This window comes from Fundulus heteroclitus, chromosome 8 (genome assembly GCF_011125445.2).
Source record: "Fundulus heteroclitus isolate FHET01 chromosome 8, MU-UCD_Fhet_4.1, whole genome shotgun sequence".
NCBI classification, from domain to species: domain Eukaryota; kingdom Metazoa; phylum Chordata; class Actinopteri; order Cyprinodontiformes; family Fundulidae; genus Fundulus; species Fundulus heteroclitus.
The window spans coordinates 26,285,864-26,430,042 of NC_046368.1; the positions used below are offsets into that span (position 1 = coordinate 26,285,864).

The window sequence follows — 144,179 nt, forward strand, 5'->3', positions numbered from 1 at the left end:
TCATGTAAAAATTTAGCAATAAATAAAAAAAGAAAAAAAAAAAAGAAGCATTTAGCAGATTCAAACTTCATGTGCCTAATACATCGTCGGCCCAAGCCTCCATAGGGCCCTGAGCAAAATTAGATTTTGGAGCCCTCTATTTGTGCCAATAATATGGATTGCTGTCAGGCGATCCGATCATTTAAACACCTATTATAAATCCTAGCAGTGCTGCGTATGTAATTCTCATAGCTACAAATGAAATGCATACTGTAAGGTGAGTCTTTCCCTCACTGGTGCATTGCCCACAGTTGAGTCTGGGGTTGATTCTGTGGCTCCAAGGCATTTCAAAAAGGCTTCTGGAGAAGTTTCACATAATTTATAAGTTGACTTAGACTTTATTGTCATTCAACTGCACAGTCACAACGTACAGTTGAGCAACATTTTGTTGCAAGGCTATGTGGCCTCAAGCAGCCGCTTAGTTCGCTTGTGCCTTGGGTCGGTCCTGATCTAAAGGCGCAAGGAAGGAGGGTCCACGCCCCCCCACGCGTGCCTGATCAGGACACCGCTCTTCCCTCCCTGCATCTATGCGGGACGTTTCGCACAAGCCGGCGTGTGAATAGTGCGGATCCAGTCAGAGCGTTTGGCAGGTTCGGCAACCTCTGCGATCTGATTGGTCCACACCAGCACGCTGTGGGCGTGGCTTGGTTCGAGGCAGCAGGCTGTGGTAGTGAGATATGAAGGGCAGTGACAGAATGGTCTGGCGCTGCTGGGAACGTCATGAGCGACAAAATCCAAAAGGAGGCAACGGCAACATAAGAGGGGGGCCGAGCTGTCTGACAGCTTGGGCTTCTGGACGGGGCGAGTGGATATTCTAATTAGCAGCACTGACTTCCAATGTCAGCGTCGTACCTTTGTTTTTTACTCATGCTAAGGAAGGAAAGAAGAAGTGAACTTCTGTAGCTTCTTAACATGAACCGGACAGGTGCGCTGGCGAGTTAATTGCAAATTAAAAAAAAAGAGAGAAAAAAATTCTGCGCTTGTTGTGGCGTCGCATTCAAGAACAAAGTTGACACAATGGAGCAGCAGCAGCATTTCTCGGTGTCTGGAAGCGGCAGAAGTCTGTCTTCTTCTTCTTCCTCCTCCTCCTCCGGTTCCAGCGTCGCGTCCGAGGGAGAAGAGACGACGCCTGGCGTGGAGATTAAAGTTTACGGCGATGATGGCGATAACATCGAACACCTGGACTGTGGTGGTGACAAAGCTGCTGCGGGCGGTGGAAACGCAGACCACGGCAAGGAGACCCCAGAGGAGGAGGAGGATGATGATGATGAAGAGGAGGAGGAGGAAGACGAAATGGTAAACACACAAACCACATGCAGGAACACGTTGTGGGGGCAGTATTTCAGTTAACCCCCCCCCCCCCCCGAAAAAAAAAAAACATTAGCTGTTTTGATATGATAATTTCAGGGTTTTGTTTGGTTTTAGTCATGACAGTTGATCAATAGAGAGTTGTTTTCAGACAAGGCATGAGCAAACTGACTGTTACCTGCTCAGGCTCCTCTAATTGCCTTATTATTATTATTATTATTATTATTATTATTATTATTATTAAGTCAGGTTATGATGAGCATCTGTGCCAGTCATTTAAAAGGAGCATCGTTTGATAACTTCCACTGTATTGTACTGACTGTATCCACCAGTATTGATGGTCAGTGTGTTGAACAGAGAGGATTTCACCTGGGAGCGTATTGGGAGAACGTCATGTCTCTTTGTGTTTAGGCCGAAGATTAAAACGGCTGAAAGGATCTGAAAAGCTGTAATTGTGGGTTACTGTGCGGCCATCAGGTTTGCATTGCAGCGTGTAATAAATTGTGTCCCGGAGTTAACAAAATGGGGTTTGGGTAAAACCACACCTTGCTGGCCCAGGGTATTTAAGCACGCTGTCAACAAAAGTGGATTTCTTTTGCTGTTTAGGTCATAGAAGATATATATATATTTTTTAAATGGGTGTGATATTCAGTTGACCTCGTCAGTGGGAATTCTCCATACAGTCTACAATGCCAGATAAAAAGCTGTGTTTTGAGGTGAGCCAGTACTGTAATCACCAACCAAGCCATAGCTGCAAATGCAGCAGCTGGAGACCTGCTGATGTACACATACCTAACTTTTGAAGGCACAACTGAATTTCTCTAAAATAACCCCACCACCACATGTTATTCCCAGGCCTATCAGCAGTGATGCAACCCTGCTGCAGATTCAGCTACACTGTTAATTCAGTTGTTTTACTGAGTTATTCCCCATTCTAAGCTGTAGTATTTGTGACCTTAGATGCATAATGCTCAAACATTCAAACATGGGTGATCTACAGGCGATATTTTCCGAGCTTCTCAGAACGACTGTAGTCGGAAGGCCCAAAAATGAAATGTAGTGTTCGGTTTCTATTCATACTGAACAATTTGGCTGATAAAATAGCCTTAGAAGTGAAATTATTTAGGGGCCCCACAAGGTCTTCGACATTCTGGGGGGTTAGAAAGTAAACATATTGAGTACGTGGTGTTTATAAACCTCCGTATGTTTATGGATGTCTTTAAAACCCTCTCATGCACACAGAAGTCGACCAGCGGACCTCTGAGCTCGCAGGAGTCATTAGTCTGGGCTCTGTTGTCAAAATATTTGTAAGCACTGACCGTGCCTCGGCTGAGCTTGTGTTTATCGGGTTGTTCTAATGTCCTGAAGTCAGTCAGCGTTGGTTTCAATCACAATTCATTACGTGCTCCTTTGACTTTTCCACAGTTTGTAATTTTATTTTACGACCACAAACCTCGAGGCATTTTATTGGGATCTCATGTGGTGGACAAACACAAACTAGTGCCTAATTGTGAAGTGAAAGAAAAATGAGACGTGGTTTCTAAAATGGTGCGGCATGGGTTTGTTTTTATCGCCCGCTTTCGACCAGTGATTCAGGTGATTTATTCTTTATATAAATCCAGCTGTTCTGGACCGTGAAGAACAAGGAACACAGCCACAGAGACATAACGTTGCGGAGAGGTTTTATGCCCGGTTGGACTACAAAAGCTTTGCACGGCTCGTGATGATTGTGAAATCTATTTCAAAACGGAAGGTGCGGTACAGCTGAGGTGGGAGTCTCTCCGCAACAATTAGTTCTGCTCTTGACAAATCTGATGCTTATGAAGGAGTGAGGGAAAAAAAAAACCCTGCTGTAAGAGACACTCAAGCAATCCAGTTTAGAGTTAGCCATAAGCTATTTAGGGGACACAGTAAATATGGGGAAGAAGATGCTCTGGTCAGACGATTGGCCGATATGCAAAGCGCTGTCTGCGGATTCAAATTGAACCTAAGCCTGCAGCAGGGGTTGTGCTGAACTGAGTAAGATGGACCCACACTTGAGTCTTGAAGTTGTTAAAGTTACGCTGAAATTAAATGAGCGTAATGGTCATTACGACACGGATGTTTGAGAGCAACATAGGAAAGTCAATAAAACTGTCGAACGTGCGTCAGCGCAGCTCTAAACCTCCCGAACAACGTTAAAGTTAGCGCTAGCTGTTATTAGCCTGACGCCACACAGACGCATACAGGAAACCTGGTGGAGACACAGTTCAGATTACTAGCTGGAACTTCGGCTGAATGCGTTTCTAGATTATTTTAGGCGGGGGTAAAAAATCCATTCCATAGCTTTCCTGTGCCTTTTGACAAAAATGTCACAATAAAATCTTTATTCCCTAAAGTAATCGTTGCTTTAATCCACAACATACAGTGTAATAAAAAAATTTTTGTTCATATTTTTATTGTACTAATGTAAACAAGGTCGATTTTTAGAAAAAAAACCTTAGCATTTGATTTGAAGACTAAGTGGTAAAAACTCTGTGACCTATTTGTTGGTACTTGCCGATACAGATACCACCATTTTAGTGCGGTATCGGCGCCCCGGCCGATACTGGTATCGGTATCGGCCGGGGCGCCGATACCGATACCAGTATCGGCGCCCCGGCCGATACTGGTATCGGTATCGGTGCAACACTAGTAAAAACCTGCAAAAAACTGTCTTCATCAAATCATTTTTGACAATCTGATTTCAGAGTGGCAGAAATGTGTACCAAATTAAGGTAGCTGAAGATTTTTAGAACTGTATACCTATGTTAAATTGATCGAGGTCAAAGAACCATCTTTCCTAATTCACGACTTCATCTTCTGTGTTATTTTAATTATGACATTACAGAGGCCTATTTTTGATTTTTCTAGCCTTCAAAACGTAAAAGAGGACAACCTGATTTCAAGTAAAGCTGATGTGTGTCAGCCATCATAAGCCATCATAAACGTGCGTAACGTTGGAATTGGTGCTGGTGTTGGGCACATCTCGGCCGTTTTGTAACAAACCAAACCGTGTGAAAAATAGACTTGTTTATGTAACAAATTGAATATTTTCTTGTTTTCAGATAACCTAAAGGATGATGGAGATTATCAGATGAAATATAACCAATATTAACGTCTAGATTGCTAAACATTGTGAATCTTGGGAGGCCCTAATCTAGATAGCTTTTTTTTTTCTTAAAAAAAAAAAAAGAAAGGGCATTTATTTTGCCGCTTGCACAGAAAGCAGAAGGAGAACTTGAGGAAGCTCAAAAGCGAGCCTCGGTTTTTTAAGTCTTATACCCTCCATGCTCCTCCAGACTGGTTTGACTGGCTGTAATTTTCTCTGTGCTCTCCGGGGTGTTTTTTTTTTTTTTTTTTGAAATTCCAAGCATGTCAGTTCTTAAGAATCATAATTAAAGATTAAATGGGTTTTGCGTGTAGGTGTGGAACAAATCCCCCCCCCCCCCTTATGTGTTGTACACGCAGATAGGAAGTACAAAATGTTGTGCAATATGTCTTCCCTTTTACCACACTGTTTCCAACTCATTCTCATAGGGTTGTCTGAAGACTGCTGGATTAAGCCTGATGCAATTTGTATTTGGTGTTTTGACCTAAAGCGGAGAGCAATTAGCCTCTGTTTGTAGGACTAGTAAGGTAGTTTTTCTAAGCATAAGCAACTTGGTAACACACACTGACGTTTGTTGGATGACAGCCCTGAGTTGGTGTCATGTTTGCTTACGGTGTGTTGCCTTACTAATTTGATCTGACTGAACGGCAGCCCATTGCTCTAATTGGGCTGAGATTTAAACGGTAAGGAGAAAAGGACCGAGTCTGATCTCATTATATCTCCTGTCAGCGTGGTCTAATCCGCACAATTACAATATGAAATGCATGAAACCAAACACTTTCTCCGCTGCCTTGTTATAGCACATCCAAAGCTGGAGCAGAAGAGCGTGCGGGCAGCTTTTGCATCTCTCAACTTTTCTGCTCAGCGGACGGAGAGTTAAAAGGATACAAGAATTTTCCCTGACACTGAACCCTAGCCCTGTGAACCGTGTCCTTTCTCCCTTCTGCCTTTTTGAAGCTCCGGCTTCGTGTTCATCTAAAACCAGTGACCTCACTTGTGCTGAGCACAGGAGACGGGATGTAATTTGACCCGTTAAACTGAAGTAAACAGCCAGGGCGCTGGCAAGCAGGCTGGTATTACTGCAGTGTTAATCAGGGAATCCTGACCTTTGACTTGAGTCTTCTGAGAGCAGATGACATCACTTCTTCTTTCTGAGCAGCGCGGTAACGCTTCCTTTGCCAAACTTGGAAGTGTGCAGTGATTTAAGTAGTGAGGCTCTGACTATGCCGGTGCTTTGCTGGCGCACAGAACCCTGCTCCGTTTGATACCTATATTTACAGGTCTTTGTGATTGCAGCTTTCGTCTAAGGCATATAAATCTGTCTGGAGTTGCGGGCAGTAAACAGCATCTATAGATAATCATGTGTTTAGATCTCTTTCAAACCAAGACCCTAAGTGGAATCAAATGTGTTGCATTTCCGTGAGATTTATAGTAGACTAGATTTTTTTGGGGATTTTAACAGTCTAGTTACTTGTTTTGTTAATGAAAATATTAGTTAATTTTCATTTCAATTCAATTTTATTTATATAGCGCCAATTCACAATACATGATTAATGATTACCTGTATTTGGTAAACTATTTATATTTCTTTCTTTTTATTATCGCTGCATTTTTACAGGCAAATCTAGACACCTGGTTTAAACCAAAAACATATATAAACTTAACAACTTCCATATTCAATGTGTTTTCCTATGTTTTTTGTGGAAATCTACATAAAGAAAAATATCAAATTCTGCTGGAAAATGCATTTTCAATTGGATGCATGTGTAATGTAAAATGGCATGTTTTTTTTTTTTTTCATGTTGTGTACCTCTGTCACTATCAGCTTTCTAGTTTATGGCTCTCAGGTTTTTTTTCCTGTGTGATAAATTGTTGCGCCCTGCATTTTCCCCCTCTTGCTATCAATAATGGGCCTTTTCAAACCAAACGGCAGGCACACTGAAATCGCTGTGGCTTTTCACATTAAGCCAGTGGAGTGCAGCGCTAATCCTCACTTATGTTCAAAACTGCAAGGCGACTGTGTTCTTGGCATCTCCAAGGCTTGACATAATGCTTCACTATTTACACAAACTGCCAGTGTTAATCATTAAGGCGGCGGTCTGTTGCATGTGCCGTAGCTTTTATATCCCCTCAGAATTATTGTGGCTTGGTTCATAGCTTTCCTACTTCTGCTTGTCATGCTTGGGACATCACATTTGCCTATTTAAAAATGTTTTGTCTTCATACTTTTGGAGATTTTCGGCATACTCCTTTACTGTAGCAAGATGACCTGCGAAAATCGGAATTCAGCACGGATATGCAGCATATTCCTTTTAAAACGGGCTTTGACAAAATATGATTCCAGGGTCAAAAAAGCCCCGGATTTAGTTAATCTATCTAGTCAGGAAAAAAAAAATCCCAAACAAACAAACAAAAAATTTAAGCAAGCCTATTTATTGGATAATTATTTCGGTAGATTGTGTACTTTGGAAGAATAAAAATGTCTCACTAAGAAGCAGATGTTAGTCCGGTTTTGATGCGTCTCAACTCGAAGGTAATTAGTTGAAAGGCGTCTGTTCAGGGACTACATTACTGAATGTTTACCAACCCAAAAAAAGCTGCCATACTCGCATGTCATTGAGCGTTAGGAGGAAAAATAGCTTTAATATTCAGGAAAAGCTACTCTCCTGTCCTGTTGTACTTTGTATTCGCAGTCTTATTCTGTCCTGATAAAGACCGAAAAGGTTTATGCAGCAGTTTCTTGGTGGATCGCCTTCCTCAGTAGCCAGCTTACGTGAGTCACGAACAGTTCATGTCATCTTTTTAAAGAACATACTTCCTCTGAGGTGCAAGCAAAGTCATTGCACAGAAGCTTTTAATTGAAGACATTGTTGAAATGGTTATTGGCGCTGCCCCCATGTACATTGTGATTATGAAAGCAGCTCCAAATATTCTCTTAAACTGCAGCCCACAGTACTGACCCAGATATAACTAGCAATTTTCATGTCATTGTTCAGCCGTTGGTCTTTCAGCTTTAGTGTTGTAGTTTCATTCTCTTTAGACTCAGTCGTTTTGCTTTCATCCACAGTCCCCTGCAGCTTTCACTAATTTCTCCAGATAAGGACTGAAGTCTCTTATCGAATTGAATTTTGGAACATAATCTCAGACCACGGAAGGGGAGCACTAGCAATATTGGTCAGTGTTCAAGTCATTATAGAAATGAGGTTGTCTTTTTGAATTTTAGTATTTTTTTTTCCTGAAGTTCCAACCCTTCATCACTGGTGTTGGCCACCGATATTCACTGAACTTGACTCTGTATGCTTGTGTTGACCCAGGCATTATCTGAGCTGATTTGACAATGGATATTTATGGTATTAAAGTTGCAAGATAGTCCTTGGCGTGCTGAGTCTGCGCTGCACTCTTCTGTCAGTTAGTGATTATGTCTGAGTGTACCCCCCGGAGATTTAACTACATTTATTAGTGTTTTAGGCTGGGCACCTTGTGGTATTCATGACTTAGATTTTTGTTTTGTAGTAGAAATGAAAGTCTTCTTGTGATGCCCTGTTTTGTTGAAGAGTCGACAATAAAGGGTTTCCTCAGGCGGGCTGACACCACTTGTTACGTAAACATTGAAAAAGTCTCCACCAATTGTTTTAAAAAGCAGCATTTTCTGGCCTCTAGGGGGGAAAAAAGACGCTGTAACAGACTGTCGGGCGAGAAACAAATAATCTGTAAGCACTGGGACAATACTGTGACCGTCAGCCTCTTAAAAAAACACTTAGGTTAGCATCTGCTTTGAAGCGTCCAATCACGACTACACAAAAATTTTGAGGAGTCTGGACTGCAAATTTTCAAAATTCCGAGATACTTAAAATGATCAGATCTAAAATGGGTATTTCTACACTAAACCGAGGTTCGCTATAACACCGTTTGATATTTAGGAAATTATTTGCCATTTGAAAACACAAAGAGAGCATTTTCAATCCATGCATGGCATTCAAATCCCTTTATAGATGTGTCAAAACATAAATGTTGCAAAGAGCCGCACAACAAAATGCTCACTTATTATTATTATTATTATTATTATTATTATTATTATTATTATTATTATTATTATTATTATTATTATTATTATTATTATTATTATCTCAAACACCTTATAACACTAACCTGAACAGTTTTAAGCTTAAACATTTCCATGGAAGATTTTCTTATCTCGTAACTGATTACTTGGAAATAAACAAAGCTGAAGTCACAAAATGCCTCCAGGAACTCGTAGGGCAGCGCCTCCTTTCTCGACTTCAAGCCAAGCCACAGCTACTGCAGTCAATCTGAATATTTGCTCCCACACATTTGTTTTAGAACATATGGGTAGATCTTAATAGATGAGCACTTTAGGCGGCAAATGCCCCTTTTTTTTTTTTCCTTTTCCTTTTTTTTTTTTTGGTGTGGCAGTGTCACGGCATTCGTGTATGCTTTGCCTACAAGCGAAAATGGCTTTTCTTATAAAGCGATATAGCTTTCTGTTTTAACTGTGCTCCCCCTAGTTAATCAGTGGAATAAACAGCAATAAGGGAGGCTGAACTGCAGACGTGTGGAAAGTGTCCTCGCTGAATAAGATGGTCAAAAACAAAGGTGGAACTTAACATTTCTTCAAAATAAATAGTTTTTCAAAATAAAATACTCCACAAACTGCAGAATGAGAACTTTGACAGCTCAGTCAAGTCGCTGCAAGCTGCACAGGACCGACGATTGCCACCCCCGTTCTATTCAACCCTGGACTATTCTGAAATAATTTGCACTGATTGGCCTCTAAAACATTGATTTGTGAAACCTTTACTCTTTGTGAACCTTAACTGTTCCTTAGTTTTCCCTAATTGTTGTCCTTTTTATGAACCCAATATCGACTATCCCTTGGTCTCATAAAGTGCATGCATGTTTATTTTCCAAATATGAATATTTAAGCTTTACTATACAAATGGTGACAAACTCCAGCAAGTAACAGCACGTAAGAGAAAGGAACAGCATGTCCTGAAACATTTTGGTCCTTGAAAAGTTGGCAGCCTGTTGGTAACGTTAAAGACAAGGTTGGATCTAGCCACGGTCTAGAAAGTCATAGTCTTACAATTTGATGCTATCTGAGCTGACTCCACCAATCACTAATAAACAATAAAGTAGGAAAATGTCAGCTATGCCAATTGTTCCCTATATGGCCCTACACTCCTAATAGGAATAACTAATGCCCAATTTGTACAAATCCATTTTTTTTGTAGTTTTGTTCTTTCTATTTGACAACAGTGCAACAGCAGTGTATTTCTCGCAAAGTTGTGTTGTTTATCTGTAATGGTTGGATGCACACAGCAATCCGTCTTGGAGCAAAATAAGTTTATAAAATCTAAATGGAGTAAGCCATCCTTAGAGCTTATCATCGTCTATAGTTAACATTGCCATACTTCAATTTAAAAAAAATGACCCAATCCAGTTTCTTTCTGTTAGTCCTACCCCTTTATGTGAATGTGAGATTATTCTTTAGTCTAGTCAGTGGTTTTCCGTCCTGGTCCTCAGGGCCCTCATGTACTTCATCTTTCAGATGTGCAGCTTCTCTAGTGCCCCTTTATTCAAATGATTACATTATCTGCTCTGCACATGGCATCAAGCACTGTGGAATTATGTCAGTCGCAGATTCATTTCAAGTCATGTGTTACATCTGGGATACGCATAAAACTCTGGTTAGTGGGCCAGGGCAACCCCTTTTGTTAGTTGTAAATACTGGGATATTGTGGAGCATCAACCATGACATGTTCCTGCTCTGAACGGCTCATATGCATTGGGATTAAGAGGGTGGACTATAGCGTTCTGCTGTGTCAGAAACGGGTACATTTTGTTGCAAAGATCACCATTTTTCTATAATTTGTCTTAAAAATTCTCATTTCACATTCAGCTTACCTTCAGGAAAATGAATTTCTATGCTATGAGTGGCTTCATGTGGTCAGACAATTAATGGCTCGATTACTCAGAAAATAGGTTCATCCGTCAGTTTCACTTTCAGTTTCAAACATCCGGTGTGTGTTTAGCAGAGTGGGCTTCAAGACTGCAGAGAATGGTACAACAAGGCGGTTAATAATGCAATTGTTGGGTCAGTGCTGATGTTTCAGCTGCACTTGCGTCAGTTGTTACACTGATTCCCATGTGCAGGGTAGAGCAGTGCACTGAAACTATGGAGGTTTTTGACACGTACAAAAACATGTGAAGCAGGTTGGCAGAGTTGTTTATGCTACTGTGTCTTAATACACAATAAGGCAATGTCAGAGCAGTCTTTTCCCCTCTATATCGGCACAACTCTCTTTCATTGAAACAGCACCTATGCAGTTGTATGACTGGGGTTCTTGTTACCATGCAGAGTTTTAAATACGTTTTTCATGTTGTCCTATTGAATAATGTACGAAGTTTCTATGTTGTTTTCTGTACTAGTCTTAATATGTAAACTTTTTAAATAACAGCAGCTGGGGAGAGAGGAGAGTAAGAAATGCATAGATTGCATTTGTTTCACATGCTTTTACAGTAGTGGACTTAGCTTATTTATGCAATTTTCCCAGCATTAGGCTGCTTAGTTATTTAAAGTCTTTGCTAAGGCCAAATTTTAGTTTGAGGGAGGTCTTTTATGTGTGATTGATGGAAAGGTGAATAATATGCAGCAGTAGAGTATGGGGTGAACAGTCAGAACAAATCATAAAAAAGATGAGGGTGAATTATGAAGAAATCGCACTGGAAAAGTGAATCTGACGAGGCAGTTGAAACAACTAGGAAACTTGTATTGATTTCATTCCTTAACACCTGCCTGTGCTCACAGTTTATATAGACTTCTGTGTCTGTATTCATAAAGCTTCTCAGAGTGCTCTCAGAAAACTCCTATCTTAGCCCAAAGATTCCTACCTGTAGGAGTCTTAGCTTAAGACTGATTCAGATGCTGCTGAGAGTGACTGTGAGTAAAGGTGCTTTCAAACCAAACGCAAACGAGACATATGGAGCGAGTGATTTATATATTATCGCTATTTAAAAGGTGTAGTGGGCCGTGATGCGAAGGTCACATTTAGAGTGATGCCATCGGAATCACTCGGAAACAGCGAATAGACCAAAGCAAATTTTTGCTTGACTTAAAAAATCTAAACTTTTCAGTCAATTTACGTCGCGCTAAGGGTGCTCCTCTCCCATTTATTCAAGCAAAATAATTTGTTACATATTTAGACAGTACAATTAGGCTAGTTTTCTATACAGAAATTATGGATTTACTAACTGAAAGGTCAGTGTTTTGTGTCCTGGAGTGACTTCTATGTTCTGGGAGTAGGTGTCACTCTATGCTGAGGTAAGAAACCTATAAATATTGAAATTAGCCCTTGTTCTCTTGCTAATGAATCAATTACAGCGGAGACCCGCACGCATTTTTCCTAAAATGACATCAATAAGAGCTACTTTTAGTCTTAGGATTCTTTGTGAATACAGGCGTTGGTTCTAAAAAGCCTTTTCAGTGTCATTTGTAGGAAAATAGCAGAAATTGGAGTGTTATAAAGTTTGTACTAGGGCTGGACGATAATTCAATAACAATATATATCGATCGATAGACGTATATCAATGATGGAAGAAAAAAGATCAATAAAAAGTTCAATAGAATAACAGTTTTCCTTCCTTTTTGCATTCTAACCATGTAGGTTAATATTACAGTGATTGCATCCTCCCAACCAATCACAACGCAGACCCAGGAACCAAGCTCCGCCCCTTTCAGAGTTCATAGAGCACACATTCTTTTTTTTCCTTTTTTAAAAACTTGTAGTTTTGGTAAAAAGTTGGTAGAATAAAGAGTTTAGTTTGAATTCAGTGTTTGTGTGTTCTGTATCTAAAGATAAGTTGCTAAGCAACAGCATAAAATGGTCAGGGCTGCACTTAAAATATATATTTTGAATCAGTTCATAATTATCGATATCGATCAATATGATTACTATGTTATCGATATCCTTTTTTTCTATATCGTCCAGCTCTAGTTTGTGCAGCATATTTCCTACTTCATATGTACTTCTTATTTTTGAAGTATCTTTGATAAAATGTATCTCTTAGGAAAAAGGCTATTTTGTCAACCTCACATGTTCGGAGGAGGAACTTGTCCTTCTTTCATAACCTCGGTTCTTATTTATTTTATTTATTTGCTTTTAGTCAGAGAATATCATAACTTACATGTTGAAGGTAACAAGTAACAAAAGAAGCTCATTTGACAATAAAATGGAATCCAAGAAAATATAAATTTTTGTTCTGTTTGCAAGAAAAGAAATCAACAGAACGTTAAAATTAAAATGGATATTAGGTTTTTAATAAATAATTTTATTTGTTGTTTAAGTTTGGGACACTGTTCTCTTTACCCTTATTTAATAATGATCTAGTCTTTGTCCATGCCTGCCTGTTGCACTGAAATATGTCCTCTGGGACTGAGTCAAATAATTTACAACTGAATTGCCCCGGCCAAACAAAGATCACTTCCCTAAAAGCAAAATCAACATTGTTAGGGGACGTTGTTCAAACTACCCAGGTGTGAGACTCGGATCTGCAAATGTTAGCCTGGAAATTAAAACCACCAGCAGGCTTTTCAAATAACCCTGAGAATTGTTTTAGTTTGAAAAAATGCCCACGTTAAAGTGAAACATTTTTAGGGCAATGCATGAAAAATGGAAAAGATTTAGGGAGGTGTTTATTCACTTAGGTTTTGGTCTGTGAATGCAGACAAGATAAGAATTTTTTTTTTATGGCACGCTGTTGTCAGTATTACAACGAGATTGTGTTAGTTCCCGCATCAAGCAATAAAATGAAGCCAAGATAATGATAAAATAAGTCAGATTAAATGTCAATAAGATAAAAATAAGAAAGCAGTTAGAGTTTAAATCTATGTGATATGGACAATAATAAAGAAGTTGTTGTTGAGAAAGTGAACCGTAGAGGAAGTAAAAACACACTCGCAACCTATCCAAAATAGATTGAATGGAAAAAAAAATATGGATGTGTTTGCCAAACGTTAAAGTATGTTTTAAATTAAACTTTTTGTTTTAATTTGTGAATTATATTCTTTCCAGATTTCAACAGGGTGTCCTAATTTAATTACCACCTTCAGCGTATTAATCCTCAGGATTTTCATCGTGACACACAGTAACCCTTATTTTGGCCGGTGAGGCTCTGTTCTATGAATTTGGAAGGTCAACGGTAAAGCAATGCATCAGTCCCTGCTTGGGTATCAACAGTTGCCTATGTTTGATAATGTTTAGCTGTTTCGGTGGCCTGGTTCAGCCCGCGTGTTGTGCCCATAACTAAGCAGCCGTTTATTTAAGCAGGCAGGATGATGGAGAAGAACATCCCGTGTCAATGTTCACTTTGAGACTAAGAGGATTAACACAATCTGGTTAAGACTTTGTTCGGTCCCACGAGGGGCCGGCTGTGCACAATCTGTCATTGATTTTTGACTCTTCTTTCCTGGCCTTTGTTGGAGGGTTTCTGGTTGTAATCCCAAGTTTCTGTGGCGCAGTCAAAGCGATGCGGCTGAAGTTTGTTGCCGTCTAAACAAAATGCCCCTTGGCAGGAATTTAACTGTTCCTCAGCTGTCCTCTTCTGAAGGAAACAAGGTAAGAGTTATTTGCCGTTTATTCTGATAACTGCGTACAAAAATAGGACGACGGTTTTATATCATACATTTAAACAGCGTAGTGTAAGTCTAAACACATTTGAAGGGTGCTGTGGGATTAAGTTACTCTTATCGCTGTTTACAATCAAACCTCATGATCACATGGTCATGCAGCAGCTCTGTAAAAGTTTTTTTTTTTTTTAGACTGTGCACGAGTTGATTTCCTCCAGTGTTTTTCATGGCAAATACCCCAAATATACATCGTTATCAAATATGAGTTGTTCCCTGAAACTGGCCGGCACATATTTTCTAGAATGTATATGTCAAGTCTCTTGGGTCCTTCTGTAGGGGAAAAAAATGACTTATTTGGTTGAACAAATGGTGCTGGGTTAAGTTGTTTTTAAGATGAAAATAATAAATCTTAACAAGGATGATGGTATGAAATTGAAGAAGGGAAGGACTTTTGTTTACTTAAGTTCTTGTCAACACAGGAAACTGAATTCTCAAGGGAGAGAATACAAAATTCATGCGGAACATCAGCTTTTTACTTGTTGATTTCTTTTCTTTTTACACGGTGACAGTCCCCTTAAGCATTCTGTTGGGTTAGGCCTTAATGATGAAATACCAGTTACGCAATTGCTGTGATCTGAACTGTGAAACATTTGAATGCTGTTCCTCCTATGATTAAACACTGGGAAAGTTGGAGCTGAGAGCAGGCGAAGAGGGAGTCAGCCTGGAGAGGGAATTCACGGAGGGTGGAATAAGACCGATGTTGGGGGGGGGGGGGGGGTGGTGAGGTCTGCCTGAACATGGCTGTCCCTGTTGCAATCAGCTCTGAGAAACAGGACGCATGAACTTCTTACAAAGTTCAAGGAAGCATTACACAAACATGTGCACTTTTAATGGCCGTGGACATTTTTATGTAACATGATTCACTGAACTACTTAAAAAACAACAACATAGCAAATAAATGTAAAAACAAGTCAAAATAAGAAAACCAAAAAAGGAAGACTTGGTTTCGTGACACGGTGGTGGTAGACAGTCTTTACTTTAGCCTGATGAAGCACGGCCTCTCGTGTTTTAATCCCATTCCCTAATTTGAGGATATCCTTGTTTTTTGATAAGAACGGATGTGGTTTAAAGAGTGTCTTCTCATTTAGATTCTTTTTGATTTAATGTGCAACAGGACATAGTATGAAGAACATGGAATCAACTCAGTTTCTAACAGTTTAAGTCGAGTCGTCTGTCTCCATATAACGCCATCTTCTTCTCTCACATCAGCTACCTTCATGTCTTCTTTCACTCTATCCATAAATCTCCTCTTTGGTCTTCCTCTAGGCCAGTTCCAGCCTCAATGGTCTTCTACCAATGTACTCACCATCCCTCCTCTGTACACCTAGTCTGTCCTCTCTCCAATGTCTCTAAACCATACATCACTGGTCTCACCACCGTCTTGTACACCGTTCCTTTCATTCTTACTGATGGGGTCCTTTTTTACAGTATTCTCCTTTTTAAAATGATTCATCTGTAATCACTATAAAAAAAAAAAAACTTGGCAACTATACTCGCACTGTATCAGAAAACATATTTTATGTGGGTCTCGGTGTGAGGAAATTCAGAACATTTTGTGAACCATCAAGATCTGTTCCATCTTTTGAATATATGCATCGGTTTTGTTTGCTAAATGCGTAGAGCTCAGTGATCTACTGCATAAGGAGTGCCGTCAGCATCGTCAAATAATTATTAGCTAAATTATTCAGAAAGTAGGTAGAACAGCTATCAAATGACGGCACTTCAAGCATGCTGCATTGTGAATTGTCTTCAGTTGAGGCGGACAGTCAGAACAGCGTAGTAAGGGACCTTTTCATGGGAACTGGTGTAAATTATTTGGCAGTGTTTTATATAGTGATTGAAAAAGAAAATCACCCCTTTTACAGATTTATTTTTTAGGTTTTTAATCACTCAAGTGTTTCAGATCATCAATTTTGTATTGCAGACAAAGACAACCTTAGAAAATACAATAAGTGGTTTTCAAACAGAGATTTTATTACTGGAGGAACAACACTGTATTCAAACCTGCCACCATATGGAAAAACACTGTGCCACACCCCTGAAAAAACAGATTAACTGATCAATGACTTTTTGTTGAGAGCGGAGTTCAACTTCACCTGTTCGACCTGATTACCGAGGGAGCTGTTTCATCAAGGCATCGCTCAAATAAAACCTGCCTAGACAGGATGCTGCACATTAAAAGATGTCAAAAGGCAAAAACCACTATTGCCAAAAAGGAAAACAAAGACCGTCTGAATATTATCTGGATCTTTCTTGAGACTTATGGCAAAATCCTCTGTGGTCTGATAAAACAAAAGTGGAACGTTTTTTAAAAGTGTGCTGATATCTTTTATAAAACTAATACAGCATTTCAGGAAAAAAACAAATCCCAGCAGTCAGACATGGTAATGGTAGTGTAATGGCCTGAGGCTGCTTTGTGCTTCAGGGCCAGGACAACATGCTGAAATCGATGGAGTCTTGTTGAAGAATATCCAGCCAACAGTTTCTGACCTTAAATAACTGTGAATGCGAATTTTCCTCAGTTGAACAAATGCAAATCTGTATTTGAACAGGGCTGAACCATTTCTATCAAAATGCTTTTGACAAACAGCTGTTTCCCACTGATCAGCTCAGCATTTCAAAGGCTAAAATCTCTCAGACAACTGAGCATCGACTTGCTAATTAAAGCAAGAAACTCTTTCATCTATAAAAATCATTTTCTAAATCTTATGCAAACTGGCCATAAGTCAGTAGCAATGTAATCACCAAAATAATGAAATTACATTATATAAGAGGCAGTATTCTTTCATTTCGTGGTTTATAAATTAAACTCAACATGCAAACTTATAGATTCGAGGCATATTTTCTGGCTGAGCATGTTGACTTTTTTGGAAAAGAAAATTTTGGGAATCTGTTTAAGATAAGAAATAAGTTTATTGTCCCACAATGGGGAACTTTTGCCGCGACAGTGGCACAAAACACAGAGTTAAACCCTAGATTAGTAATGCGGTTTCCTATAAAATGATTCATTGTCGTGAACACGTTATTCCCAGAAGGATGTCTCAAAGAAACAATGGCAGGGAGAGGAGAGGGTGAAACGAGACGGCACTGACTGGAAGCAGTCGTAACTTGTCTTGATGTATGGGGTCTCTCTTCCTGTTTCACTGTAAACCTGAGCATATTGTGTCTTAGCAACCAATGAAAGTTTCTAATAACATTTTGTTCCCCCTTTCAAAATTTCCCGACATCAATCTCAGTAAAAAAAATGAGCAACAAATCACCACAAAGCTTTCAAAAAGGAGGCAGTATCCTGCTGCATGCTGATGTCTGCAAGCTGTACATTTATTTTAGGTTTACACCTTCACTGCACACAGTTATTCAGTCAAACATTTAATTTGACTTTTTGAGTTGCTGGTAAAAAAAAAAAACCACACCAACAAACAGAAACAAAACTGTTCATACATGTGATGTTTTTAGTTTTCAGCCTTGTAGTACAGCTTGGCAGAGAGCTCATAAGGCATGTCAGTGCTGCAAAGATTTTTTTTTTTTTTATTGGCTTGAGCTTTGAAGTATTACTTTGGAAATATTTCGAAAGTATTCCTTTGGAAATATTTCTGCCTATTCTTGTCTGACAGAGCAGGAAGAAAAGCTATGCCTCATCATGCAGTTTGTTGGTGTCGTGTACAGAAGTGCTTTAGCTCCTTCGCAGTAAGTGTTTTTGCCACCTCCGGGGTATTTAGTTGCTGTAATCTTGGCTGGTAAAATCCAAGCCCAGGCTTCCAGTCTGTGCTTAACACGTTTTGCTTTCTGCAGCTTGCTGCTTTTCTCTCTAGGCCCCGAAAAGTTTGTTCACACCATTCAACTTGATCTATGAAGCACTGATAACTAATATTTAATGCAGTTTGTAGCATATATCCTAAAGTTATCAGAAGGCAGTATTTATTGAGTGCTCTTACCAAACTATTAAATTATTTACAATAAACAGTTTAAATCAGTTTTTTTTTTATGTAATTCATAAAATTCATAACAAATGTCATCTCAAGGGACTTCGCAAAAAACCCCAGATCCAAAGAAATATATAGTCAATCCAATCATATAGACTAATTCAAAGTCACTTGCATGTAATCGGTTCTATTCTAGCGATTGAACAATGCCATCAAGTTAGGTTTATTCTTCAAGTTAGTTAAAAGTTTTCCATCTATTAGGGTTAGTCGTTGGTAGGGTGGGCCATCCCCTTTGAATAATGGTAGGGGAAACGCACATATGAGCCTCAGGTCTCTGGGCCCATTGATTCAGGTACTTACAGACTCACTTCTATACAGAAAACCTCTATTAGCTTAGCTTTAACTTTTTACATCTCATATTAAATAATACTGTGTATTTTTCAGTGATGTTATCAAGGCGTTGGTTGTTTGTACCTGTAATACTTTATTGGTTTGTTTTGCTTTTCTTTTTATATCTCTCTTTGCAGTTGTAGAAGCAGACTGAGGATATTGTTCTCACCTTTCCGCTCCTCTATTTTTGTCACCTTTACTCCCTTTTAGCATTTCGTCTCGTCTTTTTCTTTTTCTTTTTTTTCCCTCTTGTACCTTTACTGTTTTGTGTCCGTTGAACATGAAATAGTCCCAGAATAAAATCTGATAAAGCTTTATTCATATATAAATCCAGCAGAGCATTATATTGTAAGCATTAATGCTCCACTTGTGAAAGTAAAATCTTTTGGGCTCTCTTTGGGGTTAAGACAGCAATTCTTAATGCTACACTGCCTGACAGGACACACAAAAAAGAAATTATTTTCAAAATGGGAGCTCCAAACAAGCGATCTCTTCATTTGCAGATTACTTGGCAAGTAGGGTGCAGTTTGTTCAATTTGGCTGAGGTTAGTTCCACCTCTTTTTGCGGTAATGAAAGGTGTGGGCCACCACAAGGCTCATTCTTGGGAACGATCCTGTTCACAATTCACATTAATAGCTGTGGGAGATTCTCAGATGCCTACTTCTATCTTTATGCATCTGATTCTGTGATTTATTGCTGCTTAAACTCAATCGCACAGGCACTTTAATTTCCGCTGTCTACCTGTGATGCAGTGCAGCTTAGTCTGGAGCAATTGTAGCTAGTTTTAAAAGCTGAAAAATCAAAAATAATGCTCTTTTCCAATTTTGTCTGTTTTTCCCCAAGAAAAAAGAATCCTCAATTAAAACTGCCTAAGGTAAAACTCTAAAGCTACTCACCAGTTACAAGTACAATGGATTAGTTATTGATGCAGAGCTTTCTTTTAAATTCCATTTTAAACATTTGTTATCCAAATTAAGAGATATTTGGCACATATTATAGAAACCAGTCATGTTTCTGAGCTAGGAAGCTTCTGACGAGAGCCCCTTTTTCTGCCTGTCCTTGATTATGCTAAAGTTCTGTGTATGTGTGCTTCAGCCAGTTGCCTCCAGTCCTTGACTCTGGTGTACCTCCCTGCTCTGAGATTTATCACTGGTTGCAGCCACCTCACCCACCACTGTGAACTAAATGCTAATGCTGGCATGCCTGCCTTGAATCCAAGGCAATATACACACTGAATGACTCTGGTTTACAAGCCTGTTATTGGCTTGGTTTCTACTTATTTATGCACTTTTCTTCAGAGAACTGAAAGCAGTTATGCCTTACAATCAAATGGCATTTTGTTTTTCTCTAGTCTTCATGTTCAAACTGAAGGGGGGGGGGGGGCTTTTAGTTTCTCTGCCCCTGCTCCTTGAAGTGTCCTCCAATCTGAATTGAAACCATAAGAAATGGTTTCACTGAAAGCCTTTTACTCTAGCTCAAGAAAAAAAACAACGGAAATCTTTTGAACAGCAAAGTTGTAAAACTGGATACTTGACAGGATTTTGGGCATAATTCCTTTTGGCTTAGATGTAAGATTTATGTCCATTTGAAAACTCTGAAGGCAAACATTGAAGTCCTGCTACCCAAAACACCAGTAAACACGGCACAGTCAAGTTCAAAGTTGCTTAGGCAAGACTCAATACTTAATTTCTTATTAAAGCTTAATAAAGCAAAGCTTTGATAACCGTACTGTGAATCTTTTTATTAGCTCATTAGGGTGACAGCAGTTTTTACTTTAGGTCAATGACATCTCTCTCTGATTCAACGTTACCTGTAAGCTTAGCAGGTGTCTGATGACGAATATCAATATTTTTCTGCATTGCTTCTAGAATTGCTTGGATTAAGTTGTTAGAGAAATGCGTCCAAACCCCTTTGAGGGAAGCAAAGAAACTTTAGACTCCCTTGCCAAAGTGTCCATACCCTTTGAACCTTTTCACATTTTTCACTCTAAATCCACTACAGTCAATCTGTTTTTACTGGGGTTTTATGTGTATTTTTTTTTTTTCAAACCTACCATAACATGGGTGTCCACCTAAATCGACAGGGTGAACAAGGAGTATCAGAGTTCACAAAGCGACACTGGTAACTCTGGGGGAACTGCAGGGATCCATAGGTCGGGGAAAAGAAAGTCTGTTTGAAAGAAGACAGGTTGTTAAGAGAACCGTAAGATGTTGCCTTTCTAGTTTTTTACAAATCTGGTATGGCACACAAATGTAACAAAAGGGGTTCTGGTCAGACAAGACCAAAATCAAACTTTTTGGCCTACATGTGTGGGCGCCGCATAATACCCCATATAACCCTGAACGCACCATCTCCACTGTGATACATGTTGGTGTTCTCATTGTGGTGTACGGGAGGATTTTCTTCATCCAGAGCAGCTGCTGAGGGAGCAGGTTGGAGCTGATGTGATGTTCAAAATAAATGCAGGGGAATCCAGGAAGAAAATGGCAAAAGACTTGAGACATGTTGGCTAGGTTATGCTTCCAGCAGGTCAGTAACGCTAAACATAGAGCCAGAACTACTATGGAGTGGTTTTAAACAGCCCAGACAAGTCCACACCTAAACCCAACTGGGAATATTTGTCAAGATTTGAGTACTGATGCTCTTGTTCTGTGACCTCTGATCCACAAAGACTTTTAACTTGAACTGCAGTGAAATGTGGTTCTATTACATACTGGCCTAGATGGAGTGATTTCAAAGATCACTACACTACTTACATGTTGTCTTGTAAAAGAAAGAAAACTTTGCATTTTGCTCCCACTTACCAGTTATGCACTACTTTGCATTAGGCAATCACACAGAATCACATTAAAACACATTGGGTTAGGGGTTATTACTCTACTGTCTTAGTATTTATCATCTGTTGTGAAAGTCTTAGTATTATCTACAAATCAATGTGTGACATCAGACCTAAATAGGATGGGATGTTTTAGTTGGTATACAGACGGTCACTGTTGTGCAGCTTACCTTACGTTTAACTGTCTGCTTTGGTAACAAAACATTGTTGATACTGTCCACTGTGGATGAGGGTCAGGCTGGAAAGAGGATGCGGTGAGAGAGGGAGGAAAGGTGTTTAACTCAGGAGGTCTGTGTGACCCTGCAGCAAACGGAGAGGAATGGTGGGTGAAAGGCCACCGGCTGCTGCCAGAACCGAAACCAGTGTGCTATTTGGAGTGGACACATAAAGTGAACTGTGACCGGCTGACTTCAGGGCTTTCCATGTAACCAAATAGGCATTTAAGAGGCTAACGCCCACTCTTAAATCAACGCAGATGATTTGAATGGAAAGAAACCACACTAATATCCTTTAATAAGCGAGTCTGCTGTGTGCCTATATTAGCCTCTTAAAGGCTGATGTGTTAAGAGTGGGAAGCATAGGCTTACTGATTATCACGGTGATTCATGGCTGGCATGAGTGCCGTATAATCACAGTTTAGCTAATGCAAAAAAAAAAAAAAAATGCAGCTTTGGCAGCCTCCACAGTTTTAGTGGCTCTCATTTTTTTATCGTGGTTTACCAGAAAAATAAAAGCAAAAGGTTGCAAGGATCACAAATCATAGACACCTAAACTTGTTTTGTGATGAATCTATAAATGTCTGTTTGCACAATAGTTTTTTTTTACTAATAATTTTTATAACAGCATCTGACCCCAGTGAAGGGAAAAAAATACTTCTGCATTATGTTCTCTATATATTGGTGTTTTGCAGTGCTATGGAAGAACTTTTTTCTTTTTACAGTTTGCCGTGGTACAAGCACACTGTTTATCATTGGGATTTTTATAACTTTAGGACAGGATCCATGGTTTTCACAACTTTCACTAAGCCGCCTTGACTCGATACTTTTTAGAACCGCTTTTAGCTGCCAATACAGCTGCAAGTCTCTCGCTGTACTGAATGTTTATCAGATTTGCACGTCTAGAGACGGAAACTCATGCCTAATATTTATAAAATAGGTCAAGCAGGTTGGATGGAAACGCATTTATACTAAATATATGTTCAAGTTTATTGTAACGCAAAAATATGAGGAAAAGCTCAAGGGGTCAAAATCATTTTGCAGAGCACTGAACATTAATGTGAAGCTGATTTCTATAACTAGTCGTCCTTTTAGATGAGAAGGGGGGGATTTATCAATGTGTTGAGTCCAAACATCCCTGACTCTAAGAGTACAGTGGAAGCTGAACTGTATTGAGAAATGCAGGACTTCTTTGAAATTTCTCCAGCTCCCTGATGTAGAAACCCACCTCTGGGATGTCGTTTAGGTCATGGACCACATTACATCATGGTCTGATGTGTACGGGTGTATTTCAGATTAACCCTCCTTGAATTTTCTGGCTTAGAACAATACGGCTTATTACCCGTGATGGTCTCGCAGCGTAAATAAAAGCTGCTTACAGGGTTAGGTTTTTTTGGCGCTTGCTTTAATGTTACATAAAAGTCTGTCTATTGCTTTTTTTTATATATAATCTGATTCTTTTTGTCTTTTAACACCTGGACACTGTTACACCAGCTGCTAACAGGATCAATCTTCTTTGTCCCATCACCCGTACAGCTTCTCTTCTCTAGACACTTAAATTAACATTAAATTGTGATTATTAGATGTTCGTATTTTCCAAAGAATCTCTTCAGAAGCAGGTTTGTACAGGATTCAAACATAGGATCTATGTGTTTTCTGCTCATTTCAAAGTGTTTTCTGAAACCTGAAAGCGCTTTTCATCACAACAGACACGTCTGTTTTTCTTTTGTCACCTAGCAGCCCCACTGATTGAAAAGCTGATAACTTGAAGACATTTGATTTTTATCTTGGTGAGTCAGGGCTGATTGAGTGAGTCACCCCTTTTAATCATTAGCCCATTATTTCTGAAAGGCATCCTGTTTGTTTTTGCAACCCTGTCAACGTTTCTTGACCTGGCAACCGGGATGAAATATTTGATCGCTTCTTGTAGATGTAAGAGTCAAACTAAATCATTTTGTGTTATCTGAGCAGTTCATCTTTGCCCCGGCGCAAGTTATTTCCTTAATCTTAGCTGGTGGGTGTGCTGTGGTGTTTGTTTCCATTTGGCTGCACTTGCTGCAGTGCGGTGTTCTAAGTCAGGGTGCATCTTTTTTACTCTGTAATGTTTGTTGTTGCAACAGTTGACACGCATTAAATTGCATCAGGCATTTTGCTTTTAGGAATTTACATGTCTGAACTTTATTGATCGCCTTTTTTTTTCCAGTTTTACACTAGAAAATCTATAATATTGAACAAATGAATATAATTTGAAAAATAATTATGGAATATTTAGGCAACTTTTTGACTTCATTCTATAATAAAAATCTCTTGCTGTGATCTTTTTGGCACCGCTGGCAGATCATGTTTCTGTAGTCTTTTCCCCTTTGTACAGGCAGAGCAGCTGTCTTAAAGCCGACAGTGAGAGTTCCCCTTTTCTGGTCACTGCTTGGTAGTAGTGGCTTTTTAGTCAAAACTGAAACCAAAAACGCTGATAGTTGAGTCTGTGTTGACGTGTGTAACGGGGATCTACTTTGTACATTAAGATGTCGCTAAAGCTCAGCAAAGTTACGTCATTAAAAATGTAACCGCCATAGTAGCCCAGCAGTCATTTTCTGCAACGTTTTGAAAACTGCTTGCATAAGTAGAAGGTGATGGCACAAAATCTGATTTGGGAATTGATGTAGACTTTTGGAGAAGTCTTTACAAAATAAACCTGAGGATGGTGGGCAAAGCAAATTTTCACTGCCTCAATTCTAGATCCTCACAAGCACAACCATTGCTTTTAAAATAAAAAGGCTTCTTCAATACACCGCTTATTTTAAGAAGTGCAACTATATTGCTAAACGCTACACACATTCCAACCAAATCATATATTGAGACACATGCAGTCTTTATTGCCTCTATGAACAGCAGAAATCATTCGAATCACATGATCAGTGCTTGAGATTAGCAAACATTTGAGGTCCATAATTAATATTTTGAAATGACTAATTGTTTTCATGCTAATTGTTTTTCCCACTCCATAAACAAAACAATATTGCTCATCCTCTATTGTCCTAAGCTTTGTGGCTTACCAATACAGATGTGAGATAATTGCAAATTTACTTAATGAAAGTGTTGTTTATTTCTGAATGACGTTTAATATAAGGTGTTTTTTAATCCTACTCTCTGTAAAAGTAGTCTATCTTTTTGAGTTAGTTTTTTGATTTCAGATGAATCTGTAATCCAACCAGTCAGCCCCCCTCTGTGACTTGCCTTTCTCACCTATACTCTTATAAAACACTTTGTTGACGTGGTGAAATACTTCCCAATATAGGGATTCCTAAGTCCTCAAACACCTATGGCAATATGCCACATTTTATTTACTTTGATTATTGCAGGGCAAGATGGACTAACTGTTAGCATTGTCTCTAAAGATCAAATCTTCTATTTAATGTTGCCAAAATTATTATTCAACTTTTCAAAAGTTTTTGCTGACTGCTTGAAATTTTAAAATGGCAATGAAAGTTGCAAAAAATATGAGTGTTCTACAAATGTGAGCTGGGATCTGGGCAATTTTATAGTAGCAAAACAAACTTTGTGTAAAAACAGACGTACACACGCACACACACACACACACACATACACACACACACACACACACACACACACACACACACACACACACACACACACACCCACCCACACACACACACACACACACACACACACACACACACACACAGTCACACCCCTCTTGGACGTAGTTCTTTCAGCTCGTTTGATTTTATAGAAAAACAAACAGAACACACAACAGGTTTCCTGCAGACCTAAGATCTGAAAATCTAAATTGGCTTTTGACTTTTCCAGAGAAGGATAAGTATGAAAAAAAATTACATTTAATCTTGGAATGCTTGTCTACATGAGCTTCTGTTACCCTTCTAAAATATTTTTTTTTCAATACTTTAAACAACCAAAGTTTCCAAATTCAGAATATACAGATTGTTTTAGACGGAACATCGCATACAAATTTATTTTTTTATAATGTGAACATTTATTTAAGGTTTTCTAGTATTTGCTTCATAACAATGAACTAAAATATAGCTAAACTTTGGGTCTGGAAAAGTGTGGAACTTTTTTAAAATGGGAAGTATGCAGAAACCTTTTTGTTTCTTTAGAAAGAAACAAAAAAAGAAAAAAGCAGCCAGAATGAACATTGCGCTGCAGTGGTGGGTCCACATTTTTACCTCGTTTAGTAACTGTTATATTTCCTTTTACTTTATATATGAGTTTAGCTCAGTAAGTTTTGCGTCATAGACCTTTCTTATAACTTCAGCATACAGTGTTTTAAAGATGAATGAGCACTAATACACATTTTGTAGCGTCCCAAAAGGATTGTATATTTTCAGTGTAGATGATTTAAAGAATGCTAGTCTCTCAGTAAAGGCCAATAAACCTTAATAGATGAAACTCTTCCTGATTATGGGTAAAATATATATTTATTTCATGATAAACTATTAGAAAGAGCTCTGTTGTGAGTTTCTATCTCTGTTGCTCTTGCTTGTATTTATTCCTAGCAGTCCTTGGATCATGAATCATTCCCTGGGGGAAGCGGGGGCATTTCCTTCCACACACTCCTCTCCGCTCTGTGTATCTTTGTATTCTCAGGGAGGGCCTCTTCCTCACCACTGGGCTTTGTTATGTCGTCTGAGCTTCACGGTGTCCTCTTCAGAGAGCACAATAGCCTTGTAATAGACAACACCGAAGAATGCAATATGGAATCCGTTTGTTCCTGTGGATATCGTTTACTTGATGCCTCTGACAATGAGGTTTCCTGTTTCAATTTCGGATTTTGAGATGACTAGAGGTTTTCATTTATGGTACGCAAGAAAATTGCCTCAGGGGTGTTTATTCTGCTGGATAATTAAGCCTAAGTGATTGGAGAGAGAAATTTCCTCTTGTGTCCTTGAAGTATTTAGCTTTTAAGGTTTAATTCTCAATTTTTGTTACATAAATTCTTCAAAGAGGCTATAGTTGTTTTCCTCAATTTGGAAATGTATGCAAATTCCATTCTACATATACAAAAACAAAGAATATTGAATGAATTTTTTGTTGTTGAAATGGTGAAACAATTCCCGCCAGTGGTTAATTTGTTTTGTGCATCTCTAGATGTTTTTGAAGTTTTGTGTTTTCTTTTTGATTCGTCTTTGCAAACACAAGCTCTGCAATCATGATATTTTAAGTAGGGCCTGGCGTCCCTTCAATTGAGCAACCCCTTTACTGTCATTAAACGGGGCGTCTTGGTCTAGCGGTGCTACAGCTTCCATCGGACTTACTTTCTTTCCCACTTTTCCTGCAGTTGGACCACATCCTCTACCCACCTCCTACCCTCCTGAGAAAGTCCAGTATTCCTGAGCTAACCCACGGCATAAGTCCTGCTATCAAATTCAAGCTGCAGCTCAGTGAGGATGGAAAACAGCTTCGTAGAAGAAGCCTGGGCGGTGGTTTAACAGGTAATCTCTTTGTGTTTGATCTGTGCATTTTACCACCAGATTTAAATTTTTGAAAACAAACTTAGCTTTTTTTGTTTGTGAAGTTCCTTCACTCTGATTTCACCGTGCGTTTTTACATCTTCAACACCGTGGTGACTCATAGTCCTGGCATACAAAGGACAAATGCATGACATATTTTGTTTTTAAAAGCACAAAGCACATGGAGAGACGCTCTGGATTCCAGTACAGCCCATGTTTACTGTAACTAATCTCACTCATGCAATAGAAAAACACATCTGAATCAATTCATGCTGCCAGTAACCCAGCTTCACTAATCGTTCTTTCCACAGCTAAGAAATGGCTTGTAATGGTGGATTTCACAGGCAGAGAAACGCATTACAATAACTGCAATCACATCACTGCGTGCAGACCGGTCTCCATTTATAACAGCGTCTGCTGGGAACAAATCATTAATCTACCTTTTTCGTTAGATTGACTTGTAGAAAATCTGTTGACATGCACAGCTGCCAGCCCCGGGCCTTCACAGGTGAGGACAGAGTCCTCAAACTCGCTGGGCAAGTCTAGCGAGCCACTTTAAAGTAGAGTAATTATAGGTTCTCCCAACTAGTTGCTGTATTGATTTCTGTTTTATGAGAAGATAAACGTTGCCACAGAGGGAAGTTGTAGGAGATTAACTGCAGATTTTGCAGTTTCACACACAGAAGAAGTCAGTGCTATATAGGTGGGGTGCAACTGAAGGGACAGTTTTACAAAATAAGATTATTAATCCAATGTTGACTAAACTCAAGTGCAGGTTTGTTTAACAGGCTTTTTATTGGGCTAATTATGTGAATGAAGTCTTTATAGTACCTGGCTTTATTTAGTTCTTACACAAAAGGATAAATTATTATTTCAGTATGAAAGGATTGTGCCACTCTATTTATAAATGTTCAAAGGGCTATATTCAAGTAGTGAACAGGGCGGATGCAGGCTGTGGGCTGCTAATAAAATAGACTTGTTGTAAAACAAGTATTAGTCAGGATTGTACCATTTAACCAGCTGTAAGCATGATTTCAGCAGCTACTTGAAAACCTTTTTGTTCTCTTCCTTCCTGCTTTTGCTCTCCCCACTGGTTTGAAGAGTTAAAAACAACAGGGAGAAGTCTGCATCTCATTCCTCGGGGAACCAGTCAAAACTAGCAGCTCACAGGGCGTAATGTTGCACGACACCAGGTTCCCAAGAACGAGTTGAGACTAGCGTTATTTGAGGGAAAATAAAGACTTCTGATTTTGGTGCGTGTTTCTTTCTGTCAAATACCCAACATGCTGTCACACAAACCTTTAAAGGGTAACTACTTTTGTTAGTGTTTGTCGGTCAGCTTGAGGAGGAATCTTTATTAGTCACCTCTGTGAGCACAACAGGGAAACGGCTAAAGAACGACTTCCTTTTAGACTTGAAAGCAAGAGCATCCTGCTCACACCTGCTTCACCGGAGGGAGTCGTGTTGACAGGATCTGATCAGAACTTTTCTACATGGATTTTATTGTGAAAAATATCATGGCTTTTTAATGTTATGAGCTATTTTGCCATGAGATGATGTATCATCCCAGGTCAAGACTTGAAGACATTCCTTGTAAAGATTTATAACTGATGGGGTTTCAGCACCAAAGCTGGAAAAACTATTGAAATAATTGAATGATTGAGCCCATTTTCCTTTGTTTTTATAATTTATTTTAAAATGTTTTTATGTCAGTAATGACAAAATTCAACATGTTCCTAATTATTTGCTCACGCTTTATTGTTCTGCCTTTTGTATGGACTTGTTGTGATTAGAAATCTGAAAACAAACTAGAGAGAAAAGTAAAATTTGGAAGGTAATCGGTGACTTGGTGATAGTTCACTATAACTCACTTAGATATGTATCTGTTTTATTCCTATTAAATATTTCATTATGTCTGTTTAGCCAAGCAGACTCTGAGCTGTCAGGAGTATTATGAGTGTTAATGACCTCATGGCTTTTTGTGGTTTTGGTTTGTCATCCTCTGTCTGTGTCAAACTCTCTGAAGGTGCCGAGTGACGCCTTGCTCAGAGAGTTGGGGAGGCTGTTCATCGGGTGGGATTAGAGCACCAGAAGGAAAAACAAACAGAGAAACAAAAAAAATCAGCTGGTCAGAGTATTTGTTCTTCTTCTTTTTAATTTAGCTAAAGCATGCAGAGGTTTAGCTAGGGGTTAAATAAATTCAAATGATAATCCTATATACCAGTGTTTTGTTCTTTGCTTATTAAACAAAAGAAAAACATGCTTTATGTCATCTAATAAGCTTTAGATTAAGACTCTTATTTTCTTTTTATTATTTAGCCTTTATTAAACCAGGCGAAACAATTAAGATTTAAAATCTCGTTTACCAGGACTGCCTTCAACAACACAGGCAACAATATTAGTGAGACACAATTTTCACCAGAGTACACAAACATATTCAGCGTTTTTTTTAATCACAGTCAGATTGTTGAAGAGTAAAAGTGCAATTGGAAAAAAACGAATATCACAGGTTTTATTTTTTCCTTTGGATAAAATTCTTAGGCTTAAAAATAAATTCTCCCTACAGACAGAAACCAATAAATGGCTCTTTTGTTCTGTCTGTCTGCTTCATTTGCTCATTGCAGTGCATTAGAAACAATAGGGCTCTGTCTAATATATGGTGTTAAAAGCCTGATTTTTTTTTTTTTTTTTTTTTAGCTATTTATAGAAAATGTCGACCTACAAGGTTGTAAAATGGATGAAGCCTTGAATAAATGCATTAACCTTTAGTAGCTGGTACACAAAAACAGGATGGATAAACAAACCTTTAGCCAGTGAGTTTCAGCTGTGTAGTTACAGCATCAGAGCATTGAAACAAGGTTTTTTTTTTTTTTCTTTTAGCTGAATCCGTTGCAATTTCTACAGCTAGGCCTCACATCCAGCAGATACAACACAGGAGGGTAAACGCAAATTAAAGGCCTGACTTATTCACCTGAAAGGCTTGAACATTAGGTGCTGTTTTTTTGACAGGATGACCTCAAAGGAGCCAAAAAAAATTGCAACAAAAAAAAAAAAACCTTTTACAGAAGCTAAAATTCAAGCTTTTCCTTTCACTGGTAGAACGCATTAGTGAAAAGGACACCAGCTTTTATACCCTTGCTTAACTTAAGCACTGATGGTCTCATCAGAGACAATCTTTAAATAGATTTTTGCACATTATGAATTCTCAATAGTTGAAACGCTTTACTCAAAGTTGGGATCTGACCTTTGTCATAAATTTGTCTATTGTAAATTTAACCTTAGCCCTTTACCCACATGTGCTGATCCACACCTTTCCAAGTGTTGAGTAGTTTGTGATGGTTTCCTTTATGCCGGGATGTGAAGGGCTGTTGTGAGGGAAAACATTTGCCGGTAAGGAAGGAAAGACCTCACTTTCCCCCTCTCGTCCTGTTTATCCACATTTTAATTTCCCTGGATTCAAAAGCATTGATCACAGATGGGCTGTGAAGAAATGAATGCTCTGATTAATATTTTGCTGTTCTCTGACCTGGCAGAATATCTGCATCTGTTCCAACCCTATAGGGTCTAAATATTTTTGGAGCTGCTCCAGAACTGCCAGACACCTTCTGCTTTTGTTGTTTCTCTTAGGAAACTCTGCGTTGTTGACATGGCACTGAAACATCACTGTACAGTTTTCCATCTTTGCTGCACTAAAGGTGCTGTATGGCAGGCCTTACCCAGGATTAAATCAATATTTTACAAATGCAAACTACAGCAACCTCAATTTGTGTTGTTGCATATTTGCTACCCATAACCATTGGCTGTGAATTACATGTCCCTTTACTGGTGCTGTGACCCGATCCAGTTTCTTTGTTTTTCTCTTTGCAAAGTCAGCATAACCACACTTATTGGCACCCCTAACAATTTTTCTAATGTATACTTTTTGAATAAAAGCTGATGGGATTGTATAGAAACTCTTAAAAGCAGGTCATCCATGGCGTTCTGTTCCTCTGGGGTGTAGCTGTGATGTAGGAGAGGCCTGTTTCTCACACTCCTCAATATGAGAAAGTCAAGAGAACCTGCCATTCAAGTTGAAAATAAATATGGTGTTGTCAAGTTTTTAAACCTATATCTAGTGACAACAGTCAGTCAAAATGTTAACTGGAGCTGTGCAAAACAAGGCTGCTGGCCTTTGGGCACACCCACTAGAACGGTAAGGGAGGTTTCAAACTCCTAAAGATCACCATCAGAGTGAGAGTATGTTACCGAATTTATTTTACAGCTTTTTTCCGTCTTTGCCATAGTTGAGAGTGCTGTAGATATATGTTTAGTTTATCACCTCGACCTGACAACCTCTTGGACTTAAAGAAGCATCAAATATGCATAATGTTTCCAATGTGTTGAACTTCTTACTTAAGTCCTACTTACACCCTCTGTTGCACGTGTTTTTTGATCTCCTAACGTCTGAAATCTGTTCCTTCGTGAGCACTTGCAGGGAAAGAGGTTTGTCTGAAATATAAGTACACCCTTTGACCTGTATATCAGGCCTTGTCTTTCATAATTTGAATGCCGTCATCAGGGCGGTGAACTTAAAACATACCTCCTGCAGCTTATAATACCTGATAAAAATAGATACTGTGGAGTATGCGGAAGGGTAAATGAACTGCAGACGTCCTCCTGCCATTTAGAGCAGAGCCCCCCCCCCCCCTTAGTGTTTTTTGCATTGATTGAAGGGAAAAGCGGCTACAGCCGCGCCTTGTTGTATTATTATTTTTTTACAGGGCAATAAAAACAAAATGTTCGGGATGATAAAAAGTAATTACGGTGAGACAGCGATGCATTAAAATGGTGTACAGTCATTGGAGATTGCTCTCAGTTTGTAATCTTTTATCTTGGCTCTATCATAAGACAAGGCACCGATGAAGGGGATGAACAGCTTTTACTGCCATCTAGCTGCAAGAAATAAAAGTGGATTCTGTGCTGCTTTTACAAAGAAACAAATAACTAATGTTTATAAAATGTGTAGGCCTATTTCCGTCCCGCACCAGAATATTTCTTTTCCAGGATTATGTCATTTTTAGGTGTGAAGTGAGCCCTTAATAGGCTTTTCCTTCCCCTGACCTAATTGAAACATTTTACTTCCTGTTTGTCTGCACAAAGTAAGAAGGTTTATCGTAACCAGCCTAACAAGAGCTGACTGCGGGGATTTTCGCATGTAGCACTGCACCCTTTGACCTGCACTTGACAAAGGTCAAGTACAAACACTAAACACTCAACGATTTCTGTCCCTTCCTCATTTAAAAATTTCATTTTAAACTCCTTTTGGTTTTAATTGCTCATAATTTAACCCAAAAGTTTCTTTATTTATACTTCATGTCTTTACTCTGTAAACGTGTGAAGCCGATGTCACATTCCTTGTTTGTGCACACAATCTTTGCCAATAAATCTGGTTGATTCTCTGCAGGTGGCATTTTAACACGAGTACATTTAGTCTTGCTTTCAAACTTCAACAAAAGGTGTATTCAGGGTTTGTTATTCTCACTATCATTTAAAATGTGTTGAATGCCTTTTATGGTTATATGCCACAATCTAAAATCGTTAATCCTGGTGATCTACTTGATTACAGTAGAGGGCTCCACAAGGACTCTTTAATGACATAGAAAAGAGAAAACAATATTCTTCTTTTTTTTTTTTTTTTTTTTTTTTAAAAAAAAAAACATCCTCAACTTACATATTGCAATTTGGAAGCAAATTACTTTTAAGCTATCCCAAAGTATTTCAATGAAACTCTGATGCATCTGTTTGTGAATCCGCCTTTCAGCTGATCTGATTGTGATGTTTTGCAGGAAAGTACCTGTTGCTGCCCCCCAGCTTTCAGCAGAGCCAGACAGTGCTGCAGCCGTCATCCGAGACCTCTAATCTGGTCCACATGCGATCCCTGCACCTTGGAAAGTCAGACCCTTCACTCTCCTCTAGTTCGGTGAGTGCTTGCCCTTTCTGGTCCTGCTTTGGTTGTTCTGCTCCATGTCATCACTCACAATGTTAATGCTGCATTTAAACCGCATTTTGTGAAAATTGTGACATTACAAACCGGCAATTGTTTATATGGAACGATTCTAAAAATATATTTTACATGGTAACTCTGTTTAAACAGAGATTTAGAACATGATCTAAAACCAAAAAGCAGCTGTTATTTGTTCTGTTGCTAATGTAATATTTTGACTACTTATATGTTAGTTAGTATTTATTGTGTTCCTAATTGATTGGGACTTGCTATATTTTATAGTACCTATAATCCTTGGGTACTATAATATTAAGGTAAGCTAACCTGGGTATGGTGGTGGAAACATTGTAATTGTAGAAAACAAGGGAGCAATATGTGTGAGAGAAGATACCAGCTGATCACAATTGATCTTTTCACAATATTTAAGACAATACAATTTTGTCTTTCATCCCTATTTTTGAAATATGAAAACAAGCAAGTTTTCAGCACGTGTGATAACAGTTTGCTGCAAAATTATTTATAGCCTTAGCAGATTTACATTTAAAATTATTTTCATTCATAATACATCTTTATCATACATTAGACTGTTATCTTTCAAAACATAGAAAAATATTGTAGAATGAGATGAGAATGTCAATTTCAGAGAAAAGCAATAATTTGTTTTGTTTAGATTTATATAATTTTTAAAAAATTACCTTCATAGTAATTTATAGAAAATACTTACTGGCATAACAACTTTATTTAAAGGTGCTGGCCATCCTTTTGCACGTTTCTCTGCATATTTTGACAGTTTGTTGATTACTTCCAGGCCTTTGAGTTTGGAAGGAATCCTTGCCATGGCCCCAATTTTGGGCTCACTGCACAGATTCTCTCAGATTTATGTTGGATCTTAGGCTGGGCCTCTTGAAAACTTAAAGGAACAATAAGTAATAATGACATCTAGTGGTTAAAATTTAAACAACACATACACATGCTTTTCACGGACTCAGCGGTCTGTTGCACTGAATTTTTACTTGCACTGGATGGGCAGAATATACATCATATTTTGATGTTGTATTTTGTTCTATTACTGGTCTGCTTCTCTTACTGGGTTCCATGTTGGCAGGCTGCTGCTCTTTTGCCAAGATACAATACCAAAATGCTGAGCTCTGTTTTGGGGACCCTGGGAACTCTCATATGATTGGCTCAGGAACCAGGAAGTAAACACGGGCTATACTCTGAACCAAAGTAGTTTCGGACCGTACCTCCTAGGTTTGAAAGGAGAAAAACTTGACCAAGACATTGTTGATGGAGAGGACTGGTTGTTTATAGGGAATGTTACTTCCATCCTGGGTGAGAAATGAGAATGATGTAGGTTGGGTTTACAGTAAATGTCTTACTTATTGCTCCTTTTAAATTGTACTTCTGCTCAGAAGGAACACATTGGTAATATTTAAAGATCACTTTTAAACCGAAATCTATCACAGGCCTTGTTAATTTTGGATTGAACTATATAGCCCATAATATCCTGCTTAAAAGTTTCCATAACATCCTCATGTGCTGGATATTTCTTAATTTACTGGTTTTCCACAGAAGTCATTGGACGGATGAAAAAAAAAATCACCTCATGGAATGCTATTGAGAGAGAAGAAAAAAAAAAAAAAATCTATCTATCTATCTATCTATCTATCTATCTATCTATATATATATATATATATATATATATATATATATATATATATATATATATATATATATTACACACTTAATATAGTGCATCTAAATATTTTCTGTTTCAGATAACCCAACATTTCACTGTTTGAGAATACTCAAACTATTTTACCAGACGGGGTTTACTCAATTCTAAATAATCCTGACAGAAGATGAAAAGCATAATAAACATTTAATCCTGGGATTCTGTGAGCAGAGGAGATTAATGGCAATATAACAAGTATTTGTGATTAGTTCAGCGTTTTTTGTTTTGTTTTTTTTTTTTAAACCAGGCTCTCTGTATACAGTAGATGACAGAGGATGGTCTGTGCTTTCAAACGAGTGTAGTGAGAACAGGCTGTAATCATCTGTGTTCCTAGTTTATTTATTGCTCCTGAGCTTTTGTGTAGTGCCTGGAAATGGTGTGTTTGCTTAATGGCTGTTATCAGTTTCTGCTGCCATCTGATTCAGTTCAGTGGCTTAAAATGGATTTTTATAATGTGACTATTTTTCTGGGACTGCGGAGTAACAACTTCATTACGATCTGCTATTGAACTAGTTTCAGATTAGCATCATAAAGGCCGACATTCACAAAATCTAAGATAAAATATCCATGAATGCTGTTGGCCATGTTTCGGCCAACTTCTCAAACCAGCGGACAGAGAATGACCTTCATTGTGTTCCTGTTCTGTTTTCTCATACCACACTGAGGGACTGTTGTGATCTTATTGTCTGAGGAGGGAGATGCAATCAAATTCAGAGGCGGGCCTAATGACGTTAGGCTGAGAGTCGTTCCTGCGCGTGTGCTCTGTATCAGTTAGAGAAAAGGTTAATTTAATAGGAAAGCATGTGAGGCTCATGTCTGTGTATCTACACGTATGTTTGAGGGTGCTTTTAGAGGAACTGTGGGGACTTATTTTTACTGACCCACACATAGGCCCTCAGAGGTGGAAGCATGCCGAGCCAGAAAAAAGCACGGTAACCTGAACTGGCAGTAAAATATTGCTCCACATCAGTTCATGTCCAGTGTGTTCTTGTTTTTTTTTAGATGCAGAATTTTTTGAAAGTATCTCTATATGCATGTGTGCTTCTACTACATATCTAGATAGCTTTGAAAAACCTGAAAATGTGTGTGTATGTGTGTGTGTGTATGTAGTTTAAACATGAGTATTTTTGTCTAAGTGAAAGTCAAGTTCAGTGCAGGCAGGCTGTTTTTGTACACATGGGGGCGCTAGTGCTTTTTCTCTTAGTGCTGAGGTAGTTGCAATTTCTTTCATGTACCAGGCACAATTGAAACCCCTTGGTTATTTTGACCCTGCTGTGTGACTGATCGCATAATTCCCTGTAATGTAATTGTGCTGCACCTCATGCATTGATCTAATTTAGGTTTTACAGCTTGACAACCTGGGAGAATCCTTAACATCATTGACTTTGCCTGAATTGTGAGATTTGTTTTATTGTTTCTTGACTGATCCTCTTACACGATGATTAATCTGACAACCACCACAGGAAGGTCGCGGCTCGTGAGATAAGGACACCTCAGCAGGAGAGATATGAGAGCCTGTAGCCAAATACAATTGGTTTTCTCTTACCAAGGAAAGACTAGTGTCATTTAGAAGATACATTATTTTCCAAACATTTTTGCATAAACCAGTCAGTAGTGGGGTTTGTTGCTATAAATATTATTGCTATTACAATTGCCATATTACTTTGGTATTTAAATAAAAGTTCTAAAAATGGAAACCGCTAAATGTAGGGGCTCTCATCCCCTGTCCGCTTTTAGCATGAGGATTGTTGCTGTGGATGTTCAGGTAGCAACTGTAGCATGAATCTGCTTCAGGGGTTATGTTTAGGTCGTTTGAAAGGCCCTGTTGACACTCTATTAATTTGTGTTTTGGGTGATGCAATTGCACATATTTTAGTCTTATGCACTCACACCTGCATATTTTTTCTTAACAAAGCGCAGAACCCATTTATTTCTGGTTGTAGTGTTCCAAATTTTAAAAGGGTTGAAGGGATATGAATCATTTTGCAAGACACTATACAGAGTACTTCCGTCACTTAAACTTAGGTACACGTGTATATCGACACTTACTCAATATTTTTTTTCTTTTTCTTTTTTACTCGTTTACTGCAACATTGTCTAATCATCATTCTGTAAAGGACATGGACATACCGTGGAGATTCCCAGCTTTCCACACTCAAATTGGATGAAAGGTTCAGCCGTTTAACATGTGCCACCCTCTTTTAAATGGGACCAAAGGTAATTGAACAGTTGACTCAGAGGGTATTGGGTTAGATTAACTTTATTGTCCCAAAGGAAATGTGTCTTGGGTAGAGCCTGCTGAATAGTCCAAACCATGGCTGTCACATTACATTCACACATAAAAACACAACTACTACTGGTCTGAAGTGCTGAAGAAAGAAACTGATACTCTGAATAAAAAATATAAGTGGGGTCTGAGATTATTTTCCGGGCCTGTCCGGTTATTGTTTCATTGACGATTGTCTGAAGTGAGGGGTGCTGCTTGACTCCCATCAACTTCTCAGCTCTTTAAGTAAGACAAGAAAGTTTGGCCTTCATTTGGACTGACAGGTTACCAAACCTGGCAGAAATGCCGTACCTAATCACGCTATCTATTACAGCGTGGCAAAAGAGCAGCATGACTTTCTGACTGACACCAAAGGCCCTCAACCTGCGCAGAAAATGTAGCCGCTGCTGGACCCTGTTGCAGTCATAGTCAACCTGAGCAATCCACGATAATTTATTGTCAATTTGTAATCGAAGATATTTGTAGGAATCTGCCTGTGCAATTCATTGATTATGGATGACCACTGGGGAGGGGTCTAAGATCAGTACTCAGAGTCAGAAAGCGTTCCTTGTGCCACTGAACAAAGGTTTTAATCTGCTGTCTGTAACTAGTTAAGTCTGATGTACCTGAAATGAGGCAGAGAATAGCTGAGTCATCTGAAGATTTGAACATATAGTTGTTTGGTGTATTACAACTGCAGTAATTGTTATATAAGGTGAACAGAACAGGTGAACTGACACACCCCTGAGGAGCGCCAGTACTGATGTTAATATCAGATAAGGTCCTGTTCACCCTGACTTGCTGGGAACGACTAATATGGAATGAGTGAAACCATCTGATGATTGACGTTCATTTTTTTTCATTGTAGACTGAAGGACATGAGACTGGAGAGTATTAAAGGCCGAACTAAAATCAACAAAAAGCAGTCTAGCATAAGCCTTGGGTTTTCTAGGTGTTTAGCCACTAGATGCACTAAGCCATTGCAAGCATCATCAGTGCCTGTTACATTTATTAGCAAATTGGTTGTTAGTTGTGGACCCACACCCGATCGTAGATACATTACCACCAATTTTTCAAGACATTTAATCACAACAGATGTAAAAGCGATGGGTCTAAAGTCTTTGTTCTCCTGTGGGCAGTGCGTTTTGTCAACAGGTATATTAATTGTATGAGTATCAACAGATCTCTAAAAAAATGGTCTCCAAGCATGTGTCAATTCTTCTGCAAAAGTTCTTAATAAGAGAGCAGAAATACCATCTGGACCTGTGGCCTTATTGACATTGACCTGTAACATGATCAAAATCAATCCTGTCCCATTCCTGTGGGACCACGTCACAAAGTATCGAGTCATTTTCAGCAGAAAAGTCATGATTATCAAACTGTCCATAAAAGGCTTTCAGGTTGTTTGCTTTAGCCAGTTCGTTCACAGCATTAATACATTATTGGGACAGTTTTATGTTGACAGCCAATTTCAAAGAATTCCACAAGTGTTTTGAGTTCATGGATATCAAGTTGTCCTCAACAGCCTTCTTATGATGATCTCTTGCTTTTTTTAACTTCTGATTTAGCTCTGCTTGTATAGTTTTTAATTGTAGGCGATCATTGTTGTTATAAGCTTGTTTTTGTTCCTGTTAATGCAGTCTTTAACCTCCCTTGTGATATAAGGCTTGTTATTGGGGTAGATCTTGGTTTCTTTTCTTGGTATCACAATGTCAACACAGAATTTAATAAAGTCTGGGATTACATCTGTGGCAGTGTCCAAATTGTGCTCCTCATAGAATCTGTGGATAAGAAACAACCTTTCAATGTTTTTATGCTATCATCAGACCAGATGTGAACTGTGTTTTAATTTGGGGTTTCCTGCTTTTAAGGGCATTTTTGTATATGCGGATGAAATGAATAACGTTGTGATCAAAGTTGGATAAAGGTGGTCTTGCTGTGGCTATATAAGCATGTTTTATGTTACCGTAACACTTATCTAATGTGCAACTTTGCCTAGTAGCACACAGTCAATATATTGTTCAAATCCTGGTAGTGCAACGTTTAAGTTGCAGTGATTGAAATCTCCCATGATGAAGATGGGAGCATTTGGGGTGTGCTGCAGTTGCTCGTGGACACAGTCTGCTACCAATGCTGCGGACTGAGAGCCACTGACTCTAGGAGGAACATAGGTGGAACAAATGATATTGTTGCTGAACGGGGGAGGTAAAAAGGTCTGAAACTCACGCACAGCAGTTCCATGTAAGGTTTGCAGATCTGCGCTCTGTGTACTGCCTGCTCCATCGGTCATTGACATACATGTAGACCCCGCCCCCTCTGCACTCTGTGAGAATCCCTCTATTTCAACATAGTTGTCGAGAGTCTGGTTGCTCCCATGTTTCTATAATCGGCATAATACAAGCCTCCTCAAAACATCCTCTCGCCAGATTTCGTAGTTCATCGATCTTGTTTGCGGAGTGACCTTGCGCTACACAGAATGATGGACGGTAGAGGCTGTCGACTTCCTCTATTCCGCAAACGCTGTCGGACGCCTCCTCTCCAGCCTCTTTTCCGGAGTCGTTTTTGAGTGGATTTAATTTCCTCCGGTGTATTTCCTAGGACTGATCCGTAAGGATCAACAGGTCTCTTCCCAAAATGCCACAGAGAAAGAAGCTCATCCCTTGAATATGACAAAGCCTTTCTGTTCCTTGGCCACGTCGGCATTGCATGGCAATTGATGAAAAATTAACTTAAAAAATAAGTGAAATAAGCAGTAAAGTTTCTGGAACATACACCATTATGTAGTCCTTTCTCTTAATCATGTATTCCCAGTACCAGCCACACAGAAGTCCATTCTTAATCACAAAAATCAAAGTTGGGCACTGCTACGTCTGGGCAGTTCCTTCGTTAGGTGGTCAATTAAGCAGATAAAGGTCTGATGTTGATTAGAGGTGTGGTGCTTGCATTTGGAAGATTCTGCTGTAAACAGACAACCTGTGGTCAACGAAGCTCTTCATGCAGCTAAAACAAGCCAATAAAAACAACTAAGAAATTGCTACACTAAGAGTGGCAAAACTACAGTTTGCTACTTCGTGAGAAAGAAACAAAGCCGTGGCGAACTCTGAAACGCAAAACAGCGACTGATGCGGCTGCAGTAAAGGCCTGGCTGGGCTTTAACAAGGAGGAAACCCAGCGTCTGGTGATGTCAATGAGTTCAAGACTTCAGGCTGTCCAGCAAAGGGTTTTCAACCAAGTATTAAAAAGGAACATTATTTGTTCAGTTATTTGATTTAATAACTTTAGAACCCCTGAAATAAAGAGATTGTGTTTTAAAAATACTTTAATTCCTCACATTTCTAGACAACCTTTTCATTCAACACACTGAATTTAACTTGATGGTCTGCGTTTCCACCGACTCTTTCATTTAAAATTCATTGTGGTGATGTACAGAACCAACGCTAGAAAAAAAGTTGTCCTACTCTGAACATTTATCATCTTAGGTTTTATTTTATAAATTTGTCCTCATCAACAAAGAACTGGGATTAAGGGTTTCCTCTTTGAATCATCAGCACCATGAGAAAATGAATATCTTGAACCTGCTTGTCAGATAAGGCTATATTTGGACACAAGCTGACATGTCGCTACATCCTCATGAGATTTTTGCCATTTCAGTGCTACATCTAAAGCCAGCGTGTCATCCTGCCTTAACACTGAGCCTAGACAAGAGGACTGAAACATAAAACACAGGTGCTTTAGCATCTTGATAGTGATTGGTTGGTGTACTTTTCCTTTCAGAGTTTTGATGGTTGGTTTGAAAATGAGTCGTTCTGTGTTTGGGAGGAGATGGATTTTCTGCTACCGTGTCGCAACAGAATCATTAGTGGCGGCTTTAATTAAGGCAAAATGATGCCTCTGAATTGCACCGACAGAATGGCATCTGTCATACTGATAGTTAGGAGACTTGGAAGCACAGCAATCTAGTCACTGAAACTGATTGAGTGGAGGCCTGCCAGCACACAGGCTGTATTACTGCATGAGATTGTGCAAATCAAACAATGCTTACAGCATCCTCAGAAATGGAGCTGCACAGCATATTGAATTGCAGTAGTATTCACAGTTTTCAATGTATTCAGTATGACAATCGCAAATGTGTTGCTAATAACACGTTAATCCACCTGAACAGACTCTCGCCGTCATTTATGGCCACACCCGACTCGGATCCTGGTGACTCTAAAGCTCAGATTTAAATATTTTTATGTTTTTCTATTACGGGTCCCAAGAGATATACCACACCTACACATTAGCAATGATTTATTGATCTATTTTAAAGCTGCTCATTTCATTTTGTTATTTTTAACGTTTTGAGAATAGGATAAATTTCAATCACATGCAGAAAAGCTAGATTTGGTGATATGAATCGTATTTATTCTTTATTATTGCCTTTTATTTTCATGGTTTTACTAGTATATCAGAGGACAAAAACCTTAAAATCACTTTAAAAACTACGTTCCTCAAAGGATTTAAACACTTTGTGTGTTGAGTTGACTCTTTTTGCCTTTGAACCTCCGTCACAGACTAGGATGAACAAAAAGTATTTCCACCCAGCTCAACACCTAATGATTGGCCGATTCATTTCTATGCTTATTATTGCATCTAAAAACGGAAAAGCCTTTTCCTCATTAAAATTGTCACGTTTATACTGGGAAATTAACAAGTAGAGGCCCTTAAATCATGAAAGACCAATGCTGTACAAACGGTTGATTTTCTATTAGTTTTCTTTAGCTGTCTTGTAAAAAGGTTCCTGTGAGAGTGTGACAGGCCTAGCCCGGAGGCAAATGGTAGACGACGCGAGCTCACTTTGTGTTAAAGCTCAGGGGAAGGAAGGGGCACAGCGGGATCACATCATTAAAATAGCTGCAGTCACACAGGATATGGAGACACATGATTTAAAGACAGTAAACATTTATTGTTATATTCTGCTATCTAAATAAGAAAATAGAAATATTGGCTATGTACCAAAATGAGCACTATTAATAAAAAAAGTAAATGTTGAGACTTGGAACCGAATGGGTTTTTTTGAGGACATTTTTTTCCTGCTTTCCTGTTGTTTTGTTTGCAATATCTTTTCAGCCTTATCCTCTGTCTGCGAGGCTTTATCCCTTCACCTGTCTGCCCCCCCGTTATTGTCTTTTTCCCTCCTCTGCACTCCTCCTTCCTGCCCCTGGGTGTTCATAGCGCTGTCACAAGCATGGCACCGTCCTCTTGACCGTGATGCTCTCTGGCAGAAAATCAATAATTCACTTCTGGCATGATATGGAGATAAGATTGTCATAATCCTGATGTCGTGCCTTTGCGGACTCTCATTTTCCCTGGTAATTGTCACTCTGTGATGTCCTTTACTGATATCGTGGTGGTCACGGTAATTTCTTGTTGCAAAGGAAAAAAAGAGGACTCTGCACTTTACACAGACGAGAGCATAAGCTAACCCATATAAGAGTGTTGGCACTGTGCTAAGAAAATAAAACTAGTGGGGAAAGATGCTGTCTAGAATAACTGCAACGCTCACAATAATGGCATGTTGAAGCATAAAGCTTCATATGCTTGTTTTTGTTCAACAGTCTGTAGATATTATGGGCTTTCAGAGAGGGTAGCAGTGGAGAGCGAGTGATGGGTGTACAACATGTGGCATCTTATAATCTGATATTAGGGTGAGCACAATACTCAGTATTTACGTATTAGATTCTTATTTTAAAGTTTCCCTGTTGTCTGCAAAGTTGGCCAATGAACAGTGCTTTTTTTTCTTCCCGGCAGACAACATAAGCATTGAAGAGACTTTTGAAACTTCTGTTGATGTTCAAGAAAAAAATATATGTACTGTTTTTTTTTTTTATGCAGTAGTTTCCCTGTCTCTGTTCATCATTTAGTCAATTCCTCTTGTTTACTCTCCATCCCTTTACTCAGTCATTCATCTTGCCATTCATCTCTTTCTGTCCTAAAGCCTGTTGCTTTTCCATGCTCTGTAAAGTCTAAGCACTTTAGGCACATAAATTCATGGAAAAGTCCTTTTTTGTATTTATACAGAGAACTCTCTAAATTTAGGTTTGGGAAAAGAAGGAATTTTGACCAGAAAAATGTGTAGAAAACCCTAAAGGATCCCTCAATCCTGGTAGGACTGCTGAGAGCTCTTTGTCACTTCGTAAAGTGACTTCTTTAGAGGTAATGGAAGGATTTGAAATCCTGCACTGGATTTACTTTTTTAAGGGTGGCCACAGCTTTAAGATGATGTTAATAACGTCCCTTATTGCATACATTTGGACAGATCCTACAACCTCATTTTAAAATGGACTGTCTTTTAATTGTCCATAATTTAGATTGGCACTCACAATAGAGACAAAGTAGATAAAGGACAAAGGAGACCCCCAGATAAATATACAAGATGAATGACTTTTCAAAGCAATTCCATAATCTTAACACCAGTCCTGTTGCTGCTGAGAGTTTTATTTAGAGAATTTAAATTTTAATTGTCTGAGCACTTGAAGTACACCTTTCTTGGCGGCACTTCAGGCTGTTCTTGGCTATACTGGTTTACCTTTACAAAAACTAAATGATAAAACATTTCATCTCAAATCTTACAAAACCAAAAACTAGTTGATGCATTCACAGGAAAAAAGGTAACACCAGTTTGGTTGCCATTTTGCCACATGCAGTAAATGGTTCACAACAATTCACACAAATTAGATATTTAATTTTATCTTATTTTCCTTTTCGGCCCTTCAAAAAAAATATTTACAGCAAGCATGCCATTTTTTGGAATATATATATATATATATATATATATATATATATATATATATATATATATATATATATATATATATATATATATATATATATATATATATATATATATATATATATATATATATATATATATATATATATATAAAGTTATCACATTAGTAGACCGATTCTTTAAGCTGCACTGCTTTCATATTTTTTTCCTCCGCTGTTTTGATCTTCCAAACTTCATGTTTGGATGTTTGTCATTATTCTCCAGAACATGAAGATTGGGATTTTTACCTGTACACATTTGTGTGGATTGTAGATGATCTGTCGCTGTAGATAAAGTGGTCTCTGTTTACTCTCAGCCCTGCCATCTGCTCTGTCTGACATATAATTTTCTCTCATGTAAATCAAATGTGGCAGTGTTCTTAGCAGTGTGGCTGCTTCTTTAAAGGGAAGCACATGAGTAAGAATAAGATCTATGATTTTAGAAGAGATTTGTTTTTAGAGATCCTTTTTTTTTTAACCAAGGACCTGATGATTTTACTATTTACTATTCAAATATTTTCAGTTTGTCTTCTGGATGTCCCTACAATTGCACGATGTCCCTTGTTTGTGGAAAGGACTCAATAATTGTGCCTTTTCCAAAGTCCAAAACACTAGGCCATTGCTTTAACATTCCTGCTTATGAAGGCTAAACTCCTCCTGGCTGACTGCAGCCATTCTTCATAGGGACAGTCTTCCCTGCTCCCTTCAGGAAGGAGGGTACAGGATGCCATGCTGTGGAACACAGTCTGAAAACGTCTTTATTTCGGCTGCTATCTGATTGGTGAATTGAATGTGAAGACTTTTTCTTTTAATGTTGCTGTTGTGTGCTTGTTTTATGTTACTTCTCTCTGCACAACAAATTCCTCCTCAGGGATAATAAAGTTTACCTTTCACCTTTGAACAGCCTGGATTTCCCTAGCCTGGCCAGCTAGACTTACGTACGCCATAAAGTAAGTCAGGTAGAGCCCGATTTTCAAAGACCAGGGTGGAACCACAGTGTTTCGGGAAAAAAATAGGTTAGACCATATCAGATGATACGGATCGACAAACTTAAGAGCAACTCGTTTTAGAGCCCTTGATAGACAGTTGTGTTTAGGTTTTAAGATTCATCCAGCTTATTTCATGAAATTAATGGCTATTAACACATCGCTTTGTTGGACGTAACCATCTTGTATTATAAAGCAAAGCCCAGTTTGCATTTGCATTGTAATTCGGCACTAAAAGTGACGCACTGTAATATCCCGCCTCCCGTGCTTTGATTGGTCCAGTAATTTTTGGACTGGAGAGTCTAGACCTGCCCACACTGACAAGCTGTGTATTGAATACCGATGGCATAAGTCAGTGACGCTGGCCAGGCTAGAATTTCCCAAATGGATCCAAAGACATAACTCGTCAAATCAGTGAAAACTTTTACAGTTGCAACTCCAGTTTATTTAAATTTAAAATACAGAAAGGACCCATGAGCAAAGCATTGCAGCTATTGGTTCCTCTTGGCTACTATGTTTTTGCTTGTTGTCAAGGTGTAAAGATTGGCCTTATCAATTGGGAGGTTGGCACTGCAGAGTTCTCATGCCTGGATATCCTTCTTTAGCTTCTTACTGATAGTTTTGAACTTTTTTGTATGGGGAGAATTTACTTTTTCTCCCCTTTTTATGTTTTCCCTGTCGGTCATTCCCCTCCTCTGCTTACCTTACATCTGCTGGTCACCTTTTGGGCTGATAAGCTCAGGCAAAGCAGAGGCTGCGGGTCACTCCATCATCACTCTCTGCATGCTTTCAGTGCCAGCTTTGGCTTTTTGCTCCTAACACAGTTGGAACGACCTCACCTGCTCACCTGGCAGGGAGAAATGGAGTCACAGATGTTCCCTTGAAGTTCTTCTGATGCGCTGTTTTATCTCCTTTGACTCAAATGGCTAGCTTTTAAAAAAAATTAAAAAGTTTTTGAAAGCTTTTTCAAAACTGTAAAAAAATGTCACTTTGTCTGATAACGTTTTTGTTTTTATTTAAAAAGAAAAATCTAAATCATTTTGTTTATTTTGATTTGTTTCTTGTAATTCCGACACAAACACTGCCAACATTTCTTTGGTTATATGCTAAAATCTTGCTCTTTGTGCAAAATGACAGTTGGATATTAGTGAGGACATTCTTCATCTCCCAAAAAAAGCAGCATTAATGTGTTCAAATAAGACTACTTTATAATTAGAGTTTTTAATGAAATAAATACAGTATTAAGTTGATACTTAAAAATACTTGAAATGCAATATATTTTTTGATACTGCAGCAACATCTTTTGATGGCACAGGGTTATTTCTGGTTAAGAGCAAGAAATGATTCATAGCATGACACACTTAACTTTAATTTCTCTTATTAGAGGCAAAACCAATATGTAGGGGACAATTCAGCCCTCGTTTAGAGGAATATACAATTTAAGTGTTACCTCTTATTTTAGCTAAACCGTAGATATATTGCTGTAGATAAGTGTTAATATCCTATGTTGAAGTACCTTTGATCCTGTCTTGGATTTTTTTTATTTTACTATATTTGCTGATCTTTAATGTGCTACTGTGTGCTTCTGTGTGCCTGTCAATTTACTGTTGATGCAATACATTTTACTACTGAGGGACAAATAAAGGATCTTTCTAATGTAAAATAAATGGTTTCCAAACAAACATGGATCTGGTGCATACAAACAATATTTTTACACTGTTAACGGGGATCTGATCCATGCAAATGTACTCAGCAGCAGCCCAGTACAATTTCTGTCTTTCTGGTGATTTTGCATACCATTCTTTATTTAGTCATTTCTTTTTAGATGCTGCTGTCTGAACACAAAGGGATAGAATATTCTTCTCAAATGCTTCCACTGCCGTTAAAAGTTAATGTTTAAAAGTCATTTATGCTGAACTGAAACTGCTATCTCCTCAAACATGCAGCGATGGCAAAGTTTTGTCTGACAGTCGTTGAGTTATTGATTAGTGGCTAGCATTAGCTTCCTCAAATTTCCATATTTATCATCAGTTCAACTAATGCTTATATATATATATATATATATATATATATATATATATATATATATATATATATATATATATATATATATATATATATATATATATATATATATATATTTATTTATTTATTTATTTATTTATTTATTTATTTATTTATTTATTATTTTTTTTTTTTTTTATTTTTTTTAGAGTTTATGAAGCTAACGTTTTGGTTAGCTTTCCTACTACTGTGTTTTTGGTTTGGTAAATTCTCTCCATGCACAAAGATCTTCAACAAAAACGGTGAATAAAACTGCAGGAGGATCAAATAACAAACAGAGATCTTTATAATCACATGATGATGTTTCTACTTGGCTCTTCATTGGTGGAAAAGCAAACCGGTTCTGGAATAGAACAGAACCGCTTAAGAACTGGCTCTGGCACTAGCTCTTATAGTGACCACTAAAAGCACTTTTGCATTGAGATGCAATTCATTTGCATCTATGCACCCACAGTAGTATGTAAGCCACAGATATGACACCGATACAGACATTCTGCTCTGAAAGGGTGCGTTTCATTTACCAGGCAGGAATATTCTCAGGTTGTGTGCTATTAAAGGTTCATAAAAATCCAATCACATTAGCTGAAGCTTCAAGGTAATGGCCAGGTCTTGAGCTCTCTCAAATTAAAATATTTAATAGATTAGCTTTGGTAATTTCAGAGCAATATAACTTGCCTGCAACTTATTCTTTGGCTAAAAAGATTTCATTATTACGCAAAAAAACAACTTTGTTCTTCAGAATAAAAGCATGAAATGTTAAAATTATGCAACATTCCCCTTCATTCACTTACTACACTGTTCCTAGCACATTATATAAACATTTATATTATGTGCAATATGAATATTATTGTCACATTTATTCATATGTGACAGTAAACAGGAGAAAAGCCTCCGAACTCTATGTATAGTGCACAATATAATAGACGAGTGGAGAGTTCGAGTGTGTGGTTAAACAGCTTTGTACCTACAAAAAAAGTGAGTCTTCAAAATAAAAGCACTTCCGTTTTGTTTCTATCAGAAATTTGACTTTACCAGCTGTTGAACTGTTTCTATTTTTCTTTTACCATTGTTCTATTTGTCTTGATTTATAATGAACTATTAACTGTTTCATATTAATATCCAGCATGACTAACTGAAGTCAATGTCAGGTTTCTCTTTATGTTGAGTTAAATGTTCTGGTAAGGATAATTGTTGAATGTTCATGTTTAGTTAATCTGAAGATTAAAACAGTATGATGTGAGTCTCCAAACAAGATGGCTTGCATCTCATGAGAAAATGTTCAGGGAAGTCAGAAACTTAAGCTGAAAAAAAGGTTTTTGAATAGCTTTGCCTTAGTTATATGTATAATTATGGCAAAAAGACTGTTTCAATGTCATTGTAGTGGTAATGGTGGTTATTTTAGCTCTTCACGGCTGAGAATCATGTTTTTTCTGTAGCTCCTGATCTTCATTTTGAGTCCAGCGTGGGATTTTCTTAATTGTTCCTCTTAGCAGCCGGTGAGCTGGGCAGAGCTAAGCCGTGGCTCAACACTTGTCCGTTGAACATAACAGGATTCTTTAATTCCCTTAGGTAATCTGGAAGGCATTGTTAAAGCTAAAAAAAAAAGTTGACTACTGTAATCCTTGTCGCTGAAGCCTTAAGGGGTTTATTCAAAAACAGACCTCAGCTCTCTTATCAGCCCAGCAGCACAAGTGACTGTCACTCCAGCTGGAAAGACACTCCATCAGCTTACTGTTGAATGCGGCTGGAAATGAGAAAAGTTGGTGTTGTGGTCACCTGCCTGACAAGGTTGCACACGAGTCCTATCCGCCGCTGTACTTGCTAAGAGAAATCATTTGAGCTTGGTAGGAAAAAGAAGGGGCTTACTTAATATTCACAGAGCAGGAGCACAGTGAATGGAAATGAGTGAGAGGTTGAGAAAAAGGGGAAGGAGGAGGTGGGGGCAATGAAAACGGAGACTGAGACAGAATGTGAAATTGCAGGATAGTACCGGCGCCGAGTCACAGTGAAACAACTTATTTTACAAGTGCTAATAACCCAGGATAGCATGGAGATGCAGAGTTACTGTGAAGGTCTGTAGTCCCTTTTTCACAGCCTCGAAGCCCAGCCCTGTGCAACTGCAACGGTGCATGAAATTGTTGGAAATTGACACAGGATATGCAATTGTGTATATATAGCAGGTTATGCTGGTTGATTTCATTATGGCAATGTCTCAGTGTTGGAGGATTTTTAATACTGGATGCATGTCCTATCTACAGACTGATTTCCATATTAATATTGCATTATTTGCACCTTTTATTAGATGGTTATAGTTCGGAGGATTCATTTTAATAGTAATCTTGGTTATTCCAAAATGTTAATACATTTGAAAATAAGTGAGTTTTTTTTAAGGCAAATATATGTGTACACAATAATTGACCATTTCATAGTGTGTAGACACATTGTGTTAGTGAAGCAAAATTAGTTTTCCTATGACACTTGTTTTATTTAATTTCTTAAAGTACAGTAAGTCAAAATTTACAATGTACTAAAATTTGTCACCTTTTTTAAAAAAATGAGTCATAAGCCTTTTATTAATGCAGTCTGTCAGTTTCGGTTCAGGGGTCCCTTATGTCTAACTAGTTGAAAAATCAGTTTTTACTTATGTTGTGTGCCCTTTTATTCAGGTGTCATCTAGTGTGTACTTGTCACTCAGTGGTGGTTGCGTTTTAGCTTTTCCCACCTTGGCCGTGCTCTCAACATCTCGTACATCTTGGCACTCCCGGCTGACTGCAGTTCAGGGATATAGTGGTACAGAGAAATAATGGGCCTTTTCTTCCTTTAACAGGTTTCTTGCAACCCTGTTAACCATTTTGCAACAAAATGGTTGATCGTTCCAATTTCACACCACAGTATCTTAGTCATTTTAAGAGTGCTGCATTTTGCTGAAAGACCTTTTGATGATTTTTGACTTTCTAGAGCCAGTAAAATCTTTTTTTTCTGCCCATTTTGCATAAGGAAAAGAGGCTGTGTGATAACTATGCATAGCTGTGTATAAGTTATTTATCTCTTAGAGCCACACAAACCCTTATCAAACCGTATATCCTCACCAGCCACTTTAACTATTCCTTGATTGTACCCATTTAGATTCTTTGGCATTCAGATATATCTTTATTATCTCTGGTATAGAAGAAATGAGATGTTGGAAACATTCCCCAGAGATTTCAGCCAATATTAACATTATGGAGTTGATTTTGGAGGCCGTTGAAATGCAGTGAACTCATCGTCAGGTTTGAGATACCAGTTTGAGATGATTAGAATTTGGTGACATTGTGCATCCTGCTAGTAGCCTTCAAATGAAGGAAAAATATGGTCACGATGGGATTGGTACCATGGGGTCTACAGCGTGCCAAGCGAACACCCTCCACACCGTTACACCACCGCCTCCAGCCTGAGTCATAGATGCAAGACAGGAGGGATCCCTGCTTTCATATCGTTTATGCCAAAATGTGACCCTCTCATCCAAATGTCGAATCTTAGATAAAGACTTTTCAGGCCAGACAACCTTTTCAAAATGTATTATTGTCCAGTTTTTTGTGTGCCTGCGCAGACTGTGGTCTCATTTCCTGTTCATAGCTGACAGAAGCACCACCCATGGAGGTCTTCTGCTGCTGTTGCCCTTTTGGCTCAAGATTAAATGTGTGGTTTTTTTTGCGTACGTTGGTTTTAACAAGTGGAGGATTTAGTTACTGTTGCCTTTCTCCTGTCTCTAACCAGTCTACCGTTGTGCTCTGGCTTCCTACACCAACAAGACATTTTTGTCCACACAACTGCTGCCCTTTGGAAATGATGTCATGTTGAGACTTTAGATTGACTGGCATCTTTCTAAACGTGAAAGATAGTTTCACAGTGTGTGTGTGTGTGAGAGATCACCAGTTTTCTGAATCCTCAAATTGGTCTCTTTGGCACTAGCAACCATGACACTTTAAAAGTCTCTTAAATGCATTTCCCCTCTCCCCATTCTCATGCTTGGGTTCAGCAGGTCTGCACCACATCTAGATGCCTAAATGCGATTGGTTGCAGCGATGTGATGGGCTGATTCACTATTTGTATAAATAAGTTGGACATGTTTAACTTTTAAAGTGGCTGGTCAGGGTGCGTCACCTGATATGCTTAAACCCAGTCAGCAATCAAATGTATACAGTTTGGAATTGGACAATATACACAAAAATAATACAGTCCAAATTACTTGCTTAGATTTGCTAGGTGAAAATTTTCACTGCAGGTTTGAAAGCCAAATCATGTATTTGAAGTGCAAGAACGAAAGGCTGATATTTTTCCCTTTCCTCTGCCCTTTTCCTTCACTTTTAATACCTTCTCTAATGTCAGCCATCATGTTCCTGTCACTGACCTAACCTTCAGGTGTGGTTTCACTGCGTTCAGTGAGACTGCAGCAGGAGCGGGGTTGTTGCCTCCCGCATGCAGGATGCCAGACTCATTCAAGAGCTTGGAGCAGAACAATGCCGGGAAGGATATCCTGTCATTGTCATGGTCATCAATGGTGCCCAGAAAGCGTGGCTGGTGACAGAAATGAGTCTTGGGGCTTCCTCTTGCCTCACACCCCCCCCCCCCCCACTACCACCTTCACCACCACCACTACTATTCATTCCCCCTCCCTTTGCCACGCTGAATTAGACCTGCCTGTCTTCTCCCCGATTCTCTCCCTCTCCCTCTCTCTCTCTCTCTCTCTTTTCTGGCTTCATGTCTGTCCTCTTTCATTCCTGAAGTTACAGAGGAGAAGAACAAGAGGAGGTGTCAGCTGACTGACCCGCTCCAATCAGATAACTTCTGATGGAAGTGTTTAGCGGCTGCTAAAATCAGACTTAGCCTGAGGGGTGGGAAGGAAGTGAGCAGGAGGTTTTGAGCGCAGCAGGGATACGCACCGGTGGGGAAGCATGTTGAGCCGGGGATCTGTACCATGGACGAGTCGAGCATTCTGAGGAGACGCGGGCTACAGGTAGGACGGCATAAAACCGCGTCGTGGCGTCTGTCTCGTTCTGCGGGGTCCACGGAGCTTCATGCCGTGGTGTCTCTTTTTATCCCTGCACAGTCCCTACTTTGTATTAACACTCCACAGTTGCAGCAGTGCGAGTGCCTGCGTGTGTGTCCTGCAGGAGAGAGACTCTCCTGGCAGAGCTGGGCAGACAGCTTTGACACTAACAAACCGAGCTCCTCGCTGCTCTTTGTCAGCATTTCCACATAAAAGTTCAGGCGGCTGCAGATCTGCTTTTTTTTTTTTTTTTTTTACATTAAATGATTTCTCACATTTAATTTGGGGTTAGCTGCTGGCACGGAGCCTCCGTTCATGTAGCAAGATCGATTACGGTGCCTTGTGAGGACGGCTTTCGTGTGCTTTATTGACATTTTATGATAATTGAGTGCAGAGTGAGGCTTTTTTGCTCTGCTGTCAGTAATCCTGATTTAGATGTGAGCTGAGTTTAGGGCAGCTCTCAGAGCAAACAAATTACTAAACTAAATTATTGCTGCTATCAATCTACAAAACAAATTATGTAAATGAAAGTGGAAAGAGTGGACAGGGTGTTCTGAATTTTTACAAGTGCCCATATTATCTTTAATCAAGGCATCGTCAGACATTAATCATTTTCTTCAGCCACTTCTTCAATCTCTGCTGCTGCTGCTGCTTCAGTTGAGCATAAATTGGACTTGATTTATAATTTTGCTTTCCCTACTTGGGGCCACGTACAGAGAGATGAGCATGTTTTAAGGGGAAGTCTGTTTAAAATTCAGCTCAAACAACTGCGTGTGTTTGGAATCACAAACTCCCAATGAGCCGTTCCTTTCAAACCTGCATAATTTAACCAGTAAAACTTCATTTAGTTCCAAAAACAAAAACCTTTTCCCTGTTTCTCTCGTTCAGACAATAAAGTAATATTTTTTCCTAAATTCAGGTTCAGGGTGTTTCTCTGATGATTTTTTTTTTTTCTTTTTTAAAAAATGCTGATGCCTTATTTATTTCCTTTGACGTTTTTTCTCTAAAGAAACTAAAGTATTTTTTAATGCATTTATCAAAAGCTGCTGAACCTTAATTTTGTGTCCAATCTCCTCCTAATGGCCTTGCCTCTTTCCATACAGCTCTTCTTTATGTTTCCTAACATGCATCAGTGGAACCAGAAACAACGGGTGCTCCTGTGGTTAGGCAGCTGTCGTGCTCTGACTTTCACTGTGAAACGCTCAAGTTGGCAAATGAATGTGGCTGGTTCAGCGACGCACTTTCCCATCCGTTCTTAGAAAGGCAAAGGGTGACTGCACTCCTAACAGACCTTGTTTATGCTGAGCAGATTACAAGAATGGATCTGTTTACAGGAGAGAGGGTTTGCTTTTCCTCAGCTTGAGGGGAAAAAAACAAGCAGAACTGGATTTTTCAGGCAGACCTTTCTGTTCTCCTTCTTTTTAGTAGAAATATTAAGATAAGCTAAGTTGGCAACAGGATCATTATGATCTGCGCATTTCTATGGTATCACAGATGTCCTTTTTCCCTGCTTCATCTGCTGCTCTTTTTAATTTTTTTTATTTTTTATTTCCATCTCGTATCTTTTTTTTCTGTTGTGTTCTGACAGTGCCTTAAACAGAACAAAAAAATTGCAATGTGGTCGAAATGGTAAAAAAAATTTAGAGATTAAGACTCTGGATCTTGTGATCCAATCAAGACATTATTAAATGGTACCGCTCTGGCTTCAACAGTTTGTGTCCGAACCAAAAACTGTTCGGGCCAATCACGTTGCAGTACTGAGTTTTAAAGTGGGACATACCGGTGTGATGGAAGCAGCAGCGGCTGAGCCCACAGCTGAACAAACATAAACACGGCAGCGCAGGAGGACGCATGCGTAGCTGCTGCTATCACATCTGTTTTGTATGAATCCACGATTTTATCTTTGAAAGAAGTGCAGCGAGGAGTGTCTTGACTAGCTTAGCTTCTTGTGCTGCTTATGTTTTCAGTTGATACCATGATTGGCTAACACCAGCCTTTGGTAGGCGGGCGCTAGGTGTCGCTTCGCCCAATCAGCTTAGAGAGTTCAGCTGAATGTCCCTCCTTTCCCCAAACGGCTTAAAAAATGGCTTTGTGCCATGTTTTTTTTCTGTTAATGCAGGAGGAAAAGTTATTTATAATAACACATACATATTTCAGGACTTCACCATTCTTTCCTTGAACGCAGTTTCTTGCTTTCTAAAATATCTGTTAACATTTTACATACAAATATTTACTGTCAAAAATGTTTAAAAGGTTTAGAAGTAATTTTATTGAGCTGTAAAAGGTAAAAAAAGAAGAAAAAAAATCAAGGTTCAAGTGAATGTCAGTGCAAAACTAAATATTCTTTTCAGTCATCAGACTCATCTGCCAACTGCAGTTACCACTGTTAGTGCAGATGTTATTGATTAATGTCAAGCATCTCTAGTTTTAATGGATGATTTACAAAATTTATTAGATATTAGACATGCGCTTTGAATCTTGTTCCATATATCTGTAGACCTAGAAAAAGTAGAAAAAAAACAATCATGTTTATGTTTAATCAGCATGCAAAGTTTGTATTTAGATTTTCTTCAAGTAAGCACAATGATGTCTGATTTTGACTCTGTGAATTGTCAAAGTAAATTACTTAACCAAAATATGGTGTTCAGTTCTATTTATGTAAACATATTAACGCTATGTTTTAAGGTTGGTGTAATATAACACTCTTTTAAAGCATTTGACTTTTTACCTTTGCTTTGCGATTGCAATTGATTTTCCATATTGTCTCCTCCGAGACAATTGCACATTTCATAAACATTTTAGGATTTATATGGATTTGAATGTCAAAAGGCGTCCAAGCATGTCCTTCATCTTAATTATAAATTCCCATGAGCTGCTCCTGTTCTGCTTTGAGCTTTACTTTACTCTGGACATCAATCAAACACTATCTCCTAAAAAAAAGGAAGAAAAAAAAGATGCAAATTAGAGCTGCTACACAGGAACTCGAAGAGCAGCGTGGATGAGAACAAATGTGAGACACAGTGTGGCAGTACATAAATTTGTTCCTGTTATTATAGTGGTATTCACATGAGGTTAGAAGGCAGTGAGATTTTGTTTTATGGCCTTATCTGACAAAAGACAAAGAAAAAGACAAATGAAGAGGTCAGTAGAAGGAAATGGGTCTCTGTAGTTTGAAGAGGAACACAGCTTTTCTGCTGAAGTGCTTTTGTGATAAGTGTTGACTTTCTATCAGCATAAGCAGCATTTCATGGTACGTCCGTTTAGGGTAAAAGGATTTTTTTTTTTTTTTTTTTTACTAAACATATTTTTTGGTAACATATCTCATTAAGCTATTTAGATTCAGGAAAATTAAGGGTTCATTAGTATTGTTATAGTTCAAATCGACTCATAACTATTCATAACTACATTGTCCTTGTTTGTGTAAATCAAAAGGACTGGTACCTTAATGTTTGCTAAGATGCATCAAAAAAATTGCATGCGGGACCATATAGAGTTAGGGGGTTAAAGTTGCGTACAATAACACCCTCTAGTGAGAATGTCAGGAACTGCCTCACTACTGATATATTTTACTTTTGGAAAGGCTCGATCAGATCTGCCCAGAATTTTAATTTGTGAGGCCACTGGTCATATTAAATATTAGTCCTTGATGTTGGAGCGTTTTTCTATAAGTTTTTCTATTTTTTATTTATTTTGTCTCGGCATCTTTTTGTTTGTATTTCAGCTTGTAAAGCACTTAGTGCACCATATGGGTTGTTGAAAAGGGCTATATAAATAAACTTTGATTAAAAAGTAAAATGTAGTGCCAAAGTTTTCTTTTCGTCAAAAGTCTTTTTTTTTTCCCCAACTGTCTACAGATGGATAAATACAAATGAGATGCTCTTGGATTACTGACTATGAGCACGGATGTTTTTTCCTTTAACCTGTAAATATTTTAATTAACTTGTCAGTAGTTTTGTTAGTGTCTGTGTCTCCTCTTATCTTGACTTAATGTGTCTGAGCTCTGTGCTATAGCTCATGTTCAAACTGTTTATCGATGTCGTTCGTAGTTCTCTTCCCCATTCTTCTTTCATCTCCAGCTGCTCGTGCCGTCTGTCGTCTGAATTAGTGCATCAATTCTCTCATTAGCATTTTGTCCCATCAAACATTCAGCCAACCATTCAGTTAACAGTGAGCACTTAAAAAGAAATGCATCTTACTGCTAAAACAAAATGAATTCTCATTTACTTGATCACAACCTCATTATGAAGGAAAATTTAATGATAAAGTATGGTAGCATTCAACTGTAGTGAAACATGGTAACATGCTTGTATAAACGTGTCTCAATGTTGAATAAAACAGCACTTATTACATATGAGGATTGACACATAAGATCTCAGATTACACATAAAGCAACATGTGAACAGAAACATTTCTAACCTAGTAAGATAATTACCTATCAACTTACAAACAAGTTACTTACTCTGAAGAGCGATGTTTCTTTATACTACTGTATTTTTCGGACTATATGGCACACTTAAAATCCTTACATTTTCTCAAAAATTGATTGTGTGCCTTATAATCCGGTGCACCATTATATATGATTAATGTTGTGCTTTCTGACTGATTTTATGTGGTACGATGAGCTCAAAAATCTGTTAAAATGTGTAAGTTTGATTTGGTTAGCAACAAAGCTGCTCTTCTTAATGGAGCATTACGGTACAGTGCGTCACTACCTGATCGGCCCCCTGAGCTGTCTACAAGACTGCCTGACTGTAATGTCGAAACTAGAAAGTCATTCATGTAAGGCAGCTCGTGCCCGGAGTATGCAATAAAGCAGCAGCAATAAACTAAGTAAGTTAATTCAAAATAAAAGATATGTTTATTTTGGCCTTATGTTGGAAACGGGGAAGTGTAGTCCAACTACTCCGTCATCCCGACAGAGATGGATAGCTCTCCCTCTAAGGAGAGAGCGGTGTACAGGGTAGGGGCGGAGTGATATTACACACTTGGGAAGAATAATAATATACCTTTTTAATCCGCTGCACCTTATGGTCCGAAAAATACTGTAGCTCAGGATGCGGTCTGGAGCTACTTAGAAAGGGTAATTTTATTAAAATTAACCGTGAACACATAGAGACGTATAATGATTTACTGCATGCCTTGACTTTCCCTCTTAGGGGGAACATTGGTATGTTGTAAAAGTTTACCTTGTATCCTGAAAAAGAGCTAAATGTCTTAATTGTCTCTAGTAAAGCTGGCATAAAAGTCTGTGGTCTTGTTATATACATAAAAATATCATCTGCATAAAGTGATATGTTGTTGATGGGTTTTGTATTGTACCGATTAATTTAGTTTCCTCATAGTGTCGCTGGAAGGGGGATATGATGCAATCAGACGGTCCATCCCTGTCTCGTGCCTCTGTGCAGAGTTCAAGCTGCTTAAATCTGGGTGCATAATCTGCAGCCAAGTAGGACTAATAGAGTAAAAAATGTTTTTATTCCTGCAGGTCTTACATTCTTAACTGAGTTGTCATTATTTTTTTTAGCGCGTTGTTGTTGGATGTTTCTTTAGTTTGTTTTGTTTTAAAACTGTTGCTGTGAATTAAATTGCCCTTAGGGGATAAGAAATATTCTTCAACCTTTTGAAAAATATAACTTCAGGCTATAGGTTAGAGTGTTTAGGTGGTTGTCACTGATTTTAAGAAAAGAGTCTGATCATCAGCTATTTTAAATGTCTTCACCACTTTGGTACTTATGTTGCTTTAAATCAAATACATCACTTTAGTCATGCAGAAAAGCTACTTTAGCTTTTCTCAATGATCTTTTCTTTTGTCAATGCAAAGATTGAAAATATACATGCTTATTTTAAATCTGATTACTTGATGTTGACAATATGTCAATACAACTTAAAATAAGTAATTTTACTGTTTTAAATTTCATTCACCTGCTAAAAAATAACTAAGCTGTTCAGGTTTTTAAAGTAAAGTAAAAAAAAAAGTTAAATGTTGAAATACTTGTTCTTAAATGAGAATGTTACCATGCAAAAGGAAACCAGCAAATCAGTTGTTAATTTGAGGCAGGACATGTGTTGGGGCTTTGTCTGCTTGAGGTCTGACTCACTCATATGATGCAAGCAAAGGAGCCTATAGAGAAAGACTTGAGTGCATCTCAATTGAGCCATCTAACAATATAAGACATCCTGGTGGGCCCGTGGACCAGGTGCGTCATCTCTTTGTTTTGTTACAGCCCATTTGGTGTATTTATGATCTGTCAATGAGCGTAACAGTGACTATAACAACATTTTGTGGGAGAGATTTCTCCCCCATCTTATAGGAGCCTTTAGAGACTTTCAATATAATTTAAGATGTTTTCCTGGGATGGCTCTCCAAGTCACAGAGCAGAGGGATAGAGAAGATGATAAATGAAGAGAACGTGTAATGACTTCATATTGCTGTAAATTCCCTGTAGACGCAGCCTAAAATAAAAACCTTTGTTTAATTTTATGTAACTACATCATTAGGATAAAAAAATCCTCTTCATCTCCCCATTTAATCTAAGGCTGCGTTCACACTGCAGGTAAATATGACCTAAATCCAACCTTTTTGGCCAAATGCGACCCATATTTGTCTTTTTCATGGCAGTGTGAATGGCTCAATTTTTTCACCCAAAAAAGAAAAGAAAAATCCCAATTTGTGGCACTTCAATATGGGGTACTAATTTGGATAGGTATCGGATATTTTTCAAAGTGTCTGTAGTCTGAACAATCGTGTCGCATTTTATTCGTCTTTGATATGACTCTCCTTGCTCCAACTACACATCAACACACAGTAGCAGAAGTTAGCGCTAAATAAAACACCGCTGTCGATAGCTGTGCTGCTTTCTTCTTACCTTACGTCGTCTTGCTATGATGTGGTCTTAATATTGTGCAAAAGCTTTCGAATAATGAGACACTGGCTGGTATCTGCGGTTTTTCCAATTTTTTCCCTTTTTTTTTCTCCCCGAAACTTTATTGAACACTTCTAGAGACAACTGCATTTACCATTACTTCCGTAAATAGTGAGCTGGTGTCTGACGTCTCCTTCTGTTATCCATGCATGTGGGTTGCTTTGCGGTCTTGAACCGTTCAGACAGAAGTCTGATGATGGTCGCATTTATTAGTATGAACGGCTTCAATATGAACCAGTATGAACAGCCTCAAAAAATCTGATTTCAACAAATATGGGAATTGAGCATCAAGACCTGCAAAACATGAAAATGGAGGGTTGTGTTGGTGTGTCAGAATGTGGATTAATCGTAATACACTGCTGTGTTGATGCCTAAGTAAAGGTTTATTGGAATATTATCTGATAGAACAACACAACAATAAGGCATAATTGTGAAGTCAATACTTCAACACATTTTGCTGCAATCATGGCTGCAAGTCTTTTAGGTTGCTAAATATTTAGAAACCTAATATTTCGAATATTCTCAGTTCGATTTAGGTCTGGACTTTGACTGGGCCATTCTAACATATGAATGTGTTTGCTGTAAAGTCTTATGTCCATTGGCTTTATGTTCAGGGTCGTTGTCTTTAGAGTCTTGGGAAAAAAAATTCTTTCAGGATTGTCCTGTGTTTAGCTCCATCCTCTAACCAGCTTCCCTGTTGCTGCTAAAGAAAAGGATTATCACAGCATGATGCTGCCATCCCCATGTTCCACTGAGGAAATGTGTTCAGGGTGATGTTCATTGTAATTTTCAGTCTCACCATCTTTCATGTTGGATCAAGTTACATTTGGGTTTCATCTGACCAGAGTTCATGGCTTTCATTCAGCATTTCCTTTCTGTTTTGCCCCTCTTCCATAAAAGTAGGATTTGTTATTGTTTCTTTAAGGATGTTTTCGTGGGTGGACCCAAGCAGTCTCCTGATTTCTTTGGATCTTGGTTAAAACTGTGATTTCCTAGGTTGTGAGTAAAAAACAGAAAATCCAATAAAAACATAGCAATGTAACAGGTGGAACAATGGTTGGCAATGTGAACCCCAGCCTGTTCTGTGTAGTGTACATAATCTCTCCATCTCTGTTCTGTCCCTGCTGTCAGTTTTCCTGGTTCTCCAGTGTTGTGCTCAGTCCAGAAAAGTGAAAGTTAAGTTGACTGTAGATTAGTAACCCTCTCTGGCTCGATGTCTCCTGGATGTTTAGGACCATCATTTAAATGTGACAAACTTAGAGGGGATCGACTTTCTGTACCTTCTGTCATTTAAGGTGATGATATGATGAGAATGGGCTTTTCCTCTCGTGTCAGCTGCAAGGAAAATAAAATTAACTACCCTTTTGATCTTGAGTTATAGAATCGAAACTAAATCAAGGAGAATTATTAATGAAGTGTTACTTGTAGGTCTTTTACAGCCGCCGTAGCACCACTTTGATGTGGAACCTTGCAGATGAAATGCTGTTGCTGGAAGGCATTCATTGACATTTACCCCATGGAACAGAGCACTCTTTAAGGTTATGAGCGTATGAGCTGTTGTGTAATACAGATTACCAGGAACACAGATGATTGAGTGCACACAAGTACTGTCATTGCTAGTTTGTTACGCTGTTTGACATTTTCAGACATGAAAGGTTGTCGTGCAATTATTCAAATTCTGTACTGGCTTTTTGATGGCTCTGCAAAACCTACAGAATCATAAAATCTAAAATCTGCATCCTGTAGCTTTTAAAGACAACTTGAAGCTGTTGCATACACAAGTGAGATCTTAAATTTGGAAATAAATAACAAATTTGCAGCTTTTTATGTTTTAATACCCCAAAGCTGTCGATATGACTGATAATATCAAAAGTGTGGATTTGAAAATAAAATTCAAAATTGGTTTCGTGAAGCTATCTTTAGTTTTCTCTCTGTACGTTGAAGCAGAAATGGTGCTTTGAAATCAGTGTTGTAGTCAAGTCACTATGCCTCGAGTCCGAGTCCAGGTTCGAGTCTCCAGTGTTCAAGTCCGAGTCAAGTCCACTACTCATCCGAGTCAAGTCCGAGTCGAGTCACTATTGATCCATGTTCGTTGTAGGAACATGTCGTGACGTGTGATGTATGACATGAAGCAGTAACATTCCATTGCACTAATAATTTAGATATTAAAATCATGCACCAAATAATATTCTAATGACATATTAAAATTATAGCCTAATGATATAAAAAAAAGTCAAGTCTTTTTCTCAATTTCCGAGTCAGAATGATCTGAATGTAGGAGTCAGAGTCCAAGTTCGAGTCATCAGTGCTCAAGTCCAAGTCAAGTCACGAGTCTCTAAATTTAGCTAATGACTCGGACTCGAGTTCGAGTCTCGGACTCGAGTACTACAACACTGTTTGAAATTAATACATTTTCCATTGTTAGTGTCTTTTCTCAAGCTTTGCATTTTCTGAAAAGTGTGAAAAATGTCAAGCATCAGAATGAGAAATGCTGAAGGCATTCCAAAAATGTCTTTAAAAATCTGTAAATAGTTTCCTAACAGGTTATTTTCTCACTAATATATATGTTTATATCACATAGCAGCCCCTCTGACTACTGCGATTGGAGTACCTCTCCAAAGGCACCTTCTGGACGTTTTTAATATTGTGTTGGCTGTGGTCATGTCTATGAAGGAAACTCTTTGCCCTTGGTCTTATCCAGGAAGCAATGAAAATCAGACATTACATCCTAATGATGCTAAAGGGAGAAGACTGTTTCTGCTGACTGTAGGAACAGCATACCTTAATGCCCTGCAATGTTAAACACAAAGGAAGCCGTTCTTATCAGCCTATTAATGGATGTTGTAATGCACGGTGATCTAATCAGTGGTATTTGTAGTAATCAAGGTAAACGGCTCCAAAGATTGGGTATCTGTTTCTCATGTGACGCTAAGGAACTTAAAGAAAAGATGCTGTGGCAGCAGAAACGCTTCATTCATGGTCAAAATCAGTTGTAATAAGCCAGAACTGTTGAGTCTGAAGGGATTAGCATTTTGTCTGTCCTTGTGATTCATGTAGTCATTGACTTGCAGGGATGCCAACAGATGCTGCAGCAGCAGTATCATTAATGGTGTAATGTAGTTTACATATTTGTCATCTGACATCTTATAATTAAAATATGTTCTCTGATACATTTTAATGAGTTGTTGGTACAGCTTAAATTCATGTGTGTTTTGACTGAATGACACTGGTTGCGTGTAAAACAGAATTAAATAATAAAAAAAAATTGTTATATGGATTAAGCAATTATGGATTAAGTAATTGATGGTGCTCCTTTATTTCTAAACAATGTAATTTGGTTTTATAGTGCATGAATAAAAAATGAAGTAGCTTTTTTTTTTTTAACCAGCTAACAAGCAGGGTGCTGCTGCAGGCTTATAGGGGGATTGATGCAATGCTGTATGTTTGAAACAGTGGAGAGAAGTCTGGAGACTTTGTTTTCTAATTAAAACGAGTTTAAACCACATAACAAGTAGGAAAGTCTGTGTTGAAACTGAACCGTGGTACACCTTGGTAGCGCAAACCGTCCCATGCCTGGTGGTGAACAAGCCAGTTTCTTATTAAGGGCGTTTTAAAATATCCAATCAAGAACTTGAAAATAATAAATGGTGCATGATAAAGACCACCATGAGCATGAGAGTAAAAACAATCAGGATTTTTAGTATTGAACCTGAACAGGGATACACTCGGTGCATTTAGGCTTTATCAAGTAATATGAATCAGTTTGTTTTCAAATACAGTCTGACTTTCACCACAAGACAGATTAAAAAAAATATGGAATAAAACCCAACAATTTTCAGCCTGTGGTTTTCCTGATGATTAATGTCTGCTAATCTGTACACACAAGTTCACCGTAAACTTCAGGAAAAAACAATCTACTATAGACCTTTGGCTTCTACAGATGGTTAATAGTATTAGACTTTATGCAACAAGCTGGTGAGAATGTATAATCCCCCAGAAAACAATAAAAGCGTTGTTGCTTCCAGAGCAGTTTTAGATCTGATCTCATTATTCTGCAGCCGGCTGCATATTCACAAGCTTTACTTTGAGTGATTTGAAAAGCGGCCTTAACTCAACCAGCGCATATCTGGGCATTTATCTGACAAACACGCACCAGATTTAAACTAATTGCTATCGCATTAAGTCTATTAGGTGAAAATGTAAAAACATTATAACACATGAGAATAAATGTTTCTTCAGCAGCTGCATTAAAGAGGACACGGTTTGAAATCCAGATGGAGCTGGTTTAAACAGTTTCCCCAGTTGCCTGGGTATACTATAGGTAACTTAAACAGAGCATGATAAGGAGCTGCACTGATGGAAATATCATTTGCCAAACTTTGTTATGAAAGTCAAATACTAAATGGAAGGATTACGTTAAAGGCCGCTGGCTTGACCTGTCCCTGGTTTTTCAGGAATGTCATTTATTGTCATTTATTGTTTCAGTCTTTCTGGTCTTTGAACTGACAAACAAAAAGAAAGCATCTGTTTCATTTACTAATGCATCTGTTGTTGTTTTGTTTCTTTGTTTGTTTGCAGAAGGAGCTGAGTCTTCCCAGAAGAGGAAGTTTGTAAGTACCATTATGACCGTCTTAAAAAGACATCTCTGGGTTATATCCAGTTGCTTGGGCGTGTTGAACACCTTCTCACCTCCTCTATTTGAACCTTGACTTGCATTATGTGACTTCGATCACAGCTCCACACATTTTTTTTTTTTAGAACACTCACATTAAATTTTATGCACATTATAATATAAGATGAAATGAAAGCAGTCAAATCCAGCTTTTACGGGGTCTTATGGCCAGACAGATCTGCTTCCAGGTGTAGCATCACAGCTCAGTGAGTGATCAGAGCTGAATTAAAACTAAACTTAACAGGGAAGGGTCTATTGGAGACGTATTTAATTGCAGGGACTTTTAGAAAAATGCATCATTAAACTGTCATGGGGTATTGCTGTTTCACTTGGTATGTTGAATTGCTAAAGTATTCATACCCCTTGAATTTCCTTTTTTTCCCCTCATTTTACAAACACACATCAAAGTATTTTAACATGGACAAGGTCTTTTTTTAAATTATTTGCTTTTGCTAATAGATATTTGAAAGTGTTGCTTGCGTTTGCTTTCTCTCCCCTCCTTTCCTCTGATGCCTGAAACGGAACCAAGCAGAGTTTATAACTTATTTGGATTTGACCTGAAAGTTTTTCAGATACTCTGCAGCTGAGTTTTCACCTTCACTTGTAATTCTTTTTGCAATTTTAATTGCTGCTTTACTCTACTAGTATTTATTGCTCACGTCATTTGCAGTTTCTGACACAGATCTTCTAGATGTTATGATCAAATCACCTACCTCCATGTTTTTTTTCCTATCAATAAAAAGAGCTTTCTGCATTTATTATAGTTTCAACTGTACTTTTGTTTATTTTAAACTATCAGATTGATTACTGGTGGTCTGATTTTGATTTGTGATCTGTCACTTATTTGGTTTATTGAGAGACAAAACCAACTAAAAGTAATGACTAAATTTACTCATGATAAAACTAAGTTAAAAGTTTGGCTGAGTGAGAAAAAGTAGTTTGTAAGACAGGTGAAAGGTTGACAAAATGTGCTTGACTTGAGTCGTGATTAATTTTTATGACTAAAATGATTTTTGATGGATGTTTCCTGCTCTTGCTGCCACCTCAGCAACTCTAGCGGAGGTGACTTTGCACTACATGCTGCAGTGAAAACACCAACTGCACTCATTTATATTTAGTGTGCTGCAGCCTAAAGTGTCCTTGGTTACCATAGTAATAAATGCAAGACAACAGTGATGGGATGAAGTTGATGACTCCAGCAAAAATAACTGGCGTTACTTCCTCATCTTACAAAAAAGCTGGCAGATGTTTGTGAATCTGAGTGCCAAGTGATGGAGTCATGGGTAAAAACAGCGTGTTGGATACAGGGTTAGTAAAGAACACTACACACTCTGTGCTTCTTCTCCTAATCACAAAGGAGACCCGTGCTTTTTAAAAACATCGCCTCATACTCGTAGGTTTTGCTGGGATAGAGAGCCACCTACTGAAAACGGCATGTCATTAGCATGCTGAGCGGTGCCACTGTGCCTTTAAGTTTGCAGATATCTCCTTTCTCACATGGGTTTTATCACTGCATCATTTTCCATTGCCAGACGAGGGAAGGCTGATGTATTTGGACCTGTTTGCAGCACATGTTTTCCTGCTTGGCGGATTACTGTTTGTGAATGCTATTAATAGTCTTGCCCTTTTTTGCTGGCTTTAGCTAAACAACTAAATCATGTCGGACCTCATTTCCTATCATCAGCACAAAAATAATGCCAGTTGAACTTGAGGTCTGGAAGATGCCAATTTCTTCCTCACCAACTAATTCCCATGTAACTGGATCTTAGACGATCTGTTGACTGTGGATGATGTTACATCCACTTTAACAGATGCGGTCATCTGTGCTTCATTGGCTCAATCTCTGCAGATGAAGTTCTCCTCGGTTGGTTTGTTTCCTAAATTTTTTTGAATATTATAGTAGGTATTTTATTGAATCATACTCTGCTCTGCAGTACGACTACTGTCACGTCGCCCCTTATTTTATAATTAATCAAAATATTTGAAGCTGAATGCTTCAGCTTTGATTTTTTTTTTTTTATAAACTATATTTTCTCAAAAATTAATTCAAAAGCATCCTTTCACACAGGTAGCAACATATCTTCAGCGTAAAACTTTTCTGAGCGAGTAAGACTTAATCTATTAACTCTTATAACTCTGCCAAGTGTGTGTGCAAGTTGTAAGGACTTGCTGTGGCGACCCCTGAATGAGGGAACAGCTGAAAGGATTCACTCACTGCTTGTGCAATAATTGTGGGCTAATATATTCGAGCGACATAAACTTGCATTTTTTTTATGCTAATGTAGTATTTAGCCAGCTGGACAGGGTCTCACAGCAGCAGACGCTCACACAGGACATAAATGACATTGCCTAAAATGCTAAAGGTCAGAGAGTGGAGGACGTCCCTATGAGAAACGGAGGAAAGAATAAAACGGTCATATATCTCCCCTGTTATTGTCTTTGCAATATATACCAACATTATTACAGTCACAAGATGTTCTAATTTCGTTAAAGAAGAACTTTTTTAACTTTGGAGTTTTCTGTTGCTCATATTCCAGCTCTGTCACATGTTGGTTAAGGTTTTTTTTATTTATATGATCCGGTGCCATTGAGATATTTCACATGCAGTAACAATATAGTACCTATAATCTATTTTGTATTAAGAAAGTGTAGAAACATTGTTCTTTTATTTTATAGTTTTTTTTTGTTTACTTAGGTTTCAAAGTTTGGAGAAACATTAGACAGTCACTCTTTTTCAACTGGATTTCAGTGCCTCTCTGCTAACCTGGAACACCTTCTTTGAAGATTTTCAGAGCTAAAGCAAGCTCCATCACCTGGTGCCATTTTAAAGAATACATTTCCTCTAAAAAGTGAAATTCTTCAAATGGGAATCTAAAACTAAGAAATGATTAATCTGTATTAACTTTTTGTAAATTTATTTCCTGAGGTTTTTAGTTTTACCTATTTACATTATTATCTCAGGTGCATTATGGGTGGGTTACCTGAATAAATTAGTATTTTTGTTAATTTGTTTGTTTTCAAAAATTTAAATGTGTATATATAGTTATATTTTCTATAGTTGAAAAGTAAAAAGTTAAACGGGGAAGTTTTTGATGTATGAGCACGTTATGCAATTCAAGGGTAGTGCAGTTGGCAGCACTGATGCTTTGCAAATGTGATTTTGAATCCTAACTGCATGAAGTTTGTATGTTCTCCGTATGCCTGCATTATTTTTCTCTGGGTACTCTGGCTTCCTCCCACAGTCTGAAAACACGAGTGTTAGATTAAGTGATCCCTCCAAATTTCCCTTAGGTGCGAGTGGGACGACAGCTGTTTGTGTGTCTCTGTGCTGCCCTGTGATCAACTGTCCAGGGTGTACCCTGTCTCTCGCCCAATGGCTGCTGGAGATAGACACCAGAAACCTCCCACCCAGACAGCTTGGCAGCTGATAAGCAATCGTTGTGATCTTTTAGCTCTACTTGTTTAAGCTTGTTGTTTAAAAACTGTTGTTTACAGTGGGCTGTCTATAGACAACTGAACGCCATGTTTCACCAACTACCAACACTCTCATTACTCAAAGCCACATTTCAAGTTAGCAAAGTATTACACTCAAACTTTTATCCAGAGTTTGCATAAATCAAGTAATAGTGTTGCACTGGCTTGCACAAATAAAAGTGGAAAATTAGTTGTAAACCCAGCTGCACAATAAATCAAACACAGTTGCTATTGCAGTATCAATGTGTGCAATATGACAAGTCCAAAGCACAGCTTGTATATAATATTGCAGTTGATTATGATGTAGGTAACAAGAATTCAATTCTGACAGGGCCATAATATATTTTTAGCTCAATGGTATTCTACTGCCCTTGATGCCCAGACTGGATTCCGATTATAGTGAGAGAGATGCTATCTCTCATAGAGAATATGCTGAGGATGTTGTGGAGCAGTGGGAAGGAAAGGACAGTGAATATTTGGACCAGCCATTGTCAATATTGTTCGGATATTCAATCAATAATCATTTTGAAATGGCAATATTTGTCCAAATTATACAACTCTGGTTTACATCCTTACTTCTGCATGTGTGTTCATCCATCCGTTATCAGTGTCTGTTGGCATGTTTAAAAGTCGTTTGGCTAAGGTAGCTAATTTTTGGTAAAAAATCTTTAACAGTGCCAGAAACTCTGCAATTTTAACAAACTAACCACAAGAATGGCGTTCTTTAACACAAGTATGTTGTGAAGCTAACAGAATTTTACCTATGTATCTATGTATAATGTACGTGTATATACGCATACGTGTGTGTGTGTGGGTGTGTGCGCATATGTATGTATGTATGGTTGGTTGGTTGAAACATACATTCTTGTATGTTACCGATATTGTATCACAGCTAAAAATACATTATATTATATGGTTGGAAATTCAACCAGACCCACAGCAGCGCATTTCTACTTTATTTGCAAAGGAGATCAGTTAACTTAAGACTTAAAAGCTACGATTGCATAGTTGATACTATTGACTTTTGTTTGTTGAGCACTTGGCTGTGGATTGTTTCAAGCAATACTACACCTTCTGAAGCGGCTTTAACATAGAAAGCACCTGTGACGAGCATAGTTGTTGTTGTCAGATGCAGGATTGAATCAAGAATTTCAGACTCTCTGAGGTCGGGCCCAGTATTAAGAAGAAGAGAAGAAGGAAGCGATGATCAGCAGTTCAGAGGGTTGAGGTTCTCCAAATCCCTGCACTATGGAAAGCTTAGGCTTATTTTGGGCTTGAGTATACAACCAGCATTTCCAGTTCTTCTCTAGATGAGAAATGAACTGATTTGGCCACATAGTTGTTTTTAATAGGATCTGTAGAGGTCAATGTGTAAATTTAAATGATTAACAGCTTAAAACAGGGCTCATGATACACTTGACTTAATACCTTCGTTTGCTTGTCAGATATGTATTCTGCTATTGTTCCCCCATAGATATGAATTGAAAATGTATTCCAAGACACACTGTATCCAGTAAGAAACAGTCATATACTCTGGTTACTGTTTTCAGCTTCTAGTCTTTAAATTCTTTAATTATAGTGTTATTAAGTCAGAAGGTCTTCAGGTCTAGTTCCTCATCCATTAGTGCCTTATCCTTTCCACAGCGGTTACACTTTCTGCAAATTCCTCATTATAAACTTGACACTGTGTCAAAATATCTATAACTACCTCCTCCTTTTGTCCTTCAGCATCTCATACATCAGTATCTTGCTGCCTCTGAGTCATCGGTTCAATTTGACCTATTTGGATCTTAATGTTCCCGCTGCTGCTTTACAACAATAGGTGAGAAAGGAAGATTTAAAATCAGCATCATGGTTATGATACAGTTGTACAAGCCCACGACTGGATGTTCCATACTATCTTAGTTAACCTTCTACATTTATTCATGTCATGGCTTTTCCTAAATAATTTGAAAAACTCCCTAAAGTGAGTTACTGATTTGAGCGACAAGTGATTGGCTGCATGGAATTAAAAAGGCTTTGAGATCCTTAGTAGTTTAACTAAAGTTACATATTAAAACACAATAGTTGATTTGGAGGAAAGATTGTTTTAAACTCATTGATTTGATGCCCTGCTTGGCCTCCTAAAGTAGCTTGTTGTTTTATCAAATTCCATTATATAGTAACGTTGATTAGACATTGTAATTGATGTCAAATGGAACTTTATGTAAAGGGGTCTGAATCAGACAATATTACTGGATTTAATGAAATAAATTGGATTGATTTGAATTGAATTTGGACCAAATAATTCAACTGGACATGAATTAGACCTGCTTGTAAATAGGGTTGTCATGATACTGAAAATTAAAACTTGATTTCGATACTAAGGAAAGTACTCAATACTTGATACCATTTTTTTTTTTTTTTTTAACTGCGGCAACATTTTTGGAAGGCACAGGGTTGGTTATGGTTAAGTGCAAAAATGTATATTTATAAATGACAAACTTAACTTAAATGTTCTTGATTATTGCAAAAAAAAATGGGTTAATCATGTTTTCTCCTGGCCGCCCATCCTTTTTAAGGAAAATTCCCCCGCACTTTTCTTTTTAAGTTGTTGCTAAAGAGGGTCTCCTGTGCTTTTCTGGCTGTACTCAACATGTTAGTTTAAAACTTCCTGCACCAGGTCATTGTTGAGATGAGTGACCGTTCATAATTTGGCTGGTTTTGGTGCAGTGATCTTATCATATTGTTGTATCCCGTGTTGTTGAAACATGTTATTGCAAATCTTTCACAGTAACAAACACTCGTTACATGTTACTGTGAAACTGCATGTGTTGTTTAAGGTGTGTTGTTCTGGATGTTGACTCTACAGTTTAAGATTTCTGAAGGTCTTGGTTAGTTGGGTAGACAAGGCCCATATGTGACCCGTATTATAGTGCTGGCATTCATTAAAAATTGTTTGCTTCTGCTTAACTTATTTGAATAATGAATGAAATACTGTGTTAAATTCCTGCCTTGTTCCTGTTCTTCACAAAGTAACCATAAGCCCTGATACCAAGCGATGTATTTACTAGTTTTTTTCTGTTTTTAACTGATTTGTTTTAGTTTTAGCTAAACTTCAGCAGCGCTTCACTGAAGCGGTGATTCATCATGTTTTCATTTAAAAATTATAATTTTCCATTTTTTAAATTTTTTTTAAAAGGTTTGTCTTACAAATACCGTGTGCAGTAATCTTCATTAGTGTAAATTTTTACTACTCCACTTACTTGAGGGTAGATTCTGTTAGGAGACATTTGAAAATCCAAAAAACAGTAACTCCACCAACAGAGACGTGAAGTTCATAACAATCTGATGATTCTGTATTCTTTTTCTACCATTAAAGAACGTTTTCCATTACCTTTCTGTCTTAACAGGTCATTTCCCCTTTTTATTTCAGTGTAAAAACGTTCACTAACTGTAGGTAGAAATATTCCCTAGTAGAAATCTGAACGGACTGCAGTCAGCTGTGCATAAATTGAATCTGGAATCACAAACACTGGAAACAAATAGTCAATGATTTGAGAAATTTCACACAATATATATATTTTTTTTACCCCAATGAAAGTTTTATAATTTCCTAACATTTGCAACATTTAGACCCTCATGCTTTAGTTTTGCGTAGTTATTCTATTAGTGCATTTTGTCTGAAGCTTGCTGTTCACAGAAGGATGTGGACCTTTTAGTGGTGCGACATGTTTCTCTTTCAGAGATGACATCATCCCTGTGGTTGTGGCAACATCGTGTTGCACACTTTGTGCGTTGTTAGCGGCTGTCAAGGTGACTGCACGTAGAGGAGCTTCAGTTTACTGCATGAATTTCTGCAATGGAACAAGCCACCAGCTGGCGGAGGGGCTGTGGCGGTGGGGGTCACTGGCTTTGAGGAGCAGGGGGCGTGTATTAGGGGAGGGAAGCAGGGGTATTGTCCTGCCTCCATTCCCTTCTCTGGCATATTAGGATCTCGTCTGACAGCTTCAAGGTGGAACATGGAAAGACCAAAACAAGGATTGTAGTCCCCCTTTTCGCCCCCCTCCCTTCTTCTAGGGGGGAGAGAAAACCAATCGGTCTCATTGCACTGTGGTGGCTGGGTTTGTCTCTTTGTCGGTGCAGTGGGGAGGGGGGGGGGGAAGCTTGGCAGCAGGCAGACAGCGTGAATTCATATCATGACCACAATAGAGCAAACGAGCACAGTTCAGCCATGAAAGCCCAGCGGGAGAGATTGAGAATTCCAGGGCTGACGCTAGAGTGAGTATTTTCCTGTGTTATCCCAGGCAACTTCTCTGCAGCATGTAGCTTCATCCGTCTCTGTGTCATATTTGTGGTCTGTCTTTCAGCTCTAGGCTGTGTTAGCATTAGCAGCAGCAGCAGCAGCATCTGCAGCAGGAAGTCTAATGTCAGGCGCTTCACACCTAGGCGACAGCAAGCTTGCCCGAGTCCGCATGTGTTTCTGCGGTTAGTCGTTTTAATGTGATAAATAACATAAAGGAGTGGCTTAACTTGCAGGTGTGAGTGATCAGAGCAACGCACTTGTAAAAAAAAAAAAGAAAGAAAGTGGTTTCTGGTTGTTATTTAATAAGGTGTGAAGCAGTGGATTACTGGAGACCGTGTGTTTACATGTTGCGTTTATCACATCCTGCCGTTTGCAAGATTCAGTGCGTATTTTATTTGGGTCACCAAGGCATTTGTCATGGTTCTCTGTAGTTAAGGATTTAAATTTTTCAGTTGAGCCAATTGGATTGCCGAATGACGTTATTTCTATGCAGATTTTTGGACCAATCCTAAAGTAACTGAATCATTATAACACATTTTCTAACCTACTTTTTTCTTATAGACAATGAGACTTAAATGTACGTTTCTGCACATTTAAGCAAATTGTGCACATTGAATATCGTCCTTTTATGAATTTATTACGGCGTTGCCATGGTAGATTTTTTTTTTTTTTTCAACAAAGCATATGAAGAGAGCAATACCAACAATATTGCTTGTCTGACACTCATATCCTACCAGTCTATTTGATAATACTGAAATCACTATGAAGCAGCTCATAAGCTAAAGTAAGTAGAGCTGCACCAATCACATCTTATCAATTTCTGATTTCCATTTTTTAAGCTTTGACCAGCTGATACAGTTTTAGCTGTAGCAAATTATTCTTTAACAACTCAAATATAAGATCATAAACAGCAGTAAAATAGTTTTGTTCTAGCCTTGCTTTTTTTAGTGCTCATTATTTTTGTTTAAATTTGAGCAGAGGTGATGCCAGACCCTGTGTGACAGTTGCTGTTAAACATTATTTTACAAATTTAAGATGGAGAAAAAAATATTATATTTTAAATTATCTGGTACATCTTTTATATCGCTGATTCATGTTATTAATTCAATTCAATTCAATTTTATTTATATTGCGCCAATTCATGAAACATGTCATCTCAAGGCCCTTTCCAAAGTTAAATTCAATCAAATTATACAGATAGGGTCAGATTATTACTGAAGCTAATGTTATTAAAAACATTACCTTTGAGATTTCTTAAAAGCTTTTAGCATTTCCAAATTCAACATGTTCCATGACAGGATAAGGTTGAAACTTAAAAGTATAAAACAAAGTGGCTTTGCTCTAATGCCTTCAGCCTTCCTGTTATCTGCTGAATGGCTGGCTCTCTCTTGCTCCATTGCAGCCTGAATGGACCATGCATGTCATAGAAAATAGTTTCCCTTTAAAGTGCTTCTTCCATATCTGTGCGTTCTCCAATTTAATTTTAAACACCTCACTAGTACCAGAAATGGCTAACTTTAAGCTTTCCTCCATCAGTAATAACATATACACTGAAGAGTGTTGAAAGTGCAGTCTGGTGGTGCCGAGTCATTCTTATTATTTTCCGACTGGCTGGTCACCGCTCGGAGCAAATCGAGCTGAAAAGACTCATATTCCAGTCATATTTCTGCTTATTTCTTGGCGCATCTCTAATAGTAACTTTTTTTTATATTGTCCTCCAATTGTTTTAATAATCTTAACACATTAGTTTTACCATATGTATTTTAAAAGGAATGGTCTGCATATTAATGAGGACTCTTTTAGATGAAATGTTGACTGCTCACTGCAGCAAGAAGATATTCTATTGACTCAAAGTAAACATTAAGGGTAATATTACATTGATGTAACCTGGCACCAGATGCAATAAAACTCACTGACAATGAGGAGCTCTCACACGCTTAGATTTCCACCATGTTAGATTTTAAGCCAGTATTATTCTTAATCCATTAGTAGACCAATATGGAAACTCTCAAATGAAACTATTATTATAATAGTATTTAATGTTAGTTTAATCTTCTGATTGGTTTTGAGTTTTTTTCCTTTACTGCGTTTTACGAGTTAATGAATGGAAGCCACTGCAGTAAATGTAACTCACCTTTGCATGACCTAATGCTCTGCAGTGCTGCCGGCAGGCCAGCTGAAGCAGTGATAAAACGTATGACCTCACACCGGGAAATAAAAGCCTTTCTTATGATTGCAGAAACGGGAAGAACACTATTTACAACCTTATCTCCAACCTCTGGTAAATTTCTAACTCCTTTTATGACCTTTCGCCTTCAAACAGGTGCTCTTTATTGCCTGCTGCCGTTTTAGCCTGGCACAGTCTACAGTCTCAATGTCAACCAAACACTGCAGAACCAGACAAATGCCTCGGGAACCTGCTCTTCAAACACAATTAGATTCATCTGACAGGGATCATTTACTCTTCGTGATGCTGCTGTCTTCATCTGGGCACGTGTCAGCGCTTTGGGAGGGTGGTGGGGGTGGGGGGGAGGACCTGTCTTGTATGTGATAAAGGACAACTATTCACTCACTCCATTTAACTTACAGCCTCACTCCCCGAAGCTTGAGCCCTACTCCCACTAGCCCCTGCAGTCCGTGCAGCCCACTGCATGCCTTTCATTTCTGGAGGTAAGCAAGAGTTGTTCAGGCATGGACGTTTTGTTTAATGCCAACCGTCGTTTTTCCAAACCTGAAACCGATTCTTCAATTTGCCCTCTAAAAAATCAACTGCCATGTAAGAGCTGTGATAGGACATGGAGCTTATGTAATGTTGATAAGGACACCCCTTCCCCCATCTTGCCCCATTCTGTTCTGACGTTTTTTGCTCCTCTTTCATGTGCTAAGCAGGATTTAGGGGCATTAGCAATACATCAAAGTGAAGAATGGTTTCAATCCTTACCAATCTCAGCTGGATTCATTTTTTAAAATGAAATGTACCGCAAATGGCAGAAGCTAATAAGAGCTAAATATCTACATTACGGCTTAGTTGCTGACTAGTTTGTTGTAGCATATGTCCTTGTGTCTTATGTCTTTCTTTCCATTGTAATATGCCTTTGTATTAAGCTTCTACTTAGACTACGGCAATATGTACCCATGGACAGAAATTATTTGGATGAATCAGTTCAGCAAAAAAAGACGATATTTGAATATTTTCTACATTTCAAGTGAAATAAATGTAATATAAACGATAGATAAAAAAATTTAGTAAATGTTACTGGCATTACTGGTCCTGTATGTTATTTATGAATGTAACAATATATTCAGCTCAAAAGACAAGAGGATACACAACATTGGTTTTACAAGAACAAGACGAGACGGCTTTTTACCAATATTTGGAGAAAAGTAAGAATCCACAATTTTTGTCTTTATTAAACAGAAATAAGGGTTTCATTAATCTCCATCTGTCATTTCAATAACATTTTTTTTAATTCAGTGTACAATTAAATTAATTAGGATGAGTTTAAACATTTCAGTTCAGGTTTCATCTGTGCCCTTGCACATTTTGGTAATTGGATAGTCACATTAGAAAACAGAAGTGGAAATTAAATATCTGATTTTTGATTCTTTTACTACACTGTAGTTTTGAAAAGCATCTTCCTTAATCCTCCTATTCCCCCTGGGAAAACATTATCCGCCTGTACTAGCTCTCTTTGTGATAAACGGTTATGAATTTTATACAGTGCAATCTTTCTGGTTTGCGCTTAAAGCTAAAGATTTGCTTAAGGTTAAATGTTTGAAATGAAACTTACTGTGAATGTTTTTTTTTCTCCCTATCTCATTTAAAAGACTTATTTGTCTGTGAAGTTGCGGTATCAATGAATAAAATGAAACGCCCACCTTTCTCACTCCTGTTCTCTGGTACTGTGCAGCTTTCATAGACAGTCAAGTAGAGCAGGCGGTAAAATGAGTCAGCATCATTCAGCAGCGTTGAGCTGTTTTTATTTTTTTTCCAATGTAGAGTTTCCTCTAAGATAAATACATTTAAGATTTGATTTCATCGGGTTTACCCATACAAATATTGAATATGGTACAATGAAAAGCTCATTTTAATATGGTTGGGAACATTGTCTCACAGCATTGTTGTTGTAGTGTCAAAATATAAGCAGCAGCTTTTTGCAGTGACACAAAATAATTGTTCCAGTGGCGGACCAAAGCAGGTCACAACTTCCTTAGCACATGTTCAATTTATTTCTTTTCTGTTTTACTTGATAATTGTAAACAGTTGCTACATACAGTGTAGCAATGTTCGCAGCATATTATCAGTAGAAATGTGGGTGTCTGTTTTTAACCTGGTTCTGTACAGTACACCTGATTTGTAGGTTATTTGTGATACTGTGAGGTGGTAATTCAACGTTTTAAATCAGATGCGCAGGGCACATGGCTCCTGGAGAGGCCACACGTTACTGGTTTGAATCCCACAGACTGCCACTCAGGTCCTTAAGCAAGACATTTAGCCCCAGAATGCTCCCCGGCGCACATAGTGGCAGCCTACGGCTCCTAGAGGGATGGGTTTCATGCACCAGATTGCATTGGATTGCAGAAAGTTGCAATGACAAAGGTGATTATCCTTAGAATTATTATAAAACATGCAGGACAATGGCTTTAGAGGGACAGAATTAGACACAACTGCGTTAGTGCTGTACCAAAGGTCACAGAGCTGGTCAGCTGTTTATAACACTGGCAAGGTCATCAAGCTTTCCCAGGTGCTATTGCTTTTACGGCAGTTGTTGTTGGACCAGAATCAGTATCTTTACCCCATAAGCTCCTGTTTTTTTTTTCTTCTTTTTTGTCATAGCCCTCGGCTGTTGAAGCTGCCTGACGCTTCAACAGAAATGCCTCAAGGGAGTGAAGGATGCCCTTATTTTGCCTGTGAGGCTAAAGTTGGAATAAATGCAGCTTTTGGTAACAGCAATGTGTGGGTTTGAAAATCACTTAGCAATTTAGCTCAAGTGTTTGGAGTACAGCAGTCACATTTTGGGGTGTGCATTATTAAAGCATAATATACCAACTTGTATACCTAAACCACAAATATTAGGCTTACGGTTTAGGACCTTAAACCTAATACTTTATATTCACAACTTTAAACACAGTTAGCTTCATTTACTACACAAATATATGATCTAAAGTAAAGCCCCAATTTTTACATACCCCTGGCAGATATATATATCTGCCAGGGGTATATATATATATATATATATATATATATATATATATATATATATATATATATATTTAAAACTTTGCAGTTATATAGCTGATAAAGAGCAAGACGGCTTAGAATCATTTTCATAGACTTTGATTTTCAAGGATTCACAAAGACCTGCCTGAAGACTGAGGACATTTATGCCATGTTGCAGCTCTCCCCGTCATTCAAAGAACACAATGTGCAACTAAGAGTGAGGGGGGGTGGGATTGGGTTAACATCTATTTTTGGATGCATTGAGATGTGCTCATGGACAATTCCGACTCTTAATAAACATTGAAACGCTTTTATCTCAATTTAATTTATTATCTAGTTTTGAGGAACGTAGAAGGGGGTAACTTAGATGTGCGTCAGTGCAGCAAAGGGACAGTTTATGGTAAACACAAGGTTACATAGGCTGCATCATGCACCCTCTGCATCAAAGCAAAGTTGACTTTGAGTCATGCCATATGCAGGTTGTGTAAAACAAAAAGGAAAACGTTTTAAAACACAACAAACATGGGGAAGCATATCGCAGGGATCATCCAAAGACAGAAATAAAACAACTGATCTTATCTGCCGCCGTTAACCGGAGGAGCTGGTGACGTCGAAGCATCCCCCGAAATCTGAAAAGGCGAGGCAAATCATAAAGCTCATAGCAACTTTTACATCGAAGAATCTGCAATGATGGAGAGTAGATGAAAAGATAATTAACATAATAGGTGATCCTGACACAAAGCACCTACACCAAAACAAAAATGACTGTATCACAAGCAGAATGGATCGATTTCTAATAGCATCGTAGCCTTCTGAGCCATTATGGGATAGGAAAGTTTCTCTACTGCATTCAACCACATTTATTTTATCAATATGCAGGATCCTCACCAGGATTTTGTTTTCAGCATAACGGTGTACAGCCGCCGTCGGTGGTGGAGGTGCGTGCGCCAGTGCTGGTTTGTCGTTTCACATTGCTGCAGTGGAGCGCGGCGTAGTGCAGCTCGAAGGGGGTTGTTCGTCAGGCTAATAACAGCTAGTGCTAGCTTTAATGTTGTTTAGGAGCTTTATATCTACGTTGATGCATGTTCAAGAGCTTTGACTTTTCCATGTTGCTCTCAAACATGTCATACTATTGTGTCGTACTGATCCGTCTAATTTCAGAGTAACTTTGACAACTTTCACCCTAATGGTACATTACGCTGAAATGTGCTGCTGAGAACGCTGATAGAGAAGAAAATAGTATGCCAAAGCCTCTGAACTTTCGCCCAACTGTGAAATGTGTCTCATAGGTTGCAGATACATTTATTTGTGTTTATTACCTCAGGAACTAAATGTCTTGATTACACTGTTGTTAATGAATGAAGGAATTCATTTTTTATTGTTTTGCAGATATGTTTGGATAGCTTCTTTTTTGACTAAAAAAAAGTACCTCTGTGTGTTATAGATTATTTCAGGTTTCGGCTAGAAAACTGGCTGAGCCTGGTGGTAGGTGTATCTAGGGTGTAAAGCCTGAAAGTGTGCCAGACCAATAATGCGATGGGGGAAACCTTATATTTATCAAGAATCTCTATTGTCACCACGTGTTAGTGTTGACATTTTTTTTAGACAGACCCCAGCTCAGGATACACAGAATCTGATGCATAAGCCATTTGGTTGTGACAAAAAAACCTTTAGGCTTACAGTACGAGTAACACAACTCAAACTGTAGGTTAGCACTAATAAATGTTAGCAAGCCATAACTGTAAACACTCGCTCATGGGAAAGGAAGCACTCTAAACTCATTTGTCATACGTTAACAGATTCTCGGTGTGTAAAAGTAAACAGACGTTTTTGTTTGTTTGAATACGTTTTCCGCTCCACTGCTCTCATGCTGCTGTGTGCAGGTTTGACTTTGAACCATCCGAACTGTCATTTCTTATGTGGAGCACCGAAACAGAGCAGGGCCATAATTAGAGTGAAGGCTGTCACAGAAGCCTGTAGGGAGAGCAGCCGAAGCTCTCTGAGAGAAGGCTCTCGCAAACTCAGGCTTTTTGCTGGCAAAAATGACCTCTGATGACACCTTATTACAGAAGGAGGCACATGGAAGTGGTGCCAGTGGTTATGTGCCAGTCATACTAGTATTATTTTCTTTGTTGATTTTGCTCCCACTCAGTTCCTCAGATTTTTTTCCCCCTTTCCAGGCAGCACACTCTGCAAGTGATAAGTTATCTACAGCAACCTGAGTGTCCTCAGGACCTACTGTGCACATCTGACTGAAGCTCTCTTTACTGTCCTTTCTCTGTCTTATAGCTGGCATAATATAAATTAACCAAGCTGACAAAGGGAAAACAAATCAGAAACTGTTTAGAAAGTCATGCTGTTTTCTGTCTACCGCTAAGGCTTTAGCTTATAAAAAGTGAAAATATGCCATATTTAAATTCTTGTATGAAGTTATATTTAGATGTTAATCTAAGGACATGAACAAATAATAAATAAATAATAAATAATAACAATAAATAAATAAATAAAGGCATTTTTTAGTTCAAAGATGAACTGTTAAAATTATTTAAGTTTTAGTTATCAACCACACTAGCAGGTCTTTTTACCTGAACGCTTTTTGTGATAAAACTTATTTTTAAAATTTTATATTTGATAATTTCTTATGAATGATCTTTAAACTTTGAAATTAGAGTAAAAGTAAGTAAATAAAAAATAAATAATCCAAAGATATGTGTAGTTTGTTGCTCACTGGTTACCATACATAATTAGAGGTGAACCCATTTGTGACTGTAAGAGATTCCTATTTCTAGTGTTTATAACAATAGAATAGAAATATCTTAATTTTCCCCACAATGGGAAAATGCAGGTATGACGGGGACAAAAACACATTAACGGGCAACACCCGACTTGCGCATAAGATTAAATGATAAATAAAAACCTACATTTTTCCTGCTAAAATATGTCTAAGTCATTTTTTCCTTTGAGAATCATAATCAACAGCATTCAAAGTATTTTATAGCTTTCTTGTCATTATTGGTCATTATTTGAGAGCAGAGGTAGTGTCCCTTTAATAATTTCAAATCTTACCAAAACCCTGTTTTTAAATATACTGTTCTCTCATTAATATAGAGTTGACATTTTAAACTGCTTTAAACTACTAGCATCTTGTATTAGAAATTGACATGTCTAGTGGAGTACAATTGGTCATATTCTGTGAGAGGCAGGTCCTTACCTCAAATTTTAGATTTCTACAAGCCTGCCAAGCAGGGCAGCCCTTTGGAAGGGGATTACTTATGCTTACTTTTGTTTCTAACATAAGTAGCCATTGGCATGGTCTTAAGGATAATTGAAGCTTTCTTTTGTGTGGAAAATGTTTTTACTTCTGATAACCACTTCTGAGGATTGTGCTGCCATCTCTGCACCCTGCAGGCCTTTCTAATCCAGATACAAACGAATCAATGAACTGACAAAGAAAACGGGGAGAATTATAAATTCAAGAGTCCATCTCCTAATTAAAGAACATGAAATGGCACCGTACCTGTTTGCACTACAGTTTTTGATGATCGTTTTCATAGTTTTGGATACTAAAATATTTTTAAACAAATTAGTATTTATTTTCCCATTTTTAAACTAAGTCCTATTTAAAAGTCAAACAGTAAATGAGTCATGGGGCAAAGGTGATTTAGTTAAGGTGAGGCTCTCCTCCAGTAAATGAGCCATAACTCTTTGTGGAAGGAGCAAAGAGGATTCCTCGCAGCAGTCGAAGAATTCACACATTCTTTCTGCCGGCCTCCCGCTGGAAACACTGACCCACCGGACCTTTTTTTTTTTAAAGCAGCGAGAGCACAGCCGCATGTGTTGAGGATGCAGCGCTCCTGTCTCACCGCCCTCCCCCCCTTCACGGGATGTGGAGTGGTATATGCCTGTTACATGATATAAAGCATGTTGAGCGAAGGGAGCAGGACGAGCGTTTTGGCGTACAGAGCGGCTGCGGTGAGATGGGGCAAGGCGGCCGGTGTTAGGTGTCACGTCCCTGCTGCAGCAGAGTTTGTCAACACCTGACCTGGATCACGCTCTGTGTGCCTTCCGTGATCCGGCCCGGATTCCTTTTTTTTTTTTTTCTTTTTTTTTGTTTGAGGACAGTGGAGGACAACACGCCCTCGGTGCCGGTGTGTTTATGCCGCAGCTGGCTGCAGATGTGCCTGTACAGAGAAAGTTTGGACCTAAGGAGAGGACTTGTCAGCAGTGCTCCGGGGGTCACAGCCTCCTTAACCCCAGCAGCCGTCGCTTCTCAGCAGTTCCCCAGAAGCTCCCTTTGCATCTCCCTCTCTGGCATGACGTGGACACAATGTCAGATTCTAGTCCGTGGACGGTGTTATCCAACTTTAACATGCCACATTTCTTCAGCGGAGCCCGTCTGCGTCGATCCCAAAGGTATTGTTTAAAATTGCATGGTGCGGCTCTACGTCGGCGTATAAAACTGTTTTGTCATTGAGATACATTTGTTGGCTGAATATAGAGATTAGTCATTAAAAAAAGTATACTATAATTTACAGACCCACAAATTATTGCTGGTGTGTTTTCATGCTCTTACAATCAGTTATTTGAGCCGTTTCGTGAACAAGAAGGTGGGTGTTTCCTCCTTTGCTATTGTGTATTATTTGCTTTGTGAGTCAATGATAATTAAATGTTTGTTCTGGCACTCACTTTCCTCACACAGGATGTGTACTTCCATATGTACCATCACAGTTAAACAAAAGTGGGAAAGTGAATATGCTGATCTTAATGTATCTGTGTAAGTCATAGCTTTCATTTGCATCTGATAAAGTGTGTTTTATTATGACTCAGAGCTGCCTGTGAGAAATTGTTGGACTTTTATTTAAGACGGTGGACTTGCTTGTCTTGTGAACCACTCATGATGCTTTAGCTTAAAGGTTTTTATTTCCTTTTTTTTTTTTTTTTTTTGCTGAGATAGAAAACGCATAGAAACTTCATATTTCGAGCTAAGCTTCTTGATCTCTCTTAGTTGTATATTACCGGGACCACAGTATTGGTGAATGTCAATATAAAGATATTTGTTTTTAATCCCTATCCTGACCTCTTTTTTTCAGTCCAGAACAGCTTAACATGAAATACTGACCATTTTTGGGTAGTATTATTTTTCCCTGCTGAAAACGATAATCCGTGTATGTTGATGATGCACTACTGTACATATTTTTAATAACATATCATACATTAATTTAACATTGTAGTAGTGTTTCTGTTTTTAAAATGTTTAACCGTATTCAAATTTTGGTATCAGGTTGTAGTATTGAGAAGATTTTGTAACTAAGGAGTATAGCTTGTATAGCTGTATTTGTTACTATAAAGTCTAAATAATATACTATAACTTAAATTTAATATTTATAAATGGCATACTCTGTTGAAATAATTTAATAAGAGATATGTAAAAATATTACATTCTAACAAAAGCAAGGTTGATGCCAGCTGACTAAAGCTTGAGGAAACAAACATGCTCGTGTGCTTTAGTCTTCAGGCCGTTTATTTCTCTTTTAATTCTATTAATAGATTTGCATGTGTCATGTGTTTGACTTTGAATCTAGGTTTGTCAGTGCATCGCAGCAATTTATTTCGTCCCACAGTGGCAGCTCGCCTCACAGCTGTGATGATCGAGCTCAGTTGCAGGAGTGAAAAAGATTCATCATGGCTTCTTGTTGACATGGGTTAGGTTAAGGATGTCGGAAAAATTTGAATTAATAGCGTTGGGAATTAAACGAGTTTGATCTATTTTTTGCTTCTTCTTGCAGCCTACAAATGTAGCTGTGCTGAAGTCTGAAAAAAAAAATGCTTTTGACAGATTCAGATTACTTTGTTGATGCGAGGTAAAAATAAACTGCTCCTATTCAAAAAGTAGCTGTCACAAAAGCCCTTAGAAGGTATTTTTAGTTACTAAAGAAAGAGTTTGCAGTCTATTTGGAGTGCAACAAGGATTTGTTGAGGTGGAGAGTTTACATACACAGATCCGTTGCATCAGTTTAACATGTCTTCAAAAACACTGGCCTATTTTCTCCCGATCATCTCCCCCACTTAAAGCTTCACTAAACCAACGTGATTATCCCTCTTCATCTGCGGAGTCACTGCTGCTACAGCTCAGCTACAGAATGTCGGATGTAAGGAGGACAACTTGTATTCCATCAAACCCTCTTTTATTCCACAGTATTTCAGTAGCACAGTTTAGTGTATCCACAAGCGGTACTGGGTTTCATTAATACTGGTGGGAATGCTTCCTATGCTGAGGCGATGGCTAGAGGATGAAGAAATAAAAGGCTTGATTAGGCTGCAGTGTTGGAGCACTAATCAATAGTATGAAATCTGATGGTTTTTGAGCACATATGTACCAGATGTTGGTTTTCCCTGTCATGATGAACGATTCATGCTGTGTCCACTCTCCTGATGGGTGAGGCTAGCCCGAGTGAAAATGTGTTTCTAACTCAAATGAAAACGTTTCCACATGACTTAGGAACATGCTTTGAATTTTGACCCAGACAATGGTCAGAAGACCTCCAAAAACTTTTTTTATGATAGGACATCAGGAAAGATATGCCTAATCGCGAAGCAGAAGACCCTCCCGTCTGCATCCGCACACCTGACCCAAATAATGAGCTGCTGCTGAAAGCTTTAAAGTCTGCTAACATGTGGAGAACAGCCAGAACGGCCGGGTGACCCTCTTCATAGACAAGAGAAACACAGAACTGTTGTTCGGAGAAACTTTCCCATGCCAATGGACAAGAAAAACGAAATGCTGAGCGATGTTACCTGCTAAGCTAGCATTAGCACCTCCTTCGGGCAACGCTCCTCACTGTACTTTCTCCCTCACCCGTCTGCTGTTTACCTTGGTCTTCATTATGTGGTTTCTTCTCGAATGTTCTCTAAAAAAAACCTCTGAGACCTTCACAGAACAGCTGGATCTATACTGAGAATAATAATAAAAAAAAAAAACAAGACTTCATATAATAAATAATTGGCTTTTAAAGGCAAGATGTTGCACTGGATTTATTTAGGTTTATCAGAGTGCATTGATATAAATGCATTACAAACCTTCAGGTATTTGCTTGTTAAAAAAACAATTTTGCCTTTTTCTTTCATTTCAAAGTTATTTGGCAGTGCCACTGGCACAAAAACTGCAAGGTTCAGAGATGGTAAATGGCTTGTACTTGTATAGCTCTTTATCTAGTCTGACGCCCTTAAAGTGCTTTGCACCACAATCAGTCATCCACACCCTGACGGTGGTGAGCTATGTTAGGAGCCACAGCTGCCCTGGGGCAGGCTGCCATACATCGGCACCACCGGTACCTTTTGACCACCGCCAGCAGGCAGTGCGGGTGAAGTGTCTTGCCCAGGGACACAACGACTGAGATGGTCAGAGCGGGGGATTGAATCTTAATTTACCTGGAAATGGAACTAATCAGATGATAACTAGTTGATGCTTCTTTTATTTGCATTGTAAAATCTGGTGTAAAACCAACACTGTTATTACTGACATTATTTGTCACTGCACACAATAAAAAAAAAAAATTGGAATCTTATTGCACCATGTGAAAAAGCAATGATGTGATTCTACTGTAAGACTAGGATAATTGCTTAATTGTAAGCATGAATACTATTTTAGCCAAATCACTCCTAGATTTAGTATTGGTCCCATTTTAATACACAGTTTTTTTTTCTGTAAAAGCCTCAGAAAGCACCAAATCATTAAAAAGTGAGGTATCTTTGTAGCTTGTGACTCTCGCATCATGACATTGATGCTCTGCAGTGGTACCTGTAGGACCGGCTCTGCAGCACTGTCAACAGAGACATGAGGCCTGCCAGCTCATGTGTTTGAGCATCTTTGCAGTAGCCTCAGTGAATTAGATTGTTTTTGATCACTGCTGCAACACAGGCAGGGGGGCTGCACCACTGTCTGCCTGGTGCTGTTCTTTCCTTCCTGAGTGTCTTTCTTGAACATGAACGATTCTTGTTTCTCTAATTGTCGTAAATGGTGTTTTTACTCTTTATTGAAAATGTATACATTTTAAATATTTAGCTTTTAGTGAAATACTACAGAGATTCGATGTGGGATTTGTAGCATGCAAATTATTATTGAATAACATTTTAGTGAACTCTGCTGAAAATGGTTAGGGCTCCGAGGGGGTTTATGTAACAGCATGTCATTGGTTTAAGTCCATGACCTTGAAGTGGATCCATGTTCTTCCAGCTTTGTGCTTCCACTGCGGCCTCTAATCTGAAGCTATAAACCGTCATGCTAACCAAAGGCCCGCTTTTACATTAAAGTCTTTTTTTTTCTCTTGAGGTTAAAAGAGTTTCATTTATGAGTCACGCATTACTGATCACAGTGGCTCCCCTTGAGTCACAGTCCTGGAATAGCATGACCCGTAAATATAAAAGCATGAATGCTTTGCTCATATCATGTTTTTTGTTTGTTTGTTTGAGAGTGAACCAGAACATTATGTCACTTATTACTGTGGTGCCTTTTTTTTGCCACTGCTTCCTTGAGGACTGCGTCTCCCTGTAAATGGGTTTTATGGGTGTGCTCGTAAGAACACACATTAGCTAAGAAACAGAATGGCTTTCACTTAGTATTGTAGAAATAAAACGGCAATTAAAATAAATCAGATTTTATGCAATGAAATCAAGGTTATTGTACCTTGAAAACTCGACAGATTTCTTTTTTTTTATTACTTAATAGTACACTGAACCAGATACTTTATCCCTGACTCAGGTGGTATTGTGGTTCACAGGTAATATAAGTTCTAGGACTGGGGGTATAATGTAAAAAGGAAATCTCAAGCATGCTTCTAAAATTGATGTGGAAATGTGTACAATTGCATTATTGACTTCCACTTTTTCCCCTTTCAAGCTATGTCTTTATACATGTCATTCAAATGTTGTGAATCAAATAGTTTCAGACACTTTTTCCATGATTATTAACTGAAGAAGACCCTGTAGTACAAATTAAGCATTTCAGGAACAGAGCCCCACATATGACGAATGTGTGTAAGACTAAAACTCCAAATACATTCACTTGTCATTGCACTAGCGTTATCGGACATATTATTTAAGAATACAGCTATCAATTAGAGCATATTTATACCCAGTGTTTAAAAATCATTAACAAAAAATTGTTATAAATAAATCTAACTGAAATAACTTGTAAATTTGTGCTTTACCTTTCTAAGTTGATCTTGTTAACTAGCAACTATTAGGTAGTAATCTTTTACTTTCCTTTTACTCCAGAGTATAAACTCATCATGATATGGAGTCCCATTTCTCTTAGAGGTTCAGATCTTAACCCATGTCACAGCCATATTGTTGTATCACCATAAACATCTCATTTGTTTGTTTGACCCCTACCACAGTGTTATTAAGGGATTTGTGAATGATTGTAGTGCACAGAAACATTTTGATGGCCAAATCTTATTAACCCCAGTACCCCTGCTCTAATAACAGCGCCTCAATTTATTAAAGCTGACTTTAACAATCAGTTGTTCTTGGGAGCGCTTCAAGTCCTAATTAACTGATCTCTCAAACTCACCAACAGCTGGAAGAAAGTTAAAAACAATACTTTTAGAGGAACATTTACTATTACCACCTGATGGCATTAAAAGATAGATGCTGCTAAAGGACTGGGTCAGAAATAATGTTCCTGAATGCAGGAGAAAATGATCTGCTGTGAGCTCAGCTGGAAGCGGAGCATTGACCTACTTGAACTCCCTGATGGGTGATTTTAAAGTAAACTGTATTAAGATAAGCTACAGTTAAATTGTTATTCTGATGCTAGTCTGGCATTTTATTTCATTTTAAGCTGCTGATCAAAAAAGGAACATATTTTCCTGCCCAGCTGCAAACTGGTGCTGTTTTGTTTTTTGTTTTTTTTGTTTTTTTTGGTGCAAGGACCAGAACTTTGGCGGTGGAAACAAAGAACTGGTGCCAAATATGCACTAGAACCAGTTTAATTTCCAATAATCTCTTGACTGTAACACCTCTAGATTTATTTGACACATCCATAGTCCAGCATTTAATAGTGAACCCCATGCTGAGGCATGGCACCTTGACTCCAATATTCAGAACAATTAAACTTATGAATAAGATGAATAAGTGTCAACATAACTTTTTATAAGCATTTGTTCTTTTGTATTTAGTTATTTTCTCCTTTTTATATTTTTCTTATCCAGTGCCTCTTGTTTTTCTGCCTAATATGAGTTTCTGTGGTTTTTGCAGCTGTCGAACGAGCAACAGAAAAAGCCTAATCGGAAGTGGTCAGTCATCGGGTTTGCCACGACCCCACTCGCCGCTTTCTTCTCTTACAGGTGAGTTCATGTCCGACACACGTTCCCGTCAGCTAATGTGCGAGCTCCTGTTTCATCATTGTTAGGTTGTCCATGGAGGGGTCATAAATGCACTGTGTTCTCCAACAGGAATGCTGTCTCATTGTGTAGTACAAGGCAAAAAAATACCCCAAAAAATAGCTCAGAAAAATATACAGGTGATTTGTTTAGCAACAATGAGTACAGGTAGAAATGACACCTCTTGTCTGGGTTCTTATGCTTATTGCGTAATTGCCAGCAGAAAAATACACTGTAAAAATATAATAATCACACTTAGTATTATCAGGTTTTTACACGATGAAAACCTGCTTGGCACAAAATCAATGTGTGAGCATTAAGCTTAAGTAAGCATTGTTTGTATTGTTGAGTGTTCAGTGCTGTGGCTGAGAATTTAACGGCACAACGAATTAAAAAGACTGTGATTGTTTTGGGTGAGGAAATGGTGGCCTGCAGAGAGGAAATGCATGGGACCAGAGGGAGGGTGGCCTCATTTACCACAGGGCGTTTTATTTCCTGCCATTGCTTAGCAAACACATTGCTACAACTTGGAGTGTTTAGTCTGTGTTTTGACCTGATGAAGCAGCCTAGATTTTAACATGGATTCAGGCTCTGGAAGCTCCAGTGCTTCTACCAACGAATGTGTTCAGCTTTGGGATGACGTAACGCTGTGGCTGAGGCGTAATATTTATATCAAAGGTAAGAAGAACAAGTTTTTATGGCTGCCTTTCAACTAGATGCATGTTGAGGCATATAATCATTAATGGGTTAGCTCCGCGTTAAAACTTTGTTAGTCATGAATGCCTCCCTGAAAATCTATATATTTACTGAAATCAATAGATCAGAGGGAATTGTATGATCCTTTTGAAGTGACTTTTGAAGTGGCTGTCGTCAAGGTGCCGTTATTGTTAATTAATATTCATCCTGATAAAAGAGATTATTGTTTTTCATAACAGGAAAGGACATTGTTACCTTTGGTCTCTAAATTATGTGGTCCCTCCCAAAGTTAAATGGGTAGTGAAGGCTACTAAAGCACAAACTCTAGTACATAGAACTGCATTTATGTACATTAGTGCTGATTTGGATAGCAAACATTTTGGGGTTTAGGGCAGAATTCAGTCCGCTTTAACTTCTAACTTAGAAATTTTCTGAAAGCTTCTGGGGAAAATGATATTTAATCTTTGTTAAAGCACATTAAACTTTTGCTGCTGCACAATCCCACATTGCTAAATGAAGAGCAGTAGCCTTGGCAGAGAACACAGACTTTAGCCAATCCCACTGTTTGTAGAAATATGTGGTAAAATTGGAAATTAGGCACACACACACATACACACGCACTCACACATACATGTGTGTGTATATATATATATATATATATATATATATATATATATATATATATATATATATATATATATATATATATATATATATATATATATATATATATATATATAATATGCCTCTTGGTATAAATAAGATAATGCGCTAGCTGTTATTAGCTCACACACTACGTTTGTCACTGAAATTACGCAAGAATATTCCTACTTGTGACATGTCACCTGCACCGGTTCCTGGACTAGAGTATAGATTTTATTCCCAAGCACGACCTGATTCTGAACCGATATTCAGGCCGAGTCGGACCCGGATGTCACGCAGGACAGTCTGGTGCGGGTCGGATTCCGGTCAGGCCCTTAGATTTTTTCTTTACTCTAATGCGATGTGAACCCATCCTGCAGCTGTGGGAGTGGGGACAGATGCTCTGCTCTGCACATGACTTGCCCAACATGCACATCTGGACCAGACCTGGCCTAAGCCAGGGTTCGCTGTGGAGTGTGATTAAACCTAGTGTTCCTTGGGTGCGCTGTCAGTGTGGTGATGTGTGCCAAAGCGACTAAAAACAAATCTACCAACCTTTTTATGTGTTATTGGGGAATTTATGGGAAAGCAACCAATTGTTCTGCCACTAGTGTTTTGAGGCAGCTGGGAAGGGGCTGGTGTGAGACTGCGGTGAAGTTGGTTTTGGGTTGGATTGAATATTCGCACTCCGCGGCTTTAACAGCCAGCCAGCAGACAGAGAGCGGCAGCTCCAGATCAGGCTCCCTGTGTCGACCTGAACAGGATGCAGACGCCGCTGACGCCGCGTAGCGTGAATGTCCACTCTCCAACCTAGAACGAACTTCACCGCGGTTGCTGTGAACTTCCTTCTCTGCCTTCCCTCGTATTGAAACCTGCCTCCTGCAGTCAGAGCAAATAGATGATCAACCATGCTTCATGTCCACATTACAAATGAATCATGATGCACAAAGCTGCCAGTGATCCCGCCTGGATTACAAAGCAGGAAATACATATAGTATATAACTAGACCGATCCTGTCCTCCACTGCGTTGGCAGAGCCGGTTTCAGGCTTTACTGAGTCAACGCCTTGAGTCAGCAGCTCAAACTGGTAATTCTCAGCCCCACTGGGCTCCACAAAGCCTTCCTCAACCTAAGGTGATGGGGTGGGGAAAAAATCCTCCACCTCAAAAGACCAAACCGTGTTGTAACTACCAGCATAAGGCACTTTTAGTTTTTTTTTTTAACTCTGCTCATGCTCCATCATTCAATATGGCACATCAAGTTTGCGGGTGCATCCTCACCAAGCTGACCACAGCTCCCTCCCCACCATTCCCGCGTACCACCGCACCAATGTGTTATACTAAAAATACGGCACTTTTACTTGAAAATGGTTGTATGCTATTGTTTGACTTTAACAAATTTGAATTCCTTACGCTTCTGTACTACCTAATGTTGACATTCAGGTTTCAAGTTCTGCCATGTCATTGCATTTCTACTTCTGATGTTGTGTCTGTTTTATTTAAAGCTGTAGCAAGCACAGTTTTGTTTTTGTAGGCATTTTATTTAAAAACAAAGCTCACTTTATCTTATTTTGACCGATTGTATTAGTTTACCTAGGGCTTTCATAAAGAATCAAATATATTCAATTACGTTTTCACTAAAACGTTGCTCTTGGATGAATGGATATGGTGTATTATTCTTCTATTAATTGCTTGGGGAAAGTAGTACAAAAGACACATGAATAGAGAGCACTTACTATCCCAAACCAAGTACCTGTGCAATCTGAAAATATGCAAAACAATGGGCCTTCTGTTGATGAGCTTTTGTTGACCACCGGGACTTGGACAACAAGCAGTGATTGTTATACACTTCCTTGCTCTTTAGCCAAGTTTCTAACTCTTATAAATTTAAATTACTGCAAGATAGCAGAGCAGTTTCTGTAAAACACAGTTTTATTATTGTAAAGCAAAAATACAATATTAGAGATTAGTACAGTTTAGCATCACTAAACAGCAGACTCCACATGTATTCCCTGGAGAACCTACATTAACTAGATTTCTAAAAGTCTGTCAACTTATCCAAATCTAGCATGTCCCAAGTCAGACAGAAGTTAAAAGCTCTAAAGGATGAAAAGGAGCAACTTTGCTTTACTGTCTCCACCCTTTCCTGCAATCTATTGAAATTCTCCATGCCTCCCATCCTGAATGAACTATAGTTATGTCACAAAATGTTTTGGAAAATCCGTCTGAATTTTGAATCATCTTCTGTCAGTAGTAGGATTCACACCAGAGAGTGTTTTTGTCTATGTAACCTGGTTGCATTTAGTGTTGGGCACTGATTTAAGTTTCTTACTGCTTCCTCACTGGTTAGTGCTGGTAAAGCTAAAAATCATTTGATTCCAGGTCGACACCTGATTGATTTCTGCATTAGTCCTCCCAGTATTAAGGTCTTTAAAAAAAACTATTCGAAGTTCAGATCTAAGACTGTTTTACTCCCTGTGATTAATGCTTAGTTAGTTCTGCGCACATTAACTGTGTTATGGTAGAGATGCTTGGTATTGATTTCTCAAACATCAATGTCGTAGTTGGTTACTGGTACAGTATGATTAAAACGTTTAATAATTAAACTTATAACTTTGCATTCTCCTTGTTTTAAAGGGGAGATATCATGCGAAATCCACTTTTTTAGCCACTAATTAGATTTTGTTGTGTACTTTGAGTCTCTGGGAGTGCAGAAAATTTGTCCAGGAGCTGCATAGATATTTATTTTCTGTTCAGGTCATATTTTTCAAGCTGTTAAGTTTTCTCTGTTTTCTATTAAATTTTTAGAACAATTACATCACAGTATTTGCTGTGGAGCTCCTAAACAAGGTTGTGGACTTCCACTTTAGCAGTCTCACAACCCTGCAATTTTTATACTCGGAGATTTTATAGTCTAAGCTGAAGGATGGTGAAGCTACAAGTGGATAAGTCACCGGTTGTTCATTATACCATTCACCTGCATATTACACAAATGGCCAAATGGGGTGGAGTGGCACACACTGCGACCTGAAGGGGGCGGGATGTGAAGTGCCTCCTTTAAATTTAAAGAGACGGTACCAAAACAAGTTGCTCTCAAATGCAGCTCAGAACAGGGGTAGAAAGGGGGAACGTGGAGGTGAATTAACAAAGAGTTCAGACCAAAGCATTGCAGGTTCTCTTTATATAGACCACAACTGAATGATTTCAATGTGAAAAGGAAGAACTGAAAAGCAAATGTCAATATGCCTTTAAACTTCATTGGGTATTTTTTTATTTGCCATCCAAATGAATAAACATTTACAAAAACATGGAATTTTTTAATATTTTTGGCACAAATTAGTCCAGCTGAGATCATCTGGATCAGATAATCACTAAAATAGATCCGTCATATTTTCTTAGAGTTTTTGTTTGTTTAGAAACTTAAATTAACTTAAATTAAATAACATTTTTGCTTGCTTTACTTTTGCTGTGCGGTTTGTGACATTGATCTGTTTTACTTCTAACTGAATCTGAGTCCAGTGATTGTGTTTTCTGACTGCAAATAGTTTCTTTGTAAATGTGTTTCATCTCCTTTTCTGTGTTTTTGTTCTTGCAGGAACAAGCCCACAAGACAGCCCAAGAAATTTCTCCCCCAGTGCCTCTGCTCACTTCTCTTTTGCACGAAGGTAAGAGGACCCATGATATGATTATATATTTTAAAAATAAACCCTGGGTTGTAGCCATTTAGTCAAGAAACATTAGTCTTTTTCAAAATGCCATCAGTCATGAAATTTTGTACTTTTTTTTTATTATAATCCACAGTCATTGCCACAGAGCAGACAGGTAACGTCAAGTTAGGCTTTCACTTGTCCTAAATAGAATATAAGAACACATTAATCCCACATTTGTCTGGAGTTCCCTCCATGATTCACTCCCTGCTTCACAAGTTTTTCACTTTAACACTGCCGTTCTATTCATTGAGTCATCTACGTTTTGTGCTACATTTATGAACTTTTAGTTTTTATTATGTTTTGATTTAACTAATAGGTTTCATTAAGAACAGTACTATAGAGGCACACGATCCATCACCAACTGTGTTGACCATTCAGGATTTAGAAGTTTTCTCATGTTTCGATTACAAACATGGGAGAGTCTTGTTTAAAGCTAAGCATGTTGAGTTTGTATACATTCAAAGCTGTTAACCTCTCACCCTGAGACATTTTAAAGAGGCCTTTGTGTTAGCAGTTGAGTCATTTATGTTGTTGTTGTTTTGCTGTTTTGTGACAGGACTGATGGACGCCGCTGGTCCCTGGCCTCCCTGCCCTCCTCTGGATATGGAACCAACACACCCAGCTCCACAGTCTCTGTAAGCACTCAGACACTCTCTCTGCTGGACACAACATGGAATACATTGCCATACATTGTTAATAATACATAATAACAAGGAAAAGCTACTGAATGACAAAAGTGAGTCAACACTTTTGCCCGATAGTGTACATTTTATTGTGAAGCAAACAACAAATAGGACAAACTAATAGAGAACTATTTCTATTCAGTGCACAACTGTTCGCCCTACTTAAAGTCAGTACTTTGCAGAGCCACCTTTTGATGCAGTTCCATCTGCAAGTGGCTTTGGATCAGTTTCTATGAGCTCATCACATCTTGCAGCTGGGTACTTTTGCACATTCCCCAAAGCAAAACTGCTCTAGCTCCTTTATGTTTTTTGGTTGTGAACAGCAATCTTCAAGTCTGAACACAGATTCTCAGTTAGATTAAGGTGTGGACTTTGACTAGACCATTCCAGCACATGTAAATGTTTCCCCACTTGAGTAACCTCTGTCTCAGGCTCAGATTATAAGCAGACTGATGCAGGTTTTGCTCAAGAACATCCCTATATTTAGCACCATTCATCTCTTCCTCGTCCCTGCTGCTGAAGAACACCCCACAGCATCATGCTGCCATCACCATGTTCATCCATGGTGATGACGTGCCGTTATCCTTGGTGACCGTAAAAGTTCAGTTTTATCTCATCTGACTAGAACACCTTCCTTCGTGCATTTGTGGAGTTGTCCATGTGCTTTTTTTTGGTAAACTCGAAACCTGCCTTTTTATTTTTAACACTGAGTAATGTTTTTTTTTCTCACCACTCTTCCATAAAGCCCAGCTTTAGGAGCCATACACTTTAGGAGTGTGTGGCTTATTTTGGTCCTGTAGAGAGATCCTCCAGTCTCTGCTGAGGAGCTCTGCAGCTCCTTCAGGCTTACCTTTGGTCTCTGTGCTGTCTCTCTGATTAATGCCCTCCTTGCCTGGTCTGTGAATTTGGTAGGCGGCCTTCTCTTTGTTGTGGTACCATATGCTTTCCATTTGAAGAAGATGGGTTTGATGGTGCTCCAGGGGGACATCAAAGATTTGGATATTTTTTTATTTTTTTGTATCCCTGTCTGGACTTTTACTTCTCCACGACTTTGTTCTGGAGTTATATGGAGAGCTCCTTAGTCTTCATGGTGTGATGCCTCTTAGTGATGCTGCCTTTCAGGAAAGCTGTCTATTCATTTGTGCTCATCTCTTTAGTCCCACAGTTTACAGCCATGCAGATGGTAAGGTAAAATAGACAGAAACTGAGCCAAGTTAAGTGTGGTAGCAATGCCGCATCTCTCCCCCTCCCCCTCACCATAAATCAGATTAAATACAGAAAAAAAACACTTGTCGTAGTGTTGCAGGTACATGCTGCAGGCAGCTCAGATCTGTTGCTAAACCACAACAGAGCTACCTGCAGCAGCAACATGTGAACTCATACAGATGTCTGCTACTCACCACAGCTCATAGAAAAAGCATCTAAGGGACTGTTTTGGAACAATAATCTTACCTTTTATCTCATTGAACTGGCTTAATAGTCACCATATAACAAACTTTGACAAAGATTTGACAGGTTATGCAATTTGCTCTCCCATATTCTAACATAAGCAGGCGCCCAGAATGGTGGCTGTATAGTAAAGGTTGCTAAAGCTCTACCTCAGTGTCAAAACTACAGCAGCATATAACAGATTTTCTATTGCAGGTTTTAGTTTAGGTGCGGTTTTCTCTTGGTAGATTTTCATTTCCATACACTTTCCATTTTTTGATGGATTTAACTGTGCCCTGCTTTAAACTTTAAACCCTGCTTTAAACATCTCCACAAGTTTCTCCCTGATGAGTCTACTTTATGTTAATCATTATTGCTTTCTGACAAACCGCTGACCTTCACAGAACTGCTGCAGTTATTTGGAAATTCACTGACAAAGGCAGACTCAACTTACTACTTATTTGACTTCTAAGGGCATCATAATTGAATTTTCTAAGGAAACACGTTTTTATTTTTCTTCAAGATAGTTCATTTACGTTTCTGTTTTCATCCATTCCTGCTTTATATATCAGTTGGGTTAATTGGATAAATGTTGGTTCTGTTTCCATATTAGACGGATCTTTTTTTTTTTCCAGGTAAGAATAAACAGTGCCTGAAGACTAAATATTTTTCTCTAATTAATAAAATAAAATATTAACAGTTAATGTAATCTACTTTAAATACACATCGATTAATTTCAAGCAATAAAACAAGGAGGCACCACTAAACTATGCCTTACATTAGATAAAATGGAAACAAGCTGGAATGTCAAACATTGCATTAATAATTAATACATTGATTTGCAATGTCAGCTTTATTAATGTAAAACCCCAAATTGAGTGGACAAGTCAGCCTGTAGCTGTCAACATGTTAAGAAAGGAAACATAGCAGGCTACTATTTTCTATACGAAGCTGCAACGTCAACTATTTTTTTAATTATATAATTATATTTTTTATAATTGTATAATAATAATATTTATAATTTTTTTTAAATATATACATCAAATATAGTAAAAAAAAGGCCAAACATTATGTAAAAATGTATATTGTGAAGCAAATGAAAAGGGCATTCAATCTTTTTGTAAATAAACTTGTATTTATATACACTTCATTTAAAAAAATTATACACTCTGTTTTCGTAATAGTTCTTTATACAAAATGAGTAGAACATTGGGAACACTTTATTTATTTAGATGATTTTCTACTTTATGAAGGCTACATTAATAACAGTATCAAAATTGAAATTCTTTTAAAATTGTATTTCAAAAAGAACTGTAATACTGACAATAATTGTCAATAAATCAAGTGACTTTATTATTATTTAAAGTAAACGGAGCAAAGTAAACAGAGCTGAACAGAAACATTGGTTTAAAAATGAAGTTTTGTTTCAAAGATCAATCACTTAATCCCCCCACACAAGCAGCCCTGTTTACCATACAAACCATGGCGAGGTATTGATATTCCCTAAAAAATGACAAACGAGTCAAAAACAGGCAAAATAGTGGCACAGTATTTATTCTTACAAACAAAAACACCATCTTTTTTTTTTTTTCCTTTTCATGTTGAATGTATATTTGTTTCATTTTCAGTCATCCTGTTCATCACAGGAGAAGCTTCACCAGCTGCCCTTCCAGCCTACGCCTGATGAACTGTGCTTCCTCTCCAAGCACTTCTGCACTGAGAGCATCTCCGGGGATGAATGCTGCAGAACGACGACCATGCGACCCCGCTCACGCAGTCTCAGGTATCAAAAAACCTCTTTATCTTTATTTCACAAAGACCTACTATTCTTGGCACTGCATGAAAAGACGCTTAATATCACAATGTGATGGGTTTTCAGCCCTGGAAGGTCTCCATCCTGTTATGACCACGAGATCATCATGATGAATCATGTCTACAAGGAGCGGTTTCCCAAGGTAAGGGCCTTCTAAAAAACGATGTTTAGAAGGATTAAAAATCTCCTGCATCGCCACAAAAACGCTCTACCCCTCCTCACTGCAGGCCACCGCTCAGATGGAGGAGAAGATTCAGGAAATCATCCGCAGCAACTCTCCGGAGAGCGTCCTCCCCCTGGCAGATGGCGTGCTTGGCTTTGCCCACCACCAGATAATTGAACTAGCCCGGGACTGTCTGGAAAAGAGCCGGCTTGGTCTCGTTACCTCCAGCTACTTCTGCGAACTCACTGACAAGCTAGAGAAACTTGTTCAAGAGGTTAGTGCACCTCTGCAAATGTAAAGTTTTTGGAGGAAAATGTATTTCGCCTTTTGCACGTTACAGACTAAGTTCTTGTTTTATACTCACAACTGAGTTATGTTTGAATCAAATCATGATTTTCTAAAAAGGACAAAATGTATTCTCAAAAATAATTTCTCCATTCCCTATAGGGTATTCTTTGTTTTCATAAAATTGTCTCTGATTAAAAGTCTCATCTCTTGTCCTGTTGGTTGCTCTGCAGTCCACAGAGAGGTCAGAAAGTGAGGAGGTAGACTTCATCAAAGAGCTGGCAAAGAAGATCCTGATTGTGATAGCTCGCCCTGCTCGACTGCTGGAGTGCCTGGTACGTCTTGTATCTCTAAACCACATACACTCTGTACATTGACATATTTTCTGCGATTTAAAAAAAGCTGTGTTTATTTTTCAATAAAAATGTAGGACCAGTATACAGCACCCCCTTGTAAAAGCTGTGTAAATAGCTTTAAAATGAATTCTACCCGTATTGTACCCTAAGCTCGTGCTAAAAGGTGTATTTTTTTTTGCTGTGGAGAAAAATATTTCACATTAGAAAACAATTTGCCATCCATCCATCGATTGTCGTTTCCTTGCTGAGTTGCAGGGGCTGGTGCCTGTCTGTAGCAGTTGTTGAGCGAGAGGCGGGGTAGAGCACTGACAGGTTGTCAGTCACAGGGCAACACAGAGACACACAGTATAGACAACATTTTATACTCTGTATAAATAAAGCTAATTTGAAATGTGTATTTTACTTTTTTTATTTGGTCAATGTGTCCAGAAACCTTTTATTGGTAAGTCCTGATTTCCTGGTTTCTTGGGGAACCAATGTGAAGACATAGAAGCTAATTTACTATAGCCAATTTTCAGATTGGGAACAACATGCTAATTTAGTGAAATAAGCGTGTGTTGATCTTGAGTCTGAGGAAAAAAGCTCTTCCAGTGATGAACCCACCTCTTATTTTGAACGAGAACAATACTAAACATTTGCAAAAACTGTAACGAGCACAAACAAGACTAACTCATGACCCAAATCTATCTTACCCTCATGCACAGTGAGGAGCATAATATGGCAGGTTAAAAAATAAATGCAGAAAGCTCTTTGTTAGAAAAATTCACCAAAGAGTGTCATTCTGGTATCATAAAGACACCATAACCATTTATTTTATGTAGCCTTTGATATTATCTTTACCAAATGTGGCAATAATTATGGAGGGCATTTTTTGATGTTTTATCAAAGATAATTGTTGTCTTTGCCATTTTTATCAAACAGTTTTAATGCATTAATTTGGAAATAAAACATAGTATTGCTTACTTTAGCCTGATACAGATATACAGAGTGTAAACGAATGACATGTGATATATATATATATATATATATATATATATATATATATATATATATATATATATATATATATATATATATATATATATATATATATATATATATATATATATATATATATCATATGCCATTCGTTTACACTCTGTATATCTGTAATATAACTGGCTCATTGGATGTACTGTACTCTTAAAGGAACATGGCGCAAGTTCCAGAGTATTTGCAGAAGTGTGCCCCCTCTGGCGTCAAGTTGAAATTACATCAGTGTTTCTTGCCCATAAGAGCATGTATGGGTAAGAAAAAAATCAACCTCTGAACTTGCGCAATGCTCCTTTAACTTCCCCTAATGTTCACACCGGATGTATATTTTATTTTTAGTTGCCTCATCTTTGAAGCTTTATGCATTAGTTAAGCTTTCATTAATAATAAAAAATGTGATTATTGTTAAATATTTAGATTATTGGCAAAATAAGAAAGTTGCATAACGTAGCATTCCAGCTTCCCAATGTACTGTAAAAGTCTAATACCGAATACTAAAGTGGGTCACTGTGTTTGCAGGAGTTTGACCCAGAGGAGTTTTACCACCTTCTGGAGGCAGCTGAAGGACACGCTAAAGAAGGCCAGGGCATCAAATCGGACATCCCTCGTTACATCATCAGCCAGCTGGGACTCACCCGAGATCCTCTAGAAGGTACAGGAAGATCCCAGTGTTTCATTATTATCAGTACTAATATAATCTGATACGAATGGTCTCATTGATATTTAGCTGTTCTAATAAGTAATTGAAAAGGTCAACTGAGCCTGTCATTTTTGGATATGTGTCATTTCTGGATATGTAATCCTTTATAACATCCAGTTAAGTCGATGTTTATGCTAAGGCATCCATTTAGTCTTTATCCTGTAAGAGTAAAATCAAGTGTTGTTCCTGTTGCATTTAGTCTCTATATGAATGAACAGTGGAATTTAGTCTTGAAGTAACCCAAAAAACAAACAGGCCATTTAGCTAATGGCCCTCTGTTTCTGCAAATTCAGTAACCAACAACATTCATTATGACTAATTAGAAAAGAATGGCCTCCCCACAGACCCGAAACAGATCGACACAAGCTGGCGCACCAGCGAGGCTCCATGTACTCTACCCCTGGGTATTTCCTGAGTTTGCTTTAAGCACCATCTCAGGTGCTTAAAGCAAACTCTGTGGAGGGACAGATGTTAAATAGCAGTGTGTTTACAGGCTGTCTGCTGAGTATGCGTCGTAGTTCACGTTGTTGCGCGCAAAACAAAAATGTAAACTCGCTAGATGGTTTCTAATGAGCATTTGTTCCAGAGTGGGGATTTTCAAAATGGCTGTTAGACATGTTTGTGTTGCCAGATTTGATTTCCACTCCATTTATTCTAAATTCAGGATATCTTGGAGTCAGCAGCTCAGAGCTAATTAGTGAATTAAGTCTTAAGTCTTTTAAATGTGCTGATTTCTTAGCATTCAAGTTGCATTAAATGCAGAACTGCTATGCAGACATGTTTGTGGGCCTCGCTTGAAATGGCGTGTGTTTTATAAACGTTAAATAGCGGACTGAATTAAGCCATTTTATTGTTTTCTTTGGTTTTTTTTAATCTTTCATAGAAATTTCACATCTGACCAGTAGTGACAGCGGCATTGCAGAAACTCCAGAAACAGATGAGTCTGTAAGTTCTTAGAAGTTGAATACCGTATTTATTTATATCATGTTTAGTGCAGATTTCTTTAATATTTTACCTTTGTCCCATCAGTCTCAGAGTCTCAGCACAGTCTTGCGGTCCCGGAGGAAACCCTGCGAACTGGACTTTGAGATGATGAAACTCATCAGCAACGGTGCCTATGGGTAAGGAAGCGTGACCTCGCTGTCTTAAGAACTAACAGACTGCAGGAAAATAAAACATTTTTGTCACATTTCTGAAAATAAACCATTTTGTCCGGCCTCCAAAGCTTATTCGCCAGCTGACTGTTGCACTGTTTACTCCACAGAGCCGTTTATTTAGTTCGGCACAAGGAAACTAAGCAGAGGTTCGCCATGAAAAAGATCAACAAGCAGAATCTGATGTTGAGGAATCAGATACAGCAGGCCTTTGTGGAGAGAGACATCCTCACCTTTGCTGAGAACCCCTTTGTTGTGTCCATGTACTGCTCCTTTGAGACGCGCCGGCACCTGTGCATGGTGATGGAGTATGTCGAAGGTCAGCTGCAACCGAAGGCAGTGTGCTGAGAACAAAGCTTCCTGTTTTCCTTCCACAGTATGTTTATTTTCACTGATTTTTGTATTTTCTCCTCAGGCGGAGACTGTGCCACCCTTTTGAAAAACATGGGTCCCTTGCCTGTGGATATGGCCAGAATGTATTTTGCAGAAACCGTTCTGGCGCTGGAGTATCTTCATAACTACGGCATTGTCCACAGGGATCTCAAGCCTGACAAGTAAGAACTTTGCAATCAGGCAAATAGTTGCTAATTATTAGTAAACTGAATCGACTGGGAATTGCTAAAGTATTCATTCCTCTTGAATTTTTTCAACTATTGTCACATTACAACCATAAACGTCAGTCTACTTAATTTGGATTTCATGTGATAGACCAGCATAAATTGGAGGAAAATGTATGATGTGCATTTGTATTGAGCTGCTCTGAGTCAATAATTGGTAGAACCTCCTTTCTCTGCAGCTACAGCTATGACTACAGTGCTAAAGTATGTTTCTACCAATTTTGCACATCTGGAAACTGAAATATAAGACCATTCTTTGCAAAATGGCTTAAGCTCTTTAAGTATGTGTGGAGAGTTTGTGTGAACATCGATTTTCAAGTCAAATCACAGAATGTCAGCTGGATTTAGGTCTGGAATTTAACTGGGCCATTTTACCACATGAGTATGCTTTGATCTAAATGTTTAAGATCATTGTCCTGCTGGAAGGTGAACCCCCACACTGGATGCCAGACTTTTTTTTTTTATCCTTGAACAGCATTTCTTCCAGCATTGACCTAATTATGTCTCCATCCATCTCCCCATTATATCTGACCAGCTGTCTAGTCCCAGCTGCAGAAAACGGTCCAACTTTGTGTTAATATATGCAATAAAATCCCAAATAAGTGCATTAACATTTTTGGTTATATCATTACTAAAACTGAAAAAAATTCAAGAGGTATGGATAATCTGCAAGCCCTTGTTTTTGTATTGGTTTAATTAGTAATATAATACATAGAAATGTTCTGATTATAACGCTTACATATAGTGACAGTCATCAATTTTGAAGGTTTTATTTTTTTTTTTTTTTTTCAATCTGTCCTTCCTTTCTGACAGTCTGCTGGTGACCTCCATGGGGCACATCAAACTGACTGACTTTGGTCTCTCTAAAGTTGGTCTGATGAACATGACCACTAACCTGTATGAGGGACACATAGAGAAAGATGCCAGGGAGTTCTCAGATAAGCAGGTGAATGTCTCCTAACTCTATTCATGCCCGGTTTGACCTCATACTCTTCCACTCATCAATATATGGATTTCTTTATGCTTTCTGTTCATTGTAGGTATGTGGAACCCCGGAGTACATTGCCCCAGAGGTGATCCTGAGACAAGGCTATGGGAAGCCCGTTGACTGGTGGGCTATGGGCATCATCCTCTATGAGTTCCTTGTGGGCTGTGTGCCTTTTTTTGGAGACACGCCAGAGGAGCTATTTGGACAGGTCATAAGCGGTCAGTATTACCAAAGGTTTTTTTCTGCTAATATTCTGATTCATACTAAACTCTATGGAACTAAATAATTAGTTCTCTAATTGCAATTAGTCAGTGCTTACATTGATTGGTGATAGATCAGTTGTGCCCATATCAAGGCATTGAGAGCTACGAACCTGCAACTTTTAGATGTATCCCTTCTCCACAACTCCTGAAGTGTGTGAGTGGCTCGGTGGCAGGAGTCTGCAGAGCTGAATGTCTCATTGCTGATGAGAGAATTCAGGTGTGTTGAAGCAGGGATGCATCTAAAAGTTTCAGGATAAAAGCCTGGACAAGAGATTTGGTGCAGGGTTTGGGATCAAAAGTTGAGACACTATTTCATGAAATACACAAAGCTCATTAAATGTGATTATTCCCATAAACAGTCTTATCCCTGATAAGACTGTCAAGTAATGAGCTACAGCTGAAAATTTTTAATTTTTACGCTAATTTTAGCTTCCATTATATTGGATTGTTGACGAAACAATTTTCCATGTTGGACTGTTATAAATAAGAGAAGGCAGAATATAAAGCAATTGTCCTTGTCGGTGTCAAGAGCTTCACATCCATGTTGATTTTATTTTCTAAATGCTCTCCTAATAGTCCAACAAATAATCTGATGAATGGAGTTTTGGTATAATCTATGCAATGACCTTAGAGATGCACTAATCAGCATTTTGTAGCCTATTTATTATATTCTGTCTCTGTAAATACAGATTTTTTTATTGATTCCAATTTCTTGAGAAAAAATTTATCAGTCTGTAAGAAAATTTAAGAACAGCAATACATTTTTTAATTTTTGCCTTTAGCATTACTTACTTATATTAAGTGGAGAAGTGACATCACAACATTTTTTGACAGAAAACCTAAACTACAAAAAGGTTTCAAAAATATTGTAAAAGGCAACATGTTTATGGAGTGTTTATCAGGTTATGTTGTTGACTAGCATCTTCAGCATTACTAAAACTGTGGTCTCGTGTATTCTCTGCTTTCCAAAAGGCAGAAAACATTTCCATCATGTTCCATGACGAAAACGACAACTTTGCTACAACCCAGCCTCGTTTTTATCTGCTTTACTCTCTCCTATGCACTTGGAGCCCTAACAAATTTTAAACATGTCTGAGTGCATTATAAAAAAAGATTTTATTTGAAATGGCCTTTTAAGAACGTTTACATTTTTCAATTACTTAATTATAAAACCTCACGGATACTAAAGGTAACTAACTTTTAGTCTGCACTCATGAAGATTTCAACACTTAAGACATTCATGTTGCCTAGACCTGGTAGCTCTTAGGAATGATGCATTCTGGGATATATAAAAAGATTTCATTTTCGAGTTTCCAAATTGCCGGTCAAGCTGAAAAACATCCAATTCCAGTCACCAGCTGATGTCTTTTCGCATTTCTCATTTTGTGGATCTGTATTCCCAAAGTCTTGATCGTTCTTGACACACATTTGTTCTAAATCAGGAAAACAAATCCGAAAAAACCTATTTAGACCGACACCAGCACAGGCAGATACTCTAGCCAAGTCATGTAATCTTATTGTTGTGCACATTTGCACGACACCGACTGAAGCTGGGACCTAGTCAAAGGGAAAATCCAACAATCACCAAGTGTAATTGATGCTGCCTGTGCTGCATCACAACAAATCTCAGCTCAGTTTGAGCATATTTGCATGCAGCTGTCAGGATTTATCTCCAAACACCACATGGCGGCATAAAGCCTCGGAGGTCTGGTTCTAGTCGCCAACAACTGAAAGCTGTTCATTTTCCATACATGCATGAGATTTTGGCTGATTTATTCTCTTACGTTAATGCATTGTGCACATTGAATATACTCTTAAATTACCATAATCTGAACCCCATCATTGATTTAATGTACATAATTTAAGAAGTTTATTTTTTTTTAGGAATTAAAAAAACGACATGTCATCTTGTTGGATACACAATCATAGTGGGTAGCACAATTTCTGATGCTCAGAGATGCACTGGTGAAATTCCCACTCCTAACTAACATGTGAATTAACCATTATGCATAGGGACCACACTCATTTTTAATGTTTATTGAAGACTGAAATATCTCCATTGGCCTTTAGGAAAGCAGATGCCACAAAGCGACTCTAATTTTGGCTCAAGACCACATGTTAAGTTTGAACATTATGAAGTCACTCTGCTGGTGGCAGCTCAGAGAGCTTCTTCCTGAAATACGAGGCGTTCTATTGTAATCGCTGCAGTTCCCAGTGAATTGTGTTGCTATATGTTGAGCTGTTGGATGAGAGCCATCATGTGGGACATGGAAATGAATGGCATGCCATAACGGATTTGGTTTGCTCTCAATCAAACCACGGCGAGTCTCTGAGGGTAACCGTTAATTAAAGAGGCCTGGAACAGCCTGAACACACTCGACTGTGGCCTCGGGACGTACATACATATTCATAACCTGTGTCCAGATTTGATTAAAATGGGGGGACAAAATAGCGCTCCGAGTCGACATCAACATGACACAGACAGGGCTTTAAACATCTGTTTTCAGCTTATGAGACTTTTCACTGAAAACGGAAGCATACACAAATTCCTTCATTTTTTATCCTTTATCATTAATTAAAAGGTTAAGTTGGATTTGCTAGTGGTGGTACCATTAAGGAGGCGCTTGAAACTGAAAGGTGTAATAGCTGTTTAGGTTAGTTGTTTAGAGCAGTTTTAAGTTTCTGTCTAGAAAAAAACGTCCAGCTGTTTGACTGATATGCCGACCTGACGTGCCAGATGGTTTGTCACACAGAACCATCTGGAAATGTGTCAGTGCAGGCGCAGAGCAGCAAAGCATGAACATGGTAGACAGTCTATCAATAAGAGCTGCCATCGTTCACGCCTGGAATATGACTGTCCCATCGCAGGCCGCTCATAGGTCCAAACTGATGCAAAATGAAATTAATTAAATCAAATTAAAATCTAGGGAATAAATATACAGGTTTACTCAGATCAACAGAACTGCACATGCTCAACATATGATAGCACAACAGCTGATTCTGCCTGATATGTTACGGCTGCCGAATATCAGAAAGAATTACATTGTGATATTATTGTGATAATTAGAGCTGAGTATTTGGATCTCAAATTAATATCCCAATACTGTTGGGGTTTATCAAAATGCATGATATATATTGACATATTTAAAGATTTGTTCTCCATCTCTATAATAACGATCAACCCTTTGATGTAAAAGTAAATAGTGAGTCAGGCTCTCTTCTTGTAACAGCAGGACAAAAGCAACAGATGGTGAAGTTTGTTTCCCACATATTCTAGCAGTGCAAGCAATCTTTACTCAGTTAGTTCAATTGCAAAATAAAGCCACCTTTTGCCTGATAGTTTACAAATACAAATTCCTCTGTCCAATAATCAGACCACACAGATGTTAACGACAGTATTCATATCCCAATATTGTTTGGATTTATCTTGAGACTCTGAACTTGGTTCAGTGATCAATATTCATAGCCTTATCAATCACATAATTGTTCCACATGACCCTGACAAAGGCTTGAAGATGACAGTGCAATGAGAGCAAAAGCAAATTTAAAAACTTTGTCATACCAAAAACAGCTAAATATTAAATCATTATAATTACGTCACAATGTGATTGCTGAATAAATTTGTTTAAATCCATATATAAGGCAACATGCATCATACGACAATATCATAAATTATTTATGATCAAATCACCCTTTGATCAAGGCACCAATAAATTAATTTCCTTGCTGACGAACATTACTGTTCACCCAAGCATTTTGCATACTGGGGTTTTCATGATCTAAAAGCTTCAAACTCACTACCGATGCTAGGAAAAACATTCCATACTCGAAACCATTTTCAATACCGCAGCTTCTTTCTGGGTAATGACAAAACATGATTAATTTCAATTTGACAAACTTAACATTAACTTTCTGAATTAGGGGGAAAAGTCAGTAAGGGACAACTCAGCCCTTATTTAGAGTAATATATTACCCAGCCCTTGTTGCTATATATATATATATATATATATATATATATATATATATATATATATATATATATATATATATATATATATATATATATATATATATTGATTGATTGATTGATTGAAGCACATTTTTCTCAGTCCCATGACGGTGTCCCTATCACCCTGAGCGTTAGTATCTAAAGCTTAATGATCTGTACCAGTTGTGGGAATGAAAGGACCGTAAATATGTCTACTAAAGCATCCGTAAAGCATTAAAATGATCTTCTCCATGTTTCACTGTAGGGAGGGTGTGTTCAGGGTGATGTGCAGGTTTTGGTTCATTTTTCTTCACGATGCTCTTTGCTCACTAATGTTGTCTAACAAATCTCTGAGGCCTTCAACCTCTGGATTTAAACTAAGATTAAGTTACACGCAGGTAGGCTCCAATTACTAGTTACTTTACGTCTGAACGCAGTGGGAAGCAATGGATTTTATTTAGGGTTATTAAAATAAATGGGGTTGAATACAAATAAACTCAGATATTTATTTGTCATAAATTTAAAAAGGTATGGATACTTTTACCTCCACCTTACTCTTGCACTTCTTTAGGTTGCTCCATAACATAACATCATCAAAGGATACATTAGTGCTTGTTGTTTTTAATTTGAAAAACTTAAACACTTCAGTGAGACACTTTATATTGGATCCTATCTTAGTTTAAGATTAACCTTGAGGTGAGGAAAGCCTGACTTTCCTTATAAAATAGAGGTTAAGCACATTTCCATGGTGTTTGTATTCACGGTGGTATTCTAACTAATGATGTGCATAATGTTTGTAGATGAGATCAACTGGCCTGATGGTGAGGATGCTCCACCTCCTGAGTCTCAGGAGCTCATCACCCTGCTGCTGAGACAGAATCCTCTAGAAAGGATGGGTGCAGGTGAGAAACCTTGAACATCCAGAAATCCTTTGAGACCTACGGAGGTAAAACAGGGCCAGTTCTTGTTTGCCACCTCAGCACATGCTCATTATTCTAAGCCACAGAGGAAGGAGCTGAGGTCATCCTACAGCAGAGTAGTTTATTGTGTGGCTCACTGAACTCCCCAGCTTTAATCAATTGCAATTATTCCCTTGCTTGTGTATGAATCCAATTCCATGCATGATCAGCGCTAGGAGAATCTGCAGTTTGTAAAAGTGACCATGACCTGGGTCAAAACCCTTTTATCACTTTGATCCGCTTGACCTGTTCAGTCGGAGGACAGCTCGAGCAAATGCCTTTCTGCTGTAGCCCTAAATGTCACAGGCAAGAAATTCTCCAGTATAATTTATGGTCATTAGATCAGTTTGTCCTGCAGCCACAAGGGAAAAAGGAAACGCAGCGTTAGCGTTCCTTCACCTCTTGTGTTAAACTATTAGTGATTTGCACATTTTTCCCCCTATAATACCTGCATTCATCCCACCAACAGGAGGAGCAGCTGAAGTGAAGCAGCATCAGTTTTTCCACAACCTGGACTGGAATGGCCTGCTGAGACAAAAGGCGGAGTTTATTCCTCAGCTGGAGTCCGAAGACGACACAAGCTACTTTGACAGTGAGTTACCTGTTATCAAAACAGAAAATATAGACGGAAGCTTTTTTTTTTTTTAGTATCGCCACGTCTTGTTCGCATGTGACTGTCGGGTGGAACGCTTGATGAACAGACGGATTGGAGCTTCAGCCGAGTTGGTTGGAAGATTTAAGTAAAAAAAGGCAAAATAGTTGGCAGTACTGGTTGGAAACATGTTGTAGGCAGGCAAAGAATCTCAGACTGGAGCTTAGGCAGTCAGTCTGTAGACGTTCAAAGCAGGTGGAGACATATCCCTTAAGACTTGCAGCCGTAATGGCAGCAAGAGGTTGATCAACAAAGTATTATATCAAAGGGATGAATACAAATGCTGTTACAGCCTGAAACGGTTGACATGCAGCCTTTATTTAGTAGAATGTCCCCGGTAATTATGTGTTGAAGACGGCAGCAAGTGCTACATTTGTATAAAAACAAATTAGGTGTCCCGCTTGAATTAAAAGTTAGATTTATATGTATATCGATCTTAAAAAAAAAAAAAAAAAAAGTGTGCAAAACTCACCTGGAAACGTCTCTGAAAATTAAAATCTCTTTTTCTCTGCTTGGCTCATAATTAAAATTGTTTTTCAAAATGAAAAAGTAATGCTGGCTTCCTTACTCAGAATTACATTGTGAGTAAGAAAATCTTGCTAAATTCCAGTGATCCTAATCGTGTGGTGTTGTTTTTTTGTGGTAAATCTACCTATTTGATTGGTGCTGCAAAATCCATGGTGCATCCACAAGGCTACAGTCAGTTTTTATTATCACACGTTTTTTTATTTTCTATCCGTCGGTTTAAGATGGGAGAAAATAAGTTCTTGGTGGGGGGGGGGGGGGGGCACTGGAAGACTGAATGGGAGACTAAAAAAATAGATATTTGAGAGCAAATCCTGAGCCAAGGCCAACCCTTGTTTTGCACTGTTGTCTGTCTCTCTCCTCAAAGGAAGGCTTTGTTGCTGACAAACGGCACTGATCGTGCTCTGCTGCTCTCTGACTCAGCTCTCTCCTTGGCAGAGAAATAACGTAAGAAATAAATGCTGTGGAAAAACAATTAAAATGAAAAACCTGTCTTTTCCAGCTCGCTCTGAGAGATACCATCACCTAGAGACGGAGGAAGAGGACACAAATGATGAAGACTTCAATGTGGAGCTGCGGCAGTTCTCCTCCTGTTCTCACAGATTCTCTAAGGTGCCTCTTTAATCTCTGTCCTCACATTGTTTTGGTCTCAGGGTGGTATATGAGCATCATGCTCGCTGCCAAAAAACATTAGTGATGTAAATGAGCCGCCGTCCCCGTCGTTCTCTCATGGGAAACAAATCAGGGCTTCATATGGTAATTGTCTAAAAACCTTGGTTTCCCCCCTGCTTGTTCTCTTCTCACCCCCCACTGCATTCAACGTTGATTTCAGCTTTGCATACATTTTCTACTTGCAAATCAGATCTGTGTTTTGGTTGTTGTCATGTGTGAACGGTACAGTCACTCAAGCCGAGAGTCATGCTGCATTGCAGTAAGCTCCCGCCTCACATCAAAACAAAACATTACAGTGAGTCTGAAAAAGCGGCTGGGTGTCTCAGAGGAAATGTTGAGCTACGCTGGAAGTTTTCACTTTAAATAAGAAATCATGTGTGCATAACACAAACACAATCATGGCATTCATTTAAGATTTTTGTCCATTTGTATGTTATTATTACTGTAGTAGATTTTCATGCCTTTTCATGATGCATTGTTGCATTTAGTTGAAGTATCTGCTCATAGATAAACGATTTTGCATCCTGGCCTGCGTACAATGACGTGAAGCCATGTTTGTTTGTCAGGTCTACAGCAGCTTGGATTTGTCCCGAGGGCATCTGGAGGAGAAGGGAGAGACGGAGGAGAAGAAGAGTGAAAGCCCGCTGACTGTGGACTCTCTGAGCTGGACGCCAGACTTTGCTGAAATGTAGGAGCATTTCCATCAGTACTGAAAGTCAGATGAACGAGGCCCAGCTGAATATAAATATGTTTAAACAATCCGCTCCCGCATTGTTCATAAGAATCTGCTGTTCTTTTATCCAGGCCCTCGCTGTCCCACTCAACAGACACGGACAGTACGAACCAGGTCCCTCGACCCAGTTTACTACCCAAGTTTGCCATCTCGGCTGAGAGCGAAGGCGACGACACCTCAGGCCTCAGCAACCCCAGCAAGGTGTCGTTCTCTATCGGGGAGCTGCCGCAGGATGAGCCCGATGTTGTCACTCCTGGCAGCACTCACAGTGGAGCCACGCTCTCTGGTACGAATCCCTGTATAAATACAAATTACCCTCCACAGAAACGTGATACGTTCCTTTGGTTTAAAAATAATCAGCCACACAAAATACCGTATGTCGTAGACCATGAGGTGCACTGATTGTGCGCCTCATAGTACGGTGCGCCTTATTTATGATTAAAGTTGGGATTACTAACTGGTTTTATGTGGTACAATGCGCTCAAAAATCTGTAAAAATGTGAAACTACGACTTTTTGGTTAGCAACAAAGCCGCTCTGCTCAATGGTTATTCGGAGCATTACAGTACACTTTGTCACTGCCTGATCAGACCCCTGAGCTGTCTACAAGACTGCCTGACTGTAATGTTGAAACTAGAAGTGCATTCATGCAAAGGCCACCTCATACTCAGACGTAGCAAACTCTGTGATCTGCACGTACTCTAGGTTCATGTAAAGCATCCCTCGCGCTAGCAACAATAGACCTAGTAAGTTAAATAAATAAAAGTTACATTTATTTTAATCGTTGCCCAGCCCTAATATATATATATAAATATATATATATATATATATATATATATATATATATATATATATATATATATATATATATATATATATATATATATATATATATATATATATATATATATATATATTAGGGCTGGGCAACGATTAAAATATTTAATCGCGATTAATCGCACTGATTAATCGCGATTAATCGCGATTAATCGCATTGTATTTACAAACTCCATGAATGAATTCAAAAGTAGTGTAAAGAGCACTTTTATTTTAATGTTCTGCTGCCATATGAACAAAAGTGTTGTAACATTTGTAGCACTTATCAGTAACACATATTTAGTGTAAAGCTCAACTTAAACATGTAAAACAAAAAATAGCAATAATAATAAATTAAAGCTTATTGCCACTGACAGGGAATTCTCTTTATGGGAAAAAAATCTACCAAAAACAGGCAATTTCTGAGGTAACAGCAGGGAGCAGCATTACCATTTTATGTTCAATACCAAAGTTTAACTTGGCAGTGGTTCCAACTAACTTGTTTCTGTCATATTCCATGCTGGAAGAACTTTAAACTGAAATGCTTGCTAACTCTATATCTGCGTTTATTTGACGTTGACACGCGGTTTTTTGTTGTTGCTTTCTCGCGCGCATATAGTGAATGGCAGGGGGAAAACAGGCAAAAATACATGGATACTTTGAAACGAGAAGCGACTTCACCGACGGCGTCGATGCAGACTCCGCTCCGCTCCGCACAAAACTTGTTCCATTCGCCAAGTCACCGCCTCGCCTCGCCTAAGCTCGCTCGCGGTACCTGCGGGAAACACCGCCTTCCGCATGTCAGCTGTGTTTTTTTTCCGGCCAGCACCTTTCTTCCTCTGAATCTGAGGCTTGGCTGACAGCGAGGTTATTGGCGCATTATCGCCACCTACTGTTCTGATTCAAACCCCTACACCGCAGCAACAGACCTTCACAAAATAAAAGCATGTGAGCAACATGCGTTAATGCGCGTTAAAGAAAATATCGCCGTTAATAGTCTAATGAGTTAACGCGAAATTAACGCGTTAACTTGCCCAGCCCTAATATATATATATATATATATATATATAATTACTGTGCAAGTCATTGAGGCCAATTTGTGCATGTCATTGCATCAGTCAAATCCGATAAAATTGGGCTGTAAGGTGAATGAAAATATTTTTTTGTTATGGATCGTTTAATAGATTTGTTTAAAAATTATTAGAGGTCTTCTCCCATATGATTTTCTTCACAGAATTAGTTTAAATGAGTAGAAAAAATCAAATTAACACATCTAAAATGTTGATGTATTTTGACAAAGATAAGTACGTCAGGGTCACATTTTCTGAGTCCTATGGTGAAAACGCTCTTCCTCACTATATATGGAAAATTACAAAACCTTCTGCTCACATAGTAATATGTATGTAGGAGTTGGGATTGTTTTTCATTAGCCTCTTTGCTTGCTTGCTTGTTTTATTTCAAGCAGGCCAAAATGTTATGCTGCCAAGTTTTGTGTGAATATTAAAGAATAGCTTAAATCAACAGAAGCAGATATATGTCACATTCCAGTGTTGAGGACAGTTTTAGCTCAGAGATGTCCTCACAAATTCATCTTAATCAGACAAACATGCAACCAGCATATTTGCAGACTTAAGCCGTCCATCATGTTGCACTCCAAACGAACATTAAGCAGAAAGGAACAAAAGGGCAAGAGTCATTGAGTCACATTAGCAGGAAAATGCAGTGGTGTGCTCTTAGGTGGCTGGCTAATAGCTATGTTATCCAGTAAACTGGTGTACAATCCTTTCATTCAGTTCTGTTGTAATAAAGGATGAAAGACAATATCTCTCAGCATAGTCCTTATAGATTTATAGTCATAACGGACATAGTTAAGGAGCTTTATGTAAATAACAATGCTGTTTCTGTAGCCAACATGTAGGCAACATGCTGCATGTTTACTTTGACATTGTCAGTAAAATTATCAGTTATAATAAATACCAAAGTCTCTCAACACAAAAACACTACAGAAAAGGAGTTTCTCTGCTAAACACATGCAGCATTATATAAAAATGACATTGCACCAAACTGGGTCACCAGGCAGCTCATTCAGCTGCTCGGTCAGCTGCAGTTCTCATTTATTAGTTTTTAGCAGAAAGCCTCTTCCTCTTGCTACACTGCCCCCTATTGGCAACATGTGCAGAGTTTTTGGCTACTTCTATTTCCGTCATATTTTGGTAAAAGAAAATTCAAAATCCAGTGCACTAACTGTCAAGCTAGCGACAAAAGCTTATGTAAAAGATGTGCAAGAGGTTTATAGTGGTGAGATAAAGCCTTTAAAATGAGATGCACATTAAAACAGACATTGGTTCAACTTTTTTTTAACACCAGTGCAGTATTTTAATGGTACTTCAAAAGCACACAGGTTTGCTGCGTTCTGGTGGCTGTGCCTCCATGTTTAGTGTACCATTTGATGATTTTTGATACAGCTCTAGTCTTAGATAATAATTTGATTTCTGGAACTGCCTCACTTTAAATGTTACACATTGAGGCGTTAGTTCAAGAAACAGTAACAGCTTCAAGTTCAGATATTTTGTTAGATTGGATTTAGATTAAATGTAGCTCTATAACACAGGTGTCTAACTCCAGTCGCAAGGCTCCTGATGGCTTAGTTACCTCCTCAGGAGAGTGATTCATTTGTGTTGAATCAGGAACAAATCTAGACCCTGGCTCTATAAGATCTATTTATTGAAGATTTAAATCTTTGCCATGCCTTTGAATAAAACAAAAAATTGTTCTACCTCTCAGGACCTTCTTTTCTTGCTCCTTATAAGAAAGCACAGAAGCGCCTTTTGTTCTCCAAACTCTAAATGTAAACAACGTTTCCTAATTAATTTTTATCCACTAGCTTCTTCAGTAGTAACACTGTTATGCCTTCTTCTGTAATGCAATAAATAGGCAGCTTCTCCGAGCATCTGGACCAGCTGACACCTAGAAGCGAGGAGGTAAAGACCCTCGATGGTACCAGCCACGCCTCTACGAATCAGGGGGCTCGGACCTCCTCTCTGCGACCAGAAACCGCCGCAGAAAAGACCAAACCTCTGGCTAAAGTCCACAAGTCTGTGTCAACAGGAGCCCTTTCCCTGATGATCCCTGGTGGTAAGCCAATTATTCTACATACAAACGGGACACAGTCATATACAGATTTTCACTGTAAAGAGCTGTCCCTCACAGCGAGCTCTAAGTGATAACATATCATATTAAAGCTGAGCGCCTCAGAGAAAGCTCTTTATAGATCTGTGCAGAAGTGGCCCAGCTTGACATCTGCTGTGAGATCCATTTTACAGACTGACTGTGAGAAAACAGGCGAGTCCAAGCCAATAATGAACAAAATGCACGCTTAGGCCTGGGGCAAGAGATCCTTGCTGCTGGGATATAAAATCCTATTAGCTTCATCCCAGCAGCTCGACAGCAACGCCTCAGTGCTGACTCCAGGCATGATTTAAGTCTGACTGATTAAATAAAAGAAGCCTCTCAGGTGGTGATTGTTTCTTATTTTTTCCAGATATCTTTGGGGTGTCTCCACTAGCCAGCCCCCTTTCTCCTTACTCCCTCTCCTCGGACCCGTCCTCCAGAGATTCCTCTCCGAGCAGAGACTCCTCCCTCTGCACCACCAACCCACGGCAGCCGATCACCATCCACAGCTCTGGGAAGAAGTTTGGCTTCACACTGAGGGCAATCAGAGTGTACGCGTGTGACAGTGACATTTACACGGTCTATCACATGGTCTGGGTAAGGACTATCCATGCAGCGATAGTAATCTTAAGCTACTATTCTGTAAAAAAAAAAAACGATGTTTTGAGATGGAAATATGATTATTGTTGGTTGTTTTTGTGAATCAGAATGTAGAAGATGCTGGGCCGGCACAGAAAGCAGGACTCAAAGCTGGAGACCTGATTACTCACGTGAACGGGGAACCTGTTCATGGTCTCGTCCACACAGAAGTGGTGGAGCTCCTGCTGAAGGTGACGATGACTGTCTTTACATTGCGACTGGGGCCGTTTACATGGGAGTTATGGTTTCCAAGCAGACATCTGCTCAGTTTACCAGAAACATTACATGCTGGGTTTGTGCTCAGAGCATTTAAATAATTTAGCTGAGGACAACATATGAGCAAAATGAAAGAAAAGCTCTAGTTATTTTGCATTTAGATGCTTATGTGGACGAGTTGGTGCTTTCCATTCAACATGAAGTCTATAAAGCAAAAAGAGTAAACAGCAATCTCTTTAGGTTTTAACATAAAGCAATGCATCTATAGATCCATACAAGCATTTGTTTTTTGCTTCAACTTTTCAATTGGATTCAGGTCTGGACTTTGACTAGGCCATTCTGATACATGGATCGCCTTTGTTGTAAACTATATTGTAGATCTGGCTGTATGTGTGAGGTTGTAATTCATCTGGATCTTTTGCTACATGACATTTTTTTCAAGGATGGCGCTGTATTTGATCTCCATCCACCTACTCTGACTAGCTTTAGAACAACTTCCCCACATCATGATGCTGCCACCCTCATGTTCCACAGTGGGAATAGTGATTTTTATTTATTTTTTGATTGATGTGTAGTATTAGATTTACACTACATGTTGGTTTTTGTATGTAGGTCAAACTGTTACGCTTTTCATCTAAACAGAACACATTTATTTACAAGTTTGCTGTGTACACCACTTTGTTCGTCCCAGTAAAACATTTTGAAGTTAATGGTTGTAACATGAAATATTGCAAGAGGTGTGAATGCTTGTGCAAGCCACCGTAGGCAAGTTATTGGTTTTTTTTGTTTTTTTTTTATTACTACTAGTTTCCTTGCTCACAAGAATGTTGTTTTGCTTTCAGAGTGGAAGCAAAGTGGCCATCTCTACCACTCCTTTTGAAAACACATCCATAAAAACTGGCCCAGCCAGGAGGAACAGCTACAGGAGCAAGATGGTGAGATGTGGAAAGAAGGCCAAAAAGGAGAAGACACCCGAAAGGTAGAGAATTTATTGACGTATTTTACTTTTTCATTTTATCAGGAATCTGCAAACTGTGACCAGAGTTTCAGAATCTGGCGCCTCGGTACTTATCCCTGTTAAATTTAGCTATTACAAGGAGTGGATCAGAACATGTAAACTATATTCCTGCTGTTTGTGTGGAGATACAAATATAATTTGTTCTTGTTTAACAAACAAGTTGCTCATTTTACAGACGAAAATGTCAGGGTGTTTTTAAGGATTTAAAATGATAGCCAACTCAAAGCGGTGCGTAGCTGAAGTAGAAGGAAAATAATGTGAATTTATTATCTACAATCACCTTTCACTAACGTTACAGCTGCAAGTTTTTGAACTCTGCTAAAAGAAGAATTTGATTTCTCCAGTGTTTATGATCTAGCTTCTCTCAGTTAGCCTTGATTCTATAAACATCAATGTGTTGCCACAGATTCTCAGCTGAATTTAGGTTTTGTGTTCCAGGATAAGCCTGTATTTACTGTCACTCCACCCACCTTCCCATGTTATCTGAACAGCTTCCCTTTTACTGCATCCCCACAGTATTATACTGCCACTCCCATGTTTCACTGTGGGAATGGTATGCTCAGACTGATATGCAGTGTTATTTTTCTGAATGTTGGCTGAAAAGTTTTGTTTTTGTTTTTCAAGCCTGAAAAGTGTAATTTTGACCCGAGCTGTGACCCTTGCCTTTGTGGCGTTAGTGTTGTGCCAAAATCTGAAGGCGGTTGGTTGCACCAGATTAGTGGTATTGGAGTAAATGGGTTCAAACTTTCAGTGCACCATTCAGAGTTCTGTGAGCAACTTTAAATCCATTTTTAAGTTTTCAGAGGAATGATTTTTTTTATACGTTTGCTTTTTCAGGCGGCGCTCCATCTTCAAGCGTTTTGCCATGCAGCCTTCTCCTCTGCTTCACACCAGCCGCAGCTTCTCCTCCCTGAACCACTCTCTGTCATCCGGTGAGAGTTTGCCTGGCTCTCCCACCCACAGTCTCTCCCCTCGCTCCCCTACCGCCGCCCTCAGAACTGCACCAGATTTCACACAGTCAGGTGGAGAGCTGATCTCAACTTTTGAAAAAAAAAAAAAACCACGACGTCTCTTTTAGAGTATTTTACTGTAAATGCCTCGTATTTACCGATGTCCGTTGTGTCTTGTGCTTGTGAATCCTAGGTGGTAACTCCTCCCAGAGCAGCTCTCCCAGCTCCAGCGCTCCAAACTCGCCGGCAGGCTCAGGCCACATTCGTCCCAGCACTTTGCACGGACTCGGCCCCAAGCTGCCGGGCCAGCGGCTCCGCCAGGGGCGCCGGAAGTCTGCCGGCAGCATTCCCCTCTCTCCTTTGGCCCGTACGCCTTCGCCCACGCCGCAGCCGACATCTCCTCAGCGCTCACCCTCTCCGCTTCTCAGTGGACATCCTGTAGCACTCTCCAAGGCAACGCAATCTTTCCCAGCCAAAATACACTCCCCTCCCACAATCGTGCGCCATATCGCCTGCCCTAAAAATGCTGAGCCGCCTCGCTCGCCTCTCCTGAAGCGTGTCCAGTCTGAGGAGAAGCTGTCGCCGTCCTACGCAGGGGAGAAGAAACACCTTTGTACCAGAAAACACAGCTTGGAGGTCACCCAGGAGGAGGTGCAGGACGAGGAGCTGAGGTCCTCTGAGCGAGACTGCGCCATGTTGCAGAGTGTGGACGAAACGGCTAGTGAGCCCGTGCTCGTCAATCGGCTGCGGCCCGTTGAGCAAGGCTGCTTAAAGAGGCCCGTCGGTCGTAAGGTTAGCAGACAGGAGTCTGTGGAGGAGCTTGACAAAGAAAAACTGAAATTCAAGATGGTGGTTAAAAGGCAGGACTGGCCAGAGAGGAGGGAGTCTCTGCAGAAACAAGATGCTCTGCTTGAATTGGACTCAATGCCTCTGTGTGGCGATGAGAGGGACGAATGTTTCCTTTTTCCAACCCAGAACAAAGCCCAGATCAGCCCAGAGTCAGGTCTGGAAATCAAAGCTGCTAGCACAACGCTTAAAGATGTCCTGTATAAGAAACTGTCCACACGAGCCTCTGAAGGCTTCCCCGAAGCTTCCAGTGGCAGCTGTGAGAGCGAAGGAAGCACCCGGTCATCTCCCTGCGTTCCTCACACAGAGCGGCAGCACTCTTGGCAGGGGAAAGACGCCCTGAAGCCCGACAGACTAGACTTCAAAGCTCCAAGCATTGAGTTCACCAGGAAAAGGCTGTCATTTGAAGACAGGGAGGACTGCATGTGTCGACTGTCGTCCGGCCTCCATGAGAACCTCCATTTTGCCTCCATGAGGTCCAAAAGCCTCCAGCTGGACACGGTCTTGTCCCATGACCACATGAAAGGCAGTGTTCACTCAAACCCCGAAGGTCTGTCCCCGAAACTTTTCTCAGGGAGGGAGGGGAGCGCTGTGGAGAAACTCCAGCTCATTTCCTCTGCTGAGACGCCGCTGAGAAAGACTTCATCAGAGTACAAACTCGAGGGACGCCACGTCTCCTCGCTTAAACCTCTGGAGGGGACTCTGGACATCGCTCTGCTTTCAGGACCGAGGGTCTCCAAGACTGAGAACTGTCTCTCCAAGATGACAGACCACACAAGTGACGCTCTCTCTGTGAGTCCTTCAGTACGGCTCAAAAGTCCAACTGAGAGGCAGATCACTATCCCCCAAGTGAAAGCTGATAAGATGAAAACCTCTCTGACCTGTTTACCAAGCAGTGAGGCCGTTTCTCCTGTAGCCAGCGGAGCTGTGTCAAAAGATCAGCCGAATGCCGCGGCGGCAGACATTAAAATCAGTTCAAGTGGAGAAAAGACACAAGACAGACACAGAGACTCATTGAAGCCTTCAGGAGTCAAACAAGAAAGCCGTGTCAGTGTCAAGGCCTCTTCCCCTTTAGCTCATGACCACAGAGGCCCCCGACACGCCTCCCACTTCTCCTCCAGTGGGAAAACCCCTTCCATACGGGAAGTAAGCAATGAAGATCAGGAGGATGAAGCAGAGCAAGAGGAATACCCAGCAGACACTACATCACAAAATAAACACGGGTCCCAAGTAGTGGCATCTTTGAGTTCAGTAAAACTGGATGCAAAGTTAAAAACTCCAGCACAAGTAGAGATAGATCGAGCTCCAGCACCGGACAGGCAGAGCACAGACTCTGGTTTGCATACAGGTCGGCATCAGAGTGCTGAGAAAACCATATCTGCTGTAACCCCTGTGCGTGCAGGACCTGTACAGAACGTCTCTGCTTCTGAGCTCAGTCCAGAGAATGTGCTTTCAGAACAGCAAGCGCTCGACATCTGCTCCTCAGAACCACAGATGAGCTTTTCTGTCACAACATCAGCATTATCTTCTGAGCGTGATCATAAATCCAGCTGCTTAAGTCCTAACGCCGCCTGTGAAACATCTGCCAGTGAAGAAGCTGCACCGTCAAGTAGAGGAGCAGACAGAGAACTCTGTGACTATTCCTCCAAGTTAGAGCAAAACACAGACACTAACCTAAATCCTGCAACAAAAGACAAAATGAATGTGAGCAAGAAGCCTAACTCTGCGTCTGCAGGAGACTCGCCTGACTTGTTCCCGAAGAAAGAAGTTCCTGTAATTTTATCAAAGAACTCGATGTGTTTGAAAGATCTTGGGCAGCCCCCCAAACACTGTCCAGCTGAAAAAGCCCAGCACAAACCCTGTGATTCAGAGTATAAGAAGGCAGTAAAGGAAAACACTGTGGTCCAGTCTACAAAAGTATCAGCTCCAAACGAAAATGTTTTGAGTGTAAAGGGTAAATCTAGACCTGAACAACAACCTGCAGGTCCTCCATCTGTGAAGGACTCAAGTCCACCTGAATTTAAGTCTCGCAGCACAACTCCCCCTGTCCCCATGGTTAAAGGAAGCCCAAGCTCAAAACACCCTAAAGAGGCTGAAGCCACTACTACAAATGTTCAAGCAACCAAGGACACTAAACATGGAGAGGCTTCATTGCTGTCCATCGGGGGCAGCATGAACCAGGAAGAACCAGCTCGGCCAACACAGTCGCCCAAGCAAAAGGTGACTCAGCCCAAGAGTTCTGCTACCATAAAAGACCCTGCGGACTCAAAGCCAAAACCCCTCCCTCCTAAAACCACATCATCATCTCCGCTTATCAAGCAAAATGTTGATGCAAAACCAAAAGATCGCTCACCCAAAAACCAAGCTCATCCTGAATCTAAACCAAAAGATGTCACCTTGCCTCTCTCTTCACCTCAGCTTCAGCAGCTCGAAAAGGCCCGGCCATCGGAGGTCATCCCTCTTCCCAACCCTCCACCGGTGCTGCCAAAGCCTGCCGTGAAAAAGGACGTGTACTTGCTGAGCCAAGGAGACTCCTTAGACAAGTTCAGCTCTGAGCCTGTGGTCAAGGCAGCTAAGGACACTCTCAAACAGGATACTCACAAGCCCCCAGATACCCAAACCACCCTTGACAAGCAGCCCTCATCCAACCGGAAGGAGCATGTGGACAAGAAGAAGAAAGACACAGTTCAAGAGGTCACGTCTGCACAGAAAACCACGAAAAGAGACTCATCCCGGGCTTCTCCATCTGCACTCAAAGACACTTCCGATAAGGACAGTAGCAGGTGCAAGCAGCAGAGGGAGTCCCCCCGTAACGCCAGTAACAAGAAGTAAAAACACAAAGTTCTAGGGATTCATGTCAGCATCGTCATGCCTTCTTCTTTTGGGTTTTATTTGAGGACCGGCCAAGCTGTTACATGCCGATATAGGTGTTGGTATCTCTTAATTTGCTGATGACGTTCGTGTTTCTCTTCTCAAGTCAAGTGAATGTTTCAAGGTTTGATTCTTTTCTTCACCAAAGGCTTTGTGCAATCAGTAATGTCAGAGGCTGCAATGTGTTGAAGAGTTAGTGCCATAAAAGATTTTGAATTGCACTTTTACCTGTGGACGCGGAGGACCTGATGCCGAGGTCTTTTAATGCAGTAGACCACATGATTTTAATAAGCAGATTAGCCACTGTTAGTGTTTCCTGCCCGGTATGACCCATTTGATTAGTGATTTTTCCACCAAGTGGCGCACAGAGGGAATATACCATGTCCTGTGCTTGTTCACCTAAATCTTTAAAGTACAGAATCATGTTCTGGTTCTTAGTGAAGGGGCCTTAGACACACGGGAAGTAAAACCTCTTGCTGTTCTTGGCAAGGAGTTGTGTTTATTCACATTCCTTTGACATCTGTACATATAGTTCTGATTTTTATGCAATACGGTGTAAATAAGATATTGTAAAACAGGGAAAACATTTGGCTTACATGATTGTATTATATGTAAAGATTTTGCCGTGTCATGTTTGTATGCTCGATATGAAGACGTTCTGCTCTGTGGTCTAAAGTCTCATCAAAGGTGTTCTCCTCTCTGACGTCTCCCATGTTTTCACATGCTCCAAAACTGACTTGAAGAGGGACGCGGCTTGAGGAGCGAACTGGGCTATTTCTTAAAATGTAGCATTATAAATAAATCTATATCTATAAAAAAGAAAAACTGTGAGGGCTATCAGCGTTTCCTAAGAATGTCTCTACTCGTGTTGGCGCGTTTTCAGGCTAGCTGCGAATTGAAGAACGATAGGCGATTGTTCGATCGACGAAAGAAACAAGCGCCTCTGCACACGTGCAGCTGATTTGAAAAGAAACAAACGTCCTTTAGGGTTTTCATGTTCGGGACTTATGCTCGGTCACTTGAGGAATGTGCCATCTTAAAGGGTTGGTGTTCAAGTGTCTCACTGTCAGGGTGTCTGTGCTGTTTTCATACAACCTTAAGCTTCACTTGGGTAAAGATGTAACAAAGAGTGTTTGCATAGTTTATGTCCACGGCGAGCAAATACTCTACACCACTCTATACAGGCTCTCATGTATCCTTATTCACTTTTCTCCTTATTATTGATGCCTTTTCAATTACAAACCCTGTATGACAAACTGAAATTAGCTTAGATCATTATTCTTAGCGGTATTTACAGTTAAAAAAAAAAAATCTCATGTACTACTTGTGTGCAAACTATAAATTTACCTTGACACAAAGTATATCTAAATGTTCCACACTGTCTCGACAATTATTAATTGACTTTAGGGATGTTATTGTGAACCAATCAAATGTTTTCCTGCATTAGATATTGTAAAGGTATCGTAAGAAACTGCACCTTAATGTTTGATCACCGAGTCAATGAATTAGGAGCTAAAAGTAGATCCAACGTTTCATTCTCATTTAATAAACCCCCCACTTTTTTTGTTCCCATGATGACAGACATTTAAAAGCACATGCAGTGTTTGTTTACAAAGCCTCATGGATGTATATTTTGTATATTGTTAATTTGCCAAATCTGTATTCTGTGTCTCAGATAATGTTGCTGATAGCCATGTGAGACCTTTGCCCCCCCTCCCTCCTCCCCCTCCTGCCAGCAGGATATTCGTTTGTGTGCGGTAATCAGTGTTCCTTCATGTCGAGTTCTTCTCGTCTGCTTGTCTCTTCGGGTCCCTTAGTTTCTGTGTGCAACACTGGTATTAGGTGAACTTGCTCTCTATGGTTTGTCTTTTAGAAAATGTGCAATAAAAGTGTTTTGAGTTTTTGTATTTTGCCCAAGAAAAGCTCTATGGATGTCATAGATGTTGTATATTAACAGATATTTATACTTCTAATGTTGCGTAATACTGAAAATAAAATGAGATTCTAAATGATCCGTTTAGTCTCTTCCTTTTGTTTTTTTATGTGAGAAGTCCAGTAAAAATGCATGTTTTGCTCACTTTTATGTAAAACTTCTTGGGAGGAAAGAACTCGACACACTAACCAAGAATCTTTTTTGAAAGATAAGAAAGGTAAGAGTTTAGAAAGTTGTTGCATGAGTAATAGAAAGACACTATGGTTTTGATCGCAGAAACTTCCAATGAAGAGCTGAGTCTATTGGTTTACTTTGGTTCAGGCTCCATCTCACACAACTAAAACTAGATATTTACAAAAGACTATATCAAGACACTTTCTCTCTCCTCCTGTCTAACATGAAGCCAAACAAACCTTTTCCTGTTTCAGCTCACTTAAGATGACCGGAACTAATTCTATTTTCTAAATGTGATTATTTCAACTTTATCCAAATACATTTTCTTAGTATTTGGTAGAATTGCCTTTGAGTTGTATGACTTGGGTCAGATTGTTGTCCTGTGTACAGAGGTGGGTAGTAACTACTTAGATTTACTCAGTTATATTTACTTAAGTAACTCTTTGAACATAATGTACTTTTAGGAGTAGTTTTATTGCTGTACTGTACTTTTTACTTGTCATATTCTTACTTGTGTATCGCTACTCTTGAGTAAAATGTCTGGCTACTCTACCTACTGCAAGTAACTTCATCAAGAATAGAGTTAACCAATAATGCACCAGTTGTTCTTTGTATGTTTGTCATTTTTGTCTTTAAAATACTAGAATTAACCTTATTTTTTTATATGTATTAAATCATCGGCTGTTATGATTAGTTACTCAGTACTCTCTTACTAGAGTAATTTCTTAGCAGACTACTTTTTTACTTGTACTTGAATAAAAATATGTTAAAGTTGTGTTACTCTTGAGTAAAAATGTTCACTACTTTACCCACCTCTGACTGTTTGCTTGAATTTTGCTCACTCTTCCTGGGACCTTTTCAGCTCTAATCATTTAAAAAAAAAATCTTTACGCCTGAGATCTAAAACTCTAAAACATTAACAATGTTGCTCTTACGCCTCCTTGTAAGTTGGAAAAATGGTTATAGTTTGATTTTACATTTGAAATAACTATTGTCCATTATTTTTTTTTGTCCTGGCCGTAGTCTTGAGCTGCGGCTTCAGTATTTCCATATAATATTCTTTCCTCATGAGGCCCTCTGTACTGTGAGTTGCAAAAGACCTTCCCTCAGCAAAACACCTCTGTACTTTGTAGTACTAATGGTGTTCTCCAAATACACAAAAAATAGTCATTATGACCAAACATTGTCATTTCAGCTTTGTTAGACCACCGGACATGTCTCCGAAAATAAAGGTTTTGTCCACAACTGCATTTGCAAACTGTAATCTCGACATCTCGTTGCTTTTTCGATTAATGGCTTCTTCATTGCAGAGTGGCCTTTCAGCCCATGCTGGTACAGGACTGTTTTACCGGTGGATAAAGACACTTTTTTTTTTTTTTTTAAACCAGCCAGCATCTTCTCAAAATCTTGATCTTCTTTTCTGGGTTGGATGTGGCCAATACTCACAAAAACATTCTTATCTCTTGAACACAGAACCCGTCTCCTTACAGAACGATCTGGTTGCTAAGCATTCCTATCCTGTTTCTACTTGTGCATATTTGTTTGAGCGAATGACTGGCACCTTCAAACATCTACGTTTAACACCTGGTGAGAAATAAAATGGTTGTCATTTCATACGTTATACATTTCATCAAAATGCTATCTATGAACACAAAATAAAAGTCCAAAGCTGTTGTTTTTCAGCTTTCATCAAGCCTCTCCTTTAATAGCTTTCTACAGTTTCTTCTGCATCTCTTGAAGATTCAACTGATGAAATTCTAGCCATTATACTGTCCCATGGTGTTTAAAGCCTCTTAATCCCTCGCCTCTACAGCCTCTGACAAATCATACATCAGTACCAGCAGGGGGCGGTGTTTCTCTACTGTGCCAGGTTGGCTGCTTGTTAAAGTAGGTCTCCAGTTATGCAACATGTGCAGAGAGGAGCTGCAGGGAAAATTAAGTTTTATAACGCAGCATGTTTCTACCAGCTTGTTTACTCGTACCTTAAACAGTACGTAGTTTGTTAAAATTACATCCCAGTGTTTTAAAGTCAGTAACACTTATACCTCGGCATACATCAAGCTTTACTAAGGAAAAGAAGGAAAAAGCTTCTTCACAAAATGTCTAATTTGTTGGCTTCGCCATGTCTGTCTGCTTCATCCTTACCCTCACCTCCATCACAGGGCACTTTGCCTTCCTCAGCACTGCTCTCACGTCTGTTTGGCAGGCCTCTGTCTTCAGAGGAGGAGCGTCCGTAAATCAAAGTTAGCGTTTTTCATTAATCAGCGTGTGCCAATATAGACAACAGCCCTAGAACATCTTTTAAGCTTCCCCTGACACACACACACACACACACACACACACACACACACACACACACACACACACACACACACACACACACACACACACACACACACAAAATAAAAGTTTATCCTCATCAGCCAGACTTGTTCAGGCGGCCATATTTTATTTGCTTAAATCTGCGAACGCAGCTACAGATCGGTGTCATGTTTCACTTCTCGCTTTCTTCATCCCCTCCCGCTACCCCTGCCTACCACTTTAGAGGAATTAAAAAATGAATTATTCAGCTGATAGTGGGCCTCGTGAATGTATCATCATCATCATCATCATCAGTCAGAAGCAGTGAGTGAAAGGTTGCCTGGCTCCCTATCCACTTTCCAAAAGCAGATCAATACTGATGATGTAACCTCACCAGGTGCATTGCTATCGATAAGACTGTGCGGTGGGAAAAGCTTGTAGCATTAAGGACCTACTCACTCTGATGTGTGCACACTGTTACAGTGAGGCTTAGGGACAAATCCTGCCGTTGTAACACTGCTTATAGTCTTACTGTAGGAATGAAGGTTTCTTGCATATGTGTGCAATATGCAAAGGTTTACTGGGAAAATTATGTTTAGGGTATGTCTCACACATCTACACATTGAACCTTTTGCCATTCTATGCAAACAGCTTGATGCTGCCACCACCACGCGTCACCATGAGGACAGTGTTGAGAATAAGAATCCTTTCATTATCCCACAATGGGGAAATTGGGTGAGACGGTGGCAAAGACGGAGATAGTTACACACAATTAATAGTAATGAAAAAAGAAAAGGAAAAAAAAACAAGAACAGAAGATAAAAAACTAAATGCCACACTAAATATTGCCCAATTATTGATAATATAGTATACTTAGGTAAAAATAAGATAAAATATTCAAGTTTAACAGTGGAAAACCCTATTTACACAACCCACCATAATATAATATTGAATATGCATGATAGCGCAGCAGCATCTCTAAGTAGCTAAGGCGTTTGCAGGTGTACCTTAGCATCTGGGAAACGGTGTAAATGATTCATGATCGGATCAGAACCCGTGCAGACATTAGCATGTTGTCAACGGGGATTAAGTCAGTTGTGAGCAGCAGAGATCAAGTCTAACAGCAGCTGGGAGGAACGACCTCGGGAAGCGCTCCTTTGAGCATCTGGGATGCAGCAATCCGTCACTTAGAGCTCTCGAGTTCTGCAACACCTCCATGCATGGACTGGGAGACATCGTCCATCAATGATGTTGTTGTTTTTTTCTCCCACCACCTGCACCGAGTCCAGAGGCCATCCCAGGACAGAGCCACTTCCTCTCAGTGGCAAAGTTTATCGAGCCACTTCCTCTCAGTTACAGATAAGCTGCTGCAGACCACACCATAGAAGATGGCTAATGCCACCACAGAGTCACAGGGCTTCAGGAACATTCACTCCAAAAGACCTCCGCCTCCTCAGCAGGTAAAGTCTGCCCTGACCCTTCCTGTAAAGAGAATCAGTGATATGATCAGTTAATGCCCCTAACTTTATAGTCACTTTGTCATTTGACCAGATTACCTTTTCCTACATGTTTGATGTGTTCTCTATATGGCTTGTACCAAGCTGGAAACAGGACTTCTCATGTTCTCTTTCAACAATGGCCTTTCTTGCTGTTCTTCCATAAAGGGCAGAAGTGCACAGTAGGATATTAATAGCTTTCCTGTCAACAGATTAGCTCATGAGCTGTAGATCTCTGCAACTCCTCCAGAGGTAACAGAGGCCACTTGGCTGATGACTCCATTCCATTCAACATACACAGAAATATGTGTTTGTAATTATTTAAATCGGTAAAATAGCCAGGCGTATGAATACTTTTGCTAGCCTAGAGGTACAAAATGAAGGGATGCTGCAGTGAAAATGAGTCAGTATTGTTCACTCAAACCAGAACATTGTACAATAATATTGCTTATAGACAGCAATCAGGGCACACCTTGTGATCATTTTCAGCCAACCCACCACTTCTGACTCATGACCTTGTCTGACCCTGTTAGTCTGACCCGGCCAGCCTACCTGCAAACACATCCCAGAGTGGCCGTATTGGCTGTCATGAGCGTCGCAACTGTTCAATCATTCATGTTGCAACTAGTAGAGGCACAATTTTAGAAAGCGTGACGCTGTGATGAATTGACTAGTGATACTTATGTACTTTGGTATTTTCGACACAAACATGCAACATGCAGTGTGATAAATAAGTTGTGGCGTTAGTGGTAAACTCAGAAATATTTGCAAAGCATCATTAGGTTCTTTGAGACCACAGGAACCTTTTTAGAGTTGTTTGTACTATCTGAGCTCGTTTCTGTTCTTATTGTCTACACCCCCGAAAAGGCAGAAACATTGCTTGAGCTCCTACTTGGGTTTTAAAAAAACATCTATGTAACTGTTTGGGGAGTGGTTGCTTGGTGTTGACGTATCTTTGCTGACAGCCTTTAACTCCGACGTCGTTGTATGACGGAAACGCACGTGGATGAATCACGCCAATGTGGGCCTACACTCTTCCGAAAAAGAACTACAAAGTAAGCGCTCTCTTCTCTCGGGACATTTTCATTGATTTCCGTGAAGTGGGCTGTGCTCATCAGTCACATCACGCAAAGGATTGTGGGATATAGCTTATAGCTTCTTAGCACTGGTAAGGGACATTGAGCGGTTCCTAGTGTAAACTAGCCGCGAAAGGAAGCATGCAGGCTCCTTTTCCTACCTGCTTCCTTACCGACTGCACTATTCAGACAGCACTTATCATGGCGACCGCTGACTTACTTCCGCTTTGGCTAAAGAGTCCTTAACCCAATATGGGTATTCGGATGGACCCCCAGATTCGAACGCAGAGACCATTTTTGGAGAACGCCCGACTATGAAGTACGAGGGGGACTGGTGAGCTCCATAGTCCATAAAATAGACTGCATCACGAAGAAAGGAGCATTGTGCAGAAATAATCAAGCAACGTCTCAAGACGTCAGCCAGGAAGTCAAAGCTTGGGAACAATTGAGTTTTTCAAATGGAGAATGGCCCCAAGCACACTGCCAAATTAGTTATAGAGATGCTTCGTTTCTGGAATGGGCCCCCGGCTCCCGACTCGCGTGGAAGCCCAACGCTGCAGCTGCTCAGCTTGCTTGTGCGTTGGGCTGAGCTTGCATGTAGTCCTGACTGGAAGTAGAAATTCCAGAACCAAACTTTACAGAAAAATGTACAGCAGCATGTAGGAGATGGCTGATAAAGGCAGCAAACTTCTGTCTCTAGGGGAGAACATGTTTTGACAGTATTTCTAAACAATAGATTGGATCTGTTGTTGAATAATTTAAGAAAATATAACAAAAGTTGTTGCACCCCCCCCCCCACCCCCTTTCATTGCTATACAAGAAGAGTGAGAATAGTACAAACGGAGACAGTGAAAACGGTGGTGGGAAGACTCCCTGTTCCCGTGCACTCCTGCAATTGGAGACACACAGATAAATCCACTCTGGCCTGTATTAACTTTGCTGCTGGAATTTGTTTGAGTACATTCTGTGACTTGGGGAGAAGCCAAAACTTCAGCCCTTCTCTCATATCTCGTGTTGCAACCGATGGCTGCTGGCCGAGCCCGACTCCACAGCCACCGGGCCTGTCATGCGCGCGGGGAGGGGTTCAGTCTACGCGTAGGAGTACGGTTCGCTCTCACGTTGGAGAAATATAATGAGATGAAATGATGATCTGCGACTGTTTGAAGAAATGCTTTTGCAGTAGACTCTGAACAGCTTCATTTACATATTTATCAGGTCATGTACTTCAGTCGCTGGCACGTGGATTTTACTCTCCCAACTGCTCTCATTAAAGCTGTGCAGTCCCGTAGATTCAATGAGCGTTTTTCAGCTGATTAAGTGCATAAAAAGCAACGCACGGCACGGTAAACATCCTTTATGATTATGAGATAAACTTTTCCGCATGTCCTGTACCCAGCCCACGCGTCTTGTGATCTCTGTTGATGTACTCCTGAACCACATTTCAGCGTGTTGATCCAGCCCTTTTGTGCAGCATGATGCAATTTAAGCACGGCGAAAGTGTTTGTGTGAGTGGGTGGCGGCTGGTTTTGAGGCGGGCGAGCAAACACGAGAGTCCGCATTCTGCAAGGGTACGAACTGGGCAGGAGCGCGACGAAGAGGCATTTTGTTTTCAGAAATCCCTGATGTGCAAGTGTTGCAACGATTAGACACGCAGAACCTGATTGTCGTGCATCTGGGTTTTAACTGCGGGCCCGTTGAGGCGTCGTCTGCGTGTGTGGCACCGTGACTCAAACCATCGCAGCATGCGCAGAGAAATCAGAGGGGGGAGGTTTGACTCGATAATATTGTGGTTCCTTTGTAAACGCTAGGTGGACCAACAAGCTCAGGCGTTCTGCTCGCCGTCGTTTATTCTCATTGATTTCGTCTCAGTGCTTCAAACAGGGAGATGGTGTCTGTGGTTTTTGGGGTGTGGTGTTCATGGGGTGGAAGGAAACTTGCAACATATCACACCAAATGAGTGGCTCAGATATGAGGGTTGAAGTATCTTTTATCTTATTTTAATTTAACTTTTGCACTTATAGAAAAATCCCTATGTAACGAGTGTGATGCATTTGATTAAAAAAAATAAAAGTCCAGAGCTTCGGCAAGGCTTTTTTAAAAAGATCTTGCATCCTGGAGTTGTGAGATCTGACGCAGAAGACTAAAGCAGACCTGCCGGTTGCTACTTCTGGGGCGTCATCAAGCTTTGTTACATCAGAGATGATTTGCTGTACCTGAAAGTGAAATCATGTTCTCAACCACGTGTTACAATCCATTCAGAACATGACGTGTTTGTTCTTAATCAGTGAGCATGAAGATAAAACCGAGAGCGAAGACTTTACAGCTGCAAACTCTAAGTGGTGCGTCATCTTTTAACAGACAATCTTTGGAATCAGCTTTTATTTGCCGTGATGACTGTATTGGTAAAGAAGAAATACACAAAAAAAGGGAAATAGGAAATATTTTTCTTCTAAAGATAGATACATACATGTTTCTACAAAAAAGGAAGACATGATTAGATTGGTGCAAATAAGCATGGTATCGATCTGACTGCAGCACTATGTATTTTTGGCGAATGGAGTCTAAAGAAACATCATGAAAATCACTGACTGAAACTTCAACGCCTGATTTTATAAAGAAAATGTGTTCAAAGTAAACGTTGTGGGAGGTAAATCATCTATAAATGTATAGTCACCAGCCATTTAATCAGAGTAACACTGATGGCGAATCAGCCGCGCTTGTGGCAGCAGTGAATGTACGGTGAAGAAGACTTAAAGTTGAAATGGAGCCTCAGAAAAACAAGGGGAAAACGGAGCCTTTGAGCATGGCATGGTTGTTAGCGTCAGCCATATTTGTGTGTATCATAACATCTCAAGATGTTTGCCAATAAAAAGTCAAACACAAAGAAGATTTCATGTTATTAAATAGGAAAACTTTGAGTTTCACATTACTCGTGGGATATGCTAGTTGCTAATATCAAGTACTATGAGCATTACGAGCTCACTTTCCCTCATCCTGACCACTCCACCTGCTAAAACCCCGCCACTCACTTGGCCGTTACCCTGAGTGTCTCTTGGCTCCGCCCACTTTGGTGGAATTTTTTAAGCTTATACACCGGGGTGAGTTGCACTTTAAGTTTGTCATGCTATCTTCTTTGCTTGTTTACATTGTAAACTCAAGCTGCAGGCCTTAACAGTCTAAATAGATGAAACCCTTTTTTTTACACATTGGGGGGCTATAGCAGAGACGAGCTGAAGAATTAACTTGCAGCTTAATGCATTCAGTCACGCTGAACCTTTCTCTACAGACATTATACAGATGTAGTCTGTCTGAATAAGAAATTTGTTGGCTAATATGCTTCAACAGAATTAGGAAGTTACTGAAGATGAACACCAACCTCATAGTGCATTAAAAGTGCCCTTAATGCCAAAGTACACTAAATCTATCACTGTTTAGTTAAAGTTCAGACTCATTTTGCTTTTTGACGATGAATTCAGGAAAGTATGTGAATGAGAGCACATGTGTTGCCGAAATTCGGCAACATTAAATACGATTTATGTTAGCAGAGAGAAGAGAGAGTAAATTAAGTTACACATTTTGTGCGATGGCATAACTGATGTACAACTGACATTATGACCTATGTCTACAATATATGACTATATATGACAAATATGATAAATGAACGAGAAAAGGTTATTGTTGGAGCTGTGGACTTAGCTCCTGGTGAACTATGAACATTTAATCCTGGCTGAACTGAATTTAGAACCAGTTCTTTCTAAGGGTGAACAGATCCAACAGAGACAAAAAGATTGGGTAGTGATTGTGAGAAATATTTGATTATTGACAAACCAGGAGAGGTGCAAATAAACCGTTTATACAGCAGATATACCTACACTTTAAGTATCACATTGGATTTTGAGGTCTACCGAGAAACCTTAGACTTTTCTTATTTAGGGCAATGATGTAATTAATTTTTTTTTTTATCAGAACTCTGAAAGCTCAATAGATCATTCATTTTATTTCCTGTCTTATTTCTTCTGTACTGAGAAGGCTGTGGTCTTGTATTACTTCTTTTTTTTATTATCTGTTACTAAGGGCTACTTGGAAACCTTTCTATTGATGATGTGACGCTTGTTATAAAAAGTCCAAGAACCACAGCCTGTTGCATTTTTCAGGACTTTCATGTGTTTTATTGGTATTTACATTTCAGATGTGCTCATTTCTCTCAGATTATAAAACCAAGACTGAACCAATCAGCAGAAAGCTTGTAAAGCACCCTGGAGAGCCGAAGGGAAACTCCAGGGAGATAAGACTAGTGAACTGATCGCTTCTTAAAATCCACCCTGAAGACTAAACGCTAAACCGTCACAGACCTCGTTGACATAACAGAACAAGCACAGTGAGTGTCCTAGTTCATGAGAGCGTGCACTACAGGAGAAACGGTACATACTGTTATGACAGCACATGTTACCTGGAGGTAAAAAAAAAAAAAAAAAAGGGAAAGCTACGTCTCCGATGTTATCTGACGTTTACGGCTGGAGGACTTAGTAGTTGGCAAATTACTAAAGGTGAAAAAGGCAGCAACTGTTTCTCTTATTATAGTGATAACACTATTAGCATTTAAAACGTCCCTGTTTTGTTTAGTAAAAGATAAAAGATGGCTCCTTTAATGTCACACTATCCTGAATCCGTCAGTCGTTGCCAATCGCAAATAGGAACAGTTTGTACCTGTGTGCAACCTTGTGTTACGTTTGACCTGAAACTGGTTGGTCCCCTTTTTGGAAGATAACAGACTCGATAAGTGAGTTACTCTTAAAGTAACTGATGTGTGCAGACAAAACCTTTGTGCTGATCAGTGCAATGCAAAACTTTAGCCATCGGGGAGGCTCAGTTCCAGGGCACTGTTAACGAATGACATTCATTAAATTTGATTCTAGTATTTCGTTTGCTTCACAACAAACTGTGGATGCATCCTCCAGTCCTGTAACACGTGATCTCTCTGAGCTTATTAAGGCCTTCATGACTAAGCCATGCACATTAAAAAAAAAACTGGCTCTGGCTCCGGATTTGGCCCAGTTCCCTTGCATATTCAAAGTTGGTGTTGAGCCTAGGTAGGATTCAGTTGAACACCTTTGGTGCAGGGGTACATGTGCCAATAGGGGACCTCCAGAGAGTGATTGATAATCTCTGACGAGATTTGGTCCCAAAGAAACAATGTTTCTCCAGAACCCAGCATGCTGAACCACAATAGCAGGATTTGCTTTGGTGAGCCACTAGTCATGACTCAACACTGGCCCTGCACAAAAAGATATACTCGTAAGAAGTAGGTCAGGGAATAGCAACAATAGCTTGGAACAGTGACATGAATCGAATAAAAACACTGCAGCCATTTTCAGCTTCTGGATATCATTTACACCAACCTGCTGGGGTATCTTATTCACAGAGCAAATAGCAGTAATAGTGTGCTGGTGCAGGGTGCTTGATTGAGCCACCTGGAAATGACCTTCTGCCTCTGTTCCCATGGCTAAAATGTCAAACTTTTGTAAATCAGGTTGTTAAGACAGCTCTATGACCTTTTGACCCTCGTCCTTAAACCGGCCCATCAGCGCACAAAGCCCCATCACCAGTAAAGCGCCACAAACTGCTGACACTAAATCCCAGAATGTCACTGCAAATTAAACCTTCTTTTTCTGCTGTTACGTGGCTTGACTGTTGCTACTTCATCAGGTTTCAGTTTATGCTAAAACTCATATGTATCAGGGTACAGTGAAAAAGGTGTGGTTCCTACTAGTTGCTCATTTGTTAGATAAATGAATCCAAAATAGCGACACAGGACCTGATTGATCGTGTTTTTTTAAAAGAACTAAAACCAACCTGCATTGTATGAAGCTGTTTGTAAAAAAAAATAAGGCCACATAAAGGTTCAACAGCTGTTCAAACGAGCAGATATGACGTGTTGTGAGTATTGGCTATATGGCTTATCTGTCACACATTCTAAAATACGTAAGAGGAATTCTTATCTCTCTTATTGCTGTAATATTGCTTCAATTTTTGTCGTTCAGAAAGCATGCAAATAAAAAAAAAAACACCCTACAAAAAATAGGAGACTACAATTTGCTCAGTCTCAATTTGCCCTTGTTTTTTCCTATTTTTTAGTTATTGCAAATTCTCTGAATATTTTCTCACATTGCAAAAACATGCTTTGAAATGTCCCTAAAAGCTTCTCCAGATTGCTAGGTATCCGGGAGTTGAACCCCGGACCTCTCGCACCCGAAGCGAGAATCATACCCCTAGACATGTAACACCAACCTTTGGTAGGCGGGCACTAGGAGTCACTAGAACTCAGAGAGTTCTGCTGAAACTCCCTGCTGGAGCAGCTCCAGATTGATAATGTGCAGAACTAGAGTGCTACACATTATCAATCTGGCTGTCCAGGCTATGGCAGAGCAGGTCCGAACAGGTCTAAACTGATTTATGAAGCGTCATTTCCAAACAGGTGCAACATGGCGAAGGAAAGACGGGCACCACCACAGGGACACACCAGCTAATGGAGAGTTTCTGAATTTTATTTATTTTATTTGGCCAAATATACGTTAGAGTTGATAGTTCTTCACACATTATAATTTTTGTAAAGCTGTGATAAAATATTTACTCCTTTTCAGATTTCATTTGTTTGTTTTTTCTTTCACGCTTGAATTTTTCAGTTCATTGAACAAATTTTAATGACAAAGTTAACCTGAGTAAAAACAAAAAGCAGTTTTCAACTAATCTGTCCATCAGATTAGTTAGGCATCAGTCGCCAGGGGGGCTGACGCCTGTCTCCAGGAGTTATTGGGCGCGAGGCAGGCCTGGACGGGTTGCCAGTCCATCACAGAGGATTATCAAGGAAAGAAACGAACCAAAACGAACCCAGGCCCATTAGAAAAAAATTGGTTTTGGTCTTGTTGTTTCATTAAATAATTGTGTTTAACCAATTTTGTTTTAGGGAAACCTGGGTTCAGTGTCATCAGTAGCACATTGCAGCCTCATATCTAGTCACAATATACCTTAAAACAAAACCTGTCTGACATCATGAGGTAGGGACAAAGATCTAAAAATAGCTACACACCATTCCCTGATATTGGGAAATTCAAGATGAGTTGAATCATCAAGTTATTGTCTGTCAGTATCAAAAAGGTTTGTGAGAGTTTGGCACAAAAATTACTCCAAGAGTGCATCAAACTCTCTGCCAGGAAGTCACAAAAGACCCCAGAGCAACGTCTAAAGCTGAGGACTGAGGCTCCTTGGCCACACCTGGATTCTGCAGCAAAACAATGATCCGAATCACACCAGCCAGTTCACCCCTGAATAACTGAGAAAAGTTAAAAACACAATAAAGGTCCAATAAGTAAATGTAGAGCTGCAAAAAGTACCACAGTTGGTAGAACTTTGGCCTTGCAGGCAAAGTCCAGGAGGATTTGGATTGCTTTATGTCCTTTACAAATAAAATCATTGTTTTAAAACTGCTTTTTGTATTTACTGTAGCTTATATCACATATAAAATGTATCTGAAACATTTAACTAACAAAAAAGAAAGCAGTAATCTGTAAAGGAGGACACCTATCTCAATGTATATTTTCACAGCATTGCATTTGTTTGTTTTTTATTCAAGCAACGTGGTGATGCTGGATTTTCACAGTATGTCTTCATACTTCAACCAACGTTTAAATAACTTCTGATCCCATTGATGCCTCTATAAATACATCTGTGAATCTTTCAAGTGAAAATGGTTCTATAGCATTCTCATGCTGCCCATGCGTGTTGCCCTTTTTCTCTGCTCGTCACCACAGGTAAGTGCTGGGGACAGCGTGAAATGTACTGATTTGGACGTCTTTCAGACATAATTAAATGTAACATTAGCAGGAAAAAAAGGCAGCTCTACAGACAGCTGATTGATAATCCCCTTTCTGGCAGCAGAGAGGATGAGTGAGAAAGGTCAAGCAGTGGGCCGAGCTGAGAGTCGGCGGTAAAGAAGAAATGAAAGAGGATGAAGAGGATGATGGGGGAGGAGAAGATCCCTCTATCAGACACCGAGCTGTGGTCTGGGCTCAGATGAGTGACATGACCTCAGTGTGGTCCCACACCGAGCGCATTACTGAGCGTCTGAGAGGGATTTAGAGTCCAGGGCTTAGCACATATCAGCCCATGGTTCCCTGCCTGAGGAAAAAAAAAAAGCAGGACAGCTCCCTGAGAAACGCATAAAAGGTGCATTATAATGTTTTACTTAAGGTGAAACTATAACAGTGAGTGCACCGGCAGCTGTTAGAAAAACTGCAAAGACACAAAAGTGGCAAATAATTGTGAAGAGGAAGAGAGATGAGAAGGGTTTTCTAAGCACGCAGTCATATTCAATAAATCAGAATACACAACAGCCTTTAAGTCGATATTAAACATACTTTTCATCAAGCACCCATTTCTGCAAGAAAAAGTTTGCTTTTTTATTGATCTGATGCAATATTCTAATCTTAAATGCTTTGTTTCATAGTGGGAGGTGGAAAAAAGTTAAAATTAACAGAAATAAAAACATCATCAGCCTGTGTTAATTAATCTACTGTTTCCCTTAGTGAAGTGAACTTTTTTATTGAATATGACTGTATAGTTGTATTCAGCGACTCTGGGTCATTATTTTTGTAGAACCAAGTCCTCTGGGTCGTATCTCTAGCAGGTTTGTGTATTGAAAGTGTGAAATTTAATTCAATTCTGTTTTGCAAAATAGCTCAATCCCAGTCAGATGAGAGGGGGAGTGTCTATGGACATCAGAATCCTGCCACAGATTCTGAGTTAGATTTAGGTCAGGACTTTGACTAGGTCATTATAAAACATGAATATGCTTGGATCTGAACATTGTATGTTCATTTTTTTTTTCAGCCTGTAGCATGTTTTTATTTTACTATCGGCCTGTATTTAACTTCTTTCATCTTCCCATCAACTCTGACCAGGTTCTCTGCTCCTGCTGAAGAAACGCAAGCCCACAGCATGATGCTGCCACCTCTGTTTTACTGTAAGGTGCGGTGCGTTCATGTGATGTTTGCTGGTATTTTTCCAAAAATGAGTTGAACAATGACCAGTGAGATGTTCCAGGTTCTTTTGCAACCAAACCCTGCTTTAAACCTCTGCCTAACTTCCTCCCTGACCTGTCCGCCATGTTCCTCGGTCTTCCTGGTGCCGTTTTTCCCCATAATGTTCTCTAACAAAACTCTGAGACCTTCCCAGAACTGTTGGACTCATTCTGAGAAAAGGTTACACACAGGTGAACTCTATCATGACTAATGAAGGCATTCACTCAATTTATTCAGGGGTCTCAGAGTAAAAAGGGAGCTGAACACATGTACATATTGCACACATTTTTATTTATGGAATTAAAAAAAAACATGCATGATTTTACACTTTATGTTGGTCTCCACTAAAAATCCGAAAAGTGGGGGAAAAAATGTGAAAAAGGAATTCACATTATATTCAAACAAGCATGTTATGTAAACTTCTGCCTCTCGTTATAATCCGGACGACGGGACTGAACGTTTTATGTGCAGAAGTGAGCGCGCGCGCTGTTTTGGTGTCGTGTCACTTGGCTGGTGAGTTAAATGTTTGTGCAATAAAAAGTCTGCACTCCCGTGATGGAACACAGCGACTGTTCTGTCCCCGCAGTAGCTGGAACCTAGACTTTGAACTTCACAATAAAGTGTTGCCCCGCATGTGTTTTGTACATCATTCATCTAAAGATAACCAAGGCAGACAAAAATAGGCTCAAAGGCTAACATGCGAAGTTTTTACAATGCAGAAAAGTGCAGCTTAATCAGTTCCTATTGTACATCGAATGTGTATTTTCTAAACCTACATCATTGAATGCCCTACTTTAGTTTTCCGGCATTTGGATTAAAAAAAATAAAAAATCAGCAAGAGTAACTTTCTCTAATCTGTTTCATTCATTGTTATGTTTTCTTCCTTCTTTTAAAAAAAAAGTACAATAAATAAAGAAGGATCGAGCCTGCTTGCTTTGGAGTTTATTTAGGACCTGCTATGTGAGGTGAAAAAGCCCAAATGGGCGTTATGTAAACACATTCCCTGCACGCACAGCCCAGGCAGCCACAGCTGGCTGAACTTGCGTAAGAGGCCCCCGGCTCAGACTCTGTGTATGCCAGTCGGGTTTGTAGATCAGTGGAAATCTGATTTAGTTCAGGCCTGTGTCACAGGCACCAGCTGCATGGTACTGCAACGGATGGATTAACATAAGTGCCGGATTGAGGTTGTCCCAAATAAGTAGAGCATCAAAAAGAGACCCTTCAGTTTGAGTGGTTTCCAGAGGTGTTCGTGAAACTTTAACTAAAGTCATTACTTGGGCAGTTATCTGATCCATTATCCCCAGGACACGTCTTTAATTTTTGAATTATGTTGTACATTTGCTCTTATTTTTTGCTTTCAGATTCTTTTATCATTATGTGCATCTGCATGCTTCCATGTGCTTTTTCACTTTGCTGCTGGTACCTTTGCCATTGCGGGACAACAAAAGCATATTTCTATATTCTAAACCAGGGATCACCAACCTTTTTGAAACTGAGAGCTGTTACTGTGTCATACGAAGAGCTACCTGTACCGACCTTTGAACAAGAAGAATCAGAGGTCACCTTAACGTTATGTAATATACATTTTTTTTATAATACTTTTGTTATTTTTAAATCTATGTACAAGTACAAGTATGATTAAAAAGGAAGAGAAACTGAATAAAATAGCATTTTAAATGCAGCTCACTGGAGGGTTGTCCTATTTTTTGAACAGGCTTGAGGGGCACCACATATGTTCCTTGGAGGCTACCTGGTGCCGGCGGGCACCATGCTGGTGGCTTTAGTTAAATGTTCCACAGTTGATGCAATGAAGTTTTGGAAGTGCCTGTTTTGCCTTGCCTGTTTCTAGATTGCTGTGCAGGACGATCAGATGCGGAATAGCTCCCTTCAAAGAACATCACCAGCTAAAACGAATTGTTTTCCAACAGTCTGTTTTCACTCTATCTCTGTGATCATTTCTTCTTCAGCTTAGTCATAGAGGTGCAGGCGTATTCATGAAAAGGCCCCTCATTCAATCAGATCAGCAAACTACATGACCTGCTATACAAGATAGGTTGACACACTCATCATTGTCCTCTTGTGCTAATAATGCTTACCTTCAGAAAGGCATCCAGCTAACCTAGATTTGCGTGAAAACGGCTGCACATGAACGCAAATTGCTGTTAAAATATAATACAGCTGGTATAAAAGTCTGCTGGGTCATAGTGAACTTCAAACTGTGCAACAAAAGACGGATTCAGGACACCCGAGCGTGTCCAGCCAGGTACAGAACTTGGTTAGTACCTGGCAGCAGGAGTGTGTGTAAGTCTGCGAAATGAGGCAAGGACTTTTGGACAATGAGCCTGGGGGAAAAAATGGCAGTAGAGGTACCTCTGTTGTCAGAGAACATCAAGGAGCGGCTGAACTTCTGTCATAAAGACGAGGATGGACAGCAGAAAATGGTACAGAGTTGCTTTCTCTGGGCGACACGCTGCGTGACTGTTGGGGACATCTGGAAAATCCCTTGTCCAGACAAGAAACAGGGAGGACTACCACAACGCCTTTGCTATGCCAAGAGTCAAGCACCCTGGTTTAATCAGTGTTGTTGAATTTCTTCTCCTTAAAGCAACAACTCTCCTTCCAATCTGCCCAGTGACATTGCCATGGATAAAGAGCGGGATCAAAACTTCCTCCAAGACAAACGTCTTCCAACAACCCAGGAACAGTTTGGTGAGGATCTGGGATTCTTCTAGCAAGGTGGAGCTGTGGTTCACAATGTAAAACTAACAATGCAGCTCAAAGAAAGCAGCTTTCAATCTTTGGAGAACAGGCCAGGAATCTCCAAGCATCATAACTCAATAGAAAACGTGTGGTTACGGGGGAAAAGAGAAGATGGATAAATAGCAGCAAAGAATCTGAGAGCAACGCAACAAATCATTGCAAACTGGGACTATTTGCATACATTTGATAAATTTGTTAATAAATACCATGTACTTGTAAAATATTTTAGCATGTTAAAGACATTTTTTTTTCCCCAAAATTAACTTTGCAGTGTTGCGATGCATTTTATGTTAGTGATTGTTAGTAATCTCTTGTTTTCTATGTAAAACTAAATTTGACCAAAAAAGTATTTGTTGAAGAAGAATTTGTCCTCTTTTAAGGTTCCCCCCTGTAAAGACAATGAATGGCACAGGTCTCCATGGCCCAAAGTGTACCCGACAACTTACTGTGAGGATTTTACCCCCAATCAGGGAGCAACTGTAAAGCTTAAAGTGGACATGTCATGCAAAAATCATCTTTATTAGCCCGTGAATACATTTTATTGTGTACTTGGGGTCCATAGGAATGCAGAAGATTTAAATGTAGTCTCTCCAGGTGCTGCCTAGATATCTTTATACTCTTATTGGGTCATATTGTTCAAGCTATTTAGTTTGATTTGTTTTCTTTTTTTAACAATTAAGCAAAGTATTTGCTGCAGAACTGCTAAACAAGGCCACGGAGGTCCGGCTTACCAGTCTCGCAAATACGCCCATTTTTAGTTCTCGGAGCCTATTTGTTGTCCAGTCTGAAGGATGCTGAAACTAAAAGTAGATAGGTCATCAGTTGCTTGTTACACCGTCCTCCAGCATACTACAAAAATGGCCGAACAGGGTGAAGTGGAACGCTCTTTGACCTGGAGGGGGGTGGGGTATGAAGTGCCTCCTTTGTATTTAAAGATACAGAACAAAAACAAGTTGCTCTCAGATGCACCTCAGCATAGGAGTGAAAGCGGAACAAGGAATTCAGACCAAAAGCATTGCAGTTCCATTTTACATAGACCACAACTGAATGATTTCAATGTGAAAAGGAAGAACTAAGAAGCGTTATATGCCCCCTTTAATGGTGCCACAAAACTAACATAATTTGGTTTGCATTAAAAGCAGCAAGCACGAAACATGTCCAAGAGTGACATTTTCTCCCAGCTCAAACAGCGGGGCAGTGTGATTTACAGTGGCTTGCTATAATATTCCTGGTAAATGGACCTTGGATGGCATTCGCACAGCCTCACAATCAGACACGCAACCTTTTATCATGTCACGTGGTCTAACATCATTTGTGAAGTGGATGAAAGCAGATACATGGTTTACGAAACCACAATGTAAAAAGAGTGCCGTGCATTTGTTGAACCGCGGCAATTAAAGCTGCAAGACTTTCAGGGTATTTACTCTATCTACTGACCATGCATATCTGTGAACATTAACTTTCAAGCCTAGCTACAGATTCTCAGTTGGATTTAGCTCTGGACTTTGACTCGGTCATTCTAACACATGAATATGCTTTGATCTAAACCAGGCATGCCCAAAGTATGGAGGGGGGCATTTGTAGCCCTTGGACTGATCTTGTGCATCCCCCCCTACAACATTTCACGAACATTTTTGGCCCACCAGCACTGGTGGCTGGTAGAGATAGACACTTTTTATTCTTAATTAGTGCAACATTTCTACAGACAAGTTGCACAACTCAAAATGTTTGGTACAAGTGTTTTCAAAGAAATGGACCTACTGACCCAATCCTGTTCTTCGATTGCTAGACTAAAAAGAAGAAAATGTACAAACTGGATGACCTTGGGATCTACATTGAGGTACATTAATTTGCTCATTCAAAACCATATATTTTTCTAGATTTTTGTACCAGGAAAAAAGCACTTACATTTTTTTATGACATTTGTGACCCTCAAGTGCTTTTGACTGAACCATTTAAGCCCACTTGCCAAAATATTGGGACATCTCTGATCTAAACGCACCCACTTGTGTCTGTGGCTGTTAAGCGTCATCTTCCTGCTTCAAGTGGAGCCTTCTCCTAAGTGCAGGGGCGGTTCTAGACAGGGGCCAACTGGGGCCAGGGCCCCTGTAGAACTGTTCCTGGCCCCTGTTATGGCCCCTGTACTAAAAACATGATAATAAATTTCTTAGGATGATAAATGCTGACAAAGATACCATGACTGACTGTTCATTTGGATCAGTTGTATTTTTACGTTTATGGTTTTGCCCAATAATAAAATGACAAAATAATTTAAAAATAAATATAAAAAATAACAATAATTAAAAAATGTGGCTGTTTCACATTAAGCTCCTGCCGTATTGAGAAAAGATCAGGGGTCTGCAACCTGCAGTTCCAGAGCCACAAGTGGCTCTTTGGCTTACTTAATATATTAAACGATGAAATGTTGACCTATTTAGGCTTTTTTTCCCCCAATCTTTTGTTCTGTGCCCCTGTGAAAAAACACTGGCCCCACCCTGGCCCCCCTGCTAAATTTGGTCTAGAACCACCACTGCCTAAGTGTCTACTCTTCTTCATCCTCCGGGTCCCCAGAGAGGGGGGCAGGGACCCTCAGGGTATCGCGAGACGAGATGTGATGTCAGACAATATCCTAGTTTTAATATAACAAATATATGCCTTTAATTGTGGAAAATCATATGTTTTTTTTTCTTTTCTTAAATATTTACAACTCTTCAATATCAGAGAACATTAAACACATTTGAAATTAATCTTAAAATTTTTGTATGTGTAATTTATGAGAATTGTAAGTCATAATATTAGGTGTACAAGAATACATATTACAAGAATAAAGTCATAATATAAGAATAAAGTAAGACTATTATGAGAGTAAAGTGACAGTTGTTTGCACAACCGTGTCAAAATCCTGATACTAATTATCTTATTTATAAATCTGATGCTAAAATCTAACTTTACAAGATGCTGAACATTTTTTATTGTGACACAGAGAAGACTATGCTTATTTTAGAAGACTTCTCATAAAATACACCCCCCCCTCCAAAAAAAACAGAAAAATCACCTCTGCTTCCTTTCTAAATACTTCCTAAAAATTAATTGGTGTCAATGTAGGTCTTTTTTATGATTGACCCCATCTGCAAACCCCGCCTTACTTCTCGGTCCACCCCTCTTTTGGCTAATCTGTTACCATAACTCAATGTCTGTGTTGACACTGTCGTATATTAGTGGGATGGATCGGATGAGCAGCAGGGGAACCTCATGTACTTGAAGTTGATTTGCTGGAAGCAGAAACACAAGAATGCGAGCAATGTTGCCAAGCACCAATTGGTTTTGAATGGATGGCCGGGGCAACTCTATAAGAGCAGCTTTTGTGAATCTGGAGTACTTAGCAAAACCAGTGAACTGGTGATAATGTTGTGTGAAACCAAGCATATCCAATCCACATTGGGAGCTAAATCATAGACAATCTTTGTAGCTGAAAAAGTCAGGGCTGATCTGTAATGGGCGATTCAGCAAACAGATCCCAGCGTGCTTCATATGAGGCTGCGTAAAAGGTTTCCCCAACGACCTGCACCCTCCACTAGAAGTGCTTACTGTGGGCATACCTGCATCTGAACTGGACCGCGTGAAGTAGATTTGTTGTTCCCATATCTGCTAACCACATCAGGATGTGCTCTGGAGAAAATGCAGCATGTCATGGGGAGGGTGATAAACTGAGCCATATTCTGCTGGGAAAGCCGGGGTCCTGTCATTCATGTGGATTTCACCCCAGACGCATACCACCTACCTCCAGCTGTTGCTGAAGCACGCCCTTTTATGGTCTTTCCCTCATTTCCATCAGCTGTACACTTCCTGCCAAAACTCGAAAATGGTTCAACAGCACGGGAACAAGGTCAAGGTGTTGACAAGCCCTCTAAATTCTCCAAAACTCTGTCCGACCAAAGGTTTCACTCCTGGACACAATGTTCCAGCTTTCACAGCTCTTACCTCGGATCGGCTTCTAACAGCTCAGGCCCCGATGCGGCGCACTTTTAGAGAAGCTTTGGTTGAAAAAGAAAAGCATGACTCGTGCTATAACTGAGCAACATGTTTCTAAGTTAGAAAAGAGGAAAAAAAATTCCCTTTTTTAAAAAAAAACAAAAAAACATAAGCACCACTTTCCATGAGAATTAGAAAATTCCTGTAATGTAGAAATTAGACCCAATTTACCAGAAGCTCTTACCTTTGCGTAAATATGAGCGGTCATACACAAACAAGTACAGCCGCGCACTGATTAGGGCGTAATGCACTTAAGTGGAGCAAAGTGCTCTGATTCATAATTGGAACAGACTGGATTTGCTTCACTTGAGCTGCCAGCATGGCACAGCCTTAGCAGTCACAGGAACACGCAGCTTACAGCTGCTGATTTCATCAGCTCAGGATGTGGAACCAGAACAACAATGAGCTACTGTTGCACGGAGAGAGAGAGAATTTTTTTTGCAAATGTCACAACTTTACAGGATTTACAGTGGGATGTGTGGCAGAGCAGATGTTTGCATTTAGTGGCCCGGTTTTGCCAAATGTCGAGTATTTCACTGTGACATTTTTACTTAAGGCAATGGCCAGCCGTCTTCCATGAGGCGGCTGGCCATTGCCTTTTTGCTAAATGCACCATGTTCCCAAGCATATTCACTTGTCGGCACACACATATGAACTTGAGTGAAAAAGTTCTAAATACAGGGTTTAATATGATGTCGGCCCACCCTTGGCGGCTGTAACAGCTCCAACTATTCTGGGATGGCTTTACCCGAGGTTTATGAGGGTGTTTATTTGAGATTTGGACCATTCTTTCAGAAGAGCAGAAGAGCAAGAGGGAGACCAGACATTGACGTTGGTCGTGAAGGCTTGGCTCGCAGTCTCCGCTCTAATTAATCCCCAAGGGTTGAGGGTTGGGTTGAGGTCAGAACTCAGTGCAAGCCACTCCAAACGCACTCATCCGTGTGTTTACGGACCTTGCTTTGTACACTGATGTACGGCCATGTTGAAACAGGAAAGGAGCTATTCCAAAATTGTTTGGACAATCTGTCCAAAATGCCTTGGTACGCTGAAGCGCTGAGATTTCCTTTTAACTGAACTAAGCAACCCTGACCCGACTTCTGGAAACCACCCTTACGGCAAACTTCACACTTAACAGAATGCAGTCTGACAAGTCTCGTGCTCCTGGCGACTGCCAAACCCAGACTGGTGCATTGGATTGCCAGACAGCAGGAAACACAATTTATCACTCCAGAGAAAAAGCCACTTCTTGCAAGCATCTGATGCATCTGATGCATCAGATGTAGTGAATGTCTTGGCTGCAGGTGCTCAGCCATAGAAAGTCATCTGCTAAAGCGTTTCATGTACTGTTCTTAAGTTAAGCTTTAGACCATCTGAGGTTTGGAGGTCTGAAGCTGTTGCCTATGGAGGAAACTGGAAACCTTGGTGCAACATGCACCTCTGTGATTTTCCGTTGCCCACCACTTGGCTCAGGTGCTGTTGTTCCTGATGGCTTACAATGGGTTGTAGTGCCACTAACAGCTGATTCAGTAGGGAGGACATTTCTCAATTGGCCTTATTGCACCGATGGCAGCTTGTTGCTGGACCATGTCTGAATTCACTGAGCTCCTGAGAGCGACCCATTCTTTCCCAAATGTATGTAGAAGCAGTTTGCGTCCTTTGGTGCTGGATTTTCTGCAGCTGTGCAAGTGACTGGAAAATGTGAATACAGTGATTTGAATTGGGGAACAAATATTTCTGCAATATAGTGTAGTTTGAGCTCAGTCACACCAGATGAAGAACGTCTGTGTTTTTTTTTACTTTTATTACGTCAACATTGGCTTTGACTTTTGCTTTGGCCACCTGTTTGTTTTTTAGATGTTCGATAGAAATACATTTGACT

The 144,179-nt window shown here is 39.3% G+C and overlaps 1 protein-coding gene across 16 annotated transcripts; it reads left to right on the forward strand.

Moving 5' to 3' along the window:
* Nucleotides 1-706: 706 nt before the first annotated feature.
* Nucleotides 707-121,463, forward strand: mast4 (microtubule associated serine/threonine kinase family member 4). 16 transcript variants are annotated; one of them, XM_036140465.1, is made up of 32 exons: nt 707-1,335; nt 26,866-27,019; nt 32,863-32,996; nt 63,412-63,443; nt 73,854-73,934; nt 74,571-74,648; nt 86,743-86,831; nt 91,800-91,869; nt 92,006-92,026; nt 92,471-92,549; nt 95,654-95,808; nt 95,905-95,980; nt 96,066-96,275; nt 96,520-96,621; nt 98,194-98,326; nt 99,258-99,319; nt 99,404-99,495; nt 99,639-99,847; nt 99,944-100,082; nt 100,959-101,091; nt 101,186-101,351; nt 106,185-106,286; nt 106,813-106,935; nt 108,023-108,132; nt 108,759-108,880; nt 108,997-109,211; nt 112,675-112,875; nt 113,282-113,508; nt 113,619-113,741; nt 114,609-114,745; nt 115,622-115,716; nt 115,928-121,463. In XM_036140465.1, exons 1-32 carry the CDS (start codon nt 1,057-1,059, stop codon nt 119,410-119,412), a joined length of 7,434 nt encoding a protein of 2,477 aa, XP_035996358.1. In that variant the 5' UTR covers nt 707-1,056; the 3' UTR covers nt 119,413-121,463. The 16 variants fall into 16 exon arrangements, with proteins under 16 accessions (XP_035996358.1, XP_035996355.1, XP_035996356.1 ...); XM_036140462.1 differs by having other exon boundaries at nt 708-1,335; nt 115,622-115,806; XM_036140463.1 differs by having other exon boundaries at nt 708-1,335; nt 95,672-95,808; nt 115,622-115,806.
* The last annotated feature ends 22,716 nt before the right edge of the window (nt 121,464-144,179 follow it).

Bases quoted from the DNA above. Each gene is read 5' to 3' on its own strand.
- mast4 (XM_036140462.1), top strand. From the start codon at position 1,057: ATGGAGCAGCAGCAGCATTTCTCGGTGTCTGGAAGCGGCAGAAGTCTG. The intron at 1,336-26,865 runs GTAAACACACAA...CTTTTCCTGCAG, and splicing joins AGGAGGAGGAAGACGAAATG to TTGGACCACATCCTCTACCC. The intron at 100,083-100,958 runs GTAAGAACTTTG...CCTTTCTGACAG, and splicing joins AGGGATCTCAAGCCTGACAA to TCTGCTGGTGACCTCCATGG.